Genomic DNA, 104186 nt, shown 5'->3' on the forward strand with positions numbered 1-104186 from the left:
ACCTTGGGTTCAAGCTGGGGGGATTTTGCTCAAACCAGATGAGCTCGTGCTCAAGCCGGCGACCTCGGGGTCTCGAACCTGGGTCCTCCGCATCCCAGTCCAACGCTCTATCCACTGCGCCACCGCCTGGTCAGGCATGAACCCCTTTTAAAAATCATATACACTATTTTTTGAACTGTTGCAATGTTCTGGTCTACAAACAGGACTTGACTTTTCTGGACTACACAATATTTTAAAACACATTAAAGAATGTTTGTAGTAGGGGGAGGAAGTGTATTGTCAAAAGTGAGTGACCCAAGGAAGGGAAGGGAAGGGAAAAGAAGGGAAGAGAGAAAGGAAGTTCCCAGCATGTGTCCCACACAAGCCTAGGCACTTTTATTTACCTTCCCCCTTCTTCTTCTTTTTTTTTTTTTTTTTTTTTTTTGAGAGAGAGAGAGAGAGAAAGAGGAAGAGAGAGAAAGAAGCATCAACTCACAGTTGTGGCACCTTAGTTGTTCATTGATTGCTTTCTCATACTTGCCTTAACTGGGGGGCTCCAGCCGAGCCAACGACCCCTTGGTCAAGCCAGCAACCTTGGGCTCAAGCCAGAGGCCTTGGACTTCAAACCAGTGACCTTTGGGCTCAAGCCAGCCACCTTGGGATCATTTCCATGACCTCACACTCAAGACGGTGAGCCTGGCCTGACCTGTGGTGGCTCAGTGGATAAAGCGTCGACCTGGAAATGCTGAGGTCACCGGTTCAAAACCCTGGGCTTGCCTGGTCAAGGCACATATGGGAGTTGATGCTTCCAGCTCCTCCCCCCTTCTCTCTCTCTGTCTCTCTGTCTCCTCTCTCTCTCTCTCCCTCTCTCTCTCCCTCTCCTCTCTAAAAAAAAAAAGAAAAGAAAGACGGTGAGCCTGCACTCAAGCCTGATGAGCCCATGCCCAAGCCTCAGGGTTTCAAACCTGGGTCCTTAGCGTCCCAGGTCAATGCTCCATCCACTGCACCACCACCTGGTCAGGCAAGGCACATTTTGACTTAGTCTTTACAACTCTCATTTTTACAGATATGAGACTGGTGTTAAATACCTTGCCCTGGGTCACAAGGCTGGAATAAACTGGGACTCAAATATTCATATGAAGAGCACAAAATATGGCAGATTAAATGCTTGGAAGATGGGAAGGGGGAATGGGGAAATGGGACTTTAGTTCAAGAAGTTAAGCAATGGGTGAAGCCTGACCAGGCAATGGTGCAGTGGATGGAGCATCAGACTGGGACGCGGAGGACCCAGGTTCAAAACCCCAAGGTCACCAGCTTGAGTGCGGGCTCACCAACTTGAGGATGAGGTTGCTGGCTTGAGCCCAAGGTCGTGGGCTTGAGCAAGGGGTCACTAGCTCTGCTGTAACCCCCCAGTCAAGGCACATATGAGAAAGCAATCAATGAACAACTAAGGAGACTAAGGAGCTGCAACGAAGAATTGATGCTCCTCATCTCTCTCCCTTCCTGCCTGTCTGTCCTTCTCTCTGTCTGTCTCTCTGTCTCTGTCACAAATAAAAAAAAATTTTTTTTTTAATTTAAGCAATGAGAACAGAAATTCATCCAGAAATAAAAATGGTTTAAGTTCTTTGAATCCATTCCATACTCAGTAGATATTTGCCAATCCCATTGGCTTGTGCCGGGCCTAACCTCAGTGTTGGGGATAGCGTCCTTTCCCCAGGGGCACTCACAGATTGGAGGGGGCAAGACCTACCTGGCCAAAGTCTAGTCAGCAACCAGGGATTAAGTGAGCAGAAAGAGAAATATCCAGAGCAGACTAGAGCTGGTCCTCATCTGCTAACTCAGCCACCAACCCTTCTCCCAGAGGCCCCCAGCCCTGGTGTCCAATTCCTACCTGGATGGCAGAAGCCCCCACCCCAACCCCCACTGGTCCTCCTGCCTCCAGCCTGGCTCATGCTCTAATCACCTCTCCATTCAGCAAGTGGGCTTTCTGAGTGGACACCTGACCTCTCCTCTTGATAACGTCCCAGGTCCTGCGCCTCCCTGGACTCAACTGTGCCCCCCCACAATGGCTCCAGAGATCTCAGCCACACCAGATTCCTTGGAGACCCCAGGCCAGTACCTGGAGTTCTCCTCCTCCAGGCTGGTCTCTTGGGAACTCCTTCCTGCCCTTTCAAACTTAGCTCAAGAGTCCAGTCCACAAAGGGCCACTTCAGGACCCCAAACCCCCCTGGAGCCTCCTAAGACCTTTCTGTGGTCCTTTCCTGGTGCCTTAGGAATGAGGTAAAGTCAATACTATGTAGCAGCAAAACCCACCATTTCCAAAATTCCTTTCTCTGGGAATGGCAGAAAGGGCCAGTGCAGATAGTGGAGGGTCAGAGAGGGACAAGAGGCCACCCACATCCTGGGATGGGGATAAGGGAGACAGGTTGCTTCTGAGCCATAATAACCCTGCTTTGCCTTCCCACATATGGTCTTGTGTCTGACAGTCCCTGTGTCTCACGGCGGCAATCGTGTGTCTCATCGATGCGACTGTAGTCACCAAGAAGATGAGAAATAACATGAAAAAAGTTCTGGGAATCGGAGTCAAAACCAGTTCCTCCCCAGCCCCCGCACAACCCACCCCAGAGTCTGCTAAGGAACTCATGAAAGTGCCCACCTCTTCACCCTCACGGGCACCCTCTCTGGCATTCACAGGGGCACCGCCAGAGGCACCATCGCAAGCACCGTCATTGACACCATCGCGGGCACCGTCGCGGGCACTGCCAGAGGCACCATCGCAGGCACCGTCATTGACACCATCGTGGGCACCGTCGCGGGCACCGCCAGAGGCACCATCGCAGGCACTGTCATTGACACCATCGTGGGCACCATCACAGGGACCATCGCGGGCACCGTCGCGGGCACCGTCGCGGGCACCATCACGGGCACCGTCGCGGGCACCATCACGGGCACCGTCGCAGGCACTACCACGAGCAAAAAAGACTGCCCCACCCTCCCACTCCTCCCACCACTGAGCTCACATGCTGTCACCCATTTCAGCCCACATGTGATCATAAAATCAGGGCTGCTGAGTAGGGAACACTTCTGCTTCCACGTGTTGCCTTGTGTAAAAGTCGAGTTATATTTTCCTGCACCAGCCGGTGCGCCCTGTCGAGCACTGGGCACGGCCATCCCAGGAGGCCACCGCGAGGCCCTTGACCCTGCCCTGGTTCCAGCCAACCCAACCCTGGGGCCACCTGGCAAGGCCACACCAAACAGTGAGGGGGGCGCTCCAGGCGGAGGTGGAGTCCCGGTGGTGGGCCCGGAAGGTGGGCGGGGCCTCCTGCGGGGGGGGGGGCGGGGGGCAGGGGGAGCGAGAGGAGGCGACTTGGCAGCTGTGGGGTCCTCGCGGTGAGATGGGCCAGCCCTGTGCTGTGGTGACATTCGCGCGGTGAGAAAGAATGCGCGTGGAGAGGGTGCCAAGCGTTGGCTTCGGGGATTTGGCCGTTGATTGAGTGTGGCCTCTGAGCAAGTCGGTTGGCACCAGGCTGCTCAAAGACCAGGCCTGTCCAGGGGCAGCAGAAGAAACTGGGCAGGCCGTGAGAAGCTGAAAAACCCCACGCAAGTATGGCAGACAAAGGCAAAAAGGGCAAAGGAGGGGCGGCGCCAGCTGCGGCCCCCCCTCCCCCTCCTGCAGCTGCCACACCCCAGGACCAGAAAGATGAAAAGGAGGCTGAGGCACAGCCAAAGCAAAAGTCATTACAGCCCAAGAATGAAGTGGGCACGAGAAAGGGGTGTCGCCGCTACAAGTGGGAATTAAAGGACAGCAACAGAGAGTTCTGGACTATGGGGCATGCGGAGGTCAAGATCCTGAGCTTGGTAAGTTGGCCAGGAATCCCTGGGCGGGGGCCTAAAGACAAAAGAGGGAGGAGTGGGTTCCAAAGGGACCCAGAGGGGCTCAGTCACATGTTTCCTGGCAGGCCTTCCTAATAGCTGCGATGGTCATGTTCACCGGATCCCCCGTGCACCCTCTCCTGACACTAGTCCTCACCATGGAAATATCCATCTTCACCTTCTTCACTATTATCTACACCTTCGCCATCCAGAGATACATGCCCTTCATCCTGTGGCCCATTGCTGTAAGTGAGGGGCAGTGGGGCGTGCTAGAGGCGGGGGTGCAGTCACCAGTGTTAGCAGAGAGACATGCCTTACCTCTCACATCTGTGCCCAGGCTGGGGCTGGGGTAGAGGCAGCTGAATTTATGTTTTAAAAGGCTCCCAAAAAGCCCAGCTTGGGGGCAGAAGCTCCTTACCCACCTAGTCAAACCATGTGGTCTTTGCTCTCCTGAGGGTTTGCTCTACTTGGGGGGAGGGCAGGTATAGCAACTACCTGTTTCTCCCAACCGCTGTACCAGCTCACATTTGCCTGGGTAACCAGAAGGTACCCCATCCCCAGAATTCAAAGAAAAGCAATCTTCCCATGAATCAGTAGAATAAAGTGAGAATTTTTTAAAAATCACTTCTAAAGGATGTTCCACCCAGAAAGATGTTCAGCCCAAAACAGCTGTCCATTGGAATAGGACTGGGCAAGTTATCCAACCCCTTCTAGCCTCTGTATACTCATTTGTGACATGAGGACAGTAATACTTTTGTGATTGTTCCTGAGGAGTGAACGTAAAGTGCTTGACAATGTGCTTGAGGATTGACTGTCTGCCAATGACCTGTGTAGTCCCAGAGCACAGCCACCCCTGCCTCCCCACCCCACCCACCCCCGCCAGGCCCAAGGCCCCGCATTCACTGCAGGAGCACGGCATGCCTCCGCAGTCCTGTGCTGACTGCTTCACTCACTGGACACATAAAAAGGACTCAGAATGGCCAAGTAACTTGCCCCCCAAATAACTCAGCCAGAAAGTGGCAGAAAAAAGATTCAAACCCAGCTTTGTCTGTAGAATCTGAGTCCTTAGCTACACTCTGTCCTGCCAGCTTGTAAAAAGTTAAAAGTTAGGGTCTGGAGATCCACAGGTCTCTATGAGGTATGTGAGGACCCCCCTATAGAAAAAAAGGAGAAAGGGGGCCAATAAGCGTCTTGGGAAAAGGATAAGCAGAAGACAAAGGAAAGAGACAGGCAAAGAGCAAGCTCCCAGCCAAGAAGCTTGAGAGAAGACATGTGTAATTCTAGCAGGATGAAAACTCAGTATAACACTGAAAATCCTTCTGCTGCACTTCCCTAAACTACTCGGGGGGAAATGCAGCCACCCTCGCTGTCGCTGAATGACTGAGCTGGCAAAAGAGAAAGGGCGGTAACCCAGGTAACGGGAGGTATTCGAATAAGCCTCCGGTGTGGGGGTGGGGATGGCTCACAAGGTGTCAGCGCAGGAACTGGGAGTATGGATCTTCATCCACTCTCAATTTAGGAGATGAGACCTTTCCCAAGCCAAGTGGGGATTTAGAACTGAGAACCCTGCCTAAAGCCAGCACCCTGCAAAGACTACACCCTGGCGAGAAGACCGAGATAAGCTTTCCCCCAGACAGGAACAAGAAAGCAAGAAAGCATGTTCATCTCCACCTGAGCTTTGAGTGGGAAAAACGAAAAAGACCACCTTGAGAAACAGAAATCTTGAGCCTGAACTTTATATAGATTTGGTTTGAACTTTTACTATCTTCAGCCTAGAAAACATAATGCCTTTGAATTAGCATGAAAATTGATCTCAATTTGATGATATTCTGATGATATCCATGGAACTACTGACAGAAACAAATACAAATCACAATCAAAGCCTAAAGAGATTCTCACAGGATGGGTGTTGGGGGAGGGGACTTGTCAAAAATGAACTCACAGTTCAAAACTATTGCCTGAGCAGTGGTGGTGCAGTGGACAGAGCATCAATCTGGGACACTGAGGCCCCCAATTTAAAACCCGTAGGTTGCCCGCTTGAGTACAGGCTTGCCAGTTTGAGCCCAAAGGTTACTGATTTGAGTACAAGGTCACTGGCTTGACTACAGCCACCCCCGGTCAAGGCACGCATGAGAAGCGATGAACAACTACAGTGATGCAACTATGAGTTGATACTTCTCATCTCTCTCCTTCCTTGCTCTCTCCCTTCCTGTCTCAAATCAATTAAAAAAAATTTTAAATAAAAATAATTTAAAAGTTTACAGAACATTTTTAGATTTTTTAAAGATTTTATTTATTCATTATAAAGAGGGGAGAGAGAGAGAGAGAGAGAGAGAGAAGGGGGGAGGAGCAGGAAGCATCAACTCCCATATGTGCCTTGACCAGGCAAGCCCAGGGTTTTGAACCGGCAACCTCAGCGTTTCCAGGTTGACGCTTTATCCACTGCGCCACCACAGGTCTACAGAACATTTTTAAATACCCATGGCTAAGAATCAATAATCAGCAAACATAACAAATGAGAGTATTAGAACACTGAAAATATTTATATAAGCTACTGAACAAACTTTCAGAAAATAGGTAGTATATTTTAAATTATTAACCACATAAATAAGAGCCCTGAGAAAAGAATGAGATATTATGAGGACAGAATAGACAGACCTTTTTAAAAATACAATATATAGTGTCTAGAATTAAACATACTACAGTTATTGAAATTAAAATGTCAATGATGGGTTAAAAAGCATATCAGACAAAGCTGGAGAGTTAGTGAACTGAAGGATGTGGAAAATTACTCACAGCACTAAGAGTTAAAGAAAGAAAATATGAAAGAAATTGAGACAAAGACTATAGACTGAGAAAGCCTATTATAAGCCTAATGGTTCCAGAAGACACTCAAGGGAATGGAGGGGAGGAAATACCCAAAGTGATAACTAAAAACCCTCCAGATTTAATGAGCGACAGCACTAAAAACGGCAGAGTAAGGGACTCTAGAGCTCTGTCCCTCCACTAAAGCAATGACAAGGCTGTCAAAACTGTCAGAACCAACTTTTTAAACTCTCGAATTTAATTTTTAAAAAACAATAACCAGGGGAATGCTTAATGAAGAAATCAGCTGTTCAATTTTGGTTTAGAGAACGTTGTAGCACTTGAACTTATATGCCTGACATCCCTCACACTCCAGCTTCTCAGTGGCCATGAAGACAACAGCCACATTCCTGGCCACCTTCTTTGTTGGTGGCAAAGAGAACAGCACAGACCTTGTTATCAAAGAATCATGGTGGCGCCCTGAGGGACTGGCTTGGGAACTGTCTTTGTTTCACCTGCCTTAGAGCTTTCTCAGGGCTGAAGCAGCCTTCTGCATAGAATTTGCCAAAAGCATTAGAAGATTTATATATTTTTTTTATTTAATCATAGTCACCTGAAACAAGGAAAAACACACACACACAGATTATCATAATGGATTAAAATAGCCATAATCCCACCATATGAGGATCACAAGAAATGCACTTTAGACCAAAAGATACTCCAAGCAAACAGTTACCAAAAAAGAGCTAATGAGCCTGACCTGTGGTGGCGCAGTGGATAAAGCGTCAACCTGGAAACGCTGAGGTTGCCGGTTCAAAACCCTGGACTTGCCTGGTCAAGGCACATATGGGAGTTGATGCTTTCTGCTCCTCCCCCCCTTCTCTCTCTCTCTCCCCTCTCTATAATGAATAAAAATAAATAAAAATTTAAAAGGCTAAGGTTACCTGAGTCTTGCCTCCTGCAGCCTTTGTCTGCTGTATTTGTTGGACTTAGCCACTGAAAAAACCTTTAAAAAAAAAAAAAAAAAGAGCTAATGCCTGGCCTGTGGTGGCACAGAGGATAGAGCGTTGACCTGGAATACTGAGGTTGCTGGTTTGAAACCCCTCCCAGTTAAGGCACATAATAGAAGCAAATACTAATTGAGGCTTCCTGCTCCCCCCCTTCTCCCTCTCTCCTCTCTCTAAAATCAATCAGTAAAATCTTAAAAAAAGAAAAAGAGCTGAGGTGGTAATCTCAATATCAGATTTAATAAAAGATAAGCCTGACCAGGCGGTGGCGCAGTGGATAGAGCGACGGACTCGAATACAGAGGACCCAGGTTCGAGACCCCAAGGTTGCCAGCTTGAGCATGAGCTCATCTGGTTTGAGCAAAAGCTCACCAGCTTGGACCCAAGGTCGCTGGCTCGAGCAAGGGGTTACTCAGTCTGCTGAAGGCTCGTGGTCAAGGCACATATGAGAAAGCAATCAATGAACAACTAAGGTGTCACAAAGAAAACTAATGATTTAGGCTTCTCATCTCTCTCCGTTCCTGTCTGTCTGTCCCTGTCTATCCCTCTCTCTGACTCTCTCTCTGTCTCTGTAAAAATAAATAAATAAAAATAAAAGATGAAAAGTCTCAGAGAGGTACCAAGGTCAATAAATAAAAACAAAACTACACCTAGACATGTCACAAAGGCACTACTGATCACCAGAGACAAAGAAAATTTTAAATAAAAACCAAGAGAAAAGATCATTTATCTTTAAAAAAAACCCACTCAAACTATTAGGCTGACTTCCTAGTTTTCAACAGCAATGAGAGTGGCCAGAAAGCAATGGAATAATTTCTTTGAAGAGTGAAGCTGGAAAGAGTAAAATAAAAACACTTTTAGACAAAAAACAAAAGAATTTATATTTACTGACCTTCACCGAAAGAACCAGTAAAGGTGTACTTCAGAAAGAAAGAAATTAAACTGAAAGAAATGTTTGCAATGTGAAGAAGAAACAGTAAGCAAGAAACCTAGTGAGCTTACGGATTGACCTAAATAATAAGAGAAAAGAGTTATTTAATATATATTAATAACTTATTTTGGGGAGAGAAGCCTAAAACAGGTGGAACTGAAGAATAGCAACAAAATAACATGTAAGACCACAGTGGCTGTATATGATCAGAATTAAAAGTCCTTGATTTGGGTGTTAGGGGATGGATTAGGTAATAATACAAACATTAACATATTAAAACATTATACTAAATCCTGGCTGGTTGGCTCAGTGGTAGAGCGTAGGCCCAACATGTGGATGTCCAGGGTTTAGTTCCCAGCCAGGGCACACAGAAGCACCCTTCTCCCTCTCCTTCCTCTCTATGTCTCTCTTCCCCTCCAGCAGCCAAGGCTCCACTGGAACAAAGTTGGCCTGGGCGCTGAGGATGGCTCCATGGCCTCCACCTCAGGTGCCCTAGAATAGCTCCAGTTGCAACGGAGCAATGCCCCAGATGGGCAGAGCATTGCCCCCTAGTGGGCATGCCAGGTGGATCCTGGTTGGGAGCAGGCAGGAGTCTGTCTCTCTGCCTCCCAGCTTCTCACTTCAGAAAAATACCGAAAAAAAAAATTACACTATATTCTGCTGAAGAATAGAATTCCAGAATATATGACATGAGATCTGTTGAGGGAAAGGGGTAAAATAGAAGGGGAAAATAAAAAGGAATATGTGTAGTATATATTAATAAGAAAAAAATAAAATAAAATGGTAGACATATATCCAAATATATCAGAAATGATGATATAGACTATATTCTTCATTTAAATGTTGGTTTTATTGATTTTAGAGAGAGGGAGGGAGAGAGCGAAAGATACACGAACATCTGTTCCTGTATGTGCACTGAGAATTGAACCGGCAACCTCTGAGCTTCGAGTTTATGCTCTAACCAAACAAGCTATCCAGCCAGGGCAAGAATAGATATTTATTTATTTTATTATTATTATTCTTTTTAATTCAGTGAGAGGAGGGGAGGCAGAGACAGAATCCTGCTTGTACCCTGACCGGAATCCATCTGGCAAGTCCACTAGGGGGCAATGCTCTGCCCATCTGGGGCATTGATCTGTTGCTTAGCAACCGAGCTTTTCTTAGCATCTGAGGTGGAAACCATGGAGCCATCCTCAGTGCCAGGGGCCAACTCGCTCCAATTGAGCCATGGCTGCGGGAGGTAAAAAGAGAGAGAGAGCAAAGTTAGATGGGGAAGGGTGGAGAAGCAGATGGGTGCCTCTCCTCTGTACCTTGACCAGGAATCACACCTAGGACATCCACACATTGGACTGATGCTTACCACTGAGCCAACTGGCCAAGGCAGGAATAGATTTTTTTTTAATTCAGCAATATGCTAAATTACAAGGCATGTGAAGAAAGTTTGTAAGAGATGGGGAAATACTAACTGAAAGATAGATGGCATAACTTTCATACCAGATGACACCAATTTTATGTTTTTAAAAAGGTATATACACTGACCTGGTAGTTCAGTTAGTTAGAGCATCATTCCAACATGCCAAGATTGTGTGTTCAATCCCTGATCAGGGTACATACAAGAATCAACCAATTAATGCATAAATAAGTGGAAAAACACATCAATCTTTCTCTCTCTTCCCCTTCCCATTCTTCTCTCTCTCTCTCTCTCTCTCTAAAGTCAATAAAAATTTTAAAATTAAAAATCAAAAAGGTATATAAAAAAAACCATTACCCGGAGCAATTCTGAACTTATATCTACCTAACAATATAGTCTAAGACAAGCATAATGGGAGATTTTAATATGCCTCCATAAGCAATTGATAGCCTTATCTACCAAAATTTAGAACATATAGACCCCTATGCCAAACAGTAACAGGCTATATATTCTTTTCAAGCACACTTAGAACAATCATTAAAATTATGTCCTTACTACCACAAAGAAAATGTAAACAAATAACAAGAAACTGATATCATAAGACTATCTTCTTTATTTTCCATGCAATATAATTAGAAATCAATCAGTAAAATTTAACTAAATCCCCATGTGTTTGCAGGTGGGGAATTTAATGTTTTTCCTAAACATATGGGAACTTAGCTATATGTGGTATTTGCAAATACTACCTGTAGAATACTACTGAATAATTCAAATTCAAATATATATAATTAGGAAAGAAGACTAAAAATGAACAATTCAAGTGTCTATCTCAAGGTACCAAAGGAAAACAAAATAATGGACTTAAGAAGGCAATCCCAAAGATCAGAACTAAAATTAATGTAGGGGAAAGAAACATACATAATCAGACCAAATACCTAGTTCTTCAAAAAGACTAATAAAGTAGATAGATCCCAAGTATTTCTCAAGAAAGAAACAAAATATTAGTATAAAGATCAAAAGCTTTTAAAGATCTCAGGGAAAATGTAAACCTTTAAGGCAATAAATAATAACTAGTTTAGATAGTTAATTTCCTAGAAAAAGAATAACTTACAAAAAATTAACACAAAAAGAAATAGAAAAACAGGTTACAAAGTAATTTTTCCATGTTTTCAGTTGGCACTTGTTTAACGTTTTACATTTAAATCTTTTGATTCATCTGGAGTCATTTTGGTATAGGTTATAAACCATGGCACTGGCTTTAAATCCTGATGGTGATCTAGTTATCTCACTCTATTACTTGGTTTATTTATTTATTTATTTATTTATTTATTTATTTTTTTATTTTTATTTTTTTTTACAGAGACAGAGAGAGAGTCAGAGAGAGGGATAGCTAGGGACAGACAGACAGGAACGGACAGAGATGAGAAGCATCAATCATTAGTTTTTCGTTGCTACACCTTAGTTGTTCATTGATTATTTTCTCATATGTGCCTTGACCGTGGGACTACAGCAGACCAAGTAACCCCTTGCTTGAGCCAGCGACCTTGGGTCCAAGCTGGTGAGCTTTGCTCAAACCAGATGAGCCTGCCCTCAAGCTGGTGACCTCAGGGTCTTGAACCTGGGTCCTCCGCATCCCAATCCGACTCTCTATCCACTGCGCCACCACCTGGTCAGGCTATCACTTGGTTTATTAATTTATTGAATAGTACATCTTTTCCACACTGATTGCAAATGGTATATTTGTAAAATGCTGAATCCCACATGCAGGGTTAATTTCTGGACTTTATATTCAGTTCCATTGGCCTGTCCCTTTTTTTTCCCCTTTCTTCTAAAGGCTTTATACTATGCTGTACTATCTGGGGGGGGGAGGGGCACATTGATCTTAAAATCAGACATTATAAGGAAAGTGAATATAGGCCTATCTTATTTTTTCATTTTTTATTTTTTATTTTTTTACCGAGACAGAGAGAGAGAGTCAGAGAGAGGGATATACAGGAACAGACAGACAGGAACGGAGAGATGAGGAGCATCAATCATTAGTTTTTCGTTGCGACTTCTTAGTTGTTCATTGATTGCTTTCTCATATGTGCCTTGACCATGGGCCTTCAGCAGACCGAGTAACCCCTTGCTCGAGCCAGCGACCTTGGGTCCAAGCTGGCGAGCTTTTTGCTCAAGCCAGATGAGCCCGCGCTCAAACTGGCAACCTTGGGGTCTCAAACCTGGGTCTTCCGCATCCCAGTCTGACGCTCTATCCACTGCGCCACCGCCTGGTCAGGCTAGGCCTATCTTATTTTAAAAGTAGCCATAAAGCCTGACCTGTGGTGGCGCAGTGGATCAAGCGTCGAACTGGAATGCTGAGGTTGCCGGTTCAAAACCCTGGGCTTGCCTGGTCAAGGCACATATGGGAGTTGATGCTTCCTGCTCCTCCCCCCTCTCTCTCCCTATCTCTCTCTCTCTCTCTGTCTTCTCTAAAATGAATAAATAAAAATTATTAAAGATGTTTAAAAAAAGTAGCCATAAAATCCTCAATAAAATATTAGTAAACTGAATCCAGCAATATATTTATATAAGGAAGCAAGACATCATGATCAAGCAGGGTATGTGCCAGAAATGTAAAGATGGTTTGGTTTTCAAGACTCTGTTCATATCATTCTCCATCTTTCATTTATAGGTGAAAACCGTTTCATCATCTCATAAGCTAGTTGCTGAAAACTATGTAGTAAAAGTCAAAACTTATTTTTATTTTTTATTTATTTATTTATTTGTTTATTTTTTTGTATTCTTCTGAAGCTGAAAACGGAGAGAGACAGTCAGACAGACTCCCGCATGCGCCCGACCGGGATCCACCCGGCACGCCCACCAGGGGCGAAGCTCTGCCCACCAGGGGACGATGCTCTGCCCCTCCGGGGCGTCGCTTTGCCATGACCAGAGCCACTCTAGCGCCTGGGGCAGAGGCCAAGGAGCCATCCCCAGTGCCCGGGCCATCTTTGCTCCAATGGAGCCTTGGCTGCGGGAGGGGAAGAGAGAGACAGAGAGGAAGGAGGGGGTGGGGGTGGAGAAGCAAATGGGCGCTTCTCCTATGTGCCCTGGCCGAGAATCGAACCCGGGTCCCCCGCACGCCAGGCCGACGCTCTACCGATGAGCCAACCGGCCAGGGCCAATACTTATTTTTAGAAAACTCTGAGCAAACTAGGAAAAAAGGGAACTTCCTTATCCTAAAAATAGGTATCTACCCAGACCTACAATAAACATTTCATTTCATGGTAAAACTTTATTTATTTATTTATTTATTTATTTATTTTCTCATGGTAAAACTTTAAAAGTATTTCCTTACCACCTGATCTGTGGTGGTGCAGTGGATAAAGCATTGACTTGGAACACTGAGGTCGTCAGTTCGAAAGCCTGGGCTTGCCTGGTCAAGACACATATGGGAGTTGGTGCTTCCTGCTCCTCCCCCTTCTCTCTCTCTCTCTCTCTCCTCTCTAAAATGAATAAATAAAAAAATAAATAAATAAAATCATTTCCTTAGAGATGACTAATATCGCCATTTTTTTTGTTTTGTTTTGTTTTGTTTTTCATTTTTCTGAAGCTGGAAACAGGGAGAGACAGTCAGACAGACTCCCGCATGCGCCCAACCGGGATCCACCCGGCACGCCCACCATGGGGCGGCGCTCTGCCCACCAGGGGGCGATGCTCTGCCCATCCTGGGTGTCGCCATGTTGCGACCAGAGCCACTCTAGCGCCTGAGGCAGAGGCCACAGAGCCATCCCCAGCGCCCGGGCCATCTTTGCTCCAATGGAGCCTTGGCTGCGGGAGGGGAAGAGAGAGACAGAGAGGAAAGCGCGGCGGAGGGGTGGAGAAGCAAATGGGCGCTTCTCCTGTGTGCCCTGGCCGGGAATCGAACCCGGGTCCTCCGCACGCTAGGCCGACGCTCTACCACTGAGCCAACCGGCCAGGGCCTAATATCGCCATTTTTATTTAACAGTCTGCTAGTGTCTGACCACGCGGTGGTGCAGTGGATAGAGCATTGGACTGGGATGTGAAGGACCCAGATTTGAGACCCCGAGGTCGGTCGCCAGCTTGATAGTGAGCTCATCTGGCTTAAGCAAAAAAAAAAGCTCACCAGCTTGAACCCAAGGTCGCTGGCTCGAGCAAGGGGTTACTTGGTCTGGTGAAGGCCTGTGGTCAAGGCACATATGAGAAAGCAATCAATGAACGACTAAGGTGTCGCAACAAAAAACTGATGATTGATGCTTCTCATCTCTCTCTGTTCCTGTCTGTCTGTCCCTCTGTCTGACTCCTCTCTGTCCCTTAAACAAAAAAACAGTCTGCTAGAGATCTGAGTCAGTATAATGTGACAAGAAAAACAAAGGTACATGGATTAGGAAAGGAAAGATAATCTAGCATTACTCACACATCATATGATCTTCTACTCAGAAAATCCAAGAGAATCTAGTCAAATTACTAGCTTTGAGTTTCACAGTGTTGACAGAGATGAAAACAGTAGTGATCCTGAATTCCAGCAACAACCAATAAGAAAATGTGGCTTTTCAAAAAAAAAAAAAAAATTGAAAACAACAGACTACTGGATGTCTGAGAATAAACCTGCTCAAAGGTGTATATGACTTTATATAGAGATTATAACATTTTATTAATGAACACAAAGAAAACCCTAAAAATACGGCAAAATCTACCACATTCACGGATGTGAAGAGTTACTGTCATAAAGATGGGGACCAGAGTCCAACAGAGCCTCCTGCCAGCAACAAAGCCTGCCCCAGATCCAAAGCAGGTCCTGCCAGCAGAAAGATGTTTGGGGTGGTACTCAGAAGGGCACCATTATGTTGGATTGCTGTGCATTTATTTAAATGAGTATTAGGAGGGTACCATACCTGGCCATTACGTGTGTGGTTTCACAGATGAAATGGCAGTAGAGGGAGACAGAAAAGGCAGTTAGGTCTCCTGGGCTTTGAGTCTCGATTCAAAGAGCCTAGCTGAGGGGCCACAGGTATGTCCATCTAGCCAGGTAGCCAGGTGTGTATTATACACACACACACACATTTTTATTTTATTTTTTTAATTAGGCAGAAACTTGAAAATTATTCTTTTTGGAGGAAGCTATGCCAGGTCAGGTGTCAACGGGGCCTCAGCTCTGTGTCAGGCCAACCTCTCCCCCATGCTTTCAGGACCTTCTCAATGACATATTCGCCACTGTTTTCCTGGTGGGGGTCACGTTCTTTGCTGTGAAAATCCGACCAACCATGCCAACGAACTACTTCATTGCTGTGGTGAGTCTTTCTTGTTGGGCTGTTTATTTGTTCAGAAATCACTTCTTTTGAATAATGAATGCTTTTCCCTCATTTGAAGAACGGGGCTTCTTTCCTTTTCACAGAATCGTGAGATACAAGCAAAGTTTGAAAGTAAAGCTAGCAAATGTTTCCAGTGGAGCAGCTATTTAAATAAAGATGTTGTCTAGGCTTCCTACTTGTAGCTGCTGACCCAGGAGTAATCAGTGGTGGGGTTCAGACAGTTCGCACCAGTTCGGCAGAGCCAACACCTAATTTTTTGTTGAGTTCGGCAAACCGGTTGTTAAAATGGCACTTGTAATCAGGGTTCTAAGGTGGGTGCTGGGCAGCCGCCCAATGTGGAAATCACAAATTTACATTCCTTACTCTTTTTTAACGTTCCTCTGCGCAACAGAGTATTCTAAGCGCCTGTAGTAATGTTCATTCCTTCCGTAGGTGAAAAAAAAATTGACGAACTATGCTTGTAATACTTATTTATTCATTTCATAAAACTCATTATACCTTCGATGAAATACATTTTAATTCCCTCGCGTTTGTTACTTCAGTAAACAAACATACAATGTAAAGAGATAAAGTGCCAACCAACCAGGGGGTGACAAGCCGTCATTTGTTTCAGCTTTGTGTTACACAATATGGAATTATCTTAAGTAACAGTTTTATTGGTTTTTTGGCCAGGTATTATTTAATATTTTTTCATTAGTATTTTAAAACTCTTATAACATAATCTAGTTTTGGGTACCTCTTTTATTGTTCTTATTTAAGTATTAAATGCATGAAATAATAAGCTACCTTTCGGTATATCGTTTTTTATTCTTAAAACGGTCATTAGGGCAGAGAACTGGCTGTGAAATTATTTGAATCCCACCAGCGGGTGGAATGACAGGACAATCGGTGAGGGAAACTCCGTTTCTAGTGCTGGTTTGAGAGGACAGGGGGAGGTGTTTACAGCCCCCGTTTACAAATGAGAAACCAGGGAGGAAATATGCCAGCTTAGGAATGAAAAGCAAAAGTAACAAGGCTCGGCCCTGGCCAGTTGGCTCAGTGGTAGAACGTCGGCCTGGCGTGCAAGAGTCCCGGGTTCGATTCCCGGCCAGGGCACACAGGAGAAGCGCCCATCTGCTTCTCCACCCCTCCCCCTCTCCTTCCTCTCTGTCTCTCTCTTCCCCTCCCGCAGCCAGGGCTCCATTGGAGCAAAGTTGGCCGGGGAGCTGAGGATGGCTCTATGTGGCCTCTGCCTCAGGCACTAGAGTGGCTCTGGTCGCAACAGAGCAACACCCCAGATGGGCAGAGCATTGCCCCCTGGTGGGCATGCCGGGTGGATCCTGGTTGGGCGCATGCGGGAGTCTGACTGCCTCCCTGTTTCCAACTTCAGAAAAATACAAAAAAAAAAAAAAAAAGTAACGAGGCTCCTTCTGTTTTCCAGATCCTTATTGCTCTGGCTGCATTTTTTCCTTTAATCGATATATGTCTTCAAAGAAAACACTTCAGAGGCAAGAAGATCAAAAGGCACATATTAGTTCCTCCTGAACAAAAGAAAGAGGCAGGAAAACCGGAGGCCGGAAAACCAGAGGCCGGAAAACCAGAGGCAGGAAAAGCGGCAGGAAAAGCTGCAGGAAAAGCACCAGCAGCAGACAAGCCAAAGGGGAAGGGAGACAAGAAATGACACGGAGACACGGGTTGTCGGAAACGGCAGTGCACTTTACAATGGAGCGTAGCTCCGCTGCCTTCCTGTCTTCTTTCTCAATGATTTTCTTTTCCACTTAAATAACCACCTCTGCTTGGAAAAGAAATTCTCTTTAAGTAGATTTCTTGTTCATTCAACGAAAGTTACCTAAAGTTTTGGCACAGAGATCCTGGCCAGAGCTGGGCCTCCCAAGGCACTCACAGGTGGCAAGGCACTGAGGGTCTGGGGGGCCAAAAGTGCGGGTGACGCTGGCTGTCAACGCTGACGAGCCAAAGGGGCCAGAGGAAAAGGAGCAACCGGAAAACAAAAGGATGCGTTTTGTTCACGTCAATATTTTTATTTTATATATTTTTTAAAGCATCCAGGTAGTCGCTGTGAGAGAATAAGGTCTCTGGCCTTCCTGATTCCTACTTTACATTTAGTATTAGTCCTCATGGGAAGGGAGGCAGCAGGTGCTGGCACCTGCTCAGGGCTCAGGGCCTCTGAGAGCCAGTCAGGCTGGAGTGTGGGCCGAGCAGGATGGGCACGGGGGTGGGGGTGGGGGTCCTGGGTCAGGGCCTCGCTCTCACCGGGCAGTCCAGCCACCTGGCATCCTCATGAGAGGAAAGTGAGATCCCAAGATCCCAAACATATGCGTGAGGAGCTAGGAGGAGACGCGAGTGTGTGTGTGTGGGGGGGGGGGGGGCTGGTGGGGGGGGGGCGGCCTCAGCCAGGGACAACATGAGAGCCGGACAGGGAGGGTCAGCTGGTCCTTGGCTTCCATAGTCAAGACTTGAGCCATGGGGATTCCTGAAGACGAAGTGGCAGGGTCTGCTTCCACTAGGAGGAGATGACTCACTTGCCGCTGCTGAGAAGGAGGCTGCTGTCACTGGGGTGAGTTGGATGGGTAGGTGGGGCAGCGGTGGGTCCAGAGAAGCAGGAAGAGCTGGAACTTGGGACCGTGCCCTGTGGCTACCCCACCCCTCCCCCCTCTTCCCTCTACCCTTCACATCCACTTCTGTAGCCCCCACACCACCCCCTGCTGGCCAGGCAGGGTGAGACAACCCTACTAAAAGAGGGAACACCTAGCAGGCGTCTCCAAACTACAGCCTGCAGGGCGCATGCGGCCCCCTGAGGCCATTTATCCGGCCCCCCGCAGCACTTCCGGAAGGGGTGCCTCTTTCATTGGTGGTCAGTGAGAGGAGCACTGTATGTGGCGACCCTACAGTCTGAGGGACAGTGAACTGGCCCCCTGTGTAAAAAGTTTGGGGACCCCTGACAGGGATTCACATTCTAGAGTAGTGGTCCCCAACCTCCGAGCTGCAGACCGGTACTGGTCCGTGGGCCATTTGGTACTGTTCCACAGAGAAAGAATAAATAACTTACATTATTTCCGTTTTATTTATATTTAAGTCTGAACAATGTTTTATTTTTAAAAAATGACCAGATTCCCTCTGTTACATCTGTCTAAGACTCACTCTTGACGCTTGTCTCGGTCACATGATACATTTATCTGTCCCACCCTAAAGGCCGGTCCGTGAAAATATTTTCTGACATTAAACCGGTCCGAGGTCCAAAAAAGGTTGGGGACCACTGGTCTAGAGGAAAATTAAAAAATGTACAGACCGTCTTGCTTATCCTGCTGTATGACTCAGAATTCCCCTTTCAGATAGTCAGCCAAGAGCAATGATGTACTAGAATATTCATAATAGCCAAAAAGCTAAAAAGAACCCAAACATTTAAAAGAACACTGTGCTACATTCACACAATAAAATACAACTCAGCAACAAAAAACAAGCTACTGATACATGATGGTGAACAGTAATAAAAGTAAAACATTCAATTCATAATGGTGACTCTCTCATAGTATTGAGTGAAAGCAACCAGACACACAAGGAGGGCATACATGCCCTGTGATTCCTTTTCTATGAAGTTCAAACAAGAATATAGTGAGAGATGGAAACAGCGCTTGCCTCGGGAGGTGGAGGTCAGGGACTGCTTACAAAGAAGCATGAGGGAACTTTTGGGGGCATGAGAAAGTTTTATACCTTCACTGGGGGAACTGGTTACACAGGTGTATACATTTGTCAAACACGTGTATACTTAAGATCGGTGCGGTTCATTGTAAATTTTACCTGAAAAATGTAAGGTACATATGACTGTGCTCAGAATCTGTGGACAGAATCTGGAAAAGGGTGGACCTTGCTAAGCTCATTTTGGTGGCACTCCTCTCAACCCTGGGGCAGGAAAAAATATAACTCACATTTCAGAAAAAGAATTTCCTGAATATAAATGGTGTTTGTTTTTTTTTTAGATTTTATTTATTCATTTTAGAAGAGAAAGAGGGGGGGAGAGGAGCAGGAAGCATCAACTCCCATATGTGCCTTGACCAGGCAAGCCCAGGGTTGGAACCGGCAACCTCAGTGTTACCAGGTTGATGCTTTATCCACTGCACCACCACAGGTCAGGCTGAATATATACATTCTTATGTATCAAATTTTTTTTTTCTTGGTGGCAGAGACAGAGTCAGAGAGAGGGACAGATAGGGACAGACAGACAGGAAGGGAGAGATGAGAAACATCAATTCTTCATTGCGGCTCCTTAGTTGTTCGTTCATTGATTTCTTATATGTGCCTTGTATCAATTTTTTTTTCTTTATTTTTCTTTTTTTTTTTTTTTTTTTGTATTTTTCTGAAGCTGGAAAGGGGAGAGACAGACAGACTCCCGCATGCACCCGACCGGGATCCACCCGGCACGCCCACCAGGGGGCGATGCTCTGCCCCTCCCGGGCGTCGCTCTGTCGAGACTAGAGCCACTCTAGCACCTGGGGCAGAGGCCAAGGAGCCATCCCCAGCGCCCGGGCCATCTTTGCTCCAATGGAGCCTCGCTGCGGGAGGGGAAGAGAGAGACAGAGAGGAAGGAGAGGGGGAGGGGTGGAGAATCAGATGGGCGCTTCTCCTGTGTGCCCTGGCCGAGAATCGAACCTGGGACTTCTGCACGCCAGGCCGATGCTCTACCACTGGGGCAACCGGCCAGGGCTTGTATCAATTTTTAAACAAACCAACAATTAATAGGAAAATATACAAAGGATGTGAAAAGTCAGTTCTCAGAAAAGGAAATGCAAATTGCTCTCACACGTGGTTTTTAAAAAAAGTGCTGTACCACTCTTAACTAGAGAAATGCAAATTAAAACTGCCCGGAGAACTTGGTTTCTAAATACCATTTTTCAATAAGAAGCACCGAGCTTCTTGGAGAATTAGCCTAATAATATAAGGCTGGGATGGAGAGAATACAAAAATGAAGCTGAAGCATCTTATAAATCAGAAAATAAGGAAATGTGGTGGGGGGTGGGGTAGGGTGAGGTGGGGAATGGGGGCAGGTTAGGTACACGGGAGCCCACCTAATGGCCAAAGTTGGAACAGCAACCAATAAAATGAAGTCCAATGGTAGTTAATTATAACCCCATGAATAAAATAAATCAATCAGTGGAGGATAATGGAAAATATTCCCTACACAAGATACATGAAAGGAATAGAGCCACCATTCTCTGTTCCACAGCAGACATTTCCTCATGTCATGTTCCGGGTGGGGGCTGGTCCCCAGGGAGCCCCCAGCCTGTGGTGGGATGGACAGGGGGCCTGATTGTGCAACCACCTCAAGCAAGGTCGCCCACTGGGTTCTCCTTGCTCCCTCCCTGAGTCCTCTCAGCCACTCCGGTCTGTCATCATATTTTATTTTGGGGATCATTTCAGTAAATTGAAATATAAGTTATATGAAATAAAACACACCCATGTTAAATGTACAGTTTGATGTGTTTTGATAAATGTCATTTCCCATGTAACCACCACCCCAGTAAAAATAAAGAATATTTCCAGCACTCCAAAAAGTTTCTTCCTACCCCACCCCTCACGATCACCACTGATCTGACTTCTGTCACCAATACCTTAGTGTCACCTATTCTAGAATTTCATAAAAATGGAATCATGCCTGACCTGTGTGGTGGTGCAGTGGATCAAGCATCGACCTGGAATGCTGAGGTCGCTGGTTCAAAACCCTGGGCTTGCCTAATCAAGGCACATAGGGGAGTTGATGCTTCCTGCTCCTCCTCCCCTTCTCTCTCTCTTTCTCTCTCTCTTCTCTAAAATGAATAAATAAAATAAAAATAAATAAATAAACTTCACCCATAAAAAGGAATCATATAGTATGGATGCTTCTGAGTCTGGCTCATTTCATTCAACTACATGTCTGCAAAATACATCCCTATAGTTGCATTTATCAATGATTTCTGCCTTTTTATTGCTGAGAAGCTTTCCCTTGTATGGATGTCGTACAGTTAGTTTATCGCTTCCCCTTTTGATGAACCACTGGCTGGTTTCCACATTACTCTTGGAAATAGAGCTGTGAACATTGGTGTACAAGCCTTTGTATCGATAGACTTGTGCTTTTATTTCTCTGGGGTAAATACCTACAAATAAAATGGGTGGTTCATACAGTAGGGTTCTGTTTAACTTTTTAAAGAACGGCTACCTTGTCTTCCAAAGTGGCCATGACAGTTTCCACCCCATCATCAGTGTATGAGAGTTCCATCTGCTACACATTCTCACCAGAACTTAAATAGTAACATCCCTTTTTATTAAGCCATTTTAATAGGTTGTAGAGTAGTATCTCATTGTGCCTTTAATTTGCATTTCTACATGTCATGATGTTGAGCATCTTTTCATCTTACTGGATGCTCATACATCGTTGTTCAACTGTCTCTGTTCAAATCTTTGGCCCCTTTTTTAAATTGGGTTGTTTTCTTATGTTGAGTTGCAATTTCGAGCCATGTTTCAATTAACACACATTAGGAACAAGTGGTCCACGTTCTAACCCCCACCTGGTCTCCTCCCAGGGAGTTTGGGGTAAATCCCAAACAGCAGGCCCTGGGCCTCCACAATCTCTCTCCTCCTGGTGGCACCTAGCTCAGTCCTTTCTTCCACACAGGCTGCCTGGCTGCCCTCTGAACCTGTCAGACATCTATTACCAGCAATCATCTTATTCAAGATTCTCTGGAAACATTTAGAGTTAACCCACACCCACAAAATAAGCTTCCCTGCATCTTGGGCTTCTAGCTCTGCTGTTAAATGAATTAAATAAATGAGTAAATGAATGCCTCTTACCTCGCTAGAGAGGTCGGTGAAGGTTTCTCTGCGGAAGTGGTGCTGCGTTATGATCACAGAAGATTCAAGAGGAATTCATCAGATAACAAGGTGGAGAAAAAGCACACAGCATGTGCAAAGCCCGGTTGCAGAAGGAAGTTTGGTTTGTTTAAAAAACGGTGAGAAGGCAGATGAGTGGGAGAGACAGGGAGGAGAGGGCAGCAAGGGACTACGTGTTGCTCCAAGACCCTGAGCAAGATGGGAAGCTCCCAAGGGTTTCTGGGTGAAGGAATGAGGGTGACCATGTTTGAGGATTTAAACATCCCTCTGGCTGCCAAGGAAGCAGAGTTCTGCTTCCTCAGAACAGTGCAGGGAGGAGAGAGGAGTGGCCTGGGATCTAGTGGAGGCTGATGTAATGGTGAGAAGTGGACAGGGACGAAAGAAAGTTTAGGAAGTGAAGAGGAGGTGTGGCCTTCGTGGTGAGGGTGAGGGTGAGGGTGAGGGTGAGGGTGAGGGAGAGGGAGGAGGTCAAGAACAACCCCTGGGACTCTGGCTCTTGGGCTGGTAGTATGGATGGCAGTGCCCCTCGCAGAGGCCCAGGCGCAGCGGGAATGTCATGTGCCTTTAACATTGTCTTGATCACAACTGAACTCCTGACGCCTCGAACACGTGCGTGCGCATGGGTGTGTGTGTATGCTGTGTATGGGCTATGAAGGGTGCGTTTGGGGACCTCCCTGGAGTAAATGGGTACGGGCGGGTGGGGTGGAGGCAGAGTGGTGTGGGGAGCAGACGGCTCTGTCGAAGCCGCTGAAGGACTAGAGGAGTCTTGCTGATGGACGCGAGGGTCCTAGGTCCGGACCTGTGCTTGGGCATAAAGCCAGACGGGGACAGAGTGCAGACAACCCTTTCAGGGCTAGGAGAGACGGGTGGGAGCTCCGACAGGGTGTTCATGGGCGGCAAAACGAAGGTCTGGAGCGTCCAGAACAAAGGTGAGAGGTGAATGTGACGAGTATGAGGAAGTCTCAGGCCAGGGTAGCTGGGGTCCGAGGGAGGAAGGGAGGAGAAGGAATGAGGGCGGAAGAGGGGAAGGGAGGTGGGAGCGGAGGAGGGGGCAGGAGGGGAGGCGGGCCGGGGGCGGGGCGGCGGGGATGCGCCCCTGCGCGGAGCTCGCTCAGCCTTTCTCTCCTTCCGCACCGCCTGGGTTTCCGCTTCCCTCCTGGGCGCCGGGGTTTAGGGAGCAGGGCCGAGTCTCGTCCGTGCCTCCGCCGCCATGTGGCCCCCAGACGCGGACCCCGACCCGGACCCCGAGACCCCCGGCCGCGCCCTGCCCGGTGCGACCGCGCCCGGGCTCCGCGCCCTCCTGCCGGCGCGCGCCTTCCTCTGCTCGCTGAAAGGCCGCCTCCTGCTGGCGGAGTCGGTAAGTGCGGCCCCCCACGCCCCGGACGCTCGCGGGGCGGGTGCCGTCGTCTGAACGCGCCCCGGGAACCCATCTCGGAGCCCCGTAAGGCTGGGCAAACTTGCCCACGTTTCAGACGGACTCGCTGGAGCTCAGGGTGCGGGTCACAGGCTAGACGGGGCCCCAACCGGGTCTTCAACACGCGAGTGCAAAACTAGGGGCCGTAGGGGAATCGAGAGGGAGGTCCCGCGACGCGGGCCCAGGGCCTCTCTCTGGAAGCGCAGCCCGACGCGGTGTGACCTCGGGTGCCTCTGCCCTCTCTGAGCCCCGGGAGGAATCAGCTCACTCGGCCCTTCGCGACCCCCGGATCCGGGAGCCCTTGCCCGCTTTCCTGGGCGCAGGGAGGGCCAGCCGGGTCTCGAGCTGCGGGCGGAGGCCGGAATGGAGTCCAGCCAGATAGCTGGGATGGAGACCCCCCCGGGATTGGGTGAGGCCTCAGCAGCACTTTGGGGGCTCGCAGGCTGAGGGGCGGGGTCCGGAGCCCAGTGGGGTGACTTCATCCCCCTCCTCCCCTTCCTGGCCTGGATCCTGCCGCCCCGCCCCGCTGAACTGCTTCTTCCTTCCCGCCCCCCCAATCTCCGCCTGTCAGGCCTTTGTCCTCGGGACACTTCGAAAACTCCCACACTGTCCTCTTTTGGGGCGGGGGCTGGTCTGGGCCTCCATGGAGGGAAGGAGAGGAAGAGGCCAGGCCGAGATGACGGGTGTGGGAGGGGCACTTACTATTTAGATCCCCAGCAACCTGACAGCCCCTGTCTTTACTCCCACTTTGCAGACAAGAAAGCTGAGGCCAGAGAATCTAGAGGTTTTGACAGGTGGATCAGATGATGGCCAGGTGACAGCAAGGACTGAGGAGAATGGGGGTCAGAGGAAGGTTCTGCCTCGACCTCAGGAGGCAGTCCGTGATCCTATCACCTGTTCTGCACCTGGGGTCAGCCCAGAGATCACCAGCCCAGTACCTGCCCAACTCCCAAATGAGGCGCCAGGGCCCAGGACCCACAGCCCCTCACTTCCAGGGCTTGCCTTCTGGTTGGCCACCGCAGCCCTACCCAAGAGATTGATGGGAGCTGCTTTTGGGGAGAAACCTTGCATCCACCGTCCACTGAGGGGATCCCAAATCTACCACACTCAGGAGCCCCTCATAGGTCAAGGGGTAGCTGGCCAGAGTATAGAGGCTGGGGCATAGCTGGGTGGCAGGAATCTCAGTCTGGGAGTATGAGGAGTGGGGAGGAAGGAAGTGTGGGCACTGAAGTCCAGGTCACTCCTATAGTCACCGCTGCTCTGTCCCCAGGACCAACCATGGGAGGCTGGCATGCATGGGAAGGGAGAGGAAGTGGCTATCAGGAATCCAGGAATAGAGAAACAAGAATCAAGAGGGGGATCCCCAGGATCAGGCATTGGGAGGCTGGGGAACAGGAAGACGAAGGACCTAAGAACCCACAAACAGCCCATAGCAGAGTAAGCACATCAGGTGATGTGGACAGGCCAGGGTCCCATGCCTTGCCTTCCTGGGAGGCCCTAGCAGACTCTCAGCTGCCTCTGTGCCATAGTTTCCATCTGTTCAAGTTGAACTCAGCTACCCCCATGGCCATGATCAGGACAGCTGTGGTGCCCTGGGGACTCCCTGGGATCTGTAGCTTTTTGTCTGAAGCAGCCACAGTACTTCCTGTAGGGCATCCGGGTATCCCTATGGGGCCCCCTGGGCCTCACTCTGAGCTGCTCAGCCATGGACATGTTCAAAACCAGACACAGTGACAGAAACCAGGGCAAATAAAAGCCTGCACCCACAGGGCAGGGCTGCTTAAGAACACCATCTGTGGGGTCAAGCCAGCCCTGGGTTCAAATTCAGTGCCCTCTTATTAGCTGCATGATACTGAGCAATCACCTCACCTCTCTGAACCTCAGTCTTCTCATCTGTAAAGTGGGCTGTGAGCAGCACCTGGCACATGGGTTGGTTGTGAGGATCCCAGGAGATCCTACAAGCCTCAGCGGGCACTGGACTAGTGCAGTCTCATCACCTTGGTCTGCTCTGCAGCACACACAATCTGCAGAACTGACTGGAGGCCCCGGCGTGTGCCAGCATCAGCTCCCACACACAGTGTATGGACAGGGCTGCAGAGAACATTGTCATTCCTGTAGTTCCTCAGCGCAGCTGGCCCAAAGACCAGCAGGGCCTGAGGCGGCAGAGTCAACACTCCTCTCCTGGATGTTTATTTCTTATTACTAAAGTTGCAAATCTGTTAATAAACCACAAGAGTTATACTGTTAACCATATACCCACCACCTAGATTGTACAGGTGTTAACATGTTGGTATATTTACTTTATCACATATCTCTACATCCGTCTGTCCATCAATCCATTTTATTTTTCCATGCATTTACAGTAAATTGCAGGCGTCAGAACATTTCAACTCTGAACTCTTCAGCGTCCATATCCTTTACTAAATTTAAGATTTATTTATTGTTTTTCAGGTAAAGATCACATTCAGTGAAAAGTACAAATCTTGTGTGTTGGGAGTGATTTTTTGAATTTGGTTCCCGCTTAGTGGGCTGCCTTTGAGATTGCTTAGGTTTGATTAGCCCGTTAGACATTATCTGAGTTAGGTTGATTCTGCCATAGAACCTGCTGGTGTGGGGGTGAGTAGCCCCAGAGGGTGGCCTCCTGGGAGACCAGACACACGTGGGAGGCTGGGACTTCCTGCTTGGGTCCTGGCATGGTATCAGGAGTCAGGGCTATGCCCAGAAACACATAAGGGCAACATGGGTGTGGGTCTGGGTCCCATGACCAGGTTCTAATCCTGGCAGCTGCAGAACTGAGAGCAGGTTGCTTCCTGTACTGGAGCCTCCTCTATTCCGGACTGCAGGGTGGCTCAGGGGCATTAGGTAAGGGGTTGTGCAAGGGCTCTGACTTCTCCCTCTCTCCCCCCCCCCCCCCCCACCTAGGGTCTCTCCTTCATCACCTTTGTCTGCTATGTGGCGTCCTCAGCATCTGCCTTCCTCACCGCGCCCCTGCTGGAGTTCCTGCTGGCCCTCTTCTTCCTCTTTGCAGATGCCATGCAATTGAATGACAAGTGGCAGGGCTTGTGCTGGCCCATGATGGTGAGGGCTGGGGCCCCGAGAGGAAGCGGCTGGCCGGCCATGACAGAGAGTCATGCATTTAGGCCCTGCCCTTTCCTCAGTGCACTGGAGGGGCTGTCTGCCCTTGTTTGGAGCCAGGCAGACAGACCTGGCTTGGATGATCTGGGTCCCACCGGTCAGCAGCCCTGTGACCCAGATCATAGCCTCCTGGTTCCTCCGTGAGGGAGGAAATCCAGACTGCATTCTTGCCTGTGACCACCAGGTGGTGCTGGTGCTCCCAGCTGGGCTTGTCGGAATGAGTCTCAGCCACAGGAATTCAAGCCATTTCCATATGAGCAGGGCAGGTTAACTGAGGACTTGCAGGGCTTACCCAGACCCCCAGCCCTCTGGCAACTGCTTTATCACCTGGGAGAGCCCAGAGCCCTATCTCAGACGTTGCTGAATGAAATGGGTCAGAGAGAAGGGACAGCAAACCTACACTTGAACCTTGGTCTCTTCATTACTTCAGACCCAGCATTCTTCCTGATGGGATGCACCCTCCGTGTACCCATTTTAGAGACAAGTAAACAGAAACCATAATGCATAAATGGATCTGCAACAAGTATGTGGCAAAGGGAGACCCAGGGCCAGAACCCCACAGGGCAAGCTGGCCCGTTCCCTGGTCCATCCCCTGTCCCCCACCAGGCAGAGGACAGTAGCCGAGCTGGACCGGGGACAGGGCAGCCTCAGCTACTGGCAGCTCTCAAGGGGCACCTGAGCAGGGGAGGAGTGGGGGTGAGGGGATAGGGTTGGAGACCCCCAGTTGCTAGACTGGAACCGGGCATGTATCCAGGCTGCCAGGCCCACCTTCCTCTGGGAACAGTGGGACTCTAGCTCTGTTTCTGCCGCCTGGTGCCCTGCTGTGCCCCACTCCAGGAGCTCAGGGCAGTATGACCATGCTCCTCTCTCCCAGGACTTCCTACGCTGTGTCACAGCAGCCCTCATCTACTTTGCCATCTCCATCACTGCAGTCGCCAAATACTCAGATGGGGCTTCCAAAGCAGCCGGGGTGAGTAGCTCCAGTACCCTGGGATACCCCCTCAAGTTCATCCCCCCTCCTCCAGCCCCAGATGCCCCTGGGACACCCACTTAGCATCTGGGGCACACTCTTTCCCTGCTTAGGCCCCTGAAGTCCTCTCACTAGAGATCTACTCTGCCCCGAGTTTTGAAAGGCTATTTGCCAGCCAACTTAACCACTCATTTTCCCATTTGTCATTAATGGGCGGGGCCTGTGCCTGCCAACCTGAGCTGCTTATCCAAGCAGATAAAAAGCAGGCAGTGAGGCTGGGGTGGCTGCTTTGCGGGCTCCTGGACCAGGGACTCCCAGCTCCTAATGACATCTGTCATTCACCCTGTCCCTTGCATCCCACAGGTATTTGGCTTCTTTGCCACCATTGTGTTTGCAATTGACTTCTACCTGATCTTTAACGACATGATCAAATTCCTCAAACAAGGGGGCTCTGCAGATGAGACCACAGCCAACAAGGAGGAAGGTGGGTGGCCACCTGCAGGTTTCCACCCAGAACCTGGCTGATAACCCAGGACAGTAGGGGTGGGGCCCTGCTCTCCCCTGAGGACACGTGGCTGGTTTGAGGCTAGAGTAGGGGCGTTTCCTCTCTCCCCATGGGCAGGAAGTATTTTCACAACCTGGATCTCACATCCCTTCAGGCAGCACTGATCATAGAGCCCATCCTTTCGGAGCACCGGTGCCCCAGGGCCTCAGCCTTTCCAGGAAGAGCAAGCTGAGGGCATGCTTGGCACCTCCATCCCGGTGAAACGGTCCCTGACGAGCCCCAGGGCAGCCAGTCAGTCGCTTCAATTCCTGGGCACTGTCCACTGGGCTGCGGAGTGGCCACCGGCCCCCGCAGCCAGCACCCCCTGCAGGCTGGCCTGCCCAGGGCTTAAGGGCCGGAGAACCAAGCTCTCCTTCTCACCCACGGTGCCCAGGCAAACCCAGGCAAGTCCAGGCTTGTTCTGCTTTCACACCCAACGAGAGCGCAGCAGACATTCTGGGCCCTCCAACCGCCCTTCAGCTCAGAATGGTGGTTGTGCCATAAAGGACTGGGGCAATTGAAACTATAAAATAGCCAAAAAGAGGATTCCTGGTTTTTTAGTATAATGGAGTTTCCTGGACAAGAAAGTAGTTCTCCCACATTGTCCTGCTCAATTGCGGGGTAAGGTTGGGATTGTGGTACAGATGTACCGCCCTGACACCCAGGTGAGAACGGCTCAGGAAGACGGGGGGGCTGTGACGCTCAGGGAAAGGGCATGTGGGCTCCCGCCTCCATTTCGCTGCATCATGGAGGTGACAGCAGCTACCTGTGGGGGGTCCCCGGCCTTCATGCCAAGCAGACCCCACCAGCAGCACCATCGGCTGCAGGAGGACCCTGAGCCCAGGGCTCTGGCCAGTGGTCTGGCTCTCCCTCCCCAGAGATGGCTTCCAGGCACCAGCAGCCAGGAAATTCCTGCCAAGCCTCCTCTTTGCTTTCCTTGCAGAAGAGAATTCCGACTCTGACTCTGACTGAAGGGAGACCCGAGCCACGTGGGCCTTCACTCTTGCACTTCTGGCCGCTGGCCGGAGCGAGGCCTGGGACCAGGTGTGTTGGGAGGGAGGCTGTGACTCGCAAGCAGCAGGAGTTGCTGATGGAGCAGGCCTCCTCACGACCCCGAGGTGATGTTTCTGAGCCCGGCACTCAGGGCGGTTCCCCTGGCTTAGCACATCTAACCACTCTGCACAGGCGGGCACCGTGAACACTCCGCCACTCCTCTTTCTGTTCCATAGACCTTAAGCCCTTTAACCTCTCTGCCAAAAACCAGCACAAAGGAACAAAGCAGACAGAGCCTTGTTAGCCCCATCACAGGAACAGCACTTGTCAAGGGGGGTGGGAAGGGTAACAAGGTGATGGACAAGCAAGACAGAAACCATCCAGGGGCCCACTGCCAAGCCCCCAGGCCCCGGTGACTTCTGTCTACATTTGGTGCCCCTGCTCGTGCCAGGCACTTTGTCAAGAATGATCCTTCTAAGATTCTTTGGTTCCAGGAGCACCACTTCCCTCTTCATTCTTTAAGAAAGGAGAAAACTGACCTTTGCCATAGCTCAGTGCCCTTACCTGATACCTCACACCTTAGAACCATGTCTTCTTCAGGGGACATGACTATTCTGCGTCTAAGACGGTTTCAAAGAAAAGCTTGTAAAGGAGCTTACCAGGTCCAAATGATCAAGGGTACCAAACGATGAAATTGCAGCGACAGCGTCCTGGGTAGCTGGGCAGGCCCAGCCAGAGCCTCTCTTTCCCTGGAGATCCGCCAGCGGGCGACAGGCTCTTGGGCGCTCAGGATGCTGTGCTTCTAGACACGAGGGCAGGTCTCCTGACCCCCTTGTGAGAGGTAAAATGTGCCTTCTCTGTTCACCTAAGGACCTATGCTGTGTATATATATATATCTTCAGTGGGATTTTATACCTTTATATAATTTTTTTACACAAAAGCAGCTTCTTAAATAGCATTTCCTGTAACCCAAGAGGACCTTGTGAAATGAGCCAGAATTTTGGGCCCATTTTGGGGCATTTGTAACTTTTGTTCTTCTCTTGCATGTGAATCTCCTACCCTGAAAAAAGCCATAATGAATTAAACCAGACTGACTACCTGCTTGGAGTGTGTTTGAAAAAACCTTCACCACCCAGAGTGATGTTGTCCAGCATCACTCGTCAACCCAGACTGGTCACCCAGATGGGGTGACTCCTGACAGCGCCAGGCTTCCGCAGCCACACACACACACTTGGTCCATGTAGGAGCCCCACCGAGTGTCTCAGGCGTCTGCTCTTGCTCCTCACACAATCCAGGAGACTGACAGGGGTTTGGGACCTTGCCAGAGTCACCACAGCCCCATTGACGCCAGGGCCTCTCACGTAGCAGGGTAACGTCCCACAGCACCTCGCCGGCGCCAGACCTGGAGCTCCTGTGGTGGGAACCTGGGTGCGCTAGGTGGAGTCTGGGTCGGCATTTTGGCCGAGGCTGATGGGAAAGAGCAAGGCACTCTGCCCCACCCTTCACACACACGTGTCCTGAAAGCTGGCCGTGCAGAGGCCGAGAGTGGCTTGTGGTAGGAGTGTCTGCTCTACCTTACCATCCCCAGCCAGACTGCCTGTCACACCTCTGCCGTACAAGCTTCAAGCTTTGTCCCATGGGGAGGGGTTGTGTCCAACCTCCACCTAACAGGCCTGTTTCAGGACCTGGGCCCGCTACCTTTGAAGGGGCAGGAGGTGAATCACAGCAGAGAGAGACAAGACCATTTTTACATGTCCGTTTATTAAACAAGAACTCCTTCATGACAATTTAATACAATATTAGCGATTAGTGTTGAGAAAATTATTTCCCTCTACATACAAAAATACAGATTTGAACACTATGAAAACAATCAGGACAAGTACCATGAAAAATTGGTCCTTTGAAAGAAAGAAAGGGGGGAGACTGAGGGCAATGTGAGGCTTTGCTTTCGGACAAACCAACAAGAGCCAAAGCTTTGGGGCCCAAAACCACTCCAAATGGATAGTTAAACCCAAGAACCAGTCAGCCAGTGATGCCTACCCCAGGGAACCCATGTCGGTTTGAGAGGCCAGGGTAGGAGCTCTGACCGGCCAACAGTTAAACCAAAATTTACCAAATGGACATCACCTCAGAGCGCCCCACGGCTATGTCTAAACTGTTAAAGGAAACAGACTTTTATGAAGCAAAGTGTAATGGTCATTAAATTAGCATTGCTCTCCCAAAGTGCCACTGGGCCAAGTACCAATGAGTAATCATGTTAAGAGTTATTAGCCACCTGACTTGGTTTCCTTTGTTAGAAATGATATAGTCTGACCCTTCAGAAAGGACAAAACTGCAATTTTATGTTTCAATAAATCCATTCCCTCATGTTGCAATGGCTCAGCATTTCGTGACCGGATAGAACCCGTGTCCTGTGGGGTGGGGGTCGAGGGGGCTAGAGGGTCAGTGTAGTGATCTCATCAAGCTCCTCACTGCCTGGAACCTATTTTGTTCAGGCCAAAACCAGAAAGGGCCATGGAGCCTAACCAGGTCCACAAACCAATCAGATCCAGTGGAAGGTGAGCCCGGCCGGCGGGGTCCCCCCCATGCGAACGCAGAGCCAGGCCACAGGACGCCCTCTGGGTCACTGCCCCAGACCACAGGCCCTTCACCAGTTCAGACCCAGAGAAGGGAAGTCAGCACCAAGGATGTTGTTCTTTTCTTTTTTTCTAGGGAACCACTTTCACTGTCTGAGGTGAGCAGTGGCTCTCCAAACTGAACAAATGGTTAAAAAATGCCAAATGCAGTTATACTGATTAAGAATTATTTCACAGAAATATACGCTTACTCTCAGACTGTTTAAATAAGCAGAAACAAGATGCAGGGGAGAAAGCAGCAGAGGAGAGAGGAACAGCCAGGGGTGGTTTTTTTAAAAATACATGTGAAGTTTAAAGGGAAAATGGCCAACCTCAAAACCAGCGTTGCTGAAAGCAATATTAAAAGGACACAATCTAAAATCATGCTACAAAAATAGTGTTATCTGGTTTAACTAAATGTACATCATTTTTTCAATTCCATGATTAACAAGAGTGTTTATGTGACTGACACACGTTATGTGACTCACAGAAGGCACCAAAGGTGAAGTGATTATTATTTGTCTTAAAATATACAAAGACAGATTTACCTACGTTGGGGGGGGAAAGCATACAGTCATATCTGTAATAAATATTTAAGCGCTTTTGCCATGGGTTCCTGAACCCCTACAAATTTCAACATATACAAATAGTTTCGATCCTTAGCATTCTCTTAGAGGGAACCACATTAAAACTCAAGTTATAAAAAGCACTAGCTTTCTCCACACACGTCACTTCATCATGAGGCAGGCTTTAAAGACTCATTTTTAAATGGGTTGATGGGGTGAGGAGTTGGAAGCAGGTGGCCCCTCCTAGGGCCTGAGCCAGTTTGGGGGGCCATCTGAGCATCCGGCATGCCCTCAGAGCCAGCTGTCCCCCAGCCCTTGGACCAGCCGGTTCTCCCTTCAAGCCCCAACTACTTGCCTTCCTCGCTTCTGCAGAAAGAGGAACAGAATCTTGAAACTTTCAAATGGATTCTGGAAAAGGCAGGCAAGCAAAATGGCCCATGGGGGAAGCAGCCATCAGTCAGACCTGGTCCTGCCTGGCATGGGCACCAGGTCCCCACACAGTCCTTATTTCCTGCTCTTCCCTTCAGGTGGCTTTCCTGATACAGGAGGTACTTCCTACCGGGTTCCAGCAGGGTCCTCCAAAGAGGACTTGGATTTGAGAGTTTCAGATTATTACTGAATCCCATACAAACCATTATCAGACTCCACTGTGTCACACCTTCTCTGAAGGAACAGTTATGAAAAGAAAGTTTGGGTCTCCCCCTAATCCTATCAGCAAAGGTCATTTGAGACAATTCCTCCTCTAACTAAGAACCATGGAAGTTCTGATAGCTCACTGGAGTGCAGGCTGCTCACCCCTTAAAGAAGGCTCCCCAGGCTTTGTGTGGAATGCACCCCAAACCACTCCAGGGCGTCGGAATTAAAGTCTTGGCATTAAATATGGAGATAACAAACTAACCTTATGAAGAAGATATATACTATTCAAGGATCCATAATCTAAACTCTATTCTAGGCAAATTGCCATTGATTCAAACACAGTGGGCATGTGGGTAACTTTTCTTTACTGCTATGCTTACGGAATAAGATAAACTAGAAAAAAAAATCACCAAGATTGAGAAATATTCAAATGGAGTAAGAATATACTTTAGACCAAAGAAGGGAAAACACATCCAGTCCCACCCACCCCTCTGTTTCAAGCCTAAGGTGGTATCAATGCCATTTGCTGGTGTGAAAAAAAGTCAAGCAGAATATTGGCTTTCAGAAGACAATTCCAGATCTTACAGATACTGAGGGTGTTTTCTTTCAGACAGTTTCAAAATGAACTGAAATGTAAAGGTTCAAATATTTCAAATTCCCTTCTCTACCAGATGGGCCTTGTGATTTCAACACTATCTGATGAAAAGAGAAGAAACGCACGGTTTTGCAAAGAGCTGGGAAGTTTGCAAGGCAGTGTTCGATCTGCATCCTCTCTAAGGTGGCACCCGACCCGGAACCTGAGTCGCCTGTTCAGACCTGCGAGTCCCCACACTCAACACCAAGAGCCCATCCGATGCACCAGCACACTGGCTCAGCTCTTGCTCTCACATTGATTCCAGACCACAAGATCTCACTTTTCCAAAGACAAGAAAGAGCACAGAAAGGTAGTTAATCAAGTACATCTTTTTCATGAAGTGCCGAGTCAGTAAGCAGTCTAGTGCGGATGGAGTCTGGGCGGTGGGTCCCTCCTCTCACCTCGCAGGCCTGCCCCTCTCCTGCCTCACCAGCCTGTCACCTGGCTGGTTCTTAAAGTGGGTACTGATTAAAAAAGAAAAACAAGACCTGGTGAAGAGAGAACCCTCAGGTTCTGCAAACTTCACTAGGAAATTAAAAAAAGAGATGGTCTGGAGACCTCACAAGCTAACAGCAGTCCCTGGAGCAGGAAGCAACTTTTTATTTTGCTCTAGATAATCAATCGGTAGCAGCCTTCAACCTAGAAAGTATTTGTGCCTTCTGCTACCTGTTTAATGTCATTATTTTCTTGTAAACAAGATGTGGGGAAAGTAAGAACCAGGCAGTGGCACAATGACATCATGGTTGCTTTGTTTTGAACAGGATGGCACAGTGGGAACCACGTAAATCATCAATGCCTTCCAGAATCACTAAATTGGCCATGTGTTATCACCATACTCTACTTATCTGTTAGGACAGGTTCTTAGAACAACCCACAGAAAGTCTTGTACAGCGAGAGGTTAGAACTTGGTCCGCCTCTTCAACACACAGAAAGGTGAGGTTTCTTCCCATATAGCACAAGTGTCTATAAGAAAAGTGAGTTTGGGACACAGGACACAACAGTTGGAGGAGTCATTCAAGGCTCACTCATTACAAGCAAGAATTAATGTACATGCACAGACAGAAGAGGAAGTGCTTCATCTCCTCAGGGACTACCTACGGCTTAACCCAAGTCTGAATCACAGAGAAACCTTCAAAGAAAGGTAGATGAAGCTGCCAACTTTAAAAGAGTAGGAATGTTTCAGCTGAGTCCCAAAGCACTCACCAGAATCATCCAACAGGAAATGGAGGTCAGACACACTCCATACCTACACATAGGCATAAATGTTCCTACCAGGGGACAGTATGGGGCCCAAAGGGCTGGGGGTGTTGACCAGCGCCCAGAGCCAAGCCCTCAGAGCCAGGCCGGTCCTTGCTGCTTCCCTGTGGCCAGGCTGGGCTCTGCCAGTGCCGGCCCTTCAGTTCAAGTTGCCATGAAAGACATGGATGAGTGTTGGGATCGGGCAGACTACTACATTCTTGCCTTTTTGTAGGCAAAGGTAATTAATCTCTCTTGAATGACATTTGCTGTAGAGTAAAAATAAAATATTTGACTATAAGTCAAACTTCTCTTACGAGATTTTAACCTATCGATGCCTTAGTCCTTCCCCAGCTTTATACGGGCCACCACGTGTCCTTACGCTTTCATGATTACAATCTCTCTGTATGAAAGGGAAAGGTACTTCCCTCCATGCCTTCAAGCAGGGTAAAGGGAGATAAAGGAGAATCAGAGGGGAAAAAACACCACATCCACCAAATCAGTGCCAAGATACACTTTCTCTGAAGACGTCAGTGTTTGCATCCATCTAAAACCACCAAATGCTTGAGGGTTTCAAGCATACAGTCTCTAGGAACAAATTTAAATGCACAAAGCAACTGTACTTCTCTTCAAGTTTGGCACAAACTATGAAAGCCATTATCATCCCACCAGAAAATTGAGAAACACTAAGATTGCCTCAGCCTGAAAATGCCCCAAAACAAAATGACATTGATCCATATTGGAACTATTGAATGCAAAAAAACCCCACTTCTTTCAATCTGAAAAAAAAAAAAAGTCCTTTAACCCTCTGAAACATAGATGACCTTATCTATATACAGAGGAAACATAAGAAAAATGCAGGTGTCTTTACATTCACCTAGACAAGGATGTTCCCTTCATAGCATCTTACCACCACACTGCCAAAGGTCACGAGATAGATGACTGTGCCTCACGCCAATTAGAAAGCCTACCTGGCCACTTCCGGTTGTAGTGCGAACTAATTAAATAGAAAGAAACGTATTTACAAAAACCATGGGAGAGCCTCATGGCACAAAGGATATTAAATAGTTACAGGGACATAAATAATTCTAAAGATTCTAACATTAAGATGTAAATTAACTCCTAAGTCACTCTGTGGTACAAGGTGTCGTCACTTTTTATCATCCGTCAGCATTTCCAGTTTCGAAGGGCTTCAGAACCGTTTCTGGCAGCTGACAACACATCCTCAGGAGGCCAACAGACTCCTTTCCTCCAGATGCTAAACTGGTCTTACTGAAGTGACTCAGGAAAACCTGGGCAGCAATCCTGCCTGAATGGTATTCTTCTCTTCAATCTCACTTCAAAGGCGGTTTTTTATTTAGGCCAAGTAACATGATTCCCAGCAGGAGATTTCTGATAAATTTCAGGGTGGTCCTTCCAAATGGGCCCCATTTAATGCAGGGCTGAGTCTTTGTGACCCTGTTTTCAAACGGAACTCACAGAGGAAGATAAGCCCAAGTTTGACTAGGCATACACACTCCAGAAATGCAAAATAAATACATAAAACGAACAGATAAAATCCAGATGTCAGAATCTCCTCAAAAATCACTACATATAATAGGTTCAGAATTTGTGAAACATGATTTGGACTGGCTCAGGACAGACACGGTAAGAGGGCTCCATCAGACCTGCGGGGCAGCACGCCCGGCTGCGGCCAGGCCTGGCTGCCTTCCGGGGGAACAGAGGGAGGTGAGTTACCACCAGACCAGCTGGGTCTGCACCAGCAGCCATGGCCCCTGAAGCAGACAAGGGGTTTGCACATGTGACCTGGGCCACTGCCCGGGGAAGGAACTGAAGCAGAACTCAGATCGTACCGGATGTTCAATTCAGGAAGCTAACCACTAATACCGCCCCTTCAAAGACAGCTTAGTACCGTTTCCTACAGACTCCCCAGTGCAGCAGGGTCAGCTGATCAACCCCGACACTGCTCTTGCATGAAGAATGCAATGCCACCCATGGGCACCTTCTCACACATGCCCTCCTCCAGCCACCCCAAGGACATAGTCATCGTCTCTCGTTACACAGTACGCCACTAATGCTGTGACTGTTCACTAGCATAAGATCCTGGGACTCTCCTCATTACTGTAAAAGCTCCCACCTTCCCACCAGCAGTTAATGTGTTTTTTTCCTTGGTGAGGGCTAATCACAAAATATAGAGCTAGAGTGAGGTTTGTAAACATTAAAAACAGTTCAGAGAGTGAAACCTGACAAGTTAAAACAATTTTCCATAGAAGATACAATTAGTCTCCAACAGGGAAAAAAACTACAGCATCCTAGGGGCTCGTTTAACTCCATCACAATCATCTTCACTTTGTCAAGAATCAATTCAAAACCTGACACACCTAGAATTCTTCCCCAAACTTCTAAGGTCGGTGTTCATAGTTATGACCCTGAGGCACAAACAGCTATAATCTGTGCCTTCTGAAATATCAGTGAAAGGATGTCATGGTGCAAATTCAAGTATTTTCAAATCCTAGACACGTCTACTCAGAATCATGTAGAACTCTTCCCAGGTATTTGAAAATCAGCACATATCTCTAAAACAGAAGGGGTGTCCCTACCTGTGGTCCCAACGGGCAAGTGTTCTGGCTGCTGGAATGGATCAAATTTCTCTCCTGGCTTTTACCTGAGAAGGTAATTACAGAAAATCTGCAATTTAGCCTCAAAGTATCAAGGGCAGGTAGAAGAGTGAAAAACAAGATGGTCCCCATATTCCTAGAGGAGAATCTGGGATTCATGGAGTGATTCATTTGAGGAAGAATCGAGTGATTTCTCAGCAGGGTGGGAAAGGAAAGGTGACCCTCCCGCATGTCAGCAGTCCTGTGGAGTTGTCCCAAGAGGAGACAACTTTGCTCATCCCCCTAAAGTCCAGATCCAGCCAAGAGCTCCAGCAGCACAGCCATCGCCAAGACCCTCAGTACCACCCACGGCTTTGCGGGCCTGTGCCGGCTGTCTCGACGCCCCGGGCACGGAAGACAAGCAGCAGGGGAGGACCCTGGCAGCGAGACTGACGCTGACGGAGCTCGCTACAAGCACTGCCCAGGAATCACTGCCGACGGCTGTTCCGATCTTGTACAGTACCTTCATTCCTTGATCGCCCTCCCTCCTAGCAGCCCTCCTTTAATCCGAAGTCTTGACTTGTCACAAGCGCATATGGCAGGGTGGCTCAGAGTCAGACGGGAAGCCTGTGCTCAGACAGTGAAGACCTGAAGTGGACATGGCAGACAGGGAGGTGAGCTGCTCCCACGGCCACCGAACGTGGGAGAATCCATAGGTCTCTCCCCCCAACGTCTGCCTGAACAGCTGGGATCAGGAGCTCTCCACCTGACATACTTGCTAACAGGGCCACTCTGAAAAGAATCCCTTTCCCAACATGAACTTTTACCACAGAGGACAAAATTCAGCTTAATCACATGAAAATCTGATGTGACGAGGGAAGGAAACTTGATTAAAAGGAGGGGCACGAGGACGAGAGGGAGGAGGACGTGGGCGGGTCCTCAGGTGTCCAGGCGCTGGATCTCAGGGCGGCCGTCCACGTCTCTGGACTCCGTGCGGGCTCGGATGTAGTCGTTGGCGCTCTGCTGGCGGATGCTGACTCTCCATTTCTGCACTGCCAGGAACGTGTTCACCCCATACACCGCCGTCGCCAAGAAGCCAAATATCTACAAGAAACATGCATGGTTGGTCTTCTGACACATCAGCAGTCTCCGAGGTGTCTGAGCAGAACCCTGAGCAGCTTACAGCTGTGCCCCAAACACCGACCCTTCTGAACGTTTAGCTGTCAGACTATGGCCACATCTGTAGTCATGTGACCCACATAAATCCTGCCTGGCCTGAAGACAGCCTGAGCTTTCTTTCAAAGTATTTTGGATCTTTTAAAAAATAACAATCACAAAAATGACTCTTTTACAGCATCTTCATTAGTCCCAGATGAGAAAATGCATGTAGAAAAAAGACCATGTACACAGAAAATCAAGGGCTTGTGTGAGCCCAACTCAAGCCCATAAGGCCTGAGATTCCAAATCCCAGCCCCCGAACTCTCACCTGCTCTCCAGGGTGAGCAGCAGGGCTGGCTTATTTAATGCCTGACGAAGCTACTGAGTGACACCCAAGAGAGCAGCTAATCTAATATTTTTTTATGAACCTGTTAATCCCCCCATTACAAAAGTGCTACATGTTCTCTGTAAATACAGGACAACACAGAAACGCATAGCCCTGAAAAAGTCCTACATTATCTGGTTCCCACCCCAGCCCTCGCGGCATTCTACCTTGAAGAGCAAAAAATGTCATCTGACTACTACATGGTGTCAAGACTGTGTTCTTCATTAAGACCCCCCACAACTGCAGGGAGGACTCTTAAAAGCAACACCACTAACAGACAGGCATGCAGGGTCTTGCTGGAAACAGTCTAAAGCAGTGGTTCTCAAATGAGCATGCATCTGAACCAGCTGGTGGGCTGATTAAAAGGTTTCCGACTCAGCAGCCCTGGGGGAGCCTGAGACTGGCATTGCTGACAAGTTCCTGGGTGACGCTGAGGCTGCAGTTCCGGGACCAAACTTTGAGAACCACAGCACTTAAGAACCAGACTTCCACTGGCCTGATAACAACTTCATTAGCAAAAAGAAAGCTAACGGAGAATGAGTAGGACACATGCTAGGGGACAGAAGAAAGCAAGTCACAAAAAGTGTACAAATCAGCCCATATCTTAACCACTGGAGTTCACCTACCACGGCAGCAATTTCTGCTCCGGTTTTGTGGTTTAAAGCAGCCAGTACAATGGAAGCAATAAAGAAAAAGAAAGTGCTGAGTCCAGTGTTGACCAAATCCTAAAGAAAAAGATAAATAAAATCACTTGAAAAGAAGCATTTCATGCTTTGCTCTGAAAGCCATTGAAAAGCTTTAAAATAAGAAGCATAATACCCAGCCCCTCTGATGGCTCCATATTTTAGTCTCAATGGCCCAGGAGTGTTGGTTATATAAAGAAAGGCAAAGATGGTATCAGTTTATGACGCTACTTGATAAATCACCATAGCAAAATCCATTGTTACCATTTCTTAATGACTTACTATAGGAACCCAAACTGCTGACCTATCAAGGACATGCACACTAATTACCACTTAGAGTTCTTACTGTCATCTTTTATTTTTATTTTATTTTTTTTTCATTTTTCTGAAGCTGGAAACAGGGAGAGACAGTCAGACAGACTCCCGCATGCGCCCGACCGGGATCCACCTGGCACACCCACCATGGGGTGACGCTCTGCCCACCAGGGGGCGATGCTCTGCCCCTCCGGGGCGTCGCCATGTTGCGACCAGAGCCACTCTAGCGCCTGGGGCAGAGGCCACAGAGCCATCCCCAGCGCCCGGGCCATCTTTGCTCCAATGGAGCCTTAGCTGCGGGAGGGGAAGAGAGAGACAGAGAGGAAAGCGCGTCGGAGGGGTGGAGAAGCAAATGGGCGCTTCTCCTGTGTGCCCTGGCCGGGAATCGAACCTGGGTCCTCTGCACGCTAGGCCGACGCTCTACCGCTGAGCCAACCGGCCAGGGCCCTTACTGTCATCTTTTAAAAATTCATTCAAATCATCCTGCAATGGACAAACTCCCCAAGAGTCCAGAAGAGTGATGGTCAACCACTGTGCCACAAAAAAACTTTCAACATACAATACCTGACTATTTAGTCAAGGGCACTCACCTCTTTTCCCTTAAATTGTCAAATAAATAAATGACAACAGCCAACACAACAACAGTTTTCCGTTGTGAATGAATCAAAATTATACTTTTTTTTTTGTCAGATCTGTAAAAAATACAGATGTGTGCCACAGAATTTTACTCATTAATTAGTTTATGTGCTCCATAAGATGAAAAAGATTGAAAAGTGCTGGTCTGGAACATACTAAAACTGGTGAAATCCTGTCCAACATCCCGTCATTCGTTTTGTGACATTTCCAGCACACTGTTTCCAGACCTCGAGAACACACTTCGCCAGATCTCGCTCTTTCTTGTGCACAGTTCTTCAAGCCTCCCTGTTGTTAAAGCCTAGAGGATTTGCTCCTAATCTTCTTGGAAAGCAAATCAGGTTACATATCCAATGCTTCAAAGATTTAACTTCTGTCTTACTTGTCAAGAGAAACAGCACAATTAAGAGTCACAGCCAGACTCAGGTCCTAACCAACCATGACTTCGGACAAGATGCTTCACTTCTCTGTGTCTCATGTGGGAATAGTACACCCTCCTCGCAGAGTTGTTTTAGGATTAAGTGGAACAACTCATGTGAAGAGCTGAGCACCATGCCTGACCCACGGTTAGCATCCCCTGCACATTTATGGTTACTTCTGTTATTACTACTTTGGCCTTAGGCCCTGACAGCCTGGATCATACTAGAGTTCCTCTGTGATCTCTACAAGGAAAGAAAATCAGGTAAAATTCCAAACTTCTTAAGTGCCAGGCTAATTGGACCATCAACACCAGGTAGGTCCTCCTGCTGGCCTGGCTTTAAAGTCAGTCTCCTCTTTTTAAAGATGTAAAAAAGCAATGTTTGCATCATACCAGTCCTGAGCCTGCAGCAGAAACCCCGACACACTCCTGGTGCTTCTGCACAGGGAGCAGCACAAGGCTGACTTTGAAGTCATTGGGACGTCTGCCAGCGGGGCAGCTTGGCTGGGACCGGTGTGTTAAGCCAGGACAAATTTTTCACAAATTCAAGCCAGGAAGTGTTTAGTTATGCTCAGCTCTGGATAAGGTGCTGGAGGACTAAAGAGAAAACTATAAAATGTACTTTACGAACCAAAGACTATTCAGAAATGAGGAAAATGTCTTATGATACAATGCTGAGGCGAAACATCAAACAAAATAGTGTGCACATTAACGGTGAATTTGTAAAAATATAAATGTAGTAAAGGGCCAATAGGTACCAAAGGTTTTTGAAGAAGTTCATGTTATTTGTGTATGAATTCCACATCTGCAATTTATGTTAAGTATCATACTAATGCCAAAAGGTCTAAGTATAAGAATATTCATCATGATATTATCTAGAACAGCAAACAAACTGGAAGCATATAAAACGCTCAAGAATAAGGGATCTGTTAAATAGAATGGTACTTCCATAAAGGAACATTATGCAGCCATTAAAAACAACGATAGTTATATATTTGACATGGAAGATATTCAAGATAGTTTAAATGGAAAAGCATGACTCTAATGGTTCTGTATTTCTTTACTCACATATCACATATACATGCATATGTGAAAGATAGTCTAGAGAAAACAGTCTAGAAGGTCATACCTAAGTATGACAAGTGGTTACCCCAAGATGGGTTGTATCACATAAGATTTTTTTTAACAACTTTGAGATATAATTCACATCATATGATACACCCAACTAAAGCATACAAGTCAATCATCACGATCTAATTTTAGAACATTTTTAGCATTCCAAAAAAGAAACCTCATACTCATTAACAGTTCATTCTTCATTCCACCCCTAATCCTAGGCAACCACCAGTCTGCTTCTGTCGCTGGATTTGCCGATTCTAGACATTTCATATAAATAGAATGATATAACTTGTGGTCTTTTGTGACTAGCTTCTTCCACTCTAGTATAATAGTTCTAAGGTTCATTCATGTTGAAGCAATACTTCATTTCTCTTTCTTACTGAATAATATCCCATTATACAGATACACCACATTTTATTTATTTATCTTTTCACTGTTTTTTTTTAACATTTCAGTTGTTTCTACTTTTTGGTTATTATAAATACTGCTACTATCAACCTAGATACTCTTTTGCAGACATATGTTTTCATTTCTCTTGGGCGATGACATGATTTTATTTATTCTACTTTATTATCTGTATCTTCTAGTTTTTATATAACTTATTACTTGCACAGTTTAAAAGACTTAAAACTGGAGTACTATAAGAGTTAGCCAGCATCAGCTGCTGGAGTTCCTCGGCCATGAAACAAAATCAAGGCTTTTTACATGCACTGTTGCACTTACGTTCGGGGGCACACAGAGGCATGCCCTCAGATGTGGACTTTGGGTGCTTTTTAGTCAACACTGGTGCTTAATGTTTGAAATACTTTAAATGGAACACGTACTCTAAGCTACGTTTTCCAGTTTGCCACAGTCGTCCCCACTCCCTACAGTCTTTCCAGTTTGCCACAGTCGTCCCCACTCCCTACAGTCTCTCACTGAGCCACTTAATGTCTCCTGTCTGGCCCCTAAAACACCCAAGGCTGTAGCCTGCCTATGTTAAGAGAAGAAGAGGAAGGTCACCCTCATATACACATGTTTTTGGTCCCTCCTCAGTAACACACTAATAAGTATAGGTGTGAGCCCAAGTAACTCCAAAAACACATCAGGGGATCAGGCCGAGAGGGTGCTAACTAGGGGCCTGTCTAGCCCACAGACAGGTCTGATGTGTACAGTGTTTAAAGCAAATTTGAACAAGTCAACATTTAAACATCAGAAGCATGCATATAAAAACTGACTTCTGAAAAACAAAACAAAACCCAATTTCCAGCTGCGTTTGAAAAACTGTACACTGTTCTAGAAGTCCCATGAAGCAACAACACAACCGGCTAGGGCTGAGGAGAAGCATCTTCTCTGTCACCTCGACCCTGGCCCATCTTCTCACCTGCCCATTTATGTCACATGCCCAGCCCCAGTGGGCCCAGAGTCTATAACCCTACTCCAGCCCCAGAGACTGGCTGTCTACAATGTGCCCCACGCTTCTGTCCTCTGTGCCCAGCGAGCACCCATTCATCCTTCAATGCCCAACTGAAATCTGGCATTTTCTCTGACCCCCTCCGGGAATCCACTACCGCCTTGCCAGTGTTCTCCCAGGGCTCACACAACAAAACTGGATCATAACAACACACTGACCACAGGAGAGCGGCTTGTATCTCCCCACTCTGTACTTTCAGTTCCCAAAACGGGGCATAAAGCAGGTGTTCGAGAAATTACCACGAATGAGGCACTTGAAAACAGGTCCAGCTGTTCCCAAACCACGGGGCTCTGCGGCTGGCTCTAGTCTCAACACCCACACAGAAGAGAGGGAGTTTACAGCCCATCGGTCCATGCTGGGCACTGACTAGTGCTCAAATGGCCCCAGTACCAAAGGGACAATCATAAACTGACAGTGGTGACTACCATCTACGAAGAGCCTTTGTGCCAACCAAATAACTTAGTGTCTCACTGAATCCTAACCTAATTATGATCCAAAATACCTATAAGACAGGACATATTACTTTGTTCTACTTTTAAAAATAAGGAAACCGAATCCCAGAGTGAATGAGTGCAGTATAATGACAACTACATGTTTTGTCTTTGTCCCCGGTTCCTTAAAATTTCCGGAGTGATAGGCATATCTTTTGTCATTCACAATGAGCCCTTTCCACTGTTCTGTGTTTATGCTAATGGAGTGTCTCTGGAGCCCCTAGATAGTTTCAGGATGAGGGCTGGTTGCCAGCAAAAATCCAACCATGTAAGTGGAGGATTGCCACTTGCAGCTCTGCCACCCAAACTCCGGGGAAGGGAGAGGGGCTAGAGACTGAGTTCACTCTCCAAATGGCCAATGGTTTAAATAACTGTGCCTGCATGATGAAATGTCCATAAAAACACTGCGTGACAGGGTCCAAGGAACTTCCGAGTTGGTGACTACAGCCACGTGCTGCACCCCAACTCCACGGGACAGAGGCTCCAGCACTGAGACTCTTGGACCCTGCCTATGCCGCTCCTCATCCATTTGGCTGTTTCTGAGTTGTACCCTTTATAATAAAGCAGGAATTGTAAGTAAAGCACGTTCCAAAGTGGTTCAAGAGAATTATGACCCTGAGGAGGAACTCTGGCAGCTGCCGGCCAGGCAGAAGTGTAGGTCACCTGAAAACCACATTTGTGGCAGGTGTCTAAGGTGGGGGCACTGTGGCGTCTGTGCGAACTCTAGGAGTTAGTGTCAGAGCTCGATTAAACCACTGAGTTGGTATTAGAGAATTGCTTGGTATAGAAAAACTATAAGGATTTTTTTGCAGGAAAACCCCCACACACACATTTGGTGTCATAACAGATGTCAGAAAACACCACACAGAGTCATGGTCAAGGCTTCAGGGCTCTGCAAGTGGCCCCTCTGGGTGACTCTAGATTCTTCTCAACTAACCACAGCACCCGGCCTGCATTCTCAGATAGGGAGAGCCTGTGGGAGGAGCAGGGGCCACCAAGGCCACTGAAAAGGAACATTAAAGAGGAAAAAGAAAAATCATGAGCGTGGTGTCACAGGAGGCAAAAGTACAGAGTGCGGCAGGAGAGACTGAGTGTTCCGTGGCAGATACCACCGAAATGTTTAGTGGGGGAACTGAGGAATAGCGAGACCCAGGCACACGGAGGCCCCCCGCGCTCCTGGGCAGAGGACTGTCCAGGATATAACATCAGGGCAATGGACTGGGGGAGGAGGCTGTAACTGTGCTTGGGGAGGACACATGAGGCTTTGGAGGTGCTGACACTGTCCTATCTCTTGACTCATGTGGTGGCTACACAATCTTTATCATTCTTCATTAAACTGCACATTTACTTTTATAAGTTTCTCTAAATATGATGTATTTGACAATAAAAGGTAAGAAAGGAGAGATTAGAAGATAGGGAAATAGAGAAGACACGTGCAGACCTCCCACCTCTTTACAGAAGTTTGGATAAGCAAAACTTGATGGGCTTTGAGGGCCAGCTAAGGAGGGTGGGAGCCCCTGGCAGGTTTTCAGTGGTCAGAAAGGAATGGAAGACAAGAAGGATGGTGTGGGGAGAAGGCAGGGGCGTTAATCAAAGTAAGCACAGGTGAAACACTTAACTGTCCAAGATCCTAATATACAGAGAAAAATACAACAGAAGTAGTCCCATGGGTTTGTCAAAAAATATATGATATATATACATTTAACACCATTTGAGTGCATCAAATCATGCTTGTGTAAAATATATTTTTTTTTAAAAATTTAAAAATAAATACATACTTTGTGAAACCTATATGTTGGGCATATAAGTTTGTGAAATCTGTATTTTGGAGGTTTGCTCACTTTTATTGTTAAAAATGGCCGTTGACCACGTGATTGTGTTGCCCAGGTGATAGTGCTAATTACCTTTCTGCTTGGGAAGGGCTTGGTTATGCTAACGTGTACTGGAGGAGGGTTTTTTTTTATAAAAAATAAAGTTTCAAAAGAGGAGTTAGGAGGCCATTTTGGAGGAGATCGTGTTGTTGCAGGGGCAGAGGCCACGTGGTTGCAGAGGAAGCAGGCAGCCAAGACGGCAGAGAACTGAAGGGGAACAGAGGTGAGGGGCTTTGTGAGCTCCTGAGCTAGGGGGCCTTTGATTCTAGGGAAAACGGGAAAGATTCTCCTGGTGTGGAACCGGAGAACATGTGAATGGGTTTTAGTGCCCATATGTTTGTTTTTACTCGCTTGCGGTGCAAACTAGAATAAAAGGATGGCCCACCAGTTCTTGGCTCCATTGTTTCATTACCATCTGTCTAAATTTAATGAGAATCTGCATGGGCCAGACGGCTGTCATGGCCATGACTACTGGACATACACTATACAATTTTATTAACCAAGGTCACCTCGATAAATTCAATTAAAATTTAAAAAATAAATGAATAAAATATATACTTTGTATCATCTACCTTATTTACCATTTTCATGGATATTTGTGTCAACCTTTATTTCACACATATTTATTTGTGTGATTGGTATAGGTTTTTCTAAACCTATAGAAAGGTGTTCTCAGGTGACACATCACCACCGAGGATTTGCCCCAGCCAACACCATCCAGGACATGGGTGGATACTAACTTCCCACTTTAAAAGATGCACTTTGAGCCCTGGCCGGTTGGCTCAGCGGTAGAGCGTCGGCCTGGCATGCGGGGGACCCAGGTTCGATTCCCAGCCAGGGCACATAGGAGAAGCACCCATTTGCTTCTCCACCTTCCTCTCTGTCTCTCTCTTCCCCTCCCGCAGCCAAGGCTCCATTGGAGCAAAGATGGCCCGGGCGCTGGGGATGGCTCCTTGGCCTCTGCCCCAGGCGCTGGAGTGGCTCTGGTCGCGGCAGAGCGACCCCCCAGAGGGGCAGAGCATCGCCCCCTGGTGGGCAGAGCGTCGCCCCTGGTGGGCGTGCCGGGTGGATTCCAGTTGGGCACATGCGGGAGTCTGTCTGTCTCTCCCCGTTTCCAGCTTCGGAAAAATACAAAAAAAAAAAAAATGCACTTTGATATGACCAGATGATGTGGTAGTCAACACGCAGAAAGTCTTTCATAATTAAATTTTAAAAAATCAAAATTTCAGAACTCACAAAATAGTACTTCTGGGAGTAAAACCCAGTATGAATTAGTAAGAAATCTGAAATATGAAGTCTTTTAGCAGATTTATCTATGTTAAATAAGCAGACCAGACAGAATTCAGGGGGTCAGGTCAAGCCTGGTAGAAGTCTGCAGGAGAGTGATGTGGTTGACAGACGACTGTGGTGGCCTCTGACATGTACTAAGATGAGTATTTCTTTTTTGTGTGTGTTACAGAGTCAGAGAGAAGGATAGATAGGGACAGACAGACCAGAAGGGAGAGAGATGAGAAGCATCAATTCTTCGTTGCGACTCCTTAGTCTTCTTAGTTGTTCATTGATTGCTTTCTCATATGTGCCTTGACTGGGGGGCTACAGCAGACCGAGTGACCCCTTGCTCAAGCCAGCGACCTCGGGGTTTCGAACTTGGGTCTTTTGCATCCCAGTCTGACGCTCTCTCCACTGCGCCACCACCTGGTCAGGCTAACATGACTATTTCTGACTGGCAGCAGTGCCCACTGGTTTGAGGTGCCTTTGTACACATTGTCTCATTTCACCTTAAAACAACATTGTAAAAAAAATATTATCATCTCACCTGGCCTGTGATGGTGCAGTGGATGAGCATTGACCTGGAATGCTGAGGTCACTGGTTCGAAACCCTGGGCTTGCCTGGTCAAGGCACATACAACAAGCGACCAATGAACAGCTAGAGTGAAGCAACTATGAGTTGATACTTCTCGCTCACCACCCCCCAACATGGGGCTCTAAATGACCTACCCCAAAATCATTACACAGCCATAATGAGTGACTGTTGACTTGAAGCCAGACAACTTTGTCTGACTCAAAGCCCATGGCCTCAACCTTTCTGGTAGTTGCTTCTTTGTCAAATAAGTTTTCCTTCAAGTTTCATTCAAAGCCAAGCCAGGCCTCTCCCTTGACCACTATTTATTGAGAAGACCTTAGAAACACCAGGATCTAGGATACCAGTGAACCTTGCCCCATGGAGACAAGGACAATGACCTTACCCCACAGAGCTTACATTTTGTTTGGGGAGGTTTATGAGGTCCTCTTTGCTATCAATTTAAATCACAACTCTGTAAGCATTTTCCTATAGATAACACAAACTTTATCTTAAAAAAAAGTTGAGACATTAAAGCACCAACTCGTCGTTGGAGCACCTTAGTTGTTCATTGATTGCTTTCTCATATGTGCCTTGACTGGGGGGCTTCAGCCCAGCCAAGCTCGTGAGTGACCCCTTGCTCAGGTCAATGACCTTAAGCTTCAAGCCAGCAGCCTTTGGTTCAAAACGGCAACCATGAGATCATGCTGATGATCCCACACTGGAACCAGCAACCCCATGCTCAAGCTGGTAAGCCTGCGCTGAAGCTGGTAACCTCAGGGTTTCGAACTCGAGACCTCAGCATCCCAGGATGACGCTTTATCCACTGCACCACACCAGTCAGGCTAAAGCCAACCAAGTTTGCAACTGACACCAACTTTTCTAGTTCAGCTCTGCTCTCATTTTTCCTCCCAAAAGAGTTTAAACAACACAGAGAGCTACCTTTCAGGAAGACCCCCTCCTCTGGTACCCCACAGGATCAACATGGGAGTGGCCCTGCCAAGCAAGGTGACCAGCTCTGCCTCCTCCCCAGCTCCCTCACAGGGGCCACACTTTCCACGATGATGCACATATCAGTGCCAGCCAGAGGGAGAGGAGCCTCCCGGGGTAGCTGCCCTCCCAGCAGCTGCGGGCCCACAGGCTTTCTCTCCTGGTACAGAAGGGGGAAGCAGCCGAGTGCTTTCCTACGTTTCCCTGACTGATTCCCTTTGAGCTCTTGCACCTGCTTACTTGCAAAGAAATATAAGAAAACCAAGGGCTATTAAGTTTCCTATCTCAATTAGCACAGTAAGGACAAGTAACACAAGTCCAGGAAAAGGGGCCAGGAAGTGACCAGCCAGGAGTTTACCATGCTGACTGGTGGGTAAGGCTGTCAAACGGGGTCAAGAACCCAAACCACAGACAGCAGAGGATACATTTCCACTCAAGACTGACCAAACTACTAAGCCCTCCTTCCAGGTCCTCCCAGTTGCTTTGAATTTAATAATATTCCTAGGCTTTACAAGTTACTGGCACTTTCATTCTTATTTTTAATTCTTCCTGAATCAATACTTTTGTAAATGACTTTTGGGCCCAGAGTAAAAAATATACAAAAATGCATTAATTCCATTTTCTCTTTCCCATATTCTGTACATATCCTATCTTCTCAGAGGATCATAAAATTGAAATGACATAGTTAAAGCGGTCAAAATAATTATTGTTTCCACCATTAGTGAAGATCCCATTTATGTTATAGTTTTATTGAACCCAGTAAAAAAATTTACAATTTCACAGTTGAATTATAATGGAATATTTAAATATCTCAATGAACTGGAACCAAACACGACATGGAGAGATGCCAACTTTCCCTTGGAGCCAGGGAGCACACGATCCTTGCAGGTCGGGGTGGTGACGTGTACTCACTGTCAGGTTCCAGTTGATCTGGGGGATCCTCATGTGAAGGTTGAGACTGAACAGAATCAGCAAGACTCCAGTCACCACAAACGCACTACAGCTCACAAACTCAAAAAAGTAGAGGCCTTCACACGGGGAGCATTCCATGATGGTCTCTATGCAGATGAATGCGATCAGGGCCAAAATCTAGGAAGACAATTGGAAATATACATGTATACGTATGTTTACTACACATCTGCAGACATATGCGCCTGCCACATTTAAATAAAACTCACCACCACCATATGTAGCCACAGAGCTTTCCTCTGGGGACGGCAGTTACCACTGTCAGGAACATGGCCTGACTCAATGCTTCTGTAAGCATGTAAAGGTACAGAGCCTTTATCAACTCTCTCACGTGGACAACCTGGCCCCACCACGGTACACTGAAACCAGTCTGGTGTGGCATGGCCCTTGTGAGGAAGCAGAAAGGAACGTCTCTGCAATGCCTTCAGTTCTAGCTCTGCCACAAGTGGACACTCCCTACGCACATTGCTAATTTATGGTCTCTACCCTAAAAATGAGGCACATTTAATTAATTCATTAGCTATGCATTTTGAAAGTTTATCATTGGACTTGACCACAAAAAACATACTGGCAGCTGATAAAAATACTGTTAAATCTACCAATAATAGAATCAATTTCATCTGAAAAACCAAAGTAAAATTCTAATGTGTCCCAAGAGACTGGAGATCATAAAGTCAAACAGGTATCAACGGAAATTACCAGGTGAACTTGTAAAGGAAGATGGTCAGGAAAAGGAGGGAGCCCAAAGGCTGCGTGAATGGCCCCTCTGGTCAAGGAAAGGTATGGTGGCCTTACCCCTAAAACCAGATCAGTCTTGGGCTCCTGGCCTCTACTTCACATCTTTACCCGAGCACCTCACAATCTACGATGTCAAGCCTACGCCACAGCTTCCAGGCCAGACCCCCTCTCTGAGGTCAAGGAAGTATAGGGAGGCAGCTCTGTGGAACCAGATTTGTCCTTGGGGCCAGTGACATCAGCATCACCAGGGAGCTTGTTAGAAATGCACAATCTCTGCCTCCTCTCCTTGACCAACAGAGTCAGAATCTGCTTTTCTGACAAGAGCCTCAAATGATTAAAGTGTGGGAAGCACACGCTGTTCTGGGGCTCCTCCGCCTGCTGGAGTCCCAGTCATGCCTTCCAATGCCCTCCTCAGCGCCATCCCCAACTGTATCTCTGCCTGCCAGATGTGATATGATTCCACCCTCTCCCGGGCAGCTTGCTCATCTGTGACTGCATTCCACACTCTCTTATACTAACCATTATGCATTCTGAGCTTTTTAATGGTACACCAGTCCCTCTCTCCCTACTCCCAAGATCCTTGCACACAACCAGCAAATGGGAGCTCACGGAGCCACTAAAAACCCATACCAACAATTCCTGACTTACTCGTCAGCATCTCTACAGAAAGGAAGGGCGGCTCTGCTTTCTCTACCACCAATATCTTCATGCAGAAAGACACCTTTTCTAGCAATATGTGGTATTTTCACACGTCTATTATAATCAACACAATAAAGAATGGGCTTTTAAGCACATACCTTGTACTTCTCCTATGGCTCCCCTTGTTCTCTACAGAACCATAGACTTTAATTCCCCACCTGAATTACATGCCTGACTTGCAAGCAATTTACAAAGAAATAGTTCATATAAGGGAAACTGCTAAACCTTTTTTTTACCCAGTTGGAACTAGCAATCTTGGGCAAGAAATAACACACTGTACTGATGAGTTACAAATGTTTCTGGTATGTTAACTTCAACCATATTTGTGTGGGAAGATAACACCTATATTCTTAAATATTAAAATTAAAATGGTTTCAAGAATATACAAATCTAATAGACCACTCAATATAGCAGTTACGAAACAGACAAAAGTCCCTGTCTCTAGCTCATATTCTAATGAAGTTTTTAAAAAATTAAATTAAAAATATAGCATGTAGGCAGTGATAAGCACAAAGGGGGAAAATCAAAGCAAGGAAGGAGAATGAAATGTACCTAGGGCGTGGGCATTTGAAATTTTGGACAGTGACCATGGAAGGCCAGTGAGATTTTTTACGGTTTATCACAAAGGATATTAAAGAATACAAATTGAACAGCTAGATGAAGAGATACACAGGACAAGGTCCAGAAGGGTCTTGAACACAGGAGCTTCTGGCCCTGTGGAGTTCTAAGTGCACCACCCTCCAGCACCTGGATGAATTTTTGGTTCACCAGCCTGAAAGCTCATCAGTTCCCTTGCTCAGGAGTTTTTACAGAGCTTAATCTGCAGCCCACCCCGGTTCCTCTCCCCAGTGGCCAGTGAGCGAGGTTGAAAGTTCCCCTGGAAACCAGCCCCTATCCTTAGGTACTTTCCAAAAGTCATCCAATTAACACAAACTCAGGTGTGGTTGAAAGGGGCTTATTGTGAATTCAAAAGACACCTCTTATCACTTAGGAAATTCTAAGGATTTTATGAGATCTATGCCAGAAATGGAACAAAGAAAAAAAACATAATTTGTATTATAAATCACAACTCATTATAAATCATAACAATTCATATGTAGAGAGAAATACAGATACACAAATATACATATACAATTATTTAATCAATCCCCTATTGATAGGTTATTTTGGTGGTTTCCAATAAGCAATACACCTTTTCCCCCCACCTTTCGACACAGCTAACGTCAGTGTTTCCTCCAGCACAGTTAGAATTCTAACAAGCATCAATGAAGTAAAACCTGCCCATTGACAAACAAAAGAACAAGAACTCAAAATTATTTTGGAAGCCAATAACTTCAAGGCAACCAAAGAGTCAAAAGTCATGCCACAATGTCACATGCAAAACTGTACAGAGACATTCAAAGGTGTAAATAAGGAACAGTACTGTATCTGCTATCTGGAGATCACGGGTGCCCTTGGAGAGAGCCCTTTCCATGTAGCATGACCCACTGACCAGGAGTAAATGTTTTCATAACGGACAAGTAAACTGACATTAAAAGGCTGTCAGATTTCCACAACTGTGGCTAATTATGATTGGCAACATCAAAAAAGCAGGAAGGGAGGGAGAAGAGGTTAGCTGATTAAGTTACTATAAAACTTTTTAAAATTTCCTAGCTCCTGTTCCTATCGGCGGGAGTGTCAGCTGTCAGGACTGGAGGGCTGTGGTAATGAGAAGTCCCACTCATCAATACGTGTGCTTGCAGGCACAGAGTGAGGTTGGAGGCTTGTGCGATGAGATTTTCCCAAGGCAGATTTCTTCTCAAGATGATGAATGAAGCTTCAGAACTTCCGAACTTCCGAACTCAGCACTCGCCACTCCAACTTCCTGACTATCAGAGCTCCTTTTGCCAGGCGGTGATGGAATAGCAACGGGCATTTCAGGAATTTGGCAAATTAAAAGTTGAGTTGAGAGATACGTTAAATTGGGGTTTAGCTTTCACTTCCACGTACAGTTACTGTAGCTTTCCCACTGTAAGAATGGCTTCCAGATATGCTTTGATCTGACATCATGATGAAGAAACAGGTCCTAAAACTCACAAGATAAATGGGTCCTACAATACCACAAAAGTATGCGGGTAATGAAGGAGAAATGGGGTTTGAAACATATGGAGCCAGAAGCTAATCTGTAGAGAATTCTTCAGATCAACAAATGCATAATACTCTAAGTGTACAATTCTGTTTTAATCGGTACCTAAATGGAAGTTGTGTCCTATCAGGAACGTATTCAATAATGCAGAGTATGCAATTATAAACACACTCTACATTTTCTCCCTTTTTGGTGGGAATCATATAAAATAGAATGTATTAGAACTGCAGGGTTTGTAGGGCAGAAATGTCATGGCATTACAAAGAGTACATATGTGGAGGAGGTTATAGTTCACGTGTCCCAATGCGTCAGACTGCATCGTGGTGTATCTGACAAACCTTGAACTGACAAAGTCTGACAATCCCAAATAAAAAGGCATACAAAATTGCCTCCAATGCATTAAAATAGCCTGAAGAAACAAATGTCCCAGTCATGACCTCTTACACACGTTCATCAGAAAGTCAATGTACATAGCAGAAGAGCACACTGACTGTATGACAACAAGGATGCGCGATACAATGCAGTGGTGATATAAAATCTGAATTATTAGGATGCTTTCCCACAACTAACTTTGTACACAGGCAGTCCCCAGGTTACGAACGGGATAGGTTTATACATTTGAAAATATTTTAGTATTTATATGCACAGAAAGGTAAAAATAAATATTACGTTAAGACAAACATCTGTCTAAATTACACTGAATAGGTAAATGTAGCTGTTCCAGCTTACACACAAAATCAACTTCACAACAGACCTACAGAACCTGTCTTATTCGCAACCCGGGGACCACCTGTACTTTTTCAAAATTAACTGACCATACTACAATTCATTTATGAGCTGTCTGAGTGGAGGCCAAAAACAGCAAGGGAGCACTTTTAAATCTGTAATTTAATGCATTTCTCATTCTAAGTACTCACTATTGTACCTAGTTTTATATTTTTAATTTTATATTTTCTTCCTGAAAGTGGACCTCCAAAACCATGAGTCGCAAGCCCTTCAAAACCTGAACTTCTTCTGAGTTTGGGCAACAAAGGTGAATGGATGAGACGCCTGTTCCTTCTGGCAGCAGCCTGCAGAAGCCATGAAGTTTCTCCCTGCATTTTGGCATAATGTTAAATTTCTACATGCCTGGTATCTGACACAAAACTGCAGATTTACAGGATAGATATGTTATCACCCACTCTTACTTTTTTAAGATTTTACTCATTGATTTTACAGAAAGAGGAGGTGTGTGGCCAGTAGACACGGCTGTCACAGCCATGCAGATGCAGGTTCCCATTCGATTCGAGCAGATGATAAAGAAACAGTGGAGCCACAAAATGGTGGGTCATTCCTTTATTAAAGTCTCACCCTGGCCAACGAGCAAACACACAGGGCTCCCAAAGCCACTCACATGTTCTCTGGTCCCACAACCAGGAGAATCTTCTCCGGCTCCTCCTAGAAACAAAGGCCCCACCAGTCCTAGTGGAGCTCACAAAGCCCCCCAGCTCTGGTTCCCCATCTGCACACCTTCTCTCTCCCTGCCAGCACGGCTTCTTCCTCAGCACCCTGCCTGCATTCTCTCTGCTCTCACTCTGCAAACATGGCTTCTGTCTCCTTCTCTGCTCCTTCTCTCCTTTTCAAAACTTTCTGGCCAGAAAACCTCTCCTCTGGCAAACATTAGCAAGACAAGGTCCCTTCCCAAGCAGGAAGGTAATTTGCAATTTCACAGACCCACATATCCCTGGCACTGCCCAGCCCCCAATGCAAACTATAAGTGAGCAAACATAAAAATCATATTTTACAAACTTATTTGACCAACAGGAGGGGTGGAGGGAGCAAGAACTATCAACTCATAGTTGCTTCACTTTAGTTACTCATTGCTTGCTTATTGTATATGCTTTGACCTGGCAAGTCCCGGGTTTAGAACCAGCAGTTTCTCATATGTGCCTTGATCCCAGAGCTCAAGCCAAGCCAGTGACCCCTTGCTTAAGCCAGCAACCTTTTGGGCCCAAGCTAGTCACCTTGGGATCATGTTGATGATTTCATACTCAAGCCAGCGACCCCACACTTGCGCTTGTGAGCCTGTGCTCAAGCCAGAACACACTCAAGCCTGCAATCTCAGAGTTTCGAACCAGTGACCTCAGCGTCCCAGGTCTATGCTCTACCCACTGCACCACCACTAGTCAGGCAAAGCAACTCTGTTTTTATGTTTATATTCCCATTAGCAGTAGTTTTTAAACTTTGCTGACCAAAAAACACAACACCTGTTAATAGCCTCCTGAACTAATGCTCCAGGAAGCACAGCGAGCAAATCATCAGTTTGGTTTAGACAGTGGGAAAATATTTCTGTTATGCTTTAAGAAAATGTTTTGTTTTGTTTTGTTTTGAAGTTTGGAAACTACTGATGTAGTCTGACCTTTCAGTTACAGAGAAGTACCCTGAATTCACACATTGTGCTTGGCTGTGGCTCCCACAGCCACATAGCTTTGGGGTTTCTCATGCTAAGTCTCATGTTATTTCCATCATAACTATACCCCTAGTCTTGGGGTACTCAGAGCATATCAGCATATTAACAGTCCCTAAAAGACCTCACAGTAAAAAACCTGTCTGCCTTCACTGGACGTGTAGATTATGTTACCTGAACACAGAATCATTTTTTCCCTCAGCACACCTATTAACACTACATCACGGGGTTTGGAAGAAAACCAGTTCGGGAAACACAAAAAGCACGTGCTGGTCAGTACTCAACTTTGTCAGGTCATGCACAATTGCACAACTTAAATGCACTGGGCAAAACACAGAAACTCATTTACCCAGCAGGGTAGCAATGACTTAAGGGCCTTGTTAACTGAGTGATGAACACACAGCAGAGTCCAAAGTGCCTTCAGAATCAAACCAAGCTCTAATCAGCTCTAGCTGATTCAAGTGTCTCTCTTTCAAAATTAAAGTGTCTCTCTTTCTACCAAACTGAAAAATAATATTTGAATGGGGAGACATGGCTTTTATAAGCCACAAAGACCCAACAGGCAAGTTAAAGGGCTGCTTCTACTGGAAGGCCTCCTGATGTTCAGAACAGAGAACCCAGAGAGGGCAACAGAGGGAGGGGCGAGGAAGTGACTGCACCTCGGAACCAGCTCCATTCTCAACGCACAGCCGATGTTAAGGTGGGATCCGGAGCCAGAACCGCAGAAGAGGCACAAGGCCTTTCTCCATCTTCCTGAGTCCTGAGGCTGCTCTAATATGTACATGTCTGTTAAATGACAGACAGATCGCCTCACAACATGAGCTCCCAGGCCATGTTGCACGTTCTGCCCAAGGGGCTCAGATAGCTAGCTGTGCATTGCCAGGCACCTCAGAATAATTATGCCTTGCAAATAGGGAGCATCAATAATGTAAGGATGCTCTCAGGCCCTGTGCTGGGCCCAGTCCATCCATTCTCTCTGATACACCCACTCGGGAAGCAGGTGGCATCTCCATCGCGTAGCCCAGAGGTCTGCCCAAGGCCCACAGCTAGTTTCTCTCCATACCTGTTCTCCTACACCAGATGATTAATATAACTTTTCCAGAGTTTCTTTCTTCCCCCACACACTTGACCATGGGAAAAAGAATTACTATATGATTTCTCTTCAAGAAACACAGTATGAGACCCAGAGAGCCAGTGCCATGAGGGTCTCTGACAAAGCACACAACTTGATTACCCATTCTCAAAGGAATCTAGCTACTACTGTGTTTTTCTAGGAAAAATAATCCATGGGTTGCTTCCTCAAGGGGGGGCCGTCCCATGAGGAAAGCAGATTTAAAGCATTACCCTCCCCTCCCCTGAGACAATAGAGCAATAAGCAAATATTTTTTGGTTCCGAAAATATTTAACCAGCAATCAATATCTTTATATGTGATCTTTGGTTCCATTGTTTTTTCTCCAGTTTAATAAACAGTGTCCAAGCTACGGGTTTGAAAAATGCAGAGAATGAAAAGAAAACTACCTGCTCTGTTCGGGCAGGGATGCCTTCGGGTGCTGATACCAACCAGGCTGGCAGGGAGCACTCATTAGGCAGCAGAATTAGTTAAGCAAAGGAGCCAAGGGTCAGAGGCAAATAAGTTCCTCATTGTTGAGAAGGGAGATGTGAGGACAAAAGGGGGAGGCTGCCAAGGGCTCCGGGAGGCCAGAAGGGGCGGCCGAGAGGACCAGGGCGGTGGTGGCTCTGCCAGGTATGCCTAGCTGCAGTCCAAGCAGCCACACCCACGCTGTGCTCGCTGCAAACCCCTGCCGGCTTTGTTTCATTCGAGGACAGAATGGCTAGGGCTGTTACAGCTCCAGGAAGCTGTCAGCTTGAATCTGTCTGAGCTGGCCCATGTCACAAAGCCTACTCAGCCAGTGCTCCTGACACATTTTTCAAGCTGGGTTCTACTGGGTAAATAATTTTGCTATTTTGGAATCCTAAAGCCAAACATAAGTTAAGAGCTGAACTCAGGAGATTGTATTTCAATTTCTTTTTTTGGCAAGACTCTCACCTTTAACATAAATCATTATACTTAGAGCACAGTGAGCTAATGCACACATATTAAACCCACAGGTTACTTGTTGACAACAGCTCGCCACAGCAGATCACAGTTGTGGACAAATTAAAATAGGCTGGGACAGCCAACTACCTAGAGCACACAGACAGTATTACCCAGCGAAGAGCAAAATATTTTGTTTAAAAAAAAAAAAAAAAAGTCCATAAAACCTTATGTGGTTTGATGATATAATTGCACATGATTTCAGAAAACCACAGGACGGTCAGCATCTTTCTTGCCAAAAGAATACCCACAACATTTTACTGCAAATGCCACCCTGTCCAAAAAGCTACATTTTCAGACCATTTAAATTACTAATGAAGCACATGTAGAGGACACAGGAGACAGGCTGCCTTGAAACCACACACATCTGAAGATGTTTAACTGCTGCTGGCACTCGAATCGTCTGTTCCCCCTTCCTTTCTTACGTCCTAGCTTCATGCATAAAGCAGAAATCCCAGAGAGCGGCGTCTCATCCCCACATGATTCAGAAGCAAACCCTTCCCCCCTTCCTTCCTCTCTGTTAATTCTGGGCACCTCCCCACCCTAACTTCTCTGACAAACCACCTGAACAGAAGGGGAAGAAGAGCACTGCTCTCACACTGAATGAGAAACAAGAAGGCCAAGAGTAGCTTTTTTCCAAAGATTTAGGCTAAAACAGTGAACCACAAATCCTAAGAGGCCAGGAGGAAGCTCACCTGGAAAATCCAGCTCAGCCGTGAGAGCCATGAGCCCTACAGCCCCAGCACCTTCACACCATCTGGCTGAGGGAGGGGCCGCGACAGGACGAGAGGACCCCCTTTAAGTGGCCGAGCCCGAGTGCCCCAGGGCTTGACCACAGATTCAGGTACCCTCCACCCTACCTCACCACACAAATTCAGCACAATCTTTGCAAATGGTGTCCCCCAGCTCCAGAGACCATGAGAACAGTAGCCCCTAGAATGTGTGAGCCTTTGGTCCTAAGAGATTCAATATTTGCCATGTCCTTCTACTGTGGGTCAAATGCTGTGCTGGGCACTACCAGAAAATTCCCTCACTTAATCTTCATTCCACCCTGTGAGGAACATGGTGGCTTTGCTTGTTTTTAATTGGCATACAATTCACATACCATAAAATTCACCCATTAAAAGTGTATAATTCGGTGGTTTTTAGTATATTCAAAGCTATGCAACCATCAACATGGTGTAATTCCAGAACATTTACATCATCTCAAGAAGAGCATGGTTTTTGATCACCAACCACCGAAGAATGTGGGAAAGATGTTAAGCAGCCCATCCAAGATCACAAAGTCTTATTAATAGAACAGCTGGGGTTCAAACCCAGTCCCTGAACCCTCTGCAGCACTGGGCACTGCTGAGCACCCCTCACCCAACCTTGACTCCCACTGTTCCCTTCCCAGCCTGCCTCCCCTCCTATGGTGGGTGCTCCCCGGGGCTTGTCGTGCTGTTTTCTCAGCAGACACACACACCCAACAGATTCCTCTGACCCAGACTCCCGCTCTCAAATCTATGTGCTTCTCTGGTCTGAACTTCTACCTAAGCCCGCCCCAGACCTTGGCTGCGACCACTCCCCCACATTTGGCATCTCTACCTAAATGTAAATGTGAGCACAGAAACCCCCTTCCCTGCCTCAGTGACATCATTAGCAGTCATTTAGCACAGTCGTTTAAGAGTTGGTACCGCTAGAGTCTCAAGAGTCCTGAGTTCCGATTTCATCTCTGCCACTTATTAGCTCTGTGACTCTGCGTGTTACCTCTCTTCTCTGGGCCTCTATTCATCTGTGAAATGAATGGGGACAATTCTTATCTAATAGGGTTTGCTGCAAGGATTAGACGTAAAACAGTACTATTCCCGCACATAGTGAGTGTTAAATAAATGGTAGCCACTGTCATTACTATGTGAAAGTCTAACAGAACTTGGACACATATCCTTTCTATCTGTCCCTGTCTGTCCCCCACACCCTCTCTCTCGTTAAAAAAAGAAAAAAATATTAACATAAACTTATTTTTTCTTCTGTTTTTATTTTATTTTACTTTTTTAGCAAGAGTGAGAGACAAAGAGACAGAGGAACAGAGAGAGATGAGAAGCATCAATTTGTAGTTGCGGCACTCTTAGTTGTTCATTGATTGCTTCTCATACATGCCCTCACTGGGGGCTCTAGCCAAGCCAGTGTCCTTGGGCTCAAGCCAGTGACCACGGTCATATCTATAATCCCACAGTCAAGCCGGCAACCCTGCGCTCAAGCTGGTAAGCCCATGCTCAAGCCAACAACCTCAGAGTTTCGAACTTGGGTCCTCAGCGTTCCAGATCGACACTCTATCCACTGTGCCACCACCTGGTCAGGCTTCTTCTTTTTTTTTAAGTATGTACATCCTCTGAAAAGGCCTAGAAATAATAACAATGAGCACCCCTAGTGCCCAGACTGATATCTCTAAATATTACTTCCCACTCAAAGGAACAAGAACTTCTAGGAGAAATGACAGACTCCAGGCCTGAACAGGACATACACAAGATACGCCTATCAGAAAGCAAGGACACTGTCAAGGACGACTGACGTTGTGTTAGGACTCAGAAGTCAACGCGAAGGGGCTCCCGTGGCCAATAATGGGACAACACACATCCAAATCTTGGTTTCTAAATATCAAGGTTTTCACTGAAAGGAACCAAGGCTCCTTGGAAAATTCCAAGGCTAAGAAGAACAAAGACAAGCCTGGAAATCTTGTGTCAGAAAATCAAGGGAACGTGCCTAAAGGGCATTAGCGCCAGTTCAAAGGGACTCCCATTGGCCAAATGTGGGAAAACTTGAGCATCAAAATAAATAATACTAGTTAAGTACTAAAATCCATGAATAAAATATGAACCCATGAGGCCACACTGATATAAATAAACAGGGGAGGAGGGAAAACTCTTCCTTTACAGTTGAAAATCCAGCTAACAAGTATTGAAGGAATGATAGATTTATAAATCTGCCAATTACTTAATTCAATCAAGAATCATCAATGTATATTAAAACTAAAGGGTGTGAGTTTAAGAAACTACAGGACATTTACAAAGTTTGTAAGTATCTCCTCACAATTATACTTACTAATTATAATTACATGGAGGGAGGGACAGTAACTTGACAGGGGAGAAGCCTCGCAGACATCACTTTAACCGAGTTAAGATCATCAGCAATGGAACAAATCTACATCATTTGCTTCTGGTATGATTCACTGAAAAGAATACATAAATCATTTCTGTGGTACCCAACACTACCACAAAATAACCAGAATCTAACAGGAGAAAACATCAGAAAAACCCAAATTGAGGGATGTTCTACAAAATAACTGGCCTGTCATCTTCCAAAATGTCAATGTCATGAAACACAAAGGCTGAGGAACTATTCTAGACTCAAGGAGATGAAAAAGAAATGACAACTGAATGCAACACACTGTCCAGGATTTCCTTGTACTAGAAAGAATAATTTTGAGGCAAGCAGAGAAAGATGAATGAGGTCTATAGTTTACCTATAGTATTGTATCAATGTTAATTTCCTGATTTAGGAATAAAGAGGCACCAAGTCTGCGTATGTACTCTCAAAAGACTTAAAATATTAAGTATACATATACACATGCATACATTCATGTACACATACATAAACAGAGAGAAAGGAAAAAGCAAATGTGGTAAAAACATAATGTAGAGAATCTAGGTGAAAGTATATATATTTTTTATGCTACTCTTTACGACCTTTCCGTAATCAAATGGACAATAAGGAAAAGTTCCTTACAGAATTCCAGCTAAAATGCAGGAAGATTGATAGAATTAGAAAATCACCATTTGTAATGGACCTAGGCCAGAGATTCTCAATCCACCTGAAAAGTAGATGTTAACTTCGCTGGACTCAACCTAACAATAATTTTTTTTCTGTCTGTTCACTTATCAAAACCATCCTTCTAATTCCAATTCAAGTCATCCCCCACTAAAGCTTTCTCTAGCTTCTCCTTCAGCCCACATCAATCTTACCTCTCTCTGATTTCCTGTAGCTCTTGGTCACTGGTGTTCACATACTTGGTTCATAAGTGGGGATCTTTTTAAAATTCTGATACCAACACTGTACTCTAGAACAAGGTGTCTCACAATCAGCACTCCTGACAATTGGGACCAGACAGTTCCTTGTGGTGAGGGCTGTCTGACCTGCACATAGTATGATGTTTAGCAGCATCCTTGGCCTCTCTGCACTCGGTAGGTGCAAGTACTCGATAAAGCTCTTGGGATGGCAATCAAAAATCTCTCTAACACATGGTCAAATGTCCCCTGGAGGCAAAGTCTCCTCCCACCTCCAATGAGAACCATTGATCTAAGCCATGATCACCAATGGCTGTTCAGCTACTGATGCAGGCATTACAGGGGTACACACAGCAACATGGAAGAATACCTCAAATGCATCATGCTAAGTGAAATAAAGCCAGACTCCAAAGACTACATACTGTGTAATTCTATTTATGTGACATTATGGAACAGGTGAAACAATAGGGATGGAAACAAAATCACTGGTTTCCGGGGACTGAGTAGCAGTAGAGAAAGGGGATGACAAAAACTGGGCAGAATGAGACCGTTTTGAGGGTTGATAGAACTATTCTGTACTTTGTGGTGATAATGACTCTACATATTTGTCAAAACTCACAGAATTGGACACTATAAAAAATAAAATGTATTATATGTAAATTTTAAAAACTAGAAGAGAAAAAATAAAATGTTATGAAGACAATTGATAAATTTGTATTGTGTGTGGTATACACACTCACAGATACATGTTAATAAATACACACAAACAGCCTAACCAGGCAGTGGCACAGTGGATAGAGCATCGGGCTGGGATGCCGAGGACCCAGGTTTGAGACCCCGAGGTCGCCAGCTTGAACGCAGGCTCATCTGGTTTGAGCAAAAACTCACCAGCTTGGACCCAAGGTCGCTGGCTCGAGCAAGGGGTCACTCGGTCTGCTGTAGCCCCACAGTCAAGGCACATATGAGAAAGCAATCAATGAACAACTAAGGTGTCACAATACGCAACGAAAAACTAATGATTGATGCTTCTCATCTCTCCGTTCCTGTCTGTCTGTCCCTGTCTATCCCTCTCTCTGACTCTCTCTCTGTCTCTGTAAAAAAAAAAAAAAAAAAATACACACAAACAAGAGCATTATGCACAAAGTGAATGATACTCATCTCTGACTAGTAAGATTCCAGGAAATTTGTTTTCTTTTACTGGTATTTTCTAATCTTTTTCATAAAATAAATTAGTATTACTTGTGTGATTTCTTTTTGTGCACGTGTGTGTGTGTGTGTGTGTGTGTGTGTGTGTGTGTGACAGAGACAGAGAGAGGGATGGATAGGGACAGACAGGAAGGGAAAGGAATGCGAAGCATCAATTCTTTGTTGCGGCACCTTAGTTGTTCATTGATTGCTTCCTCATATGTGCCTTAACCAGAGGGCTACAGCAGAGCAAGTGACCCCTTGCTCAAGCCAGCGACCTTTGGGCTCAAGCCAGTGACCTTGGGCTTCAAGCCAGCAACCTTTGGGCTTAAGCCAGCAACCATGGAGTCATTCTATGATCCCACGCTTAAGCCAGCGACCCCACATTCAAGCTGGTGAGCCCACGCTCAAGCCTGATGAGCCTGCACTCAAGCCAGTAACCTCGGGGTCTCGAACCTGGGTCCTCTGTCCCAGTCCAATGCTCTATCCACTGCACCACCGCTTGGTCAGGCTTGTGTGATTTCTTTAAAAAGTAATTTGAAACAAGCAGATAAAAAGATTAATGCAAGCTCCTCTGGGAAGTCTTCCCTGGTCTCTCCACAATTAGCCTCTCCCCCTTCAGGCTTCACCTTCATCTTTGTCAAGCACTTAAGACAGGCTGCCCTGTAACCTCTTTCTCTCTGCAGCCTTAGCCTCTCCTGCGGGAATCAAGCTGAATGAGGAAGTGCTCACACGTGCCTTGTTCCTGTGTTTACTTCAGTTTACTGCGCGGTGGCACCCGTCTCGGGAATTATGTCTGTCTGGTTTCCTGCTTTATCCCCTTCCCCCACAAAAGGCACTCAGTAAAAAGCTGGTCAGAGTGACCATCCAATGGGGAATAAACAGGCATCTAATAAATAACCACTAAACCATACCACAAGTAACTGAACACTATCAAGGGTGATAATTAATGTTTCATGTAATCCTAGAACACAGGTTCGGGTGAAGGACCTCTGGGATGGCCCCTGCCTGCTTAAGTTTCTAGCAATTTTTTACAGAGGCAGAGATAGACAGGGACAGACAGACAGGAACGGAGAGAGATGAGAAGCATCAATCATCAGTTTCTCGTTGCGCGTTGCGTGCGACTTCTTAGTTGTTCATTGATTGCTTTCTCATATGTGCCTTGACCACGGGCCTTCAGCAGACCGAGTAGTAACCCCTTGCTGGAGCCAGCGACCTTGGGTCCAAGCTGGTGAGCTTTTTGCTCAAGCCAGATGAGCCTGCGCTCAAGCTGGCGACCTCGGGTCTCGAACCTGGGTCCTTCCGCATCCCAGTCCGATGCTCTATCCACTGCGCCACCACCTGGTCAGGCAAGTTTCTAGCAATTTTTTGAGAGAAAACACACAGGGCTGACTGACCATTTGCCATTATTTGTAGGTAAGAGACTTGGAATTGTTAAAATAAAAGAAAGAGCTCAAAATTGTCCCAACAGCAGAGACCGGGATGATGACCTGATGTTGACTGGAACTGGCATACATTTAAGGTTCAAATACTCAACTGCAGGAATATAGGATAGAGGAGAGCAGTCAAGTGACATTAGGGACATCAGTCATGCTGAAGCTAAATGTCAGTCAAGGATAAAGTAACAAACTTAAATTTTTGTGGCAAGGATTGAGCTGAGTAGTCACAACATTTTCTTATCTGGGACCCTCCTTTTTCACATCTGCAGGCAGAAATCTGTTCATCAGTTTAAAAGATATTAAGTCGCCTGACCAGGCGGTGGTGCAATGGATAGAGTGTTGAACTGGGATACCGAGGGCCCAGGTTCAAGACCCCGAGGTCGCCAGCTTGAGCGCGGGCTCATCTGGTTTGAGCAAAAAGCTCACCAGCTTGGACTCAAGGTCGCTGGCTCAAGCAAGGGGTTACTCGGTCTGCTGAAGGCCCACGGTCAAGGCACATATGAGAAAGCAATCAATGAACAACTAAGGTCTCACAACGAAAAACTGATGATTGATGCTTCTCATCTCTCTCCGTTCCTGTCTGTCTGTCCCTGTCTATCCCTCTATCTGACTCTCTCTCTCTGTCTCTGGAAAGAAAGAAAAAAGAAAGATATTAAGTCAAAACATTATTAAAGGCCCTGGCTGGTTGGCTCAGTGGTAGAGCGTCGGCCTGGCGTGCAGGAGTCCCAGGTTCGATTCCCGGCCAGCGCACACAGGAGAAGCGCCCATCTGCTTCTCCACCCCTCCCCCTCTCCTTCCTCTCTGTCTCTCTCTTCCCCTCCTGCAGCCAAGGCTCCATTGGAGCAGAGTTGGCCCGTGCGCTGAGGATGGCTCTGTGGCCTCTGCCTCAGGCGCTAGAATGGCTCTGGTTGCAACAGAGCGATGCCCCAGATGGGCAGAGTATCGCCCCTTGGTGGGCGTGCTGGGTGGATCCCAGTCGGGCACATGTGGGAGTCTGTCTGACTGCCTCCCCATTTCCAACTTCAGAAAAATACCAAAAAAAAAAAAGAAAAAAAGTATTAAAATAGATATTTTTATGATTCTCTACACATGCCAGCAACACATAGGATGATATTTTATTTTTAAACATCTTATTTGTTGATTTTAGAGAGAGGAGAGAGAGAAGGGGGGGTGAGAAGTAGGAAGCATCAACCTGTATGCTTCTCGCATGTGCCTTAACCAGGCAAGCCCAGCGTTTTGAACCAGTCATCTCACCATTCCAGGTTGGCGTTATATCCAGTGCGCCATCACAGGTCAGGCTTATTTTTAAAAATATTTTTTATTTATTGATTTCAGAGACAGGAAAGGAGAGAGAGAGAGAGACAGAAACATCAACCTGTTTCTGCATGTGCCCTGACCGGGGATCGAACTATCAACTTCTCTGTAGCAGGATGATGCTCCAACCATCTGATCCACCTGGCTAGGGTTCCAGAGTGATATTTTAAATATTCCCTTACTTTCTATGAGAAGCAATCAATGAGTGCACAGTTAAATGAAACAATTAAGTAGAACAACTAGTTGATGCTTCTCTCTCTCTCTTTTTTTCTTTCCCTCTCTCTCTCAAACCAATAGAAAATAAATACAAATAGATACATAGACAAATAAATATTCCCTTACTTTAACAACAGAAACAAACAAACAAAAACACCACAGCACTATGATTTATCTCTAGCCAAAGCAGACCAGGGCCCCAGCACCAGCAGCCTGCAAGCCCACAGCCTATTTGCTAGACAATAAAAACAAATAGAAAGCTTCCAAATAGCATAATTTTGGAATCCCAATTAAGTACACTCTACCCTGTCCAACCCTCTAAATGCTGCTATAAATTTGGAAACAATGCATGGAGCAACTATTTCATGACTCTGAAAAATAAACAGCAGTAGACAAAAGGGGGAAATCTGAATTGAAAGTACTACTGAACCAGCAGTCAGTTTCCTAATTTTTCTCCAAAATTCCCCAGGTTAGACTCAGGAACCTACGGTCTACCAAAAGGTCTACTATTTGTGTGACTGGAATCCCAAAGTAGAGGAGAAAGCACGCAACAGAAAAGAAGTATTTGAAGAAATAATAACAGACAACTTCTTATATTTGGCAGAAGACATACATTTAAAGATTCAAGGAGTTCAGCAAGCTCCAAATAGAAAAAACTGAAAGACATCTATGCCCAGATGCATCATCATCAAACCACTGAAAACTAACAGAAAACTTGTTCTGCAAAAGACAGTTTTTTGGCCCTGCCGACTGGCTCAGTGGTAGAGCATCAGAGTGTGGAAGTCCTGGGTTCAATTCCCAGTCAGGACACACAGGTCACATCTGCTTCTCCTCCTTTCCCTTTCCCCCTTCTTTCTCTCTGTGTTTCTCTTCTCGTCCCACAGCCATGGCTGCATTGATTCAAGCCATTGGCTCCAAGTGCTAAGGATGGCTCCATGGAGCCTCCGCCTCAGGTGCTAAAAATAGCTCAGTTGTATGCATGGCCCAAGATGGGCAGAGCATCAGCCCCAGGACCCAGACGGTGGTCATAGGATAGATTCCTGTTGGGGAACATGTGGAAGTTTCTCTATATCACCTCCTCTCACTTCAATAATAATAATAATAATAACATCATTAAGAAAATGAAAAGACACATACTGAATTAAAATATTTGCAAGTCTTATGTCCAAAGTATATAAAGAATTTTCATTATTAGCCTGGTCTGGTAGCGCAGTGGATAGAGTGCCGACCTGGAACACTGAGGTTGCCAGTTCAAAACACTGGGCTTGCCTGACCAGGCAGTGGCGCAGTGGATAGAGCATTGGACTGGGATGTGGAGAACCCAGGTTCGAGACCCCGAGGTTGCCAGCTTGAGCGTGGGCTCATCTGGTTTGAGCAAAGCTCACCAGCTTGGACCCAAGGTCGCTGGGTCGAGCAAGGGGTTACTCAGTCTGCTGAAGGCCTGTGGTCAAGGCACATGTGAGAAAGCAATCAATGAACAACTAAGGTGTCACTACGGCAACGAAAAACTGATTATTGATGCTTATCTCTCTCCGTTCCTGTCTGTCTGTCCCTATCTATCCCTCTCTCTGACTCTCTCTCTGTTCCTGTAAAAAACAAAAAAACACTGGGTTTGCCTCGTCAAGGCATTTATGACAAGCAACCAATGAAAAGCTAGAGCAGGGGTCCCCAAACTTTTTACACAGGGGGCCAGTTCACTGTCCCTCAGACCGTTGGAGGGCCAGACTATAAAAAAACTATGAACAAATCCCTATGCATACTGCACATATCTTAAAGTAAAAAAACAAAACGGGAACAAATACAGTATTTAAAATAAAGAACAAGTAAATTTAAATCAACAAACTGACCAGTATTTCTCTTTTTTTTTGCATTTTTCTGAAGCTGGAAACGGGAGAGACAGTCAGACAAACTCCCGCATGCGCCCGACCGGGATCCACCCGGCACGCCCACCAGGGGGCGATGCTCTGCCCCTCCGGGGCATCGCTCTGCCACAACCAGAGCCACTCTAGCGCCTGAGGCAGAGGCCAAGGACCCATCCCCAGCGCCCGGGGTCATCTTTGCTCCAATGGAGCCTTGGCTGCGGGAGGGGAAGAGAGAGACAGAGAGGAAGGAGGGGGGAGGGTGGAGAAGCAAATGGGCGCTTCTCCTATGTGCCCTGGCCAGGAATCGAACCCGGGTCCCCCGCATGCCAGGCCGACGCTCTACCGCTGAGCCAACCGGCCAGGGCCCTGACCAGTATTTCAATGGGAACTATGGGCCTGCTTTTGGCTAATGAGATGGTCAATGTCCGGTACCATATTTGTCACTGCTAGCCATAACAAGTGATATGATGCGCTTCCGGAGCTGTGACGCTTGTACTCACCACCAATGAAAGAGATGCCCCTTCCGGAAGTGAGGCGGGGGCCAGATAAATGGCCTCAGGGGGTCACATGCGGCCCGTGGGCCGTAGTTTGGGTACCCCTGAGCTAGAGCGAAGCAACTACTTCTTGTCCCCCTCTATAAAATCAATAAGTAAAATCTTTAAAAAAAAATGAATTCTCAAAATTCAACACTAAGAAAACAAACTGTCCAGTTTTTTTTAATGGGCAGAAGACTCAAATAGATTCTTCACCAAACAGAATATAAAGGTGGCAGAAAAGCACAAGATACTTTGACATCACTAGTCATTTAAGAAAATGCAAATTAAAACCACTAAGAGATGCTACTACATATCTATTACATTGGCAAAAAAGAAAAAGACAATAATACCAAGTATTGGCCAGGAGGCAGAGCAAATAGTACTCTTATATACTGATGAGAATGCAAAATGGTACAACCACTTTGGAAACTGTTTAGCAATATTTTTATACAGTTAAACATACATTTAACCATATAATCCCAGCAACTACACTCCCCGGTATTAACCTCAGTGAAATAAAAACCTATGTTCACACAAAAATTATTCATAACATTTATAACCACTCCATTCATCATCACCAAAAACCGTAAACAACCCAATGTCCTTCAACAGGTAAATGAATAAAGAAATTGTGGTACTTACCAACAATAGGAAACTAATCAGTAATAAAAAGAAATGAACTGTTGATAAAATGACATGAATGAATCTCAAACGCATGACACTGAATGAAAGACAGTCTCAAAAGTTTACAAACTATGACTCCATTCATATGACATTCTGGAAAAGACAAAACTACAGTGATGGGGAACAGATGAGCGGCTGTCAGGGGCTGAGTGTGACTACAAAGAGGAGAATGAAGGCGTTTTGTGGGTTGAGACTGTTCTGTGTCCTAACTGTAATGACTAAATAAATGTATGTATGTGTTAAAACTCATAGCACTGTATATAAAAAAGAGTAAATTTTATTGTATTTTAATTTTAAAAATAGCACATGTGGAGACCACCAACATCCTTGGCACATGCCCAAACTTCTCGCAGTTTTCTTATGTTCTCAGAAAGAAAATGGCGTGCACACCCTTAATGGATTTTTTCCTTGTTGGTTTAATTCTAAACCATGATATGACAAATTCTAAGTTTGCTTTTAGATGCTTTTTTCCAAACTCAAATATAAAATAAAAGCCTTCAATTTTGCCACTCGGTCATGAAACAAAACAAAAATATTCTAAAGAAAGAAAGAGATCAATTTCCAAAACGGCAGCCAAAACAAAAGCAAGACAAGCTGGTCTGCTAGAAGAGGCTGACCAGAGAGCGTCTAAAGTGTGATGAGGCATAATGATGAGGCATTAGCTGCGCACTTAAGACTTGGGCACTTTTCTGTATGTATACTGTATGTACTTCCAAAAAAAGTTCTTAAAGCAATAATGTAAATCTATTTGCAACCCCAATAAAAACAAAAACAACTTGTGCTACACCCAATGTATAGTATTCCATTTTAACATGTATGAACACACAGTAACAAAGTCTAAAACAATATATACCTAGTAATGAAAGTTCTCTTTAATGACAATACTGGTGATTTTTAATTTTTCTTCATTTTTCTCATTAGTAGTCTGATTTTTTTAAACAACACAATTTTTCATAATCAGAAAATATTTTTTTCCATTTTGGAAAATAGCATCAAGTTAAAACGTGGATATTTATATTAAAGATCAGTTTATATATGACTTGGACTGTGCTCCTTGACATAAGGAGCTTTGTAAGCCTTATACAGTACCAGATTTCCAATACACGCTTTTACCAGATGTGTGGGTGGAACATGAAGAATAGAAATATGGATTCTTTGGTGTCTCTGAATAAGGGGGTTGGGGGCAAGTGGCAAAGGTGTTGGGATGGAAGGAGGCCTGTGAGTGATGGTGATGAGACAGAACAATCTGCCATGGAATGAAGGCAGGGGAGTGGACCTACGAGGAAACCAGGATATTTGGAAGAGGTTTGAAGAAAAGGGCAGAGCTGCCTGACCCGTGGTGGCGCAGTGGGTAAAGTGTCGACCTGGAATGCTGAGGTCACCGGTTCAAAACCCTGGGCTTGCCTCATCAAGGCACATATGGGAGTTGATGCTTCCTGCTCCTTCCCTGCCCTTCTCTCTCTCTCTCTCTCTCTCCTCTCTCCTCTCCAAAATGAATAAATAATTTTTTTTAAAAAAAAGGAAAAGGGCAAAGCTGAAGCAAAGGCTTGTGATAAAGTAAGTCAAGCCACAGGAAAAGATCAGTATGCTCACTGATGTCTCCAAGAGCTTATTCCATCCCTCCTCCTCCTCCTTTACCTCCTCCTCCTCCTCCCTTACCTTCTTCACCCCAAGAAAAGTATGCCAGGCTGTTCCTTGCACAGGGATTTCATGCTCAGGACCCTAACTGCACAAGGGAGGTGGATCGGACCCAAGGACAGCCAACCCACAGACTGGCCACGCATCTCTAATTGGACCTGGCTGGGAAAGCCCCACCCAAATAGAGACTGCAGTAATCAGGACAATCAGACACTCTCGAATTTAACCACAGTCAACAAGTTAGCGTCAGAGCAGTCAGTCCTGGAAAGATTTTAAATAGATAACTCTATCAGAATATATCTACAATATGTACAAAAACATCTCTACCAAAAAATGCAATGCCTACTAGAACTTTGCCTAAGATTTTTTATGATTCCTCTGACCTTTAAGAGTTGCTTTTGGGTTGCTCTACCATTTAGAGAAAATACCTCAGGGTCCACACTACAGAGTCTGAATGCTGCCCTGCTCTTTTGTGCAGCTCCTTAACAGCGAAACGCAGTTTGTTCCACAGGGCCTCTTAATGGCATTCCTACAGCAAGAGATAGCGTTCCCTGCAAACACGTCAGGCAGCGATGCTTTCCACACTCCTCGCAGTCTGCTTCCTTTCTTTCTTCTAATTGAATTTATTAGGGTGATACTAGTTAACACAATTACACAGGTTTCAGGTGCCCAATCCTACACCACAGCTCTGTGCTCCGTACTGTGTGCTCACCCTCCAGGTCGAGTTTCTGCCCATCCCCATTTATGCCCTGTACCCTCCCCACCTTTCCTCCCGGCCATCCACCACACTGTTGTCTGTGTCCATGAGTTTGGCTTTTGGGGGGTTTTCTGGCCTTTTTGGCTCAATCCCTCCACCACCCTCACCCCAGCCTCCCTGCCCCCTGCCCCCCTTTTCCCAGCCACACCGCAGTCTACTTACTTTAAAACATTATTTTCCTTAGCCAGTTTTCTCTTCTTGGAAGCAACCAAGCAGAAGATCCACATTTTATTAAGAAAACAACCTTCTTTGGCCAGGTTTTCAACCTCCACTCAGGTCCCTGACCAGACCTCCTTCTGGGATTCTTCCGGGTCGACGCAGCCAGTGCTTGGCTATCTGAGACAGACACGGTGCCGTATGCTGCCCTCCACAGTGGGGCTATGGCCCCCGGGCCCCACCAGCCATTTTTTTGCCCCCAAGTTCTCAAACCATGGCTGCCAGTGCTCAGACGCCCCTGCCAGAGAAGCCTGATGGACGGATACTCCACCATAAGCAAGCCCAGCTAGCAGAGGATGAAGCATTTGATGGGCCTCAGGCTAGAGTGAGGTCAGGAGGGAGCTGGGTGGAGCCCAGTCCTCTTTAAGGTGTGATTATGTCACAGTCCCATCAGTGAAGGGATGATACAAGCCCTCTGTGGTCCAGGAGCCATGGCCTGCCTTTTGACTGAGTAGCTTGAAGGAAAAATGAGTTCCCTTGAATGAAGCACTGACTCAAGTACAACCCCCAAGAGCCATGAGGCCCAGCTGCTTGGCCCTCCCTGGGTTTCCTCCAAGATCTAGTTTATCCAGTCCTGAGAAAACCCAAAAAGAACCCATGTATCTGTTCTGGCAACTCAAAATTGACCAACACTATAGGGCTGGGCTGGGCCTTGGCAACAGGCCACCCAGTCAGTCACAAGGGCCCCTCACTGCATTCACCTGGACAGGACCTCCTAGAGTGGAAGTCGTATCGGGTTATCTGTACCAACCTCGACTATCCATTGCACATCCATCAACTGTTTGACAGATCTTCTAATGATAATTTAGGTTCTGAGTGAGACTGAAGGTTTTCATTTCAACAACATGGGAGTTTTTGTTGAAATGAGGCAGCAAGTTACCTTTTTATCTGTATTCATTCAATCAGTCATGCACTATTGAATACATCGTTTTCTACATGCCTCACAGAGGACCACACAGAATGCTGGCAGGCCCTGCACATGCTTACTAATTCAAAATAAATCTGTTTAAAATACTATAGCTGGAAAATTAAATTTAAAGTTTACATTTTGTTCTATTTGGCCTTATTTAAAAATACACTCTCCCATGTAGCTCAATATCCTAGTTAAGCCATGTCTCTAGAATAAGTTTCCCACTTAAGATACAAGCGCCTGACCTGTGGTGGCGCAGTGGATAAAAGCATTGACCTGGAATGCTGAGGTCGCCAGTTTGAAACCCTGGGCTTGCCTGGTCAAGGCACATATGAGAGTTGATGCTTCCTGCTCTTCCCTCCCCCTTCTCTCTCTCTCTCTCTCTCTCTCTAAAAATTAATAAAATAAATTAAAAAAAAAAAAGATACAAGCTGCTCCAGCCTGACCGGTGGTGGTACAGTGGATAGAGTGTCAACCTGGGATGCTGAGGGCCCAGGTTTGAAACCCCAAGGTCACTGGCTTGAGTGCAGGCTCACCAGCTTGAGCACAGGGTCACTGGCTTGAGTGTGGGATCATAGACATGATCCCATGGTTGCTGGCTTGAGCCCAAAGGCCACTGGCTTACAGCCCAAAGTTGCTGGCTCAGCTTGAGCCTCTGTATCAAGGCATGTATGAAAAGCAATCAATGAACAACTAAAGTGATGCAACTACAAGTTGATGCTTCTCATCTCTCTCCCTCTCAAAAAAAAAATAATAATAACAATAATAAGATACAAGCTGCTCCATACCTCTGTGCCAGTTAGAAAAAGATCCCTAAGTCTGGGTGGGAGCTTGGCTCGGCAAGAGGACAGCAAATTGAAAATGGCACCCCCTCTAGGCTAATGAACTGGGACCAGGCCAGTGGTCAGCAAACCACAGCTCGCAAGCCACATGTGGCTCAATCAGATTGAGGACGTTTTTAGCAAAGGCCGGCTTAGGAGTACCCTAATTAAGTTAATAACAATGTTCCTACCTATATAGTTTAAGTTTAAAAAATTTGGCCCTCAAAAGAAATTTCAGTCGTTGTACTGTTGATATTTGGCTCTGTTGACTAATGAGTTTGCCGACCACTGGACTAGGCAACCCTTCCTCCAGTGCCGGGGCCTGTGCCTTTGCAAGCAGAGAATGCAGCTGGTTCTCAGCCTCCCTCGCCCTCCCAGCTAGACCCACTGTGCAGTGCACAACCTGCCAACTGTACAAAGGAGTCTTGGACAACAGAGATTTAGAACAGGATGTCAGGAACTTTCTTTGTTCCTCTATGACAATAATAAAGTTTTTTTAACTTTGTTTTTGTTTATATTGATCTGGTCTGAAACACAATGGCTGATTCCATAGGAAAGGAGGGAGCAAAGGAGGAAGAAAAGAAAAGGAGGTCTCCTACAGAGCTCCATAGAGCTAGACACATAAGAGAGGCTCCACAAACTACTGGCCCTGCTGGGACCCCCCAGGTTTCCCACCACTCTGAAATTGGTCATTCTTTATTGAGCACCACACTGGTAACATCCTCATCACCACCTCTACCACCATCACAGTTTTTGAGACCATGAAAAAAGCCATGTGGATGTATTCAGCTATCATAAGTAGAGGTCTGTTTCCAAGTTTCATCTATGAAACTATATTCTAAAAAAATATAAACCAATTTGCTGGCAAATTATCCTGGGCTCAATTTATTATCAGAGAAATTAAAGCACTAAAGGGCAATTGTATTACACCTGCAAACATCAGGGCTGTGTTACAGTTCAAACTCTGGGGCTCTCTAGTCAGCTGCCTGCCCCAGGACATTCACTTGGGCAATTTGCCTGGGCTGCTTAAACACCTGCACTTTAAACAGAACATCAAAGCAGATTTGATTTGTTATATACAGTCTTTCCTAAAACTACTATCCTAAAACACGCCTGCCTGAGGATATTTACCATGCACTCTCTCTAAATGATATAAAGGATAATAAAGATTATCGGAATTCAAAGAGCTGTCCCACATCTGGCTTCACAGAAAGAAATCAAACTGTCACCCATCTAGCAACAGGTGTCACAGGAGAAAGAATAACAGCCTAAGGCTAAAGTTCCAAGACCACCAACAAGCTAGGTTGCCACAGGTAAGTCACAACTTCTCTAGGGGTCAAATTCCTCACCCATAAAACAAAAGAAGTGCACACATAGATGGTTTAATGCTTCCTTCTATCTAAAATTGTGAATTTCGGCCCTGGCCGGTTGGCTCAGTGGTAGAGCGTCGGCCTGGCGTGCAGAAGTCCCAGGTTCGATTCCCGGCCAGGGCACACAGGAGAAGCGCCCATCTGCTTCTCCACCCTTCCCCCTCTCCTTCCTCTCTGTCTCTCTCTTCCCCTCCCGCAGCAGAGGCTTTCATTGGAGCAAAGATTGCCCGGGTGCTGGGGATGGCTCCTTGGCCTCTGCCCCAGGCGCTAGAGTGGCTCTGGCCGCGGCAGAGTGACGCCCCGGAGGGGCAGAGCATCGGCCCCTGGTGGGCAGAGCGTCGCCCCCTGGTGGGCGTGCCAGGTGGATCCCAGTCGGTGCATGCGGGAGTCTGTCTGTCTCTCCCCGTTTCCAGTTTCAGAAAAATACCCAAAAAATAAATAAATAAATAAAATTGTGAATTTCAAGATATTTTGAGTCATCTTGAACCTCCATTACTGACTTATACCATGTTCTCACCTTGCTATGTCCAAGTTACATATCTCCCACACACATCCATATGTTGAAGGCCTAACCTCCAATGTGATATTTGGAGATGGGGGCCTTTGGGAGGTAATTAGGGTTGGATGAAGTCAGGAGATGGGGCCCTTTAGAACAGGAAGTGAGAGCTCTCTCCCTCTCTCTCCATGCATGCACAAAGAAGAGGTCATGTGAGCACATGGCAACATAGCAGTCACCGAAAGACAAGAGAAGAGACCTCAGAATGAAACCTACCCTGCAGGCACCTTGATCTTGAACCAGCCTCTAGAAGTGTGAGAAATAAATTTCTGTTGTTTAAACCACCCAACCTATGGTATTATTTTATGACAGACACACCTTCAACATGAATTACTTGTTCTTCTTTTCTTCCTGGACATGGAACTTGTTTCAAATGCACTGATAGATGAAACTACATTTGGCTGAGTTGGAAAGTGATTACCAAGCAGACAATTACACTCAACAGGAGAAAACTGGGTCTCAGACTTGTAGGTGTTTATAAACTTATTAAAACAGATCATAAGTATATCCAAATCTGTTCAGAAAGCCAGAGAGTCCCAAGAGTGAGGGACACACGTAATGAAAAGTAGTCTATCATGAAGCTAAAGTGACTTTGCAAGACAAAGAACATCAATCTGAACAACAACAAAAACACGGGGATGGGCATGGCAGGGCCAGTAGGAAGAGAGTAGGAAAATGGAATATGTAGGCCCTCTCTCCCTGGCCCACTCACTCCTGGGGTATCTTCCTCGCCGGGGAAAGGGCTTTGCAGCGGCCACATGTCCCTGTGGGGAACAAGGAGTTTCCAGCCAAGTTGAGGCAGAAGTTTTATGGGGAGAGAACATGAATGGGAAAGTGACTGACCCAGACAGAACCTGGCCAGAAGAGGTGGGTTCTGTCAGCACTGAGGAGAACAGCTGGTACCCACCAAGCGCTTCTCTCAGCCACGCCAGGCACTTTCCATTCAACTTCACCCCAACTCTGCGGCAGCAGGAAATCCTCTTACCTGTACTCTTTGCCACTCTGGCCTGACCCAGGCTGCTAAAGGGCATGTCCTAAATGTAGATGATCAAGATCTGTTTTAGTGAGAAACAGTGACCAGAGAAAACAAAAGGAAAGCTAGAGTGGGGTACAGGAGGCCACAAAGGATGCTCCTCCAGGAATCCAATAGGCCAGGGGTCACCCATCTAGTTGGAGGAGCAAACAGAGAAAGGGACAAATGAAACTGGCAAGTTCTAACATGCATGGCTTGGATATTCCCTATAAATTCCCCACCACAAGATAAATTGTGAGCCTGACCAGGCAGTGGCGCAGTGGATAGAGTGTCGGACTGGGATGCTGAGGACCCAGGTTCAAGACCCCGAGGTCGCCAGCTTGAGCGCAGGCTCATCTGGGTTTGAGAAAAGCTCACCAGCTTGGACCCAAGGTCGCTGGCTCGAGCAAGGGATCACTCGTTCTGCTGTAGCCCCCCCAGTCAAGGCACATATGAGAAGGCAATCAATGAACAACTAAGGTGTCTCAATAAAAAACTGATGATTGATGCTTCTCAACTCTCTCCATTCCTGTGTCTGTCCCTATCTAACCCTCTCTCTGACTCTCTCTCTCTGTATCTGTGGAAAAAAAAAAAAAAAAGATAAATTGTGAAAGATTTGGAAGTGAACCAAAAAGATTACTGAGCATCTCCAACGGAAAAATAGGCCTCGTTTGAACATAACTTTCCAAGTTATCTGATGCTATGGGATTAGTGTTGTTCTTTGTCTTTGAGTCATTTTGAAACTGTCAAATTGTAAACAACTGATAGAAAATACAAGTAATTCCTGTTTGCACACAGGCAAGTGAATTGTATGCCGGCGAGAAAACTGACCCCTCAAAGCCAGAGTTGCATCTATTTCAAATTCATTTCATGGGGCCTGACCTATGGTGGCACAGTAGATAAAGTGTCCACCTGCAACGCTGAGGTTGTCAGTTCGAAACCCTGGGCTTGCCCGGTCAAGATACTATGGGAGCTAATGCTTCCTGCTCCTCCTTCTTCTTTCTCTCTCTTTCTCTCTGGTCCTCTCTCTCCTTTCTAAAATGAATAAATAAAGTATTAAGAAAAAACAAAGTTATTTCATGGGTATGGGTGTGTGTGTGTGCACACGCATATGTGCACGCGTGCTCTCTTTGAATTTCCCTTTGAACAAGCTATAACATCTTACTGGTTCATTCATTAATTAACAAAATCTTTACTTCGTATGAGAGTCATTTTATCTTTTAAAAAGTATCCTTTAATACCCACAAGCAAAAGTCAAAAAGGGTGCCAATATTCTGTATTAGCTGCTCTAAGAAGAGAAGAAAGTTTTCAGAGGGCAATAATTCTTCCAACCACAAACACTTTGAAGTCTACAGGCTCGAGCACTCAAGAGGATAATCAAGTCTCAATTTTTATGTCTCTGCTCCTCTTCCAGCAGCAAATGTCTCCAACTTCCGTATGACTTTCCTTGGCTCTGATCTCTACAATTCTTAAATTTCACTGATAATCCAAAGAGCTAGAAGGGAAGGGCTGAGGGGCCTTCCTTCATAATAAAACCATCACCTCTCCCCTAACTCTAACAGGTGTGACCCATGTATTGTGCAAGAAATGGGACACAGGAGAGCTGTCAGGGCTGGCAGACCCACCAGAAGTGGGGCCAGCAGAAGAAAAGAAATAGAAATGGGCTAGGTCCCCGTAGAATAGAGAGACAAGTGATGCACGCCCTGGCCAGATGACTCAGTTGGTTAGAGCATCATCCCAAAGCACAGAAGTTGCTGGTTAGATCCCTAGTCAGGGCACATCCAGGAACAGGTCTGTGTTCCTGTCTCTCCCCACCCCCCACTCCTCTCTCACTAAAATCAATAAATAAAATTTTAAAAAAGAAAAGGAGATTGCCTGACCAGGTGGTGGTGCAGTGGATAAAGCATCGTACTGGGATGCGGAAGGACCCAGGTTCGAGACCCTAAGGTCGCCAGCTTGAGCGCGGGCTCATCTGGCTTGAGCAAAGCTCACCAGCTTGGACCCAAGGTCGCTGGCTCCAGCAACAGGTTACTCGGTCTGCTGAAGGCCCGCGGTCAAGGCACATATGAGAAAGCAATCAATGAACAACTAAGAAGTCGCAACGTGCAACGAAAAACTAATGATTGATGCTTCTCATCTCTCTCCGTTCCTATCTGTCTGTCCCTGTCTATCTCTGCCTCTGTAAAAAAAAAAAAAAAGAGGCCCTGGCCGGCTGGCTCAGTGGTAGAGCATCGGCCTGGTGTGTGGAAGTCCCAGGTTCGATTCCTGGCCAGGGCACACAGGAGAAGCGCCCATCTGCTTCTCCACCCCTCCCCCTCTCCTTCCTCTTTGTCTCTCTCTTCCCCTCCCGCAGCCAAGGCTCCATTGGAGCAAAGATGGCCCAGGCGCTGGGGATGGCTCCATGGCCTCTGCCTCAGGCGCTAGACTGGCTCTGGTAGCAACAGAGCGACACCCCGGATGGGCAGAGCATCGCCCCCTGGTGGGCGTGCCGGGTGGATCCCAGTCGGGCGCATGCGGGAGTCTGACTGCCTCCCCATTTCCAGCTTCAGAAAAATACAAAAAAAAAAAAAAAAAAAAAAAAAGAAGAGGAGATTCAAGTGATGCTGACAGTACTCATAACCTGACACGCAGGGGTTCCAAGTGTGATCTCTGAATGCAGGCTGCCTTGCTCCTCACTTGGTAGCTGTGGGAACCTTGAGCAAGTTACTATCTCAATAAAGCCTCTGTTTCCTCATCTGAAAAGTATCTGTCTCATAGGACTAACGTGACCATCAAATGATATAACACCAGTAAAACATTTACCAACTTAACAAACAGTAAATGCTCAATAAGTATTAACTTCGATTTTTTTGTGTGTGTAACAGAGTCAGAGAGAGACAGAGAGAGAGACAGACAGGAACAGACCAGAAGGGAGAGAGATGAGAAGCATCAATTCTTTGTTGCGTCACCTTAGTTGTTCTTTGATTGCTTTCTCATATGTGCCTTGACCGTGGGGCTACAGCAGACAGAGTGACCCCTTGCTCAAGCCAGCAACCTTGGGCTCAAGCTGGTAAGCTTTGTTCAAACCAGATGAGCCCGCACTCAAGCTGGATACTTCGGAGTTTTGAACCTGGGTTCTCCGCGTCCCAGTCCAACACTGCACCACTGCCTGGTCAGGCTAGCTTCAATATTTTTGATTGAGAAATAAATTTAGTGTAATGTAAAATAAAAACCAGGAATATAAAAAAACCTGATTGCGGCCCTGGCCGGTTGGCTCAGCGGTAGAGCATCGGCCTGGCGTGCGGGGGACCCGGGTCCGATTCCCAGCCAGGGCACATAGGAGAAGCGCCCATTTGCTTCTCCACCCCACCCCCCTCCTTCCTCTCTGTCTCTCTCTTCCCCTCCCGCAGCCAAGGCTCCATTGGAGCAAGGATGGCCCGGGCGCTGGGGATGGCTCCTTGGCCTCTGCCCCAGGTGCTAGAGTGGCTCTGGTCGCAGCAGAGCGACGCCCCGGAGGGGCAGAGCATTGCCCCCTGGTGGGCAGAGCGTCGCCCCCGGTGGGCGTGCCGGGTGGATCCCAGTCGGGCGCATGCGGGAGTCTGTCTGACTGTCTCTCCCCGTTTCCAGCTTCAGAAAAATACAAAAAAAAAACAAAACAAAAAAACAAACCTGATTGCTACCTCTTACCTCCTATTTGTTGTGGTCTTTCCACCCTCATTGCCAAAAGGCCAGCTGACCTTTGTTCCTCACCTGAATTACTGTCTCTTACGAGGCCTTGCTATCATCCCAGGCTTCTCAAAGCTATTCCTCACACCCTCTACCTTGGCAATATCCAATAGAAACAAATCAGGCACCTATGTAATTTTAAATTACTAAATTTAATATTTTACTTTTCTAATAGCCATTTTTAAAGTAAAAAACAAGTAGAATTATTTTAACAGTATATTTTATTTATCCCAATATAGTCATAATATCATCACTTCAACATGTAACCAATATAAAAAATGAACTTATTTCACATCTCCTTCTTATGACATCTTCAAACGCCAGTGTATCCCACAGACTTATATAAGCACAGTGCACATACTTATGCACATGCCAGTTCACCCAGCCACATTTCAAGTGCTCTGCAGCCAACAGCTCTAACCACTTCCCATTTCTTCCACAAAATCCAAATTGATTAGACTAACAAATCAGGCCCTTTCCAACCTGGGGCCCCCCCACCCCTCCCCAGACCCTCCCCTTCCATTCCTCTGCCTGGTGAACCATACCTGGTTCCCCTCCTTACCACCGCTTTCTGAACCTGATACATTCCTTCTCCACAGGCCACACCAAACCTTATGCCAGGCACTGCCATCAACACTCAACATGTGAATATGCCCATTTCCCAGAAGCCCACAGGGCTTCCTTGCCACACCCACTGTCTCTGTCCTCTATTGGAGCAACTGGCTCCCAGTGAGTGGGACAGTTTGTGTACCTTCTCTGCCCCATACCAAGTAGACTAGGAGCCCCTTGGAGGCAGGATTTTTGTCTTAGTATATGTGTCTACCATAGCTGCCCCCACCTAAGCATTCAAACACATAAAGTATTGATATTTTTAAAGGAGAAATATGTTAGAATTTTTACATCTAGCTACTGTTCTTGATCTCTAACTCTAGTTATTGAGCCAGCTATCAATCTTAAATTATACACACGTATAGGGTTTGGACCAAAGACAGCTGAAAGTAGACAAATTAAAGAAGCAACTACCACTGGAAGAGCCATTGTTCCTGAGGTTTGTTGTGGGTTCTTTTTCTCTTTTTTTCCATTGGCAAAAAAAAAAATCTTTTAGCCTTAAACTGTTTTTCATAGCTGTGCTGGAATAAACGAGAAACCACAAAAATGAAGGCTTCCACTACATCAGTCATCAAATCGCAGTGGCAAGAAAAAAACCATCCAACACTATCTATATTGATTAAACTCGGATTATTTTAAGTGTTTATTAAAACTCATTTAATTCCCAAATTTAACCAATCATTTGAAATGTTCAGAGGTAAAATTCGGGATCGCAGTACTCCCTGCTGTCCTCTCAGCCTCCAGAAAATAGCAGCCTCACTTCTCAGGCCCCATCAACTGCTGCTGTTGCATTTTAATCCGAGACCTTTATAAAAACAACCACGAGCACCCTCCACCTCAACCCCAGTGGCAACTCTTTCTTCACACGTTAAGTGTCTGCTCAAAGGGTTCTCAAAAAGTTAGCTTGGCAGATACCAAGCGACCCTAACTCCCAACAGGTTAAGCAGAAAGCAGACAACTTCATAACAATTACAGACTCCCTGGTTTTCATTTTACCCTTCCCTAAGCAAAAGGCTTGGCAAAGCCTCTATGGTTCCCCCCTTTTACAAAAATCTGTCTCCTAAGCAAAAGCTTCTGTTTCCTAGTAGCAGTGAATACACTTTTAAAACTTCCAGTTTAAAAAAGGAACAATAATTACAATGGCATTTTGTTTCCATACTTCCTCCCCAACATTTTCCACTTAGAACAGAGTTCCAAAGTTTATTTATTCATCAATAGATGTTATTTTTCCCTTACAGATCTCATGTTCTCAAAAAACTTGACCTTACAAACTACATTAATAATCCATTTTTCTTTCTTTTATTAAAAAGAAATGTCTCGGCTGACCTGTGGTGGCGTGGTGGATAATGCGTTGACCTGGAATGCTGAGGTCACTGGTTCAAATCCCCAGACTTGCCCAATCAAGGCACAAGAAGCAACTACGAGTTGATGCCTCCCACTCCTCATCCCCTTCTGCCTTTCTCTTTCTCTTTCTCTTTCTCTCTCTCTCTCTCTCTCTCCTCTCTAAAAATCAATCAATAAATTTTTTTTAAAAAAAGGATACATCTATTCATCCATTCAACTGTTTATTCATGTCTTCATGTGTGCCAGGCACTGTTTTAGACACTGGATAAAGCAGGGAACTTAAAGCACAAGGCCGCCTCTACTCTCATGTAGTTGATCTAGTCAGGTGGTAAATAAAGCAGGGGGAGGGGAACAGGGTGGGGACAGGAGAGTGTCCTACTTTAGACAAGGTGGTTGGGGGAGGTCTCTTTTGAATAGAAGAACAGCAGTTATGGAGAAGACAGCCAACTGGGCACTTTTGGGAAAAGGTTGGGAGGCAGGGGATGAAAGAATAATCCCCAAATGCAAAGACTCTGAGGCAGTAGTAGGTTAATCAAAAGGTTAAAGTTTCTATCAACGTGAAATAATCAGTACCTTAAAACTCCAGTCCCCCCCAAAAAAAAAAATTTGGCCTTATTCTGTCTAATGCAGTTTATATTAGGCTTTTTGATATATAATTAATACCCAGCCCTTTAGTCTGACTCTCAGTCCTCCATTTCTATAGTAATAAACTCTGGGGCTCCCTGGTAACACCCCTCTGAAAACCAGTGACAAACTCCACTGTTTTACGCAAGGAGACAAGGCCACACACATGGGGCACTGAGATGAGGGCTGGACCCCTCTTTAAGTGAGAATTTTTCACACAAAAATCCTCCCCATTAAAAGTTCAGCTGCTTAAAAATAAGACAGTTTCCAAATACTTAAAAAGCGAGCCTGACCTGTGGTGGCTCAGTGGGTAAAAGCATCAACTTGGAACACTGAGAACGCCGGTTCAAAACCCCGGGCTTCCCTCGTCAAGGCACATATGGGAGTTGATGCTTTCTGCTCCTCCCTCCCTTCTCTCTCTCTCTCTCTCTCTCTCTCTCTCTCTGTCTCCTCTCTTTAAAATTAATAAAATCTAAAAATAAATAAATAAAAATAAAAAGCGAGACCTTGTCCCGAAGGAGGTGTCACTTTCTGAATCCTGTAGCCTTCCTCTCATCCATCCCCTCGTCAGCCAGCTGCAGGCCAGCTCCCAGCCCTGGACCACTTTGAGTTGAGCCATTGAAAGCTTCAATTGGCTCTTTGCCACCACACGAGATGCTGAGGCCATCCCCTTGGCCAGGGTACCTTGCTCTCATACTCCTACCTCTCTCAGTCTACCCTTCCTCCTTCTGGGTCCTCTGAGTCCCACCTTGCTAAAGAATCCAAGCCCAGCCCATGTCATCCTGCCTTTGATTTCGCCTTCATACACAGCCTGTCCCTCAGGAATAATCTTATTTTCCAAACAAAATTCTCAGGACATACTGCCAAGTATATGGATACTTGTTATACAAATTCCTCTAATTTCAGTGCTTGGAATATTTCATAATTTTAAGCAAGTCATTTCTCAAATTTTAGGATGTACTTATATGTGGTCTAATGAGACAGCACAGGAAACTGGGACTTTCTGGGAAAATTCAGACTCTGTGATCACAGTCACAGCCTTTGACTACTGCTCTCTTCTCTAACAAACAACTTTATTTTCCAAAGAAATCTGACCTTATCCTACAAAGGATTTGGAGCTACTTCTAGGAATAAGAAGAAAGAGGCAGTGACAAGTGACTGGAGTTGCAGGTCAGAAAACTGGTATTTCCAGGTTATGTCAACAGCTTAGGAAGCTAACAGGACCATCCTGGAAAATAATCAGCGTCGGCTGCCACACAGTCCCAGGCCCTTAATGGAGTGGATCAGATACGTGCTGTAGCCCAGGTAAATCCAGAGCTACCTCTCAGCTGCAAACATGCCTCTCTCCAGCATTCATTCCACCGGAGAAAGTATCTTGGATTCGGCAGGGCACCTACCCTCCTGCCCTTGCCTCCTCCTCGTCTCCTTCTTTTTTTTTTTTTTTTTACAGAGACACAGAGAGAGAGAGTCAGACAGGAACGGAGAGAGATGAGAAGCATCAATCATCAGTTTTTCGTTGCAACACCTCAGTAGTTCATTGATTGCTTTCTCTTATGTGCCTTGACCGCGGGCCTTCAGCAGACCGAGTAACCCCTTGCTTGAGCCAGCGACCTTGGGTCCAAGCTGGTGAGCTTTGCTCAAACCAGATGAGCCTGCAGTCAAGCTGGCAACCTCGGGGTCTCGAACCTGGGTCCTCCGCATCCCAGTCCATCACCCTATCCGCTGCGCTACTGCCTAGTCAGGCTCCTCCTCTTCTAAGCATCCTCTCAAGCGCCAGGACCAGGGGAAAACTTTCTAATCAAAAACAATGGTCCTCCAGGGCTGCCAACAGAGAACTAATTTGGCCCTCTGACCGAGAAGGAGCCAGCAGGTTTCCCACTGATAATTACTTGTGGGTAAGCAAGACCTCCAAGTATATAACAGAAAAATGCTGACTAGGCCCACAATTGTTTAAATGCTTAGAAATGTAATCATATTGCCCTTTGACCTATTAAAAGCACTTTTTAAAATGTAACAAAAAATAGTAACAATTCAAAAGAAGAAAGTAGCCCATTTAATGAAGCATTCTTCCTAACAGCAAAAAAATGGAAACCCTCATCAAGGAATCTTACGCAGCCTTTAAAAGAAAAATTCCAAAGTTCTTTCCATTTGAGTCTGTCATACTAAAATGTTATTTCCTAAGGACCTTCGATGTTCCAATGTTGCTTGGTTTTTGGGGGTTTTTTTAGCATGCCTTTATTTTTATTTATTTATTTATTTACAGAGTCAGAGAGTCAGAGAGAGGGATAGATAGGGACAGACAGACAGGAATGGAGAGAGATGAAGCATCAATCATCAGTTTTTCATTGTGACACCTTAGTTATTCATTGACAGCTTTCTCATATGTGCCTTGACCGTGGGCTTTCAGCAGACCAAGTAACCCTTGCTCGAGCCAACGACCTTGGGTTCAAGCTGGTGAGCTTTTGCTCAAACCAGATGAGCCCGCACTCAAGCTGGCGACCTCGGGGTCTCGAACCTGGGTCCTCCGCGTCCCAGTCCGACGCTCTATCCACTGCGCCACCACCTGGTTAGGTTCCAATGTTTTTTTAATTGAGATATAATTCACATGTAACATTAGTATTCAATATTAGTATATATTGTGAAATGATCATAATAAATCTAGCTAACATATATCACCATATACAGGGGGTCCTTGGGTCATGACAGTCTCTACATACGTTTCAGGTTTACGACGTTCGCTAACATAAAAACTTAAAAATTGGAATGTGTTTCAGCTTACGCCTTTAGTTTGGTTGCACACAGCGGAAGAATACACAGTATTCTTTTTCTGTGGCTTAGTTGTGTTTTTATGTTCTAGATTATGATTTTACAACTGTGTTAGGATAGGTAAGTGACTTAGGCTAAGGTGTGTTTTGACTTACAGCAAAATTTGGGTTACGCCACTGTCATAGGAACGGAACTGTGTCGTAACCCAAGGACCCCCTGTAGTTATAAAATATTTTTCTCGTTATGAGAACTTTTAAGATCTATTCTCTTAGCCAACTCTTAAATATGCAATACAGTATGATTAACTATAGTTGCCATGCTATATAGGACATTATTACATCCCCATACAAAGTTTTAACTAATAAGTGAGGGTAAAATCCTTTCAAATATAAGAAATTTTGCCATTAGCTACAACAAATATATTAAGCACTCCTAGTGTACAGAATAATTCCTTTTTTTTTTTTTTTTTTTTTTTTTTTTTCATTTTTCTGAAGCTGGAAACGGGGATAGACAGTCAGACAGACTCCCGCATGCGCCCGACCGGGATCCACCCGGCACGCCCACCAGGGGCGGTGCTCTGCCCCCCAGGGGGCGATGCTCTGCCCATCCTGGGCGTCGCCATATTGCGACCAGAGCCACTCTAGCGCCTGAGGCAGAGGCCACAGAGCCATGCCCAGCGCCCGGGCCATCTTTGCTCCAATGGAGCCTTGGCTGCGGGAGGGGAAGAGAGAGACAGAGAGGAAAGCGCGGCGGAGGGGTGGAGAAGCAAATGGGCGCTTCTCCTATGTGCCCTGGCCGGGAATCGAACCCGGGTCCTCCGCACGCTAGGCCGACGCTCTACCGCTGCGCCAGAATAATTCCTTTTTTTTAAGACTTTATTTATTATTGCCTGACCAGGTGGTGGCACAGTGGATGGAGTGTCGGACTGGGACCGGGAGGACTCAGGTTCGAGGCCCCAAGGTCGCTGGCTTGAGTCCAGGCTCATTTGGCTTGAGTGTGGGGTTGCTGGCTTGGCGTGGGATCATAGACATAAGCCCATGGTCTCTGCCTTGAGCCCAAGGTCACTGGCTTGAAGCCCAAGGTCACTGGCTTGAGCAAGGGGTCACTTGGTCTGCTGTGACCCCCCCCCCCCAGTCAAGGCACATATGAGAAAGCAATCAGTGAACAACTAAAGTGCCACAATGAAGAATTGATGCTTCTCATCTCTCTCCCTTCCTGTCTGTCCCTATCTGTCCCTCTCTCTGTCTCTGTCACACACACACACACACATACACAAAAAAAAGGACTTTATTTATTGATTTTACAAGGAGAAAAGAAAAAGGGAGGGATGGGGAGTGAGAAGTTTCAACTCATAGTTGCTTCACCTTAGTTGCTCATTGCTTGTCGTATGTGCCTTGACTGGGCAAGCCCACGGTTTCAAACCAGCAACCTCAGCATTCCAGGCCAACACTTTATCCACTGCACCATCACAGGCAAGGCTTGCTTGCTTTTTTTTTTTTAAATAGAAAAATGTATTGAAAATATTTAAGCTTCAAGTTCCAATCCTCAGGGCCTCCAAATTATAAAGTAAGGACAATAATAAAAGGTTAATTAAAGATTATGGTCAAGGCCCTGGCTGGTTGGCTCAGTGGTAGAGTGTCAGCCAGCATGTGGATGTCCTGGGTTCAATTCCTAGTCAGGGCACACAGGACAGGTGACCATCTACTTCTCCACCCCTCCCCCTCCCCTTTTGTCTCTCTCTCTCTCTCTCTCTCTCTCTCTCTCTCTCTCTTCTCCTCCTGCAGCCATGGCCCGAGAGATCCATTGGAGTACATTGGCCCCAGGCACCAAGGATGGCTCCAGTAAAACCTTTGCCTCAGGTGCTAAAAGTAGCTCAGTTGTGAGCAGCCCCAGATGGGCAGAGCATTGGCTTCAGATGGGGATTGCTGGGTGGATTCTGGTTCGGGTGCATGCGAGAGTCTATCTCTCTATCTCCCTTCCTCTAACTTGGAAAAGAAGAAAAAAAAAGATTATGGTCAATATATTAACTTTAAGGCTATTCTAAACTAAGGTAGATCTAATAACAGCTGACATTTTAGTAATTTTTGAATAGAAGATATTTGCCTATGATATACAATTCAAAATGTATGAAAAGTCACACATGAAAAATATATATCCCTTCTACCCTGGCCCTCAGGCACCCAGTTTCTCAATTTGTATCATTCCAGGGATATTCGATAATGCCCATAGGTTTGGATGACTTGGTATGTGAGAAACACTGTGCCAAGAATCATGAATAGAAGGCTCATCAATGCAGTAGTACTAACATCAGCCCCAATTTTCAACTGAGGAGACCTGCTTGTGGCCTGAAGTGAACAAGTCACTGGCCAAAAGTCCCACGGTAATAAGAGACAAAGTCCATATATGTCCTGGAACCCGTCCCCTTCCCACCACCACCCCTAACACACGTATACACACAGAGCCCTTGAACAAAGGTGACTTCGGGTAATGTGGTTCCCTCTGCCCTGAACGTTCTTCCACCAAACTTCACCTTTGCCTAGCTAATTTGACTTTCTATATACCTTTAACAATCAGTTTGTCTCTAAAAACATCTTGCTGGGATTGTGGGATTGTGTTAACCTACAGATCTATTTGTAGAGAACTGATGTTTTAACTATATTATCTTCCAATCCATGAACACAGTATAACTGTCCACTTAATTTAGATCATCTTTAATTTCTTTCTTCAGTGTTTTGCAGTCTTCAGTGTGCAAATCCTATACATTTTGTTAGATAAATATGTAAGTATGTGTTCTTTTTAGAGCAACTGCAACTAATACGGGCTTTTGTGGGGTTTTTTCTTTAATTTCAGTTTCTAATAATTTGCTGTTAGGATATAGAAATACAATTGATTTTTGTGTGTTGACCTTGTATCCAGCACACTTGCTATTTATTAGTCCCGAGAGCTTTTTTACAGATTCCCATGGGGTTGTCTACATAGATAATCATGCCATCTGCAAATAGGGACAGTTGTTCTTTCTTTCCAATCTGTATGCCTTCTATTTATTTTTCTTGCACTGGTTAACACTCTCTTGATGGTGAATATCAGTGGTGAGATTAGACATCCTTGCCTTGTTCCCCTCTTTCAGCACTATATTAGCTACATCTATCTATGTATGTTAGCTGTTGATTTTTGGTAGATACCCCTTTTAAGGTTGAGAAAGTTCCCTTCTCTTGCTAGTTTCCTGGTAGCAGTTATCATGAATGAATGTTGAATTTTGTCAAATGTTTTTTCTGCATCCATTGACATAATCATGTGGTTTTTGTTAAGCTGTTCATATGGTGGAATACATCTATTGATTTTGGAAAAGTGGAACAGTCTTTTGTTTCTGGGATAAATCATAATTAGTTGTGGTGTGCTCTTCTTTTTACATAATGTTGCTGGATTTTATTTCCTAGTATTTTGTTAAGGATTTCTGTGTCTATGTTCATGAGGTCAATTGGTCTGTAGTGTTCTTTTCTTGAACTTTGTCTGGTTTTATAAAACATGGGTACTATACACTTTTCTGAGGTCTCGGATGATAATTTTACTTTTTTAATCATCATGAAAGTTTAAGAGTAGTTTTATCTTTGCTTTTCTGCTAGACTTTGATTATAAGGCCTTGACCAGAAAGACATCTTCCAAAGATAACAACTATCTCCCTAAGGGAAAAGGAGACTGTTTTTCAAGGAGTCACTATAGATCTGAGGAAGCAATGCAGTGAAACCCACTACTTTACACCATCACCTGTTGCTCCTCCCCTGCCCCAGCACGTCCCCCAGATAGCAGAATGCATGAGGGACTGTGCTGACTGGCTTTGGATGAAAAACAGACACAGTTTCCATCAAATAAAAGATATATTATTATCCCACTCTGAATGCAAATGCATTTGTCTTTGAGTTACCTAAGAAAGCACCTATCACACATTAACCCCTTAACTCCTACCACTCCTAAAATGCTCAATCAGTCATTACCACCCACACTCTACTTACTGAAGAAACCAAGACACAACAGAGTTAAGAAACTTCAAGTTCATCAGAGCTAAAATTTGAATTTAAACATTTCCTATTACCCAACTTTGTTAGAAAAAGCCCTCCACGCCTGACCAGGCGGTGGCACAGTGGATAAAGCATCGGACTGGGATGCGGAGGACCCAGGTTCAAAACCCCAAGGTCGCCAGCTTAAGCACGGGCTCACCACCTTGAGCGCAGGGTCATTGGCTTGAGCATGGAATCATAGACACGACCCCATGGTCGCTGGCTTGAGCCCAAGGTCGCTGGCTCGAGCAAAGGGTCACTCGATCTGCTGTAGCCCCCCAGTCAAGGCACATATGAGAAAGCAATCAATGAACAACTAAGAAGCCTAAGGAGTCGCAACGAAGAATTGATGCTTCTCATCTTTCTCCCTTCTGGTCTGTCTGTCCCTATCTGTCCCTCTCTCTGTCTCTCTATCTCTGTCACAAAAAGAAAAAAAAAAAAGCCCTTCACAAATGCAATGCAATGTCAGAAGGTCAATCAGGCATGGGAGGGGCTCAAGGAAGGGGACCTGAAGCAAGAGTCCCTAAGGGGTCTCTTCAGAGCTGAAAAGCTCTTGGCACTTTTGAGAAGGTCCATCCCCTCATTACAGGAAGCCAGCAGGTCTGCTGGGTGAGGAACAGGACATTGCACAAAGCTGCACACCTATGGACAGCACACCACCCACCAAGAAATCAAAATCCTTGTAAATAAATCTGTTGCTTAAGCATGTAAAAATCATTCAAAATGTCACCTGGCTGCCCAATGGCCACAGAAATGTCCTTAGGCTCATGGTCCCCAGATCTGCTATGTGAAACAACAACTCAAAATGATGTGTTTGGGAGGCAGATAAGAGCACACTCTGAAACCAGATTGCCTAACTTCAAATTTCAGCTCTACTGTGGCACATTAGCCCCATGACCTTGGATAATTCACAATCCTGTGCCTCGATTTCCTCATCCATAAAATGGGGATGGCAAGAGTATAGCATGCACTCACTAAGTGATGCCTGTGGTTATTATTTTTCAGAAAGTCTTGTCCAATCCAGGACTGCCCTCTTCTGGCAGTCAATACATCAGGGTATACGTGATAGTATGCCTTTTTCTCCAACCCAATCCCAAGAGCAAAACTCCAATTTCAACAAAGGTGATGGGGGAACAAAAAAGTAAGCAAAAGACCTACATTAACTATTTCATTAAATGATGTCTGGAAGCTAAAAACCAGGAAGCAGTCACAAAATCCACTCATAAGAAAAAATGTCATTTAAATCAATAGTTTAAACCAACTTTTTGTCCACAAAAAATAATTTTTAGTGTTTGATATAATAACCACAAGAGGCATTCTCCCCAACTAAGAGATAGGCATGAATTTAATTTTTAAAAGATACCTATGAAAATGCATGAAGTAATATTTCAGATTACTTTTACTTTCAAATAACATTCTATTTAAAATATCAACTTAACTTTTAAATCTCTAGGAAGTGGCCTATCTTTAATTCAAATATATAATTTGGGGTTGGTATTTTCACCAAGTTTCCTTAGAGACTGGAACTGTCAATTAGCAATAATGATAGTTAACGTTTCTTACACACTAAGCGCCTAATGAGCTAGGTGCTAATTTCTACATTATTATTTCATTCTCTTAATCCTTTGAGGGAGGCATAGGCTCATTTCAAAGAAAAGCCTCAGTCCTGAGGTTGACTATTAATAGTTCTGATCGAGAACTGATTGCTAGCACCTTTGTGAGGTTTTAATACTAAAATGAGAAGACAAAACTTAAGCTTCAATGTGCATGTGAATCATCTGGGGAAATCTTGTGAAAATGCAGATTATGATTCAGAAATTCTAGGGACAGGCCTCTCTGATTCTGCATTTCTTTTTTTTTTTTCTTTTTTTCTTTTTTTTTTTGTATTTTTCTGAAGCTGGAAACGGGGAGAGACAGTCAGACAGACTCCTGCATGCGCCGACCGGGATCCACCTGGCACGCCCACCAGGGGGCGACGCTCTGCCCACCAGGGGGCGATGCTCTGCCCCTCCGGGGCGTCGCTCTACTGAGACCAGAGCCACTCCAGCGCCTGGGGCAGAGGCCGAGGAGCCATCCCCAGCGCCCGGGGCCATCTTTGCTCCAATGGAGCCTTGCTGCGGGAGGGGAAGAGAGAGACAGAGAGGAAGGAGAGGGGGAGGAGTGGAGAAGCAGATGGGCGCCTCTCCTGTGTGTCCTGGCCGGGAATCGAACCCGGGACTTCTGCACACCAGGCCAATGCTCTACCACTGAGCCATCCAGCCAGGGCCTCTGATTCTGCATTTCTAACAAGCTCTCAATTGCTAAAGATGTTGTTGACCACACTGAGAGCAGCAAGGATCGACAGATTGCAATAGGCCACAGACCACCAAAAAAGTCTATAAAAACTAAAAAAAAAAAAAAAAAAAAAGCAAACTTTCCTCAAAAACAAAATTAGAACTTATTCATTATTTCTTGATGGAATTCTGAGCCTTGTAACATCTTTAGAACTATCTTCAGAATGACTTCTTTTCCAGTTTAAATTTAGATTCCAATTTCTTGGGACTTTTGTGGGGTTTTTCTCCTAAAAACAATCCTGATTTTTATCAAGGCTGGGAAGCCAAGTACATGGAAGAATGTTTCAAGTTGCGTGCCATACCTTCCAAGCAGGTTCCCATCCTTCACTCACCTCCACATAACCTTATCATGCTGTTTAAATTCTTGAGATTAGACAAATGGCAGAGTCAGATGAGATTTTTAAGGGCTGGGCCCCAAAGTTCTTCCAGATGCAAAGAAAAGCTCTGCACCAAAATAACACCTTACCATACCACTGGCTTCCATTTCTGGCCTTAGGTGACAAAGGTCCAGCATGAGGTGATAACTGCTGGATAACATTTCATACAAACTACTGGGTTTCCATTCTTTTACCAGATCTGTTAAGTGGCCAGTTCTATTTACTTTCAAAAGTCCACACAAGAAACAAAGCAAGGTGCTTAACAAGGCCCTATATTCTACCTGGATTTCACCCTGCCCTCTTTTATTCATTTCTGATTATCTGTGCTATATACTCAAACATTGGCTAGCTGCCTCTTTAAAAAGGTAAGTTACACACCTCCCCGCACCTCCTCCATTATCTTTGCTGACAGTAATGCCTAACTACAGATCCAACATATCTCAAATCACTGCAGCTTACTGGATAAGGTCAGTTAAAAATTCTGGAAAGGGATAACCTGCTCCTTTTGTCTTTCCTTAGAGCCCTTCAAAAATACCCTGCAGCAATCAGCAGAACAAGCCTTTCACTCAGGAGAGATAAAACAGTCTATGATCCTGCAAGTTACAAACACTGAGGCCTTTATTTAAAAGGTGTCCCCATATTATATTATTCCCAAGGAACACTTATCTATGCACTCAAGTCAGCACAAGAAGCCCAATGCTTGGAAGAAACAAAACACACATACATACATTACAGCTCTGTGCAAATGGCTTCTCTGGCTAAGAAGACTATAAAGTTTTGCTGCCAACCTCGGAGGGAGGCCTACCTGTGACGAGGGAATATTGGGACAGTTTTGTTTTTGGTTTTTGTTTTTTTCTGAACTGGAGCATGTCCTGTCCACAACAGAGCTAAGGAACTGCTCAGAGAGGCCTGTTACAAAACCACAAAAGAGGGGCTGAGCTGACAGGCCCCTGCCTTGAACACCCTGAAAGCTAAAAATAAGAATTCTGAGAAATGAGCTCTACCATAGACAAGTCCAACAGAAAGTTCTCTGTTTCTTTTACCTCCCAAACTGGCTGCCCTCCCAGAGTGATTTAACTCTGGGTACCAACTGGGCAAAGCCAGCCACGGTGCTGGGGAGGAGGAGGGATGCCGGTTCTATCTTCTAGGTTAATTAAGGAATCAAACCTCTGCTATATAAACCGGAGACTTTTATGGCAGATCTCGGTTCCCCCACTGCATCCAGGCGACATGGCTCCATTCAACAAACATTTATTGAGCGTCTATCATCTGCCCGGCGCTGCTAGGAGGAAACCGAGCTGCAGTCCCCAGTGGTGGAAGCAGACAGAGAAGGACCATCAGGCGGGGTGGAGGTTGTGCGGGCCCGAAAATCCGTCACAAGTTGCTATAACCAGTAGTACCCAGGGGACAGTGTGATCCCAAGCCGGCCCCGCGGACCACCAACCCCGAGCATGAATCAGCGAGGGCGGGAGTAGACAGGCAGGCCCCGGGGCAGGTGTTCGGGTAGGAGGCGCACACCTGAGGCGGCAGGGCAGAGTCCCCAAGGGACTGGGGAGGGCGACCCTGGGACCCGGGGCGGGAGAGGGGGCGCGAGGAGCCGGGGTCGGGCCCCGCGCAGCGAATGCGCGGCGGAGGCCAGCCGGGCCTGCGCCCCGGGAGCGGCGCAGGGGGACAAGGCGCGCGGCTAGGCCGCCCGCCCGCACCTGGGGCCCCGCCCGGCACCTACCACTTGGGCGACCTTGAGGCAGCCGAAGGCGCCGCGCAGGTAGTCGGGGTCGCAGCGCAGGCCGGCCAGCCCGCGGCGCTGGCTCACCGGCTCGGTGGTGGGCTGGTACGGGCTGCTGGCGCCCGAAATCATGGAGGTGCTCGAGGCCTCGCCCTCGAAGCCGTCCAGCTCCTCGCCGCTCCGCATGCTGCCGCCCGGCCCGGGCCGCCCCGCGCGGCCGGCCCCCGGCGCCCGGAACTGGTGGGCTCAGCGGGGCCGCCGCATCGCCGAGGCCGCCGCCGCCTGACCGCCCGCCCGCGGCCCGCCCCGCCGCCGCCTCCTCCGCGCCCGCCGCCGGCTGCGGCCGCGGCTCGGTCCGCTCGGGCTTGGCTCCCGCCGCCTCGGCAGCGGAAAGGAAAGGAGGCGGGAGCGGCGGCGAGGGAAGGAGGCGGGAGCCGGCGCGGCGGGCCGGGAGGGGGCGGAGCGAGGGCCTGGCCGCCGGCCGCTCGGCGGCGCTCCGAGGCTCGGGAGCGGCAGGGGCGGCCGCCCGCGCCGCCGGCCCTCGGGGGCGGGGTGGCATGGGGCGGGCTCGGCCCCGCCCTCACCTGCCCCGGCGCGGGGAAGGGGCCGCGGCTCCGCGCCCGGCGGTTCCCGCTTGCGGGGGCGGGGTCCCGGCGGAACCGGAGCTGAGGGGAGGGTCGCAGTGAGCCCAGCGGGCGCGGGGCTGCTGTCCCGGGGTGCTGCCTCCGTTTCTCCGCTGGAGGAAGTGGAGTCCTCTGCAGGTAGCCCGGGGGACTTGCCGGTGACGACGGAGATGCCCCGCGCGACCCGCGTGCCGGGAACGGTGCGTGGCCCAGGGTGGGCCTGACTCGGAGTGTTTGGCTGACAAGGGGGTCTAAGTGTCTGGGCTCCCGCACTGGGCGCCTTGCAACAACCACGTCTGAGCGAGGCCAGGGGCCGAGCGGGGCGGGGGTGAGGAGGCCGGGTGAATGGGGGTCGCTTAGTACGGGTCTGCAGAATAGACACCGGTAAATATTTGTGAATAACTACATTGTAAATTCTGGATACACCGGCCTGAGGGCGCTAGCACACACCCTCGACGACCCTCTCTCTTAGCTGAGAAGGTTTTGCGATCTCAGTTTATTCATCAAGTCAGGTTAAACAGACTTTTGCCCTGAAGGGCATTAATTAGGGACCAATTTGCAATTCAAATGAGAAGGCTCAAATAAAACACTGACTTTCTAAGAATCATAGCTTTGGTATTGAACTCTTACCACAAATGTGACAGGAGCTTCCCATGCCCTAGGCACTAAGCAAGGCACTTTTTGGAGGTATTATTGTTCCCATTTTACAGAAGAGAGAACTAACGCTCTTGAGCTGTGGTAACTTGTCCCAAGCCACACAATTAATTGGTGGGCAAAGGGCAGGTTCCAACTTTCTTCATTACACAATGCTGCCTAATATACAACTCCAATGGGCTTCTGAACTCCAAGCTAAGTGGTAAATACCAAATGGGCTCTCACCTTTTGGTTACCAAAACTCAGTGACTCTAATTAATACTCTATTCAGCCAACAAATACTGGGCACTTATTATGGGCTGAGCAATATGCTAGGGAGACAGACTGACAGTTAAAGATGACACTTATAGTTGGATGTAGCCTCTGGCCTCTGCTGTCTTCCAAATCCCGGTGAAATGACAATTACAGGGATTTACTTTTTAAGGGCATAAAACCATGGGGACAAAGAATGGGAAAGAAGACAACGGCAACAAAACGTTGGAAACAGAAAAGCAAATAAGCAAGTGGTAACTGACTTAGCAGATCCAAGAAACTAAACCCTCAGCTGGCACAAGGAAAGGCTGAAATGCAACCTGGGTTTTGTCAGAACAAAAGGCTCTGGAATGGGCAACACAAGCACATCTAGAAGTGGCAGTGGAGGCAGGAATTTAAAAATGAGGTCTATTGAGAGTCTTTTAAAGAGACAATTGGATCCCTGGACCCCTCTCATACTCATCCCCCAAGACTGGAGTTCTGGTCTCTGGGTAATAGATGTGCCTGAGTGCCCATCTGACAGAGTATCAATCTGTCTCCAGTCCTAGGCAAAACAGAGTCTCAGCTTGGAATCACTAGGCACAGTTGAGGTCAGGGTTACCGTACTGAAAAATGCGTGTGTGTGTGTGTGTGTGTGTGTGTGTGTGTGTGTGTGTGTGTGTATCTGGATATTAAATAATATGAAAGAAAAAAAAAGTTAAAGAAAGGAAATACCACAGGACATAGAGCCAAAAGACAAAGAGAGAGAAAATGAGACAAAAGAAAATTAGAGCAGTAGTCCAAGAGAATAATAAAATAAGACTTCCATAAAGTTAGAAGAGAGAGAATGGAGGGAAGAAAACATAAAATAATAATTTAGTAACAATTCTTAGAAGCAAAAGACATGAGTTTTCGGACTAAAAGGACCAATCAGTGCCAGCATAGTGACTGGACATGGAGAGGCACCCAGTCTCATCAAGCCACTGGGGCAAAGAGAAGATCCCTGAGATTCCAGGAGGAGCAGAGCAGGTTCAGTTATAAAGGATCATCAGACTTTTCCACAGCAACGTGGGGAGCTACAAGGGAATGGAGCAAGCCCCTCCACATCCTGAGGAAAAGTGAGCCCACCCAGAAATCTGGTTCCAGCTGGAGTATCAATCAGGTATGAGGGTTGGTGGAAGGCTCTTTCAGACATGCAAAGACTCCCTCTGTCCCTTTCTTAGTAGGCTGCTGAGGAGGACACCACCAGAACAAGGATTTAAGCCATGGAAGCAATGGACAGAGGATCCAAGACAGGGTGGATGCAGCCCATAGAGAGGTGAGGGGACAGAGGCCCCATGCAGCAGGGCTCGGAGTCAACCATCCCAGACTGGAGCAGCCAGACACTTGGAGAGATGTCTCCAATAGGAAATTTAAAAATAAAATTTTTTTTAATAAAATAAAAAAGATGAAATTAAGAAAATGCCTGAACCCAACCTGTGGTGGCGCAGTGAATAAAGTGTCGACCTGAAATGCTGAGGTCTCCAATTCAAAACACCAGGCTTGCCTGGTTGAGGTACACACTGTAAGTTGATGCCTTCCACTCCTTCCCCCCACCTCTCTCCTCTCTCTAAATCTAAAATCAATAAATAAAATCCTAAAATAAAAAAAAGAAGAAAATGATACATAATAAAGAAAAATACATAGTTTGGGGAAAGTCTTAAGATAAACTAGTGATAAATGCATAGGAAACTAAGCAACATTTCATTGATATTAACTGCAGGGAAAATAAAATGATGTATAGGAAAGCATAAGTATAGTAAATCACATAGCTCAGCTGTAAATAAAATTTGCATGATTCTAATAATGTAAACAATGAATACTGACCTAGCCAAAAGTAGGTGACCATAGCCTGACCTGTGGTGGCACAGTGGATAAAGTGTTGACCTGGAAATGCTGAGGTCGCCGGTTTGAAACCCTGGGCTTGCCTGGTCAAGGCACATATGGGAGTTGATGCTTCCAGCTCCCCCCCCCCCCTTCTCTCTCTCTCTGTCTCTCTCTCCTCTCTAAAATGAATAAATAAAATTAAATTAAAAATTAAAAAAAAAAAGTAGGTGACCATATTAGGAGAGGATGGGATCCAGGATGTGTGCGTGTGTGATGGGGGAATGAATGAGAGGATGTACAAGAGACCTAAATACCCATCATGCATCATGGGAGATCAGTAGGTGCTTAAAACTGGAAAGCCAGGAGGTAGCATTATATGCGTGTTATTACAAATATAAAGATAAATACAAAAATAATCAGTTAAAAGCTACAAAGTGTTGCCTCTGGAAGCAGGAAATGTACTGGGGGTTTTAGGCCTTGTAGAACTATTGATTCTCTCAGCCATATGCACTTATAACTTTAATAAAAATAAAAGCTAAATTTAAAACAACTTTTGTTTTTGTTTTTTTTGTATTTTTCTGAAGTTGGAAACAGGGAGGCAGTCAGACAGACTCCCACATGCACCCGACCGGGATCCACCCGGCATGCCCACCAGGGGATGATGCTCTGCCCATCTGGGGCGTCACTCTGTTGCAACCAGAGCCATTCTAGCGCCTGAGGCAGAGGCCATAGAGCCATCCCCAGCGCCAGGGCCAACTTTGCTCCATTGGAGCCTTGGCTGCAGGAGGGGAAGAGAGAGACAAAGAGGAAGGAGAGGGGAAGGGGTGGAGAAGCAGATGGGCGCTTCTCCTATGTGCCCTGGCCGGAATCGAACCTGGGACTCCTGCACACCAGGCCGACGCTCTACCACTGAGCCAACTGGCCAGGGCCTTAAAACAACTTTTAAAAAAGCCTGACCAGGCAGTGGTGCAGTGAATACAGCGTCGGACTGGGATGCCGAGGACCCAGGTTCGAGACCCCAAGATCGCCAGCTTGAGCATGGGTTCATCTGGTTTGAGCAAAAGCTCACCAGCTTGGACCCAAGGTCGCTGGCTCAAGCAAGGGGTTACTCAGTCTGCTGAAGGCCTGCAGTCAAGGCACATATGAGAAAGCAACCAATGAACAACTAAGGCAGGGGTCCCCAAACTTTTTTTTTTTTTTTCTTTCATTTTTCTGAAGCTGGAAACAGGGAGAGACAGTCAGACAGACTCCCGCATGAGCCCGACCGGGATCCACCCGGCACGCCCACCAGGGGCGACGCTCTGCCCACCAGGGGGCGATGCTCTGCCCATCCTGGGCGTCGCCATGTTGCGACCAGAGCCACTCTAGCGCCTGAGGCAGAGGCCACAGAGCCATCCCCAGCGCCCGGGCCATCTTTGCTCCAATGGAGCCTTGGCTGCGGGAGGGGAAGAGAGAGACAGAGAGGAAAGCGCGGCGGAGGGGTAGAGAAGCAAATGGGCGCTTCTCCTGTGTGCCCTGGCCGGGAATCGAACCCGGGTCCTCCGCACGCTAGGCCGACGCTCTACCGCTGAGCCAACCGGCCAGGGCTCCCCAAACTTTTTAACGGGGCCAGTTCACTGTCCCTCAGACCGTTGGAGGGCCAGACTACAAAAAAAAAAAACTATGAACAAATCCCTATGCACACTGCACATATCTTATTTTAAAGTAAAAAAACAAAATGGGAACAAATACAATATTTAAAATAAAGAACAAGTAAATTTAAATCAATAAACTGACCAGTATTTCAATGGGAACTATGGGCCTGCTTTTGGCTAATGAGATGGTCAATGTGCTCCTCTCACCACCAATGAAAGAGGTGCCCCTTCCGGAAGTGCGGCGGGGGCCAAATAAATGGCCTCAAGGGGCCGCATGCAGCCCACGGGCCATAGTTTGGGGACCCCTGTTGCAATGCGCAATGAAAAACTAATGATTGATGCTTCTCATCTCTCTCCCTTTCTGTCTGTCTGTCCCTGTCTATTCCTCTCTCTGACTCTCTGTCTCTGTAAAAAAAAAAAAAGAAAAGGAACATGAAAGCTTGTGGTTACCAAGGCAGATAGAGCTCCAGCCAGCATGGCCGTGGAGAGAAAGTACTGAACCCAGTAAATACAACAGAATGGGCTGAGTGTTTTTCACTGTGGTATGGGGATTTCCAGCGAGTCTGTGGGTCAAGATTTCAGCTGATGAGCAGCAGTTAGCCAGGGAAAGAGATGGTGAGGGCGGGTGAAAGAGTGTCCCAGGCAGAGGAAACACATGTGCAAAGGCGCAGATACAAGCAAAAGCAAGGCACAGTGAAGACGCTCAAGCGTAGAATTCAAGGGTAAAAGGAATGACAGACAAGACCTGAAGCTGAAAGTTTCAGAGCCTCATGGGCCCCATGGGCCATGTGAGAGGGTGGACGCTGAATGGAAGAGTGTTCAATGGGAGAGTGGCCTGAAGTTTTAAAATGTGGAGGCAAGATTGGAGGTTCTCCTCCAGTACTTATTAACTGTTTCCTGTCCCTGGACACTAGCCTAAATTTATTTTTAGTTCCAAGGACAGACTCAAATATTTTATTTATGCCTTTTAACAGAAGTTCACAGACTTCCAGAAGGCGTTATTGGGAGTCCCATACAATAATAGTAGGTAATACTTGGTATTATAATACTGTCCTCATTGTTAAATTGCAATACATTGTGAGTCTGTGGCTATGGCTGTGCCTCCGGGTGTCTAGAGTGCTAAAGTCAAAATGAGGGTAAAGAATGATAGAGAAGATAAATTAGTGGTAAATGCATAGGACTCCAAGGAAGCCCTAAGACTGGTCCCTAGGTTTCAGGGTCTGATCCACATATCAAGGGCTGATTCAAGGCAACCAGACTCAGAAGAGACTGATGAATAAACCAGAGGCTACTTTATTAACTGCTGCCAATGTATAGACTCTGCCAGCAACCGTAATGCCGATTCTTATCTCAGCCTCTGAACTCATCCTGAAAGAGCTGCTCCTTAGACATGGGCTATTCCCCAGGATACCCCAGTTTATCTGGGTCAGGCCTGGCCCCCTCCCAAGTCCCTCAGTCCCTCCATTAGACCTGGGCTTGTCTCTGTCCAAGGACAACCACTTCCAAGTTGGAGGACTCCTCACTCTAGCCCCACTCCACAAGCACACATAGAAACTGGGGTCTCATGGAGAGTCCTAATGTCAAAAGCGTTGCTCCTACAAGAACTTTCTTTTTAATTTATTAACTCATTTTAGAGAGGAGAGAGAGAGAGAGAGAGAGAGAGAGAGAGAGAGAGAGAGAGAGAGAGAGAAAGGAGGGAGGAGCTGGAAGCATCAACTCCCATATGTGCCTTGACTAGACAAGTGCAGGGTTTTGAACCGGCGACCTCAGTGTTCCAGGTCGATGCTTTATTCACTGCACCACCAGAGGTCAGGCCCTACAAGGATTTTAGATTCTAAATCCCATGAAGGGCTGGGAGCAAAAACCTTCCCAAACTGTGATCCTGCATGTTCTGCCCTTGGAGGCAGTGCCTGACAATGGTGAGGAGAAAGGGGCTTCACGTTTCACTTAGTTTCTTCCCGAGGTCTCTCCCCAGTGCGTCATTGCGGGTGTTGGGGGTGGGGACAGCTTCTCCTGTAACTTCAACTAAACAATAGATCTAATCTACTACTTTTAATAAGCTCAGCAATTAGCAGAAACCCCAGAGACTTCTATCTCAAACAGAAAAATATAAACAGTGGTGGTGAAACTGAACATTTCAAGCATAAAGTATATAGTAGGAAGACCAATTACGTTTATCAGAAATAATGACCAATTATCAGCATGAACCAAACACCCAAGAAAATCTTATGTTTAATGTTACATGACTAAGATTTTGGTTTGAGATGAGTCTCTCTACTCTTAAAAGGCCTTTCAAAGAAAAGTCCCCATTATAAATTCCTCAGGGCTGAGGGATTAGATTCAAAGATATAAAAGTAAACAAGCCATTTTGGTGTTTGAAAGCAGCAGATGCCCCTGTCTTCCATGGGGGAACCGACTGGACTCCTCCAATAGTATTCCCACATATCTGGAGGGCGGGGCTGGGGCCTGGGCCGTTTCCAGGCAGAGCAGTTCAGGGGTTAGACTTAACTGCTACTTCTGAAAAAACTTGTCCCTTCGGCCGGAAAAATGCTCTCCAAGTCTTCTCTAAAAATAGTGCTCGCTGGGATTTTCCAGCTTGACATTCCTTTGGTTCCTATGACCAAGGACAATCCGAGCCAATCCATCTGCGTCCCTTACCGGAACCTCCAGTGGATTCCCAGCCTTTGTGAGACTCACTGCCTCCAGACCCCGCTGGCACATGACAACAGGGGAAGATTCGTGGGCTCAGCAGCTGCCTGGCTTCTCCCTGGCTGCCTGCTACCTTCTTCTCCCATGGCCGAGGAAGAATGGCTTTCTGGGGAAGGAGGCGAAAGGGTGGCTACCAGGAAATGCGGGCACTGCCTTCGCTTACCTCCAGGACTCATGGTCATGCCAGGCCAGGTGCTGACTAAACCAGCCTGTGAACCTCAGGGAGCAGCTGAGGTAGCCAGAAGGCAACCTGCACAAACCAAACATTTGCTGCTGGCCCACCCCCATGTGCCAGACACTGGGCCACATGCTGGGGCCCTAAGGCTCTCCAGAAAGAACTGTGGGCTTAGAAACTATGGAACCAGCGCAGACGTGCTTGCTTCTGTCTGCAGATCACCTGTCCTCCCTGCTTCTAATCATAGCACCCCCACCTTGTTCTGGGCCTACTCCTCTTCTACTTCCACCGCCCAGGTGATGCCCACCCAGGAAGAGGGGGCACCTGACCCAAGAATGATCAGTCATGGTTGCCTGCCATCCTAGACCATAGCTCAGGGAGAGAATGGATCTGAGCTGAGCCAGTGAGCCTCCTAGCCCAGGGATTTTTCTCTCTTGAATGCAGGGGTTCGCGAACTTCCATGTGCAGAGGAATCACTCGAGGGGTCGGCTCTCAGGACCTCCTCTGAGAGTCTGATGCTTAGGCCTAAGGCGGGGGATAAGAATGTGCTGCTACAAGGATCTGCAGGACTACAAGGTCAGTACAGTTACCTGGGGCAAGAGAGGGCAGGGAAAGCTGTAAGGAGTGAACCTGGGTCTTGAAGGCTACGTAGGAATTCACTCAGCAGCATGTGATCCTGCCAAATGTGTCTGAATTCTTGAAGCAGTCCCTTGCTTGGCATATATGACCCCAGTCTCTCCTGATTGTCCTCCTACTTCTCTGGTTGCTCTTTCAGTCACCTTTATAAGCCTGCCTCCTAGAGTTCAGTGTTTCTCAGGGTACAGCCTTCCCCCACCCCTTACCTGTGGGGCATACATTCATTCTAAAACCTCCAGTGGATGCCTGAAAACATGGGTAGTACCGAACCCTCTACATACATATATATGTATTCTCCCTATACATGCATACCTATGATAAAGCTTAATTTATAAATTAAACAGTAAGAGATTAACAACAATAACTAGTAATAGAACTGTAACAATATACTGTAATAAAAGTTAGGTGAATGTTGTCTTTCTCAAAATATAACCATCTCTTCCTTGCAGTAAATAGCTTGGCATCACTCCTTTCTGAGGACCCTTTGCTGAAGCCTTCCTATAGGCTCAATGCTTTCTGATGCAACACGCTGACATCAATCAGAGCACATTTTGTATTCATGCCTTCCACCCACCAATTTAATGCCTTTCCACCTTAACCAACCACTTACACATGCACTGTGGCCATAACTTTTGCATTTTTAAGAAGGACAGCAAAACTAGCAAGAATTTCTTTTCCTTCTTCACAATGTAACAGACAGATAGTTTGTTCTTATTGTAGATCTTGGCAACCTCAGCATATGATTCTATTTTTCTTATTGAGAGTGTCCACCTATTCATTTAAAGGGAGCATTTTAGGCCCTGGCCGGTTGGCTCAGTGATAGAGTGTTGGCCTGGCATGTGGATGTCCCAGATTCGATTTCCAGTCAGGGCACACAGGAGAAGTGCTTCTCCATCTCTCCCCATCTCCCTTCTCTCTTCCCCTCTCAGTCTCTTCCTCTCCCATAGCCATGGCTTGGTTGGAGCAAATTGGCCCCAGGCACTGAGAATGGCTCCATGGCCTCCCCTCAGGTGCTAAAATAGCTCGGTTGCAGAGCAATAGAGCAACAGCTCCAGATGGGAAAAGCATCGCCCAGTAGGGGACTTGCCGGGTGGATCCCAGTAGGGGCACATGCAGGAGTCTCTCTGCCTCCCTGCTTCTCACTTAAGAAAATAAATAAATAAATGGAGCACTTTATTGCTTCTTTTTGGCATATCCAAATTGCCAATATCACCACTCTTGCACCTGGGGCCATTATTAAACAAAATTAGGGTTACTTAAAACACAGGCACTATGGCAATACTACTAAGTGACTACCGGGCAAAGAGCATCTACAGCATGGAGTCACTAGACAAAGAGACGATTTGCCTTCTGGACAGGGGGGTGTGGGACAGTGCGAGATTTCATCACACTACTCAGAATGCACAATTTAAAACTTCTGAATTATTTCTGAAAAATTCCACTTAATATTTTGGGACTGATGTTGACTACGGGTTACTGCAATTGCAGAAAGTGAAACTAGGCAGGAGAGGACTACTGGACTAGCTTCGTCTCCTTTCCTGAAACTTCAGGCCTTTCTCCTGAGCTCTGCCCACTTAACTCCAACGGCCCACTACACTAGATACTACCTTTGTCATGGA

The 104186-nt window shown here is 46.4% G+C and overlaps 3 protein-coding genes across 3 annotated transcripts; 2 read left to right on the forward strand and 1 right to left on the reverse strand.

Annotated features, from left to right (window-relative positions):
• The first annotated feature begins 3585 nt into the window (after positions 1 to 3585).
• On the forward strand, positions 3586 to 16974 carry CMTM2 (CKLF like MARVEL transmembrane domain containing 2). The gene is made up of 4 exons (XM_066349383.1): positions 3586 to 3837; positions 3939 to 4097; positions 15192 to 15293; positions 16735 to 16974. The coding sequence occupies exons 1-4, from the start codon at positions 3586 to 3588 to the stop codon at positions 16972 to 16974; spliced, it is 753 nt and encodes a 250-aa protein (XP_066205480.1).
• A 6285-nt stretch (positions 16975 to 23259) lies between these two features.
• CMTM3 (CKLF like MARVEL transmembrane domain containing 3) lies at positions 23260 to 30329 on the forward strand. The gene is made up of 5 exons (XM_066349809.1): positions 23260 to 23529; positions 26509 to 26664; positions 27596 to 27691; positions 28055 to 28175; positions 29179 to 30329. Exons 1-5 carry the CDS (start codon positions 23383 to 23385, stop codon positions 29205 to 29207), a joined length of 549 nt encoding a protein of 182 aa, XP_066205906.1. The 5' UTR covers positions 23260 to 23382; the 3' UTR covers positions 29208 to 30329.
• Positions 30330 to 30969: 640 nt separating this feature from the next.
• On the reverse strand, positions 30970 to 94452 carry CMTM4 (CKLF like MARVEL transmembrane domain containing 4). Its single transcript, XM_066349808.1, has 4 exons — positions 94040 to 94452; positions 49781 to 49957; positions 39682 to 39780; positions 30970 to 38616 (listed from the first exon to the last, which is right to left on the reverse strand). Exons 1-4 carry the CDS (start codon positions 94223 to 94225, stop codon positions 38452 to 38454), a joined length of 627 nt encoding a protein of 208 aa, XP_066205905.1. The 5' UTR covers positions 94226 to 94452; the 3' UTR covers positions 30970 to 38451.
• Between the last annotated feature and the right edge of the window lie 9734 nt (positions 94453 to 104186).

This window comes from Saccopteryx leptura, chromosome 9 (genome assembly GCF_036850995.1).
Source record: "Saccopteryx leptura isolate mSacLep1 chromosome 9, mSacLep1_pri_phased_curated, whole genome shotgun sequence".
NCBI lineage: Eukaryota > Metazoa > Chordata > Mammalia > Chiroptera > Emballonuridae > Saccopteryx > Saccopteryx leptura.

Bases quoted from the DNA above. Each gene is read 5' to 3' on its own strand.
- CMTM3 (XM_066349809.1), top strand. From the start codon at position 23,383: ATGTGGCCCCCAGACGCGGACCCCGACCCGGACCCCGAGACCCCCGGC. The intron at 23,530-26,508 runs GTAAGTGCGGCC...CCCCCCACCTAG, and splicing joins GCCTCCTGCTGGCGGAGTCG to GGTCTCTCCTTCATCACCTT. The intron at 26,665-27,595 runs GTGAGGGCTGGG...CCTCTCTCCCAG, and splicing joins GCTTGTGCTGGCCCATGATG to GACTTCCTACGCTGTGTCAC.
- CMTM2 (XM_066349383.1), top strand. From the start codon at position 3,586: ATGGCAGACAAAGGCAAAAAGGGCAAAGGAGGGGCGGCGCCAGCTGCG. The intron at 3,838-3,938 runs GTAAGTTGGCCA...GTTTCCTGGCAG, and splicing joins AGGTCAAGATCCTGAGCTTG to GCCTTCCTAATAGCTGCGAT. The intron at 4,098-15,191 runs GTAAGTGAGGGG...CCATGCTTTCAG, and splicing joins TCATCCTGTGGCCCATTGCT to GACCTTCTCAATGACATATT.
- CMTM4 (XM_066349808.1), bottom strand. From the start codon at position 94,225: ATGCGGAGCGGCGAGGAGCTGGACGGCTTCGAGGGCGAGGCCTCGAGC. The intron at 49,958-94,039 runs GTAGGTGCCGGG...TTGTCTTCCTAG, and splicing joins GCCTCAAGGTCGCCCAAGTG to ATTTTGGCCCTGATCGCATT. The intron at 38,617-39,681 runs GTAGGTGAACTC...TGTTTCTTGTAG, and splicing joins GAGCAGAAATTGCTGCCGTG to ATATTTGGCTTCTTGGCGAC.